This window comes from Gavia stellata, chromosome 7, assembly GCF_030936135.1.
Source record: "Gavia stellata isolate bGavSte3 chromosome 7, bGavSte3.hap2, whole genome shotgun sequence".
NCBI lineage: Eukaryota > Metazoa > Chordata > Aves > Gaviiformes > Gaviidae > Gavia > Gavia stellata.
The window spans coordinates 2,979,647-3,123,825 of record NC_082600.1 but is presented as its reverse complement, the minus strand read 5'-3'; positions in this window follow the sequence as shown (position 1 = coordinate 3,123,825).

The window sequence follows — 144,179 nt, the reverse complement described above, 5'->3', positions numbered from 1 at the left end:
GAGCTGATGCAGCCGGGGGTTGCTGCCAGTGTTCTTACAGACTCTCTGCTTCAAGCAGAGCCTATTCACAACTGCACTGTGTCAGCTTCCCATTAATAAATTGGGAATATTTATGCCGTGAGGTTTAAGAAGGTGACACTGATAAATAGCGCTGAAGATGAAAAATACTTGCAATTGCTAAGTAACTGCACTTTTCTGCGCGTTGGCAGTAACATCTGCAGAACCTACTGCACCAAGGTGGAGTTGTAAGCTTTAGGAAGTCGCTAATGCATCTTTGAAGACCATCTACCTCTGGTTACACTTCATCTTATTTTGCTTTTCCAAGAATAAAACCAAGCCAGGGAGCACCCAGGTCTCGCTGCAGGCAGTGACGACCCCCAACACACCCGGACAGTTGTTGTCCTGCAAGCTGCCCCACAACCGCAGCATCCCCCGGCTGGGAAATGGGTTTTTAGGCTTGTTAAGAGCTTGTTAAATCATAACTGCTCATCGCTGGGTGAAAAACAGGGTTTTTAGGAAATGGGACACGATCTTAAGGATTTTCTCAGGTATGTCGCCTGACTGCTGCAGAAGCGTCCGTTTCTCTTTGCTTGAGTTCATCTTGAAATTCAGGCGCCAGAGTGACTTTGCAAATAGGTTAGTGAAAAATCTATATGTTAGAATCATGCTGAGTATAATGAATGACTTCTTAATAGCTAGGAAATAAAGCTATAGCTAGCTAAATAAAGCTTTGTGGCTCTGGCCTCTTGCCTTATTCTACATAGGCTTTTAAACTAAACCATAAATTCCCTGAGTTTTACTATTGAGATACTTAACTATTCAGGTAGGAAAACTGAAATATATATTATATTGGGAGAAAATGAATGCCTGAGCCTTCTTTGCAGTTGAAGCAAGACTGATTATGGCAGGCTAAGTTTTTGAAAAGTTGGAAAATATTAATTTGCTGTTTAACTCAGTATCAAATGCATCATGAATAGATTCTGGTGGTCATTGCCGTAATTTCTCATCTACAGTGAATGTCAGACAGGCTTGAGAAATAGCCGAGCCCCTTCTCAAACTTTTATTCAGCCAATGTCGTAAATTAACTTCATCCCCATGCGTCTCATTGTTTTACAGTACCTGGATTTAAAATCACGATTTCCATTTTTGGGGACTATGTTATATATGGTTTGGTTTTGAGGCAGGATATTCAGACGAGGCGAAGAATTATCCTCCTGTGACATTAATCTGTGCAAACTTCTCTGGCTGCTCCGAAAACACCGTGAGAGCTCCAATGAGCTGCATTTATGGGGGACGCTGGGAGGAACTTGAGGGTTGCTGTGAGAGGTCCAGCTTGTTGGTGCAAGCTAGGATCAGTCTCATGACTCTGCTCCTGAAGAAAAGGGGTACGAGGTGAGGATTAGGGTCAGAATATTTAATCCCCACCCATTCCCTTTTGGTGAAACTATTCAGCTTTTTCAGTACCATTATATTTCTTTCCAAAGTGGGTTTCTTAATCCCTAGGTCACGGTGAGCTGACATAGGGAGGAAAATGCAAAGGGAATTCAGATCTGATGTTTGAGACTTGCTATGACTACAGGCCCTTTTTTTTTTCTAGGATATACCAGAAAGAAATGTGCTTGATTGATAACAGTGAGAGCTGAACTTGCTCAGTTTGGCATATGGGAGAGGGTATGGTCTCTTTGGGACCATGTGCATGAGCCAGTTTTAATCTTTGAATTTGATTCGGGGTCACTGCAGTTAGGGGACAGGCAGACATTTATTACCTGGGATTTTGAACTGGTTAACAGATATGTTACTCTCCTTATAACATTCTCATTTTGTACTTTGTTATAGGAATTCTTTTCAGCTGAGGCAGTGAGGGTAGGTTGTTGCGGGGACTCACCGCTAGCTGGGCTTCAGCATTTATAAGGCAGTCCCCTGATGGTCATCGGTTAGTGAACATGACCTTTTTTTTCTGTAGAAGTTTGGACCAATCACTCTATTTTTGTTAGACTAAATTGTCCTGGTTTGGGAAAGTGCACCATAATTCATATATATATACATTTTTTTTTAATATATATATATATATTTTTTTTTTTTTCTGTGTGTCTGAGTGAGTCCTCAGTAATCAGACCAGCAGGGCCAGACCAAGGGTCATGCCACAGCTCAGGCATTAGCGAGTCCTGGATGCTTTATCCTGAGAAATAAGTCAAGAGGAAAAAATGAAAACATACAGAGATGTGTCATGCGGGATGCTGGTCCCAAAACCGTACCGCAAGGTTAATGCACCGTTGCATCCCGGTAATCCACCTCGAGCCAGAGCAGCATGGTGCAGTTCCCGAGGTCAAAGTGTTTTGGGGTGTCTCTGCACGAACCTCACTGCAGCCTCCAGAAGTGCTCCAGTTTCTTTGCTACGCGCAACAGCTTTCTGGTGCTGCTGCAAAGGGAAACAGCATGGCAAAATGCGACGGCTTCGTCAATGAGGTTATTCACTGGATGGCATTTTAATGTAACTTCATGCCTAATGATGTTACTCCTTCATTTAGACAGGAGTGTTGTGGCACACTCCAGCAGGTGGAAGCTGAAGTTAGATAAATTGAACCTGGCATTAGGAGGCAATGGTTAAAAAGTGGGAGTAATTAATCATATGGATCACTTTATAAGGGAAATGGCACATGCATTGTTACCTGGAGCCTTAAAATGGGACATATGCTGGCTCTCTGAAAAATGCAGCTTGGCCCAACTGCAGGTTGAAGGATTTGGCAGTATTTGTGTCCTCAGGGAAGAAATTTCCACAGCTGGAAGATCTTAGGACAATGTCCGTGAGACGTCTGTGCTGTGCAGGGTCTCCGATGGGTCTCTTGCTGTGTCTGTGTCCTGGAAGTTCATAAAAATTCACAAAGCTGACAAATTCCTCCTGTTTTCTAACTCTTCCATTGCAAGCAGAGTGATTTCAAAATCACATATTAGTTTAAGGGAAAGAAAAATGAATCGAGCTCCCCTTTTCTCTCTTGCTCTCTCCCCACAGCCAAAAGACCCAAGAATTATTCAACAAGTCTGAGCTGCGAAAAGTGGGTCACTGAGAAACTTCAAAAATCTGGTAATGGTTCTGAATTGTGCCTGTATTTGCTTGACCTGATTTTTCCTTATACATAAAAACGTTTAATTAAATGTATTTCGAGGCCCTGAGCTGCACTACTGCTGTTGTTATTTAATTGCCTCAAATAAAACCTCCTTTTGTGCGTGTTGCTAATGAGCGATTTGCTCTGTGGCACTTGCCTCCAGCAGATGACTCTGTGAGCCGTTGGCTGGTAATATTGGCCTCTGATTTTTTTTTTTTTTTATTGTTCCACTCAAACTACTGTCACCGGGTGTATGGAGAACAGCCCAGATATATATGCACAGCGCCCGAGATCAGAGTTCCCAGCTGAACTATTGCTGTGCATTAAAAGCTGTGTAAACAGCTTTCTGGGTTTTACACCAAGGTAAATATTAATCTTTTTGCATGAACTCATGATGGAAAAACCCAGGGTAAATAGCAATATTAATAAACCTTAACAGTTTGAAGCAGCGTGGCGGCAGGCAGCACCGTGCCAGGACTCCTTCCCCTCTACGCTGGGGGTGACGCAGCTCTCCTGGGCGCTGCCATGGGATTTTGGATGGGGGGCGGCTGTGGCTGGGCAGGAGGTTTGGGCATCATCTGGACATCTCCTGACACAACTCTGATTACCCAGACTCCAGTGGGAACTGCGAATTTCCTGCATTAGTTGGAGGCAAAGTGGTGAAAAGCGCTCACAGTGGGATGGAGAAGACTCCCTGGGTGATGCCGAGAGCTGGGAGAGGTGTTTTCCAGCAGCTTTGCCCCAGGGGCACTCGTCCTCCTCCCCCTGCCAAGCAGGTCCCTGGCATACCCCGGGGTATGGCGGCACCACATCAGTTCTCTGCCTGATGTTCTCACTAGACAATCCCCCTTCCCAACTCTATCTCACCTCAAATGCCCCCTAGAAGAGGATGGGATAAGGTGATCTGGGCTGATCCAAGGACCACATCCAACATGGCCAACTCCCAATTCAATTCCCCATCACCAAAACCCCAAGTAGAAGCCTCATCAGAAATCAAAACCCTACTTAACCTCATACAGCATGTGCACGTGGTGCTGATGGCAATGAGCTCCTGTGACAGGTTTGGTGAGAACTTGCACAGCGTGGCTGTAACGGAAGACAGAGTGAAAACTTATTGTACATCTTGGCAAGGAAGAAAGGTGGCTTGGTCATGGCTTTGCTGCTCTTTAAATAAGGGATATGTCCCTGGAAAAGCTGGTGCGTCTGATGCCAGTCTCTACCTGGCAGGACAGGGGACGCAGAAGGGGGGACGCAGGGGTGGCTATGGGGTTGGCTGGATGAACTGAACTGCCTGCGAAAATCCTGGATAAATTGCTCTATAATGCTCCGCTTTCACTGAGAGCTGGGTCAAATAATGGCTTCATTTAAAACCTAGATCAAACAATGACTTCCTCTGCTCAGGGCATGATATGAAATATAGGTTGTTTGGCTACATTGCTGTGAGATTCTTTGCCTCATCAGTGTAAAAAAAGTCTCTGAGCTCCTTCGAATGTGCTTGTTTCCTCCCCCTGACACGTCCCTCCATTTAATTTTGGTGCGAAGCCGTGCCTGCTCTGTTGGGAATTAATTTCTGGGTCAATCCTTTCCAACCTTTCAGTGCATTAATCGCGGTGTTGTAGCTTTGATTAAACTGCAAAGTGTTCTCTTCCTAATTTAGCTTTACAAATTAATAAGGGGATGACCAATTGCGCACAGTCTGGTGATGATTTGCTGCTGTCACTCTTCGCTGGGGATAGGGGGACAGTCTGTCCCTGTTTCAAAAGGAGGTGGGAAAGGACATGAAATCTGATAAATCCTGACTTGCTGGAGTATTTGGGCTTGGAAATCACTTTCTGCAACTCCTTCATTGCTATAGTGGAAAAAAAAAAAGTCCCGTATATGAGCACTTGGGGTAAATTGTCTTTTCCTTAGGTGCGCATGGAGAGCATGACCCTGCTCCTCCCTTGTCGGCTCTGCAAAGTGATTGATTTTAAATAGTGTTTCCTTGATACATGTATATTTTTACTTTAAAAGTACAGCAGTTCAAGCCTGTGGTCCAGGTTTAAAACAGAGGAGAAGGTTTAAAAAGAGGCTAAAATATTGTTTCTTAGAACATGGCAATAATGTCTGTGCATACAGAGCCCGGCTCCAGGAGAGCTATGGGAGAGGTGTGAGATTGAAGTAAAAATTAATAATGGCTGAACAACATTCATTTTACACCCATGTGGAGACTGGGAGCCCCGGAGGAAGGAGACAGGGACTTGGCGGAAAGTTTCTGTCCGGATCAGCAGCTTTCCTTCCGAGTCAGTGCCGATCAGCCTGGTAGAATGCTCAAAAGGATGTCCTATGATTATACGACTGGAAACATTTTAATTAAGTGGTGCAGCCCGGGTTGCTAAGTGAATTTAAAATGTATGTAAATAGTTTCCCAAGCCTTGTGCGCGCGCTGGGCAGAAAGGAGGTATGCAGAACATGAAAACTTCGCTTGCTTTTTAGGATTAAAATGTTTCCAGCTGCTTAAGTGAGAAAGCTTTTTTTGCTGGTAACAACAGTGACTGAAGGTGAGCCAGAGCGGCTTCCTCATCGCTGGAACTTGATAACACAGGGGTATCAATCAGCCTTACTGAATTAGCATTTCACTGATAGTGATGCACAAAGCCTTTTAATGAGGACTTCCAAGTCTCCCAGCTCCGGGTTTCTGCCTGCCTGTTCCTTAGCAACAGAGGGGATTGGCAGGCAGAAGGGTTTTGATGTATTCTTACATAAAGGATTTACAATGCTGGAAATTGCATGCAAAAATTAGGATAATTGTGTTTTGTTGTTTTGGCACAAAGTTCAAAGATAAACAAACAACCTTTGGGCCCCCAGAAGCTTCCTGTTGTGTTCTTGTTCCTTCCTCTATTCTCGCAGAAAAGTTATCCACCATGCCTGGAGTTTAAATTAAATAGATTTTTGTCTATTTTCTGGAAATTAACACATCAGAGCCGAAAAAGCAGTGCTCATTGATCTACATTAGAAGGGAGAATTAACGAGCGGTGTGCCGAAACGCATGAAAAGGCAACGCTCTGCGACGCTTTTTGCAAAGCTGCACTTTGTGGGTGGTGGCATCTCCTCGGCGAGCTGCAGCCCCTGGTCCAGCCCTGCGTCTCTCTCCAGGATGGTCCCTCTCCTCCCGCGGGTCGCGGGGTCCCTCATGCTGGCGGCCGGGGGAGCGGCATGCGGTGCCGCCTCGCCCAAACCCTGCAATGAACCGTCTCCTCCGACTCCGGGTTTCTGCCTCTCCGAATACCTTTGTGATTTCCCCGTCGCTGGGCACAGATGGGGCTGCATCTGCCTCCTGGCTCCCCAAACCTGCTCCATTTTAACGGCACTTGTATTTTTGAGGTATGCAATAAGCGCATTTTTGGGATATGGCTGAGGCCATCCTTTGGGGGGAGCCCGGGTGAACTCTTGATTAAATGCTGGCTGAAAAGAGGGTGATATTTTTTATCCGTCTTGCTCAGCTTAGATGTCCATGTAAAGGCAAGCCCTGGGAACGGGACCCTGCCGGGTGTCGCAGTGGATGCCAGCACTCAGGCCCTCTTTTCCATGCTTCCCTTCTCCGCTTGGTCTCCGTTGCTCCTGCCCTGGCCCCTGCCCGCTGCTTGGTGGTGGCAAATATTAACACTGTGCATCAATCCTTCTCTTTCTGCTTTCCAGGCACTACCCTGAGCATGGGACCACAGCTACTCCACCCCGAAAGCTCTTGTCAGCGCCAGGGAGAGGATCAGCGTTGAAAAGACACCTTTCACTGGGGAGCACCCACCTCCTTTCCATGGGATGCCACCCTTCAGCCTCCCTGAGCTCCTGCAGCGCATCAAAGCCTGCTGCAAAGCCGATGGTGCCGATTAGGCTTTCCTTTAATGAGCTTTGGTGTGTGCTGCCTTCCCGCTTGGAGGAGATCTCTTCACATCTCCCTGGTCTACGCTGTTAGCTGGGCGTGAGGCAGACTGTGGTAGGGGCTGCTGGGCAGAGCTGCAATGCCATCACGTATGTCTTGGCATGCCGGTGATGTTTGCAGCAGCCTGGAGAGGGCTTTTTATTTATTACAAAGTTCCCATGCTTTACAGAAGTGAGGGTGGAAGTGCAAAGCATAGCAAATCACGACCGCTAAGCTTTTCATCCCTAGGACGTACGCGGAGTACCAGTTTTCGCTGCGGCACTGCACATCCATGCGTTTGCTGCTCACCTGGAAATAGAAGTGCCTTTTCCTCCACTGGCCTGGGCGCGTGAGCCAGGGATGCTCTACTGAATCCCAAACCTGTAGGAGACCCACGCGGTTTGCTCCTGACATGGCTGCTTTATGCAGTGTGCGCTGTATTTTAAGTGGGGCTGAGTCAGCTTTAAGGCTGACCATGGGGCAGGCGCCTGCCCAGCTTTTGCTGCTGATGCAGGACCCGCGCAGGAACCGAGCTGCTGGTCCTCCTGGTCTCATCCCACCTTGCCTTGTGCAACAGCCCAAATTCTTTAATTAAAAAAAAAAAAAGAAACCGCCAAAACAAACCAAAGCAAGAAGAGCAAGAAAACCTCTGCAAACACTTCCTGGCAATTTTATAAGAGTTCTTTGTTTTTTATTCTGTGCCTAGAGGAGGATGTCAATCCCTGTGCACTGGCAGAAGGCACTCGGTACCTGTTAACTCCACAGGTTATGCAGCCTTCATCCTGTCCCACTGCAAGGGGTGAGCTTCTCCCAGCGAGGCATTCCTGCTCCTCTAGTACTTGCTTGAAGCAGGTGATGCCCAGCCTAACTCTGCACAGAATAATCTACAATGCTAATTTAATAGAACGAAGACTTATTTCGTTATTACAGTCTGTTTCCTGGGGGTATTTTGGCATGCTCAGGCATGGGTGAACCGATCCATGCTGATAATTCCCCATTGCCCGTATCACTCTGGTCTGCACCATCAGAAGGTGTTTCCGCAGCCAATATTTAGCTATCAAATACTCAGACCCCGCTGCCTGTTGCATCTCTGGCAGGCAGCACCCCGCTTCCCGGGGGTGATGCCCTCCTGGGGCTCCCCCAGCCCCCTGTTTGCACTGTGCCGTAGCAATCCCCTTGATAAGAAAGCGATGTACCTGTTACCTGCTTCTGCCAGTGGGTTGTGCCACTCCACTGCGCTATGCGCCCGGTCACAGCTGCAAACACCACCGAGCTCTGGCTCACACCGCTCTTCGCTCTTGGCTGGAGATTGATCTCTCTCAATTCTTCCCAGTGCCTGTCATCCGCGGGGAACTCGTGTCTCTAACAATCTCATGGTCTGAGTCAATCTTTCTAGGTGTGAAGTGCAGCGGTCTTATTTGTGCTGCCGAACTTGGGAAATACAGGAGCTGGTATGACTTGGCTTGTACGCAGCAATGTTTTGGCCCCGGGTCCGTGTTGGGACCCACGCGTGACCGCTCAGAGCTGATGGTGGCATTGAGGCACTGCGTGTCTTGGGTCACAGCGTGGGAGTGAGATACAATGATCAGGAGGAAAATGTTCCCCCTTTTGTTCACCAGGTTTAAAATCCTGATGAGCTACACGGCAGAAATGAAAGCCCATTGGTGTGGTCTTCGTCTCCTCTGCCCTGGGGTAAATCTGAACTGGTTCTGCTGAAGTCACTGGAAATATATTTGAGAGCCCTGACGAAGATGCGATCATCCCATTTGTACCATCTAGTGGAAACAGGAGCTGATGGATGCAGAAAACGCATTCTGGTGTCTTCCCACATAGGAAGGTAAAACCTGAAGAGGAGATGAGCTGGGACACCAGCACTTCACTGTAACTGGACGTGCAGCAGACTGGGGTCCCAAGCAGGCAGCGGCTCTGCTCCCGGGCTCTCCGTGCAGAAGAAGGGGGAAAGAAGGGGGATCTGGACCTTTCCCATGCCTGGGCTGCAGCAGCGCGGCAGCCTGTTACTGGTGTCAGACCGAGCTGCTCCTTGAGGCCAAGTAGTGGAAACCCTCAGTACTGAGATCTGCTGGCTGTGCACGCCTGGGAAGCTGCTATATTTGTGTTCTGCAGTGCTTTCTTGACATTTCTAAAAAAAATCTTCTGTTTAAGAATAGAGTCCCTTTGTTTATTCTTTTTTCAGGGTATTGACTCATTTGGATTTGAGCACTGGGAAACTGTTGTTACATGTCAGCCCACTTAGACAAGTGCCCCATTTTGTCCAGAATGCTGATTATTAATCCTTAATTTTTTTGTTTTCCACACTATAGAAATCTGAGGGAATTTTATAGGTGATTTTTATTTTTTCTCAAAGGCTTTAGTAACTACTTTTTATTTTAAAAGATCAAAAGTTTGAAGAGCGATAGCAATTTAAATGTAAAAACTGTGAACTAGTCTCTGGTTTTATAGTCAATCAGCTTACTGAAATAGTGCTGCACATTCTTGTGTGCAATATATATATATATATAGACAAGGTTGATCATTGGAGGTACTTGAAAGACATGTCCTTGGAGGCCCTGGACTTGCTTTCTCCAGCGGTCTGGGACAACACTGAAGATGTCCAGGCAACCTTCCCTGAGGACACAAGGGCTGCGGGAGAGTCAGCTGCCAAACTGCTGGGAGTTAGTCCATGCACACAGCCCTGTGGGCTGCCGTCTCCCCACCCTTCTGCTCGGTTCTTCTTGTCCCCCTCTAAATACCACCGGGTTTTATTTATAAAGAGGGTCTCTGGAGCTGGTGAGTTCTTGCTCAGTGAGTACATTGATATACCCTTGAAATTTGGAAACCTGGCTGCGTATTCTGTGTATTTGAAAGGAAAGCTGCATGTATTTTGTTTGATAAGGAACTGGATGGTACCCTATTTGCCATTTTTAATGCATCTAGATGAAACGCACTCTTTGACATTTCCTTCACTAAACTCAGTGGCTTAATATTCAGCAATCTACCCTTCATTATGTTAAATGCCTTTTAAAAAGTAACCAGAGCACTATTCGAAGAAGGCCCACTGGCATACAAAATGGCTTCATCCCCATAAAAATGCAAATTCACTCTCTGGGAGTGTAGGTCTAGCTCGTTTTTATAGAAAATAAAAAAGGGCTTCGAACAGAGCCCAGAGGAACTCTGCTAACAACAAGATGTTCAGTAACATCAGCAGGCTCATACGTTACTGCAAAGATAATTTCTCAGCTCTTTCCCAAATTTTCATTTTTATTTTCAACGCTGAATTCCCACCAGAACTCAGGTTAGCAGACCCTACTCTCCTGACAGCTCTCTGCTTTGCTGAGACCTTCATAAATGGTGCAATGCCATGGAAAATAAAGGGGTTTTTGCTGTCAGCCAAAAGTAACTATACCGGCTGTAACACTCAGGGGTTATTTGTTCTTGAATGTGATTATCATTTCTGGAAGACACGTATCTGTTCCTATGTGCAGGTGAGAAAAAAAATCAAAGCTCATTGCAAGAACCTGACCGTTTCCCAAGGATCTCAGCAGGGAAACGAACGGCTCTGAAGGGCCAACATCAAAACACCCAGCTTGCATATTTTGCACAGCCTTGCAGTGCTTTTGTTAAAAGCAGTGCTGGCAAAATAGAGAACTGCAGTGAGGCATGGCTTTTCCAATTTCTGTGAAAATGAGACTTTTGAATTTATCTGGGGTGATTTGCTTATGCCAGACATTCTTCCCTGCAGAAACCTGGGTTTCCCATGGGGGAGGAGGTGAGCTAAATTTCAAAACCTCGCGATGCTCCAGGGATTTCCCACAACTGTGGGACGTGGTGGCTCTGGGGGCTCTGCGAGGGGCCTGGAGTACCTTGGTCCTGCTGAGGTGGCTTGTAGACATGAAATATGGCATTCAGTCAAATGCATCATACCACGGAAATAATCGCTGTATGAAAATTCACAGAACTAGTGTTTCATTTGTTTTATTCACTCCTGCTACTTTGCTCCCTTTCTTTTCTCAGTGGGGTTTTTTCTCCTTATTCATAGTGCTTGGCCAAGACCAGCCTTTTCCCATGGGTCTCTCCCTTCGCATAGCATGACCATACCACTATTCCCATTTGCTCCGAAGGAACATTCCCAGCGAATGGCGAACATCTGAATTTTGGGAGCTCTCCTGCGGAGAGGCCGTTGCCCTAGTTTGTTCTTTTGTTGAATATATAGATTTCCATTCACATGCTTGGCCTCTTTGAAATAGAGGCATTATTAGGCTCTGCTTCTGCGCCCTATGAACAGTGGGGCATCCCCACCACTACAGCAAGAGGTAGGAGAAAGACACTAAAAGAAAATATTTTACTGTACATGGAGGTGCCCATTGCCTCGCTGACACTGGTATGTATTTGCACAGGACACCAAAGGACCCCAAGCACAGGAGCTGGGTCACATTCAGTCCAGGTCACATTCACAACAGACTTGGTAACAGAAATTGCGTCTGCAACTGATGCTGAAGGTCACACTTGGCAAAATCTTTGCATCACCTCTTCAGGCCATTGGCAGTAATTCAGCTATTATGCTATTCTGCATAAAGTTTCTCTTTCAGTGCTAGGAAAATTGGATTACCTGTGTGAGAGACTTGGGCGGGTTGAGCAACCTCAAGCCTACAGATGCCGTTTCCAGCCTTTAGCTGTGTTGTGGACAGGCCCAGCCTTCCTGTTGCTGCTTCCCATTTATAGCCTTTCTTACCCTTTTTTGGTGTCATTTTCTGCTCATATTCAACATCCCATGCCAGGGTTTTTGCTCCGGTTGTAACTGTTTAACACACACACACACACACACACACACACACACTTACTTTTCTTTTTATTCTTGCTTATTTTGTGCTCGGGCTCAGTCAGGCAGAAGTCACCATGCCAAGGTGTCTGCCACAGTAATTGTCTGGGCTATGTTCCAGTTTTGGATCATATTTCTGGAAGCACTTTAAGAATCACAGTATCCACAGAGGCATTTCGCTGTGTCTTCACAGCTAGACTGTTTTGAGGACCCGTGGTCCTACTTTGACAATGTTGGGTTGCACTGATGCTGTGGTGCAGCTCTCTGGGTCTGGGACCAGGGTGCTATGGAGAGAGGATGTGTGGCTCTCGGTGAGCTATTTCACACTGCTGCTGTTGAACTTGTTCTTCTGCTCTCGCTCCAGCAGAGAGCCAAGTGACGGTGATGAATTTTCTCACTGAGCTGTTGTCTTTGGAGTGCATTGACTAGGTTGTATAGTCATGGCATTTCTCAAACATTTCATTTTCTGCTTTTATTTGCTTGAGGCAGATATTGCTGGGGATTTTGAATCACTTTTTAAGATGTTGGTTCATTTCAGTAGTGCTTGTTTTAGCTGGTTGAGTTGGATGGTACCGCGTGCAGCCTCTGGCCTGATAACCCCACAGTGAGTCCCAGTCACACTGATGCAGAGGACAGAAACAGCCCTTGGAGATGACCTGGGAGAGGAATACTGGGCAGGAGGGTGTCAGGAGTGGGAATGTCCAAGTTTCTTGTATTTATGATATAGAACATGAAAATTCTCTCACGCTATTTAGCCGGGATCCATCTGGAGCTTTCTATTTAGAGAATTGTTTTGTTCCAGCCTTTGCTCCAGTTGCTTTTCATCAATGCCAGGTGAAAAATATCTTGTTTTTTTGGATGTTCTTGAGATCCATGCATGTCACTAAACTGCCTACTGCTTGTTTGACTTTTATCATAAATGAAACTGCACAGCAAGTCCTTGATCCCTTATTTCAGTACTTTTTTCTGATGTTTGGTTCAATGCCATTTTCAGACCTTTCATAGTATAGTAAGTAACCAAAAACCCTAACACTCAGCAGGTTTCTGTGTTTGATATCACAGCAGATAAAAGGAATGTGTTCCAAAAGGTTGGGCTGGGTCTGTTTTTCCTGTATCCTTTCACAAAGCCAGTGTTGTTTTCTCAATATGTGTTTAATCCTGGCGTTGCATCTTTCATTGGCTTCACATCCATCCTTATCGACAGGAACGTACAACACAAACCCAGAGCGAGAGCAGCCCATCGCAGGTTTTCTAACAGACGGAGCAAACTTGTAGGTGCATCCTTCTGAAATCTGTTTATTATTGAAAGCAAACTGAATGAAGAAATGAAAATGCAACCGGTAGTATCTGAAGCTGGATGTGCACTGAAGCTGTAGGGTGTGATGTGGTTCCCACATCCTGCTCTGTGGCATTGCTGCTGTTATTGAGGTCTCAGCCCCACTGAACCTCATGGGTGTATGTCTACACGCCCTGCTACAGTGCATGGTAGAGGTACCTGAGCTGACTTTAAGCACTCTAGTTCAGTGCTCAGAAATGTCAAGAATCACAGAATCAAAGAATCATTTACATTGGAAAAGACCCTTAAGATCATCGAGTCCAACCGTTAACCTAACACTGCCAAGTCCACCACTAAACCATGGCCCTAAGCGCCTCATCCACATGTCTTTCAAATACGTCCAGGGATTGTGACTCACCCACTTCCCTGGGCAGCCTGCAAAATGTATAGAAATGTCTATAAGGATAAAAAAATCCAGCACCCCATTTCTGACAGGGACTGGGAGGACGGGCAGGCACAGCCCCATCTGACACCCCTGGCTCGGTTGGGCAGCAGATCGGGGCTGCCAGCTCTCCCCACCTGCGGCCGTGGGGCCATGGTACAGGAGATGGCATGGTTTTGTGGCATGGGAAAGGCTGATTCCAAAGGAAGTAAACCCATATAAAACCAGTTCTCATGAGCTATTCTCTTCTGTGCAATACTTGTTTACTCCAAATGCGTTACACCTGCATGCTGGTACAGGTCAGCAGCTCTGTAGTTTTGCAGCAGGAAGGAGAAAAAGTGCCAATGGCAAGACTTCTACAGAATAGTCCGTTTTGAGCTGTGTGTTTATTAGTGCATCAAGTGAGGTTGTGCCAGAGACACCCCCAGGGATGAAGGGCTCATTGCATCGGTGCTGTACATACCGGTGAGAAAGCTGAGCCTCGAAGAGCTTATGGCTCCTGCAAGCTCTGCTGGAAACTCATCTCCAGGCACATCAAAGGTGTAGTTTAATCAGAACAGCTGAATTTCGTAGCAAGGTAGCATCTGTAAGGCCAAACGAGGTCCGAATATTCATTCCAGCCCCATCAGTCATTAGAGGGTGGGGAATTGCACCATGAGCCAAGAACAAAGTTCGTTGCGTTGTCTTTACAAAACAGGAGCTTGATCTTTGTAGAAGAAATATGATCACAGCCTATCAAGTTTTTCCGAGATACTTTGAACAAAATAATTGAGCACGAAACCTCTCAGGCCTTCATTTCTCAAAATATTAAAATTGTAATGTAAATTATCTTATGCCTGGAGCAAAAAACTTATAAAATGTCAGGGTTGTCATGGTTTTAAATATACAAGCAGTCAGTCCTTTGTCAACTCATATTGGAATTCTAGTCATCCAGACAAATTGTTCCTTCACACAGCACACACGTATAGACACATATAGGGCTTTTTTTTTTAAAAAAATAATGAACCTGCTCCTCAAAGGGTATTGCAGAGACCTGCAATTCCTGGCTTCCAGAAGCATCTGCAAAAGGAGTCAGCTAATATCTTCAGAGCAAATCCACCTGGGTGTGGGGAACTTATTTATGTAAAAAGATTTGACTGTATAAAGTGATTTCTGCTACTGCATCCATTTATATTTTTCTTTTGGTGTAACTAATGGATACAGCAGCAGACCGTGATGGAGGAACATTAAAGAAGCGCAGACTGGCTTGATCCAAATAATAGCTCTTTAAAAAGATCCAGTTGTGAGCAAATCTTTGAATACAAAACTTGTCTCGGGGTGGCTTGTGATTCAAATGAAGCACCCCGTGCAGACAAAAAAAACATGTCCACCTCTTCCTGAAGATGTGGTGGGCCTGGGCTCCAAGGCTCTGGTACACGAAACGGCGCTGGGGCATCCCTGGGCAGCTGGGTGCGATTTGGCACAACGTTAGCTGGCAGTTGTGGTGGCATGAGAAGGGGGAGTTTGGTGCTGGGGCAGCCAATAGTCATTTACTGCATCCCGAGAGAAAACGGGAAAAATGGGATGAGTCGTGTCTGGATACAGTTGGGATGGTGGTTTGCGAGGGTTAGCCCTGGGATAGCTCAAAGGTGTTTTCCACTTCAGCCGGTGTCTGGAAGAGCAGTAGCTCTCAGAGGGGATTTTTAAATGACTATAATTAATTTAATATACATTTTCAGTCTCTACAAATACTTTATCCCTGCTGATAGAGAGTTTTCCTAGGATCTCATTCATGAGTGTGCAGATAGATTTATCAGAAGTAAAAGCATCCCTTACACTTAGCATGGGACAGTTTGCAGTTTGTTCATCGTCTTTGTGGGTCATGTTTTGGGACCAAATATCTGTTCAAGTCTGTAACAAAGATGTGTACGACTTAGTGTGCACACAAGAGTCAGTCCTTCATGGGCTCAGTAAGTGTGGGAGGAGGAATTCTTCTCAACTATAATTTTGCGAGATGCTTTTGATAACTTTGTTGAAAGTTAAGACAAAAGTGCATGCGATCACTGAGACTTTTAACCAGTACCTGTCTGGCAAGGACACGGCCATGATGCAATTAATGTCAAACAAAAAATTGAGATGAGGGTGGTTTATATCTCATCAACTAGATGAAGGCTACTTTGATGTCTTGCCTGCGTTGCGCCTCTAGGATCTCCAACAAGAGGTGGTGAAAAGACACATGCAAAGGTCGTTCCTTCCAGCTTACTGTTGTACCAACTGTAGACGCATATACAGAAGACATTACTAGGAACCCTGATCATGTTGGTTATATGGAGCATACTGGTTTACAGCTGGATTAAATCAAATTCACATACAGCATAAGCAGGTCCTTGTCCCTGACCTCCTGGCCAGGCTTCCAGTTTCAAGACAAGGGACATTCCTGCAGTGTATAGGATGGTTTTTCTTGCTTGTGCTCAGCTTCTCATTGTATTGGGTTTTTGCTTCCAAACTGCAATATCATTAACATCTAACTGACCACATTTAACTGTCTTTGTTGCATAGGGATCCAAGTAAAGCTGCTTTATATTTACTTTTCTCTTTAGCTTCTCCTCTGATGAAATTCTGCATCCTGAGCTCCTTGTCTTTTACTTGGCAGCGTATCTATCACAGCAGTGTTTGGCATTGTTTTGTGCCTATTTGTTTACAGAATCCCATCCACAGTAATCAAGGGTCTAATATAACCTACCTTTCTTTGTGTTGCTGATTAAAAGGGAGAATAAGAGAGACAGACGGCAGCACATGACCTCATTTATGCAAAATGGAATCTTCAGCACAAAATGGTGTTAATTCAGTTATACTCAAGTCCAGCGACATCAATATTTTCTTGTGCAACTCATGCATCTCAGATAGATGTAGTCGTCTTTTGAGGTGTGTATCACACACTGCTGACCGCAGAGGAAGCTGAGACAACTGGTTTAGTTTAAAAGTCTACCTTTAAATGTCTAAGGTAAGATAAGATCAATCCCATCCTTAAACTGGAAGTGCTTCAGCAGTGGGTTGCCATCCCAGCATCATCTGGTAGCACCCTGCCCAAGGCAGCTCCAGATCCAGGGGGACAGTCCCAGAGCAAATTCAACCCAAACCATCCTGCCGTGGTGCCTGCTTTGCCAACACAGGTAGTTCAAGCCTTTGAAGCTTCCACATAAATCTGCCCCTTACCGAAGCACCATGTGCGACGACAACATCAATCACTTGAGGTTTTCTAAGCAGGATGAACCCGAGCAGGGCAGCGCTGACCTGTGCTCAGTGCGCCATTTGCTAGCCTGCGTTGGTGCATTATTGAGCCAGTCATAATTATTGTGTCAAAGACAGCCAATTTGTACTTGGGCAGATTGACATCTGGTTTTAGGTGGCAGCAGCCTTTCCTTCAGTAATTGAAATGATTGTTCTTAGTGTGCATTGTCAGAAAATGACATTCTTGCTGATATCACTGAAGTGACTTATATTCGCTCCGGAGCTAAACAGATATTGTCAGGTCCGAGCTGACAAAGTCATTTTCTTCTTTTGGGAAGAAATCTCATTACATCCGGCGATAACAGAAGGCAGCCCCAGCGCTCTTGGAGGGCTGCTCTGGGGTGAGGGTGTTGTGCCGCAGACCCGAGGGGTGCTAAGGAAGGAGGTGAAGAACTAGGGTCTGGTCAGAGGTAAGTCTAAACCCTCTTCTTGCAGGGAGGAGACAGATCAAAAGTGACTTAAGGGGTCCTGAGCACAAATAACCCGCTCTACGGTAGAACAGTGGTTTGTCCCCGTGAATCCACTCCTGCTGTCTAACTGGGTGTGGGTGCAAACTGGAGAGCAAGGTGAAGGGTGTTTTGCTGCTCCAAGCTGGCGGCTTTGCCTATTTCGGCATGGGGGCACCCAAGGAGCTCATCTTCCCTCGCCTGCGGCTCCATTGCTCTTTGTGAGCTCCATTTGGAGGGGGATTTTCCCTGGCTTGTGCACCCGGTGCCATGGTTCCCTTGGAAGCCATAAGGGAGGACCCCGGGAAAGGCCACAGCATGGTGTGACCACGTCCTTCTACACCACCCGTCCATCTTAGCTCATCCTTCATCAGATTTCTTTGGTGAAGCAGCAACATGGAAGAACAGACATGAGGTCTACAGTCAAAGCTCCCCTGTAAGATTGCATATTCCCCCATCTAACGATCAGAATATTTTAGCCTCAGTCTCTCGAGGAGGAAATTTGGAAAAATGTCAGACTCTCTTAATTACAATCAAGCTGCTATTTAAAGAATACTTTCTTTTGTGAATTTCTCACAAGATTTTATTGAAACATCCATCAGAAATTGTTCTTTTCGTATTTTTCCAATAGTTTTGTTGTTTGTCTGCTTTTTTTCCTTAAAAAAGGATAAGATTATTTTTTTCCCAAATAAATCAGTCTATTTGGAAAGTTTGTGAAATGGAAAGAATTACAGTATTTTTGATGCTTTTCCGCTACGTTTATGACCATGTAATGATGGAGAAAACAGCAGTTCCAGTGACTCTTTCATCACACGGTGAAGTCAGTCTCCAAGGGCTGAAATGGATATTGCTGAACACAGTGCAGGCTTTTGAGTTTTCTAAAGCATCCAAAGCACAGAGCATTACTTTAAATTGTACTCAGCCTACCTGAGTTTCTCCCTAATCTTGTCTTCCTAGATATTTGCACTCATTTATTTAACACTGTTTGAGTGCCAGTCTAGTTTTAAGGAGAAGTGTGCTGGATTGTTGCAGCTGGCATTAATTTCGAGGATAAAAAAAATTAAATAAATGCTAGATTATAATAAAAAAAGCAGTTTCTTTTTTGCTTTAATTAAACCCACCTCCAGGTTTTTATAATTAAGTTAGCTGTGCGTCTTCCTGCGGTTGTCAGGAACATGGGTAGGACTCTGCTTTTTATTTTATAAAGTTGGACATGTTAATTATATGAATGTAAGATACTGGAATGATCCCCTTTTCTCAATACAGGCAAGTACTGACATATCTGCACCAAGCAGTTGGTAAGTGTTAAGAGTCCATTATTGACACTCTCTGTATTTGTTCTAAAATATCAAAGCTTATTCTTAAAAACACCACTGAAAGGAGAGAAAAAAATCTCATACATGACAAAATAATAAAAACCGAACAATAATCTGGAAAAGTTTTGTAGCTTAACAAATTTAAAGGAGGCAACTTGTCGGATATTGCCAGTTGCTGTTGGGCCAATATCTATATTTCATTAGTTATTATTAATGAAATGTTAGAGAAGAAAGTCAAGAACGGGGAGAGAGTGATACAATTTGCCATTGATGATGATTTCTGTATTCTGATGCCTGATGCATTTACAACAACAGAGTTGCTTGTATGCTGAAACGTGTAATATAAACCCAGCAAAATAATATATGAGGATGTGGCTGGTAAGAGTGAGGGGGCCGTAAGGTGCAGAGAGCTTTCAGTATCATTACCAGCGTTCTTGCTTGAGAAGCAATAAATCCAGGAGTAATGCTTTTTTGGGTTGGACTACTTATACGTCATCATTTTCTCTCCTCTGAGACTCTCTTTGGCTAGAACAGGGAATTAAGCATGTGAAAGCAGGGAAAAGTGCATCATCAGAGCGCAAAAATCATGTTTAGCACTTCAGTAAGAAAAGAGCAGCCTGTAAGGAGAGAAAATGATGGTGAAGAAGCTTGTGGAATAAACCAGTTATGTGCCATGTCCTGAGCAGACTCAACGTGTGGGCTGCTAGCTTTAGAAGCTGGTATGCTTTTTTTGATTATTAATTCATACTTTTTTACCTGGCACACCACACACGAAAAAGGACACGTGGGGGAAATAGATATCCTTGTGATAAAAGACCAAAAAAGAAACAGATGTGCTATTGCTCCAGGTGCTTGATATCTAAAGATGATCATCAGCAAAGGGTATAAAATAGCACCCACCTAATATGGCCACACGGGCATCTGTTTGGTGCTACCAGAAAAAACATCCTAAACAGCTTTTGTGCCTAAAACTAAAACACAGGTGTGTAATGGCTCTGAAGCAGCCCACTGGGCAAGTATAAATTGGTTTCAGGTCTGTCTTCTCTGATGGGGGTTTGTTGTGGCTGTGGCACACCCTGCTTGAGCTACAGGCATGGGTTTCCGCAGCTGGGCTGTTTTGCATTGTCCTAGGGGCTTGGTGCTGGGTGGGTGTGCCTCCTCACCAGGTGGGTTATCTGCCTCTCATGGTTGCTAGCAGGGGGAAATTAGGCATTGTTCTGGAGCAAGTGATATCTGCACAGGCTTTGCTGCATCTTGGGAAGCTACAGAGATGCTGGGAACCAAACCTGCAAGCAAGAATCTCCCCTGCAGAGACACACGGTAGGAAAACATGGACTTAGAAACCCTTTGCATTTCTGTTGTGGTTGATGCAGTTGCTTAGGGCTTTGCTTTAAGTGTTACCTATCCTCACTAGTATTCTGATAAACCCACTCTTAATTTTGGGATTCCTTGTAAAGAGATGTTCGAGGTGTCTGCTTCAAAGCTGTGGATGTCCTGAAGTGCTGCTGTAGGTGCCTGTGGGCTCTGCGCAGAGGTGTTTGATGCTGTGCTGATGGTAGTGGGATGCAGGGGTTAAACTCTACATCACTTGGTGGTACCTCTGTGCTGCATAGGCTGGTGCAAACCAAAGCCTCTGGGCGTTGCTCTGTTCTTGCAGAAAGGACAAAAGGCTGCTTCTGTGACCAGGTTTTAGTTGTGGGTGCCAAGCCATCTTTTCCTTGAGCTGTGTTGTAATTTCAGAGCTTTGCACACAGACCAGAGTCTGACTGTGATAATGACTTTATTTATTGTATTTCCTTAAACCCATTAGTCTGGGGATCATGATGTCCTGTGGCTATATATTGCAATAGTTTCTTTATTGGGAATTGCTTAAACTCAAGTTTTTGCAAGCTGTCTCAAGGCTTCTTTTCAAGTGTTGTTTCAAGCAGAATTACAAGCTATCAATGTACAAGTTAAACATGGACAGGTGTAGTACTATGTTGAATATGCCATATCTTGTGAAAAAGGATTTGATATGCACATTCAAGAAAATCTATTTTTCTAGCGTATGCGTTTTATGTGCTCTTGTAACGGAGGGCTTCAATAACAGACTTGAATAAGAACATACATTTCCTGGCCAAACAAATCTCAGCAATTTTTCTCAACGTTGCTGTTTGTCTGAGGAGAAGATAAAATTAAATTTTCAATTCCTGTGTGAACTTTCTGTATCTCTTTAGCTACATCTTGTAAGAATTTGGAAATTGCCTAAAACCAAAACTCCCTGATATGGTAGGAGCTCCCCTTCTACTGGGAAGTGCTGTTTGTTTTCAGCATTGCTTTGGCCACTTTGACCAAGCCCATGCCTTGACCAGCTCTGAACATGTTCTGGTTCTTGTTTTTGTTAGTGTTGATTCCTGCCTAGTACCCCTTTATTGCTTTTCATCTTGCCAGTCCCAGAGCACTTGATAAAGGACATCAAGCAAGGCATATGGATGATAGGGAGGTGATTAGAGATGACCAACATGGCTTTACAAAGGGTGAATATGATGGCTTTCTACAACAGGGTGACTGCGTTGGTGGGTAAGGGAAGAGCAATTGTTGTCATCTATCTTGACTTCTGTAAGGCCTTTGACACAGGCCCACACAACATCCTTGTTGCTAAATTGGAGAGATATGGATGGACTGTTTGATGGATAAGGAATTGGCTTGATGGCCGCATCCAGAGAGTTGTAGTCAATGGCTCAGTGTCCAAATGGAGTTCAGTATCAAGTGGTGTCCCTCAGGTGTCTATATTGGGACCGGTACTGGTCAATATGTTTATTAATGACATAGTTGGATTGAGTGCAAGGCCAAGCTGGGTGGTGCAGTCGATACACTTGAGAGAAGGGATGCCATTCAGAGGGACCTTGACAGGCTTGAGAAGTGGGCCCATGTGACCCTCATGAAGTTCAACAAGGCCAAGTACAAGGTCCTGCACCTGGGTCAGGGCAGTCACCAGTATTAGTACAGATGGGGTGATGAATGGTTTGAGAGCAGCCCTGTGGAGAAGGGCTTGGGGGATACTGGTGGATGAGTAGTTGGATGTGAACCAGCAATGTGTGCTTCCAGCACAGAAAGCCAATCATATCCTGGGCCGAACCTGTGATTAGTTTTACTATTCCTATTTACAGTTGCTAGAATAAAGATACTAGAGTTTGATTTCTGGTCTAATGCAATCCCGTGTAAAATATTCTCAAAACCAACCCCTCAATTTTGGAAGAAAATGCATCATACAGAACACCAAGAACGAAAGATGGCTATTGGTAACATTTCTTGCCAAGTTGCACTCTTGAAGAGTAGATTTTTTTTTTTTTTCTTCTATTGTTTGTCAGACTGACTCCAGCTGCTTTGGCTAAGGGCAAATGTGTGCCCCTCAGGTGGGGCTCACTGGGCCATCCAGGATGGATGCTGGCCAGTCCTGGGTGATTCTGAATTGTGGAGATGGACTGATGATTCCCAGAGAGGCATTTACTGTGGCTGGATTGTTTTGCTAGGATAACACCGGGTAACGAGGAGAAGGCACATTAGAGAGATGGTGATAGTGAAGGGTGGGGGAAAGTCTACAGGAACCTACACAAAATGAGTTTTTCTGCAGGGAAGGTATTTCTTCGCAAAACAACAAGCAAAGCTCTTCTGTGACAGAGCAAAGGGCAGAGCACAGCTTGGTCACCACAACCCTCAAACAGCGTAGGTGATGGGATGAATGCTGCCTGCAGGACTTCACGTAATTTCAACCCAATTTTGAGGTGTTTTCTGTGCAACTTGGTTGCAGATGTGAGGCTGGGTCAGTGCACCTGGGAGAGGAGGGGAAATAGCTTTTCTTGGTCTGAGATTTGGAGTGGATGTCTCTTGTACTAATTCCTGTTTCTGACAGGTATGGCTCCAGAAATACCCTTACCATGTGGCTTTCCCTGTACTTGAGATTACCTTCTTGCTTGGCCGGATAAGATCTGAGGCTATAAGCGTGAGATTATAAAATCGCTTGGCCTTGGAGATATTTCCTAGCCAGAGTCAGCAGCTTGCTCAAATCCTCTTTCGAGATCAGCTGTAACTACTTTGCCTCCACTCCACCCATTCCACGATGGGTATTTGTGTGAGTCTTTATTTTGTGTACGATAACAACCTTGCCGCACGAAGCCCCAGTGTTTTATCAGCTGTGCTTCTCAAATGGATGCTTTCTTTACGAAGGCTTCAGTATTTTGTGGAAGATATGAAGTGCTTTTTTCTTTTTTTTTTGGGGGTGGGGGTTTGTTTTGTTTTCTTCCCACATCAAAGGTCTGGTAATTCATCAGACCACCACCAGCAGCAGGCTGCTCTATTATACATGACATACTCCTATGCTCACAGCATGCTCTCTTCAGAAGCACTCTTCAGTCCTATGAAACAAGGGCACTCATCACTTTCAAAAGCGGACCCTTATTCTTGTATCAGATACTCATTTGAAATAGTTGTGTGCCATATCTGGCTACGATTCAATGTATGGGGGCTTCATTGTAGGTTGCATATTTAATAAGCTGAATAGCTCTTGGGCTCAGCAGATTGGCTTCAGCTTCTTTGCACCTCGGCGCTATTGATTTGAATATGTTTTGGAGGAAGGATGGGATAACTTGGTGTTTTGTGACCACTTTGGGTTTGCAGATAATTATGCTGTCTTCCTGATGGTTTCTTCCACCCTGTCTCACCTTTGCAGATCCTGATCTAACCCGTTGAGAGTCATCGCTAAACAATATCTGGACTGTACTGGAGTCAGCTGAGGCGTGGGTGTTTCATGCCAAACCCAAGACATAGCTGTGGTTATAAGGTTTTCCACCAGTTTTACATGGCTGATTCATGAGGGTTAGTAACTTTTGATTTTTAGAGTCCCAGACTGAAGCTGTGCAGAGACCAGAGGTTTAGCTTTGTGAAAGGTTTTCATAGGGGAAAGGGAATTTTGAAATTTGGCTGCTTTGTAAATAGAAATGAAAATGGAAAACTAAAAGACTTTACAGAAATGGAAGAGCAACAATTTATCAGTGAAAAATGTTTGGTTTATAGTATGTCTTTTATCACTGATCCATTTTTCAAATGTCTTATTAAGAAATGCTTATTTTGTGTATACCACTTAAAAATGAGAAATCGGAAGAGGGACACTGATTCTTTTGAAGGTGATATTTTGGGCTTTTCCTTTGTGGAGCAGTTAATACAGTTAATATTGGACTGATTCTGTCTTTGTAGAAAAAGCATTTTCTGCTAGAAAAAGGCTTCAGCAGAACTCTTTCTGCCCAGCAATGCATCGGAGGGTCAGATCCCTCTCTGAGAGAGGAGGCTGATGGAAGGGCTGGCTGGACCACAGCTGGGCATGTCACTGGAGCCAGATGTGTTCGCAGCTGGTGCATTTTGCAGTGCTCAGCAGAAATGCTGCCTGCCATTGGAATCAGATGATGTGCTTTAGGCAGGTGCTGTTCCCAGGCTGAACAGCTCTGCCTTCGTCCTGGGTATGTGACAGTGGCTTTTGCTCTGCCCTGGCCCAGCCATGCTGGTCCCAGAGCTGCTCCAGGGCTGTCTGCTCCTTGGATCAATTCCCCCTGAAAAAGCTTTGGGGAAAAGTTTCTTGCATGTCTCTGGTTTGCAACTCCTGTTTTGCAAAGAAATTGGCTCGGAAGGCATGTGGTAAAACCCCAAGAGAGCTAGAGGTAACTCTAAGTTTATGAGAAACAGGGTCTAGGTTGCAGGCTTTGAAGGGAAACAAAGAAAAAGTAGATGATGTGGTGGTAAGTTAATTAGGCATAGCACTCCCCGAGTACATCTGTACCCTGTCGATGGCATTGACTATATGATGCCATCAATGATTTCAGTTCTTTCAATACTGAAATGAACTGCTGCTGGCTGGAAAGAAGAGGACTGAGCTGCACTGCCATCATTGGAGAAGCACACTAAGAGAGCAGAGCGGGCAATAAATTATAGTAGTCTGCTTCCACTAGTGGCTGTGCACTATTAAGCTGCTAATTTCACTCTGACTTGGTAAGAGGACAGTGGTGCTGACTGCTGTGTTTCTGAATTTCAGACTAAAGTACTTTCCATTAACAAAGATGAGGATATATTGACTTGAACTGAAAGAATAAGTGTCTCCTGCTCGTTTAATTGGCTCCTTACGCTCCCCCTCTGTGAGCTCCTCTGCTGTGGGGGGATTATTGTCTCTACTTGGTTCCTTATGACTTCCTAATTCCTGAAGAATGCATGGTCACCCTAATTGCAATGTATAGTGGAACATCTCCTCTCTTTGCCATGGATACAGCTAGAGCATCAGACAGTATTTTGCACGCAGTCTTGTAGCGATGATCTCTAATTATTGCCATACTCAGCTGTAAAAATGGGTGTTTTGCTTTGTTCCATTGCAGAAGGAACTTAATTACAGAGCCGTGAATGTTGAGCTCACAAGTGCCAGCACGTCCTACACGACAATAAGAGATTCATTAGGAAAGCTGATTTGTGGTACAGGCAATGTTCCCTCTCTTTCGCATGTGCATTAAGCCTTTGAGCAACATGAATGTTAACCTATTATGACAATCAAAACTTAGAAGTTGACTCCAGTTTCACATGCAAGGATGGCTCAAAATCCAGAAAACAAGCTCAGTCTTGGCAGGCTTATAATACGATACGCACTCTTTGTCAGCTCATTTAATATGTGATTATGATTATCAGCTCTAATAATGACCAAATAAGCAATTAAGGAGGCTGAGCTTGGCACAGGCTTAAAACAGAAATGTTATGTGAGTAATCTGAGTCTTTAAAATTAAAATTGTTTCATTCTAATTTTTCTTCGCTAGTTAAATGAAGTACTTTAGAGGTTGTATGTTAAGCTGGAATGCTGTGAGTGCCTCCACGGCTCATGATGGGACACTGGCATCAAACTGAAATGAAGGGTGGAGAAAATCTCTGTAGCTCCCTTGATTTCTGGTGGGCAGCATCAAATAGAATTGGTCATAAAAAGTTTAGGCAGGGATTTCCTTTCTGTCTATGGTACTTCTCAGGGATGCAGACGGCAACAGTTTTGGTGCTTAGAGAGCTGGAAGAAGATTTTTGAGGGGGAGGAAGCTCAGCTTTCTCTGTCATGAAATTTTGGTACCTGTCCTTTGTGGCTTTTAAAACTTATTTTTAAATCATTTTTTGACATAAATCATTTTATCAGAGCATTTCCTACATTTTCACCTTTTCCCTGATTTTCATCTAAACCTTGTCAGTATTTGGGGTACTGACATAACATGGCCATGGCTGATCATGCCCATCAGCTGTGTCTGGAGCCCAAATGGGCTCCCAATCACGTGAGAGCATCCCAGGACCAGGCAGGTTGCTTGATTTCCCCATCCTGTTGAGTTGTGGGATTACGGGGTCTTGCCATGTCTCTTGGTGATCTATGTCAGCCCATGGGGATGAGTCTGCCTCATGGGGAGTGATTGCACCTTGTTGCCTGACGGTGTGGCTCATCCTGGTCTCGGACAGGAGATTGCCACCTTGGCTGCAGAAAAGCAGTCGATGGGACTGTGACTTGAGTAATGACTGTGATAATAAAAACCCCTCTGTCCTGCTGCCAGCATCTTCTCTGGCTGGCTCTTCTCACTGCTCCAGTGGGGCTCTGGAGAGCCTGGTTGAGCGCTGGGTCCCATCACAGCTTGGGTGATTAGTGGGGGCTCAGGAGTTTTGGATGATATGAGTGTTGTCCTAGCAGGAACAGATTTTCTGATACCTGCTGCTTAGATCTGCATGCATCAGGCATCGACCTCTTGTTCCACATGTCCTGTTTCGAACCCAGTCAGTATCTGGCAGTACAGCTGTAAGAAGCCGATGGGATGGTGCTGCCCTCCTTCCCAGTGCTGGTGTGTTAAAGGATAACAGCCCAGGGCTGCTGTCACAACGCAGTGAGAGAGAGGGCTTAATCAGTGAAATAAAAATGAGTAATAATGCAAAAATGCGAAGCCACCCCTGAGATTCATTGTTAGCTGAGGTGATGAAGAGGTGATGGTTGGAAAGCAAAGCTGCCTTTCGAGGTTTGCAACCAAGTCCATGCTCGGCAGCTCCAATGGCAAGGCCAGGTTGGGTATTAACAGAAGCAGCTCAAATGATCGCAATCTCTTGTCAGCCTCACATTAGAACAGAGCTGAGAGGCGCTGGTGCTTAATATGGAACAAAAGGCATGTGGGATCCTCAGGCATATTATTGACTCTAAGTGCAATTTGCTCTCACTGGCGCACATCTCACTTACGTGTTTTTAAAGAAAAACTTTTAAAACATTATTTGTAGTGCTTTTGGTCTTGTCAGGGCCTGCTGGAGAGTAATGTGTCCCTGCGACAACGGAGCTCTGATGGCATATCCTGCTAATACATCATCAGGGTGCGATTTGGGAATGATGAATTACATTAATACATCATCAGAAACGCAGCCTGCTGATCACTAGAGCTTTAATGATGTATTTTCATAAACTCTGATCAAAAGGCCACCCTTCTGTTGATACATTACTCAACAACATAACCAGCCCTGTTTGGCAAAAGTGTGTTGTAGAAAGCAAAGAATCTGGATTTCCTAATGTGAGCTGGAGACAGGAGATGCCTCTTTGGCTCCTGTGTAAGTAGTGGTGATGTGAGGACGAATGTAAGAATAAAGCTGCTCTGAAGTCCACTTGTTTGCAAGCCGATTTAGGGACTTGTACCAGCTGAACTGAAGTGCAGGGCATTAAATGCTGTTTGAGTTTGCTTGAGCTGGGTATAAGACATGGGACAATAATGAGCTTGAAGGCTCTTTTTCTTGTGGCCTGGAAAACAACAAAGGAAACTCTGTTTATCTTGCACTTATGTGCTCAGTGGTCTTTCAGCTAGATGGTGTAGAAGGTGTTCAGTACTGTAAAGTATTTAATTCAAGATGTTAAAATAGCTTTCTCAGTGCTTCCTGCTGTTGGGGAAGGGAGGACAGGGAGTGTGTCTCATGATCTCTAACTCTGAGTATCCAGAAGCTCAGACCATGACCAGGTGCTCATTTTGCTCGGAGGAGGATCACGAAGGTCCTCCATAACAAATCTTGGTTACAGGACAGTTTTGGTTTTGTTACCGCTGCAGAATGATGTTTTAGATTCAGCAGGTTTTTATTGCTGAATGGGAAAGTCCATGGTGGGCAAGAAAAGAGATCAGTAGGAGATCTTTCTCTGAAGAAAAGTTTCAATTGGATTCTTTTTTTTTTTTTTTGGCTTTGACTGAATCCTGGTGTAATAGGGGATGGCTATACTTCCAAAGTGCATGGTTCACATCATCTCACTCGTCATGGGTTGTGGCAGGCTGGGCAAGAGGCATCTGGCAACAAGTGTGGGGCAGAGGGACCTGAACTCCTTGGTCTTGGCTCTGAGCTGGCTGTGCATGAGCAAACTTATGGCTACCAGTTGCATTCCTGTGTTTGTGTGCCTTGTTCCCTGGCTAACACAGGTCTGTGGAGTCCAAGAAATGTCCTGCCACCCTTCCCTGATTCAGAAAACACATGTCTGTGTTGCTCAGCAGTGGGACATCCTGCTTGATTTGACCCTGTCCCCCTCTTGGGACAATGTGTTTAAAGCCAGACACGAGCTCCTGAGCATTTTGCCTAATTCTTCCTTCAGCTGGGGAAGCACAGTCACTTTTTCTGCACACATTCTGCATTTTACAGGACATACCAACCATCACATACAATCTCAGCACCTTCATCCTAATGCTGCTGTACCCTTTCTAGAAGAGTATCTTAAATGAAAAGTGCAGTTTGCTGAAAGACAAATTTCTGTTGGTAACGGTGCTGTCCCAGAAGAGAAGGACTATTTTTTAAGTAATTCCTTCCTGAGACCCAGGGGGTTGGAGATGAGTGTTTGTGTGTCATCTTGCTGCATGTATTAGAGTAACGTTAATCCCAAGAGCAACTGGAAACTTCACCTGGCACAGGAGTTACTGCCAGGGACCTGCTGGTGTGTGCAAAGAGGCGGCTTTAACAAAATCCGTCATGCCAGTGCTCCACCACGACTGGGTTTAGAGGATGCTTCTCTTACCCAGCCAAATCTTTCACCTTCCTTTGGATTCAGCTCTGTCTCTTATCTCTGCCGTGGGTCACTCCTTGGGATAACCCACAATCCAACAGTCATCACCAGCAGCTGTCCCACAGCTGGCAAAGGGCATGCCTTGATGAGCAAGGCATGTCACATCTGGGCAGTGAGGAGTCTTGGGCCATCCAACATCAGTGCAGCCAGCCAAGTGATGGGGCTGCCCTTTGGGGTTGTAGGGAGTGCTTGCCCTGGATTCAGCTGTTTGGCTATCACACTTTCCACTTTAAAAGCACAGCTACTGGTCTTGCAAGCCCCACTGGTTTTCCATTTCAGGAAAGTTTTTTTAGTTTTTGGACACTACTATCTTAACTCTTTGCTACCTGAGAGCTCACAGCAGAGAGGTTTTTCTTGTAGGCTGCAGGCCAGGTAGTAATGCCACTGTAAAATAGAAGCAACAGCGGCAGCAGCGGTGTGAAATCTTTCTTATTTGATTTTGATTGAGCGCACTGTTGGTGAGGCACCACAATGCCCAGAGTCAGATCTATATTTCAACATTTCTGGAGAGTTCATGCCCCCGCCTCCTGCTGCGTGCTGTAAATAATGTTGTTTGAGAGCAACGGTGCTTCTCATTTCTCATCCTTCGCATCTCCCTGGGTGGGATTCTTGTGTATGACTTTATGCTGAGCTCTCTGCTCTGTTCCGAGCAGGCCCTCTAAAAACTGGGGGGAGGCAGGAAATGGGACTCATGATATGTATGGACCCAAAAAAGAGTGCATGCAGACCCCTCTTTTGGGAACCTTCTTTACCTGCCCCTGCTTGAGCAGGAGGTCAGACAAGATGATCCCAAGACATCCCTTCCAACCTCAGTGATCCCATGTGAACTTCATGAAACATATGGGACGTGGCTTGATGGGCATGGTGGTGTGTGGGTTTTTTGTGTGTGTGGTTTTTTTGGTAATGGTTGGACTTGATGATCTTACAGGTCTTTTGCAACCTTAGTGATTCTGTGATATATAATGATCAGCAGTATAAGAACGGTAGTTTTAAACCAGTGAGACACAAGCTGGGAGATACCTAAAAATGTAGATACCCAAGTAGCATCTCCTGTCTGAACCCGAGCAGATCTTGAGCGAGTCCTGCAGGAAGTAAAGGGCCATAGCTGATCTACAGGTAGATGTTCTGACCCAGTCTCCACTTCATAGCAAGTGGTAGTTTAGCAGCCAAGCTTTTAGTGGGGGGTGACAGGATGGGTCATCTTTTTTTTCTTGAGGAAGGCTGAGTGACTTCTTCAGCAGGCCAGTGGCTTCTCATAAGCAAGGTGTATTGCTGATTTTGTGATGATCTGTATGGAAAAGGAGCCCCTACCCATCTTATAGAGGATAAATGCACCAGAGACTCAGGCGAAATATTGTTAGCATGGTGTAACCTACTACCAAACATCAGCTGAGGTATGATAAAAACCTATATGCATGTTCTTACTTTGCAGCAAAATCAAAATAATACCACTTTATTATCTGTCAGTGCAGAATAAGCTCAACGGTGTTATTTTTCGTGGGGTATTGGTCAACACTGCTTATGAGAAGAATCTCCCTAGCTCAGTAGCTATATGGTAACTTAACAAACTCCGGTCAGTTGTGACTGAGCCCTGTAAAATGGAATTGTTTTTGTCAAAGCACAGGCAAACTGGGATTTATTGGTGCCTATTGCCACTTCAGAAAGATGGTGGATGTATAATTTTTCTTTGGAGGTATCTACAGTGCCTGTTAAACAGCACTTTGTGTGCCCAAGAGCAGCCTTGGCTGCTCCCCCAGCCTGCAGTGGGAGGTGGCCTTTCCTCTGGCTCTGGAGCTTGCTGGAAGTACAGAGCCCCTCAGACACCTCAGTGTCAACTTGTTCTTGCCTGCTGGGATGGCCTAGGCTGGGGCTGTGCTGTGACCCCAGTTAGCAGCAGACATACCATGTGGTCTGGTGGTCCTTTCTAGAGAGGCTTCAGATGTATGCTAGCAAAGGGTAGTGATGTCTCCCTTGGGTCTAGGCCTGGTTAAGTGCAAAGTGGAGGCTGTACACCCAAACTAGAGAAAGGCTGAGTGCTCTCAAGTCAGCTGTGCAGAAGTTGGAGGACTCTGAGCAAGCTCACTTTCACATTGCTGTGCAGAAATACCCTCTGAAAAGCATCATGATGGTCCCTTTGGAGGTGATGGTCCGATGGCTCCTGCAACAATTTTGCATCATATATACATGGAAAGCATCACGTTCACTTTTTGTTAACAGCATTTTTGAGAACAGAAATATGATTGTTGATATTATGTGAGTAGGTGAAATTGACAACATGTCTGTAAAAATATAAAAGACTGTCTAAAATGTGATAAGTAGTTCGAGTCTTTCTCTTGCTAGAAGTAGTGTGGAATGATGAAACCAGGTCTCCCAGGGCCTGCCCTGGTAATGCCCTTCTGTCCCCTGTGTGGTTTTGGTGGTAGGGGAAGGAGACAAGGTGAAATGCAGTTATGTAGATGTGCATGTCTGTGTGTGTCCTGGTACCTCAGCTGGATAGATCCATTTAAAATGTTCCTAATTATCTTTCCACTGAATGTGGAGAGAATCCTTACCTCAGTCCTGGACCTCCTGACTCAACTTCGCTGTGAACAGGGCTAAATCCTTACATGGAGTGGGATGCACCAACCCTGCCTTAGGTAAATATTTAGTCTCTCTGTGTGGGCTAGTCACCTTGGGCTCATCTATAGCCAATGGAGTGAAACATTTGCCTTCAAAGTGTGATTTACTTCCTCTTCCAGCAGATGTCTAAGGTAAGTCAGATGAATCACCCTTTGCATGTGTCTATTTTTGAACTCCAAGAGTGAGGAAGAGCAGCGAAGTTGGATGTATAACTATTGGTTGTATGAAATTAGGTGAGATTTATCTTACCCATTGTGTAAATTCCATAAATATCACAGATGTTGTAGCATTTTGTACCAAGAGACTTAATAACATTACTTAAAAAAAAAAAAACAAAACAACCGTCAAAACCTCTTTCTACAAAACTCCTTTTATGTGTTCTCTGTAGACTTCATCAGCAAAGTGTTTCTCTCTTGGTAGAAGCTTTTTTCTCAACCTGATCGGGTCTGTGGGCTGCCTAGCATATAATGGAGATAAGCAACAGTTAGCACGAGTAACCTGTGACTGAGCCTGCAGCAAAACAAGGAATGAGTAGATTAGCTGCCATGGAGTAATTTAAATTCCGAAGCAATACAGGAGATAAAGAAAAGAGCATAACAGCTGGGTGATCAGTAAGCAGAGGCATTACTAGCCCCAGACAAAGAACTAGAAAGATTATTATAGGGGATCCTTTGCTTGGAGCAAACGAGAGCCCAACGTACTCCTTCAGCAGAGCATCCTCAGGTTCCCAAGATGGCAGGTTGCCAAGATCATGCTACCAGGGACTGCCAATCCCTGCTCACTGCTGCACAGCTCCATGTGTATCCCTGAAAGCTCCTCTTGGAGGATGGCTTGCCTTTCCCTTGCTGGCTGACGGTGCTTGCCTGGTGCTTAGACTCAGCCCTGTGACAATAAGCTGAAAGAAAACTGCACTTGACCTTGAGATGGGCTTTGAAGGTCACTGTTCAGCTCTGAGTATGTTTGCAAATCACACAGCCACTGAAGACACTAATGTTTCTATGCTGTTTCCTTCACTAATGTTTTCTGTATTTCTATATATTCCCTTTGTAACTCTAAGGAGTGGGAGAAGGCCAAAGTCTAGCATCAACCCAGCTGTTTAAACCTGTTTTAATGCCAAGGCTGATATTGTACTACAGCCGCTTGTTCTGGTAGGTGGCCAAGAAACCTATTTATGGGAGAAAGGAAGAAGTTAGTCCCTGCACAGACCTGAGAAAAGGACCTCACTTGGCTTGTGTAGAATGCAAGATGCAAGTGAAGAGTAGTTCTGTGCAATCACGCCTCACCGCTAAGTGCTGACCAGAAGCCTGAGGACAATAAAATTGCATTTTGTTTTCTGAGCACTCTGGGAAGGGTTACAGAGCATCTAAGCCATTGCCTCCACATTGTAGCCTCCAGAGCTGGGTGGACTTCTGTTGCAGTGATAACGTCTGGCTCTCTGGAAATATTCCCCACTGAAGTGCTGAGGATGACTTGAACAATCCAATCCAGCTGTGGTCAGAAGGCCACCTCTGTCATGCACTTGCACCCCAAATAGGTGCCAGAGGGGCTGGGTGACATCCAGTGAAAGAAGTTCAGCTACTGCATGATATCAAAGATATTTCAGGCAGTAGAAGATTAGTTGTTGTCTGGAAAGGAGAAAGGTTGAGGTTGGTAGGTCACACATGATGTAGGAAGGATGAGCGTGGTCAATGCTACTGTCAAAGACAGTTACGGGGGACGTTATTTCTTGTTATTTCCAGTTAACAGACTCTGAAGCATTTCCCTTGTGAACTAAATTCTCCAAAGCCTGCACACAATGTTGAATGAAAACCAGATAAGATAAAAAGCTAAATGAAAGTTTGAGACGTGCTTCCTTGTGAAGACCAAGAAAAAAAAAGATTAGTTAAGTTCCTGGAATTTTGGGTTTGAGGTTTTTTAGTTTAATTTAAGATTTAAGTAGGAAATTGAGGCTTGGAGCTTAAAATACTTAGCATGCGGTAGCATACATTACAGTGTAATCTCATGACAAGTTAATTGCTGGTAATCATTATAAACTAGCAATGATGGATGGGGCAGAGAAAAGGGATGGATCTGATGGCCTTGGAGCATTCAAAGGTAAAAAGACTCAAGGGCTCAATTATCCCTTTCCCTGTACTCCCTCTGGTAACTCAGTACCTGCTGGTGCCATTGTAAATTAAGGCAGAACTTGGCTCTCTTTCTCAAAGCAGGCTTTCTGTATGCATTTTTGGGCTGTCTGTAGGGAGTATCAGTAGTCGGCACAACATGGCCGTAGCCTACAGCTCAGCCGAATGATCCCATTGTAACAAATCTGAAGAGGAAAGAACTGCACCAGTGGTCTTATGACACAAAATATGTTAATATTGTGTGAAATTGGAAAATACGGTGGATCAATCAAGATATTCCTATATCAGCAAACTAGCCAGCATCCTTTCTGGACGTGTGGAGGTTATAGTCACTATTACTACACCAGGTACATTAGCTTAGAGTTTTTTTTTAGTGGATGCTCCATGGATATAATAGTAGTATTTAACAGCCTGAAGAAAACCCACTACTTTTTTTGTAGAAAAGTGGATTTTTGACAAGCAAATATCAAACGGATAAAAATAATTTTATATTGTTTTTTTAAACTTAGTAATGATTACGTATCCATGGAAAAACTGGTCCCCAGCATCTGTTCCAGTTTTTTATCAGTATATGCATATATTTCTTGGATATTTGAGCCAGGAAGGGTCCCAGAAACATGTGTAACCCTAAGTCTGCGACCTAGGTCACTGAAATCAATTGGTGTATTGATTTGCTTGAATGCTTTGATGGCAGGAATCCTATTGATAGGAAAGGATAACACAGGGGTTGATATTCAGCATCTTGTCCTGAAAGTGGTGTCTTTTTAATTTCAAGAATTCAAGTTGACAAATGGATCTGTACCACAAGAGCTGTTGTGATTGCTTCTGAAATGCTTTCCCAGAGCGTACTGCACCTGCTAAGTGAAAGCCTCCCGGAGTACAGTTTTATCTAATTGTGACGAGGATGATTATGAAATGTATCCATTACTTAGATTGCATGAGTCCTGTCAAAATAGGGATCTGTTATGCTGGGAATGATAACACGCACCAGATACTGCTATTTTAGCGAGCTCATTAAGAAACGCAAACAGATGAAAGTAAGAGGGTAGGAGAAATATATATTGTGAGTGAATATAGAACTTTATATTATAAAACTTATACGGTGCTTTAATTAAAGTCTCCAAAACAGGACTGAAGAGAGAAATGTGTTTATTAACTTTATACTAGCTATTCATATAACGGTGATTCTGATCTTTAAATGTTAAGTCCCAGGTTTCCTGGTAAAGACAACATGAAAATTTAAATATTCCTTGTAGGAGCATATGTTATTTTACAGCTATTAGAAAGCTTTCTGACTGGAAAAAGAAGAAATTTAAGGTAATATTTGAGAGACAGTTCACAAAAATTATGTACTAATAGAGACAAAAACCTCTTGCTTGCATTTTTTTCAAGGGTGTGCTTACTTGTGACATCTTGAAATAAAGTATAGGTTAAAACAATGGCTGTCATACAGTATGCCATAATCATGATGAACCTGATGGATAAGAAAATTGCATTTGAGCTGTGAATTGGGGAAACCTTTGGGATTAAACAATTCAACACAGATGGGCAGGAAGGAAGCAACAGCAAACCGTGTGGGTCTGAAGTTTTCTTGTGTCATTGGCAGCAACTTCAAATGAAGCGCAGGAGAGTACCAAACCCACCTTGACGATTGTGCTACTTCTTATCAGGCTCAATGTCAAATAAACATCATGAAGATTTAAAGCCTCAGTGATAAGGGTCCAATTGGAAATGCATTTCTACTATGCATTTATAGCAATGGGATATTGCCAGTTAACCAAACAGAATTTAAAACACTTGAGCCATTGTGAGATGCAGTTCTCATGGTCTGATACTAATTTTCATTGATCACTTTTATGACACAATCATCATCTTTGTCAGATTCAGCTTTTGCTGCAAACTTGAGACCACCATAATTTGGGCATATAATAATGTGTGAATTATTAATGAGACAGCCAAAGGATCTCTGTGTGGCGATCGTTTAAAACCAGTCTGGGCATGGGCTGTTTATCAGGCCTTCTCGGCTGTAAGGAGTATTTGCTGCATTCGGAGTTCAGCTACGAAATATTTATGGGGTCTAATATTGAGGTGAGCTGCATTCATGGTAATAGGATCAAGGTTTTCAAATGCAAAGAGAGGTGGCGTGAACACAGCTGTATCTGAAAGGGCATTTTTTTGTCTCTCCCCAGAAGAGATCTGATATGAATGATAAACAACAATTGTATATCAAATGCCATAGTCAAAAAGGAAGAGGTTTTAAATCCTGGAGTGCGTGTGACAGTTTTACTGGGGCACATACAGGTCAGGGAGTTGTCCTGTATAAACCAGCTGTAATTGAGAAATGAATAAAAATACTAGTGGAAAATCCAGCTTTACCAGTAGCTTTGAAGAGGTTTCAGTCCACATACCTGACTGGTAGCACTTAATGCTCTTTTTCCATGTATATAGATAAAACACGGATGGAAGTTGTAGTGATATAACAGCTAACCTCATTAACGGACACCATAATTTCTTGTAACAGTCTTAAATCTTAAATGCCACTCTTTACCTCTGACTGTGGCTGGTGTAATGAGGATAAGAAATGCACACATTAAGGTTCCTCTCCTGTCACCCTTCCAGGCATAAATATGTGATGTGAACTTTTACCAGCTGGAATGGTTATTCTGGTGAATCATTAAATGTCCTTTCTCTGGAGTTACAAAAAAAAAAAAAAATCCTCCCTGGCCCCAGTGAGTGAGTGACAACTTCTCCTGGATGACAGTCAGAGGAAAAGCGAAAGGCCACATCTTCTGCTGGTGCACGCTGGCAGAGCGTCACGGGTGCTGCACCGATTTGCATCAACAGAGCGTCTGGCCCAGTGGCCTGGAAAAGCTCAACATGAGGATTGGGTGGGTTAGGAGAAAATAGCTGAATAACTTTTCAGGAAGGTGCCAGAGAGAGAAGCACATGGTGTAGCCAAAACCGCCTTTCCCTTAATTAGTGCTTTAAGTGATGTCTTTCCCTTAATTAGTGCTTTAAGCGATGCCAGACTGTATGATGTGTGTCCCATTCTTTAGCATTAATGAGCAGCTACCATTACATTTTCATCACTTGTGGCTTGGCAAATACACAGCAAAATGAAAACAATTAGGAAAAAAAATACAGCTTAAAACAGTGATATTTACAAAAAAGATAATTGGTTACATGCAGCCTAAGGTGTATTACAGTGGCTGTTTTTAATCAGTTCATACACATGTTCTCAATCTTGATGTATTTGTGGGACTATCTTGCTGTGACCATGACTAATTACGCACACCAATCATGCATTGCTTTTGGTTATAAACAACTTGGAGCAAGAAAATGCTGATACAGAGTTCAGCCTGAAGTTTCCCAGGGTCTCTGAGTCTGTCAAATTAGCAGGACAGAAATGTCTGGTCATGCATTTAGAGTTGCCTGAGACTTCTACTTTTTCTCTGTAGCATCTTCTTCACTTCAGTGGGCATCTTCATGGACCAGGTACTCACATCTTTATTTTTCACCTTCTGTGCTTTGTTTTGCTCTCCCTGGGTTTGCTGTTTTTGTTTTCCTGTGCTTAGGCTTTGGATCTAGGGCTGCCTAATGCAGACATCTGTATCTACTATCTGCATTTAAAATATCATTGGGGTGTGTGGGCATATGCTTTTTTTTTTTTTTCAAGATCAGGACCTTAAGGACAGAATTTATCAGTAAAGAGTGATAGGATGGAATTCACTTCATAACTTTGAGTAAGGCTGGTTTGTTTGAAATAAGGTCTGGTATTACAAGCAGTGTCTTGCGTACATGTGCAACACCATTCATTGCAATACATACCAGTGAGCGCAGGGATTGGAGCTTGCTGCTCATGTATCTTTTTTTCATATCAAAAAAGATGGAATACATCCAGATCAGTTTTAGGACCAAGCTAATTTAGAACACCATTTTCCTTTAAATGATATGGGGGAAAAAAGCGCATTGATTTCACATAATCCTTTCCTACAGCAGATAAAAGTGCTTTGTTTTGGGCAGGTTAAAAAGTATTAATAAAAGATCAAGAATACTAAAGTTAGCAAGTGGGCAAAGGACCCACGGTGTTTTAGCAGCAAGAGTTGTTCACCCAGATGTTGCAGATGCTTTTTCAAGATGCTCTGCCTGTGCTGAGCAGGGCCCCTGCATCCTGGGATGGGGCTCTAACAGCTGCACAAAAATACCTGGCGAGCTTGTGCATCAGCTCAGCCTCTTGTACTGACCCTGAACTGAACAATCATTCCAGCTGGGAGTACAGCTGTAGATGTAGTTGTGGGTTCTCTGTCTGTAGGACTGTCTTGCACAAAATGCAGAGGTTTTTTCCTGTATCACAGAATCACTACGGTTGGAAAAGACCTGTAAAAGCATCAAGTCCAACCGCCAACCCAACCCCACCATGCCCACTAAACCATGTCCTGCAGTGCCATGTCCACACGTTCCTTGAAGATCTCCAGAGATGGTGACGCCACCACCTCCCTGGGCAGCCTCTTCCAGTGCTTCACCACTCTCTCAGTAAAGACATTTTTCCTAATATCCAGCCTGAACCTCCCCTGGTGCAACTTGAGGCCATTTCCTCTTGTCCTGTCGGTAGGTAGGATGGAAACCGTCTGCACCCGCACCTACACCCTGAGCTCCCGGTAGCCAAGGGAGGAGAAAAATGCCTTGGACAAGCAAAAAAGTAGGAGTTGGGGGGTGGGAAATCACCACAAATGGAGGCTGGAATTAGGCTTTGTTTCCTCAATCTGGAGGAAGCAGTTTAGTGACCAAGTTACTGGATCTAGGACTGGGGTTTATAGTGGCTGTTGTTAATGGTTTCATGTTGGAAGGATTTGGGTCCTTCTCCTATTCCTTTTTTTGCTCTGAAAATGTTTAGTAAATTTTTTGAAGTGTATTAGTAAATTCAAGTTCAATTTTCTAACAGTTTCTAGCTGCATCCTCTGGCAAATTTCCTGTTCTCCAGAAACAGTTTTCCTACTTTTAGTTAGCAAGTGAGCAAATAATAATAATTTAATTTTAAAGAATCAGTAAGCGTAGAGAAATCATGATCTGATTAATCTAAACTATTCAGTACCATGAGAACTTTTTTCCCCACACTGAATGCAAATCCTTGGTAAGACGGAGTTGGAATGCTTGAATGGAGCTAGAAATTGCAAAATAAGACTATGTGCAAGCAAAACAATTACATGCCTATGGATTGAAATCCCTTCCCTCCCTGTCAAATAAACCACACAATTTAAAACAAAAGGGGAAGGCATGACCAGTCTAGCTTTTCAGCTAGGTCTTTTTTTCTCAAGAAAGAATCAAATGTTGATCTGTGCCACCTGAGAATGCGAGGGAAGGAGGGAATGCATGTGAAATTTTCACGAGCTTTCCTGTAAATACCCCAGTGTGTCTCCATTCTTCATTTCGGAAGCACAAGGGATTCACATCTGAGTTTTGTGTTTGGAGGTCTGTGGGTTGAAACATCAACTGCTCAAAGAGAAGGTACCAATTCGGATTTTTTTAGGGATGTTTGTATTTACATATTCTTAAGCAGACTTATTTATATACTAGACCATAACAGCGAAAAATGTTCTTTCAGTTTCTCTGTTTGCCAGGACTAGTGTGATCCTATAGAATATATAGGTATATTCCTGTATACCTATAGTATACCTATAGAATTGGTAGCAGGGTCTCACTGAGAAATTCTGGCTTTTCTGATAAAATGGAGGGAGATGTAACTTCTAAGGAAAATCCTAGATTGAAGCTCACTGTTTTTCAGACGGGATAGGAGAGGGCAAAGGTACTTAAAACCCTCTTAGTTTAGACTGTAGGGCAATACAGTCTCCAGTTTGAATATATCTGCAACTACAGAAGAAAGAAAATTATGTTTAAGAAGATGTTTCTTCCATACTTTGTTAAATGGAGCCCCCTGAGAACAGCAGCCTATGCTAACTGTTCCAGGGAACGCTTGGCAAACATCATGAGAGGGGGGAAAAAGAAAGCCATGACAGCAAATACAGTTATGTATTGAAGGCAAGTTGCAGCTCAGTGTGGGGGAAAAAAGCTGGGTTCTACCTAAACTTAAATATTTGCTGGGAACATGAAAGGGAAAAAAGTTGACGCTTTCCTATGAACGTGACTTTCCATCTTTTTTTTTTTGATTCTTGAAACACCCAAATTCACCTGTGGAGCTAGTGCTGTGAATTTCCATTTGTTGTCACTTTTATTCTGTCATGATGTCTTTCTGCCTGTAGTAGGAGCTTTAGTGAGTTTGAGCTTTAGTGAGTTTGAGAAAAACAGTTGAAGGAGTGAAAGCGAGTTCCCTCTTGTAGACAGGGCTGTGCATCCCACGCAACTTCAACCATGTGGAGACATGGGGCTGTGCTGCTTTGTCTCTCACGAGGAGTCTCCATCATTTTGCAAGCTGAGGACAATCCTAGGAGTTTGTGTACGGACCAGTTGTAACATCTGAGAAGGGAGAAAGCCGTGCTTACTCTGCTACTGCTGGAAAGCTTCTCTTTGATCTACTTGGGCTCTGGCTCAGGTTTGTCATGGCTTGCTCTCCCTGTTCTGGGCTTTGAGTTTCTTGGGTTTTTTGAATGCCAGAGCTTTACAGGGAAGTCTAGTGAAGACACAACTGCACATAGTGCAAGATGTGAAAGGGGTTGGGTGGAGGAGCTTGTATGTACATATACATCTATACCAGAAATGGGAGATGTAGAGACTCTCCACCAGTGATAATGGGTAGGAAAAGGACCAGGTTGCAGGATGAAACAGTGGAAGGGACAGAGAAACTAGATGGTATCAACCAAGGGTAAGTAATAAAGGTTCAAAAGAACATGGTGGCTAAAAGCACAATGATAACAAGAGCCGATGCGCTGTACACGAAGCAAATCTCGCTCACCGCTGGCATCGCTCGAACCTGGCAGCTCACCCCCAGCGTGTGGTGTAGCTCAGGCAGGACTGGCAGGTGGTGCTAATTAGGGTGGTGTGTTTGATGGTAATATTAAGCCGGGTTATTTACACCATCATACTTCTCGCTTTAGCGCTCGCCGAGTTCAAAGCATTCTCCTTTCGGATAATGAAGCTCTATGTTTTCGTACCTCACGATGTCCCATTATTCTGCAAAGACACCGATGTCGGTGAGGTACGGTGAGCCGACAGTTTTATTCATTGACTACTGTTAAATAGTCATATTCTGTATGGAGCTATTATGTGTGTTGTACTTTAGATAATGGGCTGTAAATAATAACAAAATCTAGTCATTGAATGCCCTTATAGGTGACATTAAATTTCATGAAGAAATATGTTAAAGCCACACAGAAGTAATTTCCACAAGACAGCCTTAATTTTCAGCCTCAGTTTCTAAATATTGCCTATTAGGTTCCGTGGCCTCTGGAGATTTCATTTTTAGTCGATGATGACAAATGAAATTTCTTTTTAAGAAAATTGGTTCACCAGCTAGGCCCACATGGTATTTTTATGTTACCCTGGAAGCCTTGGAGCGGTGCCTGGGGTTTGTGCAGAGCAGCCCACCTGGCTCCCTCATCCCTGCACAGCTGAAACTCAGAAACTTTTCCCACTAACACCAAAAGAGTGGTGAAGGATGCAAATTTAACCTGACAACAACTTTTTTTTACCCCTTAAATGTTGATAGGCATTCACTACCTATTCTCAGAAGTCATTATCAGTGTAATAGGTTTCACCCCTCTGGAGATGCTAAAAAAAAGAGTTGTAGAACAGCTTCCACAGGTTGCAGGAAGGTGGAGCTGAGTACCCAGAATTTTGCATTTGTTGTAGTGCTCCAGTAGCAGACAGAGGTCTCAACTGAAATGGGAACTCCCATTAGGGCAAGTACCCTAAAAATACATGAGGAGGATGTTACTCACCTCACCCACCTTTAGTTATTTAGATTTTGGTGCAAACCAGGCATCAACTTTCTTTTATAACTAGTGGAGACAAAAGAACATATGAGAGCAATTCTTATCTTGGCAGAACATGAGTTATCTTATGGAATTATCTTTCTCTCCCCGCTAATGAAGGAGTGTTGGAGTGTTGCTTAGGATGAGCAACCAAATTTTCGTATGTTAATAGATAGTCCGCATGGACAAAAAGAGACAAAAGGGTGGCAGAGGAGTCAGACTTGCCCAAGATTAGTAGTTTAGTCAGGAGTAAAAGCCAAGATTTATGGCTTGCAGTTCCATAGAGAATATTCCCCCCCTTGGAGGAAAAAAAATAAGAGACGGAAAACAAGCCAGCATGGATTTTCATTGAGCAGTAGGTAAGAACTAGAGATAGGAAACACTGGTAGAGAAAACTGGATCTGGTGGAGATCATAAGATAATTCCAGTGTAGGAGAAGGCTTCTCCAACAAGATCGCTGTCCAACACCTGAAGGGTGTGAGGTTGTGTCCTGAAACGGTACAGCCTCAGTCCTGAGAAACCCCATGTGGCTGAGAACGGGACACTCTTCCCAAGGGTCGAGCATGTTCGTCTTACCTCTGCTGGAGGTCAAATGCTGTGAACAGCAATTTGCTTTACTGTGGCTGGCTGGCTTCAATGCCTCCATATAAAAATCCATATACATAATGACTTCATATACATTCCCAGAAGCTAATGCCTGAGATTTGGCTCATTAAAATCCAAACGGCACACTAGTAAAATGGAGACTACTAATGTACCAGATTTGCACATTGAAAAGTAGGATGCAGTCAGATTTTTTCCAATCATATATGAGCAATAAATATTCAGTACTTTAGATTAAGTGCTTGCCTGCTTTTTGACTGCAGATTCTGGAGGAAAAACTTTTTCTCTTACACATGGGGACAGCTCTTGCTAATGCTGAGGATACCCTTGCACGAATGAAGCGAGCAGGGTTTGGTGCAAATGGCATTGAATGCACAGTGTCCATCTGCAGCAGCCCTGGGTTTTAATGCATCACTCTTGAACAATGGACTCGCTGCTACCAGCTGGAATAAGCCGCTTGCAGCATCTTACTTGTGAGTTTGTGTCCTGCGGCTCAGCTTAATGTACAAAGCCTCTCCGCAGAGGAGGGTCCCACCAGGGAATAGTGGGGAGTAGCTTTTCTGCAGTAGAGCTGCCTAAGTGGTTTTGTTCCGAGTGCTTTGTTTCAGCGTTTCCTGAATAGGGATGATATTACTCAGTCTGAAGAACTTTGCAGTTTGGAGCGCAAGATGGTTTAGAATTGGACCCAATTTATATGGAATGGGTTTATTTCTGCAGTAATGGTTTCTTCTAGGAAGAGAATGTTTATGGCCTTTCCCTTTGGAATCATTGTTGCTCAGACTAGACCGTCTAGACAGCTCAGTTTTCAGGCATATTCACTGTGCCATGCCTATACTGTGGATAAGAATATGTCAAAGCCATAATATTGCCAGCTAAGGCAAGCTCTCCAAGGGGACGTGACTCAGGTGGCTCTTTTCTTGGGGAGGGGGAAGCGGAGACAGTCCAGTTCTGTTACTGCCGTTCAGGAGGGGAAGGTCCATGGTCTGCTGCTTCTCCCGACTGCAGATTGTGGATGTGCAAGCCCTAGGGGAGTACCCAGGGATGTTTGGCTCCCAGATCTGTCACTTTGTTAAATGCACACTCCTTTCCCCTAACATGCAAGAATATCAGGAGCATTTGCAGAAAGGAAAAGAGCCAGGAAGTTTTAGTAGCCTACTTCAAATAATACATTCTTTAAAATACAATTCCTTTTTGGAGAAATAGCTGGTGATCGTGCTATGTAAATACTGTGATAATACTTGTCCTTAAGGAAACAGAATAGGCTTTTCCCACCAGTTTATGATTCCAGGTTGGATGGAAGATGTTGACCAGCTTGATCTTGTTTTCTGTGCCCTTTCCCTCAAGGACACTCAAGAAACATGGAGTGATTTGCCATGCGTGACATGTGGCCAGACCAAACACCACTGTGAAATGAAGTTGTGGGTGATGTTTTCCCATGCCTTTGAGTCTTGTAGTCTATGCTTTTGCTCCCTTTGACAGCTTGGTGAGACATCAGAATATTGTAGAAGCGTAATTAATTTCAAGTAGATGCCCGCTGGGCCCTTCTGCACAGTCTTTGTGATTTTTAGGGAGTGTTCAAGTAAATTTTCTAGCTCATCTTAAAGACATTTGGAAGTGAATAACTGATGACACTATATAAGTGAATTTTGAAAGGAGGCTCTTTTGTAGGCTACTTACAAAAATGGATTGCACAACCTTATTCACTTAAATTACTCATGGATCCAAAGTTATAATACCTGCCCCAGGATTTCTGCACTTTGCATGAAAATGACTATTTGAATTTGGCACTTGCAGACCTGTACCTTGCAAACCTCTTAGGAAGAATAGAAATACCCCTGAAGCCTTTGGAAACTAGCAGAGGACTCCTTTGGCTGTAGAGGATTATACTTTAGAGAAAACATATGGGCTAGGCATCCAGGGCTCCCATTGCTATGTGGGGGGTGGGAGGGGGAAAGTAGGTGCCACTAAGATGTAATCCCCTTTAGGCAGTGGAAGTGTGGAGAGTAATATCAGGTGCTGTTTCTGGTTAGATATACAGTGTAAATATAATATACTATGTGTATCTACTTACATGCAGTGTGTAGGGCTGATGGGCAGCCTTAGCACAGCTATCAGTCCCATGGTTATCGTGAAGCTGGTGTTTGCCCGTGGAGGGATTCAGAGGGAAGTCACGGGAACATCCCTCCCTTCTGGGTCGCTGACTCCAGTATCTGCCAAGGAGACTGTGTCACATAATCCTTTTCAGAAAAATATCAAGCTTTGTAGTTTAAGACTCTACTACTCTTCAGAGAAAGGCTGCTCTAGATTTTCACTGCTTTAATGGTTAGAAACTTTCTTTTAATTTCCAGCCTAGCTATATTCACAGTCAATTTTGTCCCATTTGATTTTATGCCCGAATCACTCTATACTTTAAATATACATTTTTTTCCCTGTTAGTGGTGTTTTGAGGTTGTTGAGACTGTCTGTTTTATAATGAAAAGCAATAGAAACACTTGTGGCGGTTTATAGCTAAAATGAGGTGGAGGTGAGACTTGGTGTCATCTCAATAAATAATATCTCATTAGGCACAGAATCAGGTATTCAACTAAAATATAGCACTTGTTTTTATCTGAGACACATACGCTTGAGATGCTGAGGTCCTCTTTAATGGTATCTCCTGGCCAGCTCTTTCCTGCACACGAGGCAGAAGCAGAGGCAATGTCCTGTTGCTTAATGATGCTGCCAAAATCTCTTTCAGAGGTTTCTTAAAGTTGAAGTACTTCTCAAAGAAAGCATCTTGTGTTTGATCTGAGTTGCCGGCAGAGACGATGCTGTTACCCAGCTATCAAGCCTCTGCCCATTTCGGGAAATACATTAGCTATAGGATACAAATAAATCCCTTTTGAACAATCAGACTCGCCATGATTACAAAAACCCAGGCATCAGCTCCCACGCATCTTTCGGGAGTGCCAGCATCTGGAGTCGGTGCCTGCCCTGAGTAGAGAGGCTTTCACAGGCTACAAACCTAAAGTAAACCAAAATGAGACAATTACCCCTAACGTGATCAACATTTGACTGTAAGATTTGTCAGCTTCTCCAGGGCTTGGAAGGCTGACAGCTGAATGAATGCAGCAGCAGTGATGAGCGTGGACATGTTGGATGGGTCTTGACCTAAAGCAGGGCATTCCTGCATGGGTGCTGCTAGGGTAACCCAGAGTGGCACCTTTATGAGGTTTCTTTTGTTTCTTTTCAGCTCGTCAGGGGATACAAAGTCCCAGAGAATCTGCAGCTGTAATCCAGGATGGCTTTCAGACCTAAACCCTGCAAAGTAAATAACTCTGGCCGTATTAGGGCTTTGGTGTCTTTTATTGCTCATCCAGGTTTCAAATACTGCACTACACTAAAATTGTCACTTTCTTTGATGGTTGGTAAGACTAATGGAGGGGGAAAAAGTATATAAATCTTTACTCTTTCAAGAATTCAATTTTCAACTAGACTTTACTCATGAAAGTAGCCTGTGGAATGAGTCAAATAGTGTATTTACTCACATGTACTAAAGTTTATGGTTTCAGAACAGTAATTTATCTGTGGTCACTTAGAAGAGTTTTTTATGGTACTTTCAGTTATAGGATCTAAAATATGACCTGTTTCACATCTCCACGGGCAGGCTACAAAGCATGCTGGCCTGTTTCAGAGGTTGGTCCCCCTATATCCCGGTATGTCAAGGCACCGCATAGGACAGTCCTTCACCTTTTCCAAGGATGCCTACTACTTGTTGAGATGGAAGCTGGGCCTCGTCTGCCACCAGCAGCTTCAGTGGGAAGGAAGGCCAATCTCCACGTTGGCCAAGTAGGGAGCTGGTGATCCTCATTCCAGAGAGGTTATAGTAAGTATTCATAGCAGTTTGGGGAATAAGGAGGGGTTTTTCCCAGGTCACACAACCGTATCCCAAAGACGTGGTACAAAGTTTACCATGGATAGAATGAGTCTGAGGTAAGATGTCTATAGGATGCCTCTGTATCTTTGTAGGAAATGGTTGTAGGGTGTCTATGGCCGGGAGTTGAACCGCACGGTCAAGGGCACAACTCCATGGCAGCCCCTTCTCTGTAGTTGGGTTGGGTTAACCAGCAAAACACCTTGACAACCTACATGCATGTTTTCTCCTGCTTGCCCTGTGCTTGCAAGGGTGAGGAGGGCAGAGGAGGTATTTTGGAAGCTGCCCTCCTCAGTATCTTGTTCTGTAAATGGATATATTTCCATTTACACTTTGAGGGTAGCTTTACAAAGAAAAGGTGGAAGACACATTTTTTTTTTTTTTTTTTTTTACTAGAATAAGGAGGCCTAGAAGTTTTCTAACAATGCAAAACCCAGTTTTCATAAAGCATCTGCTTCAGGCTCTGCGCAGTCAGTGCTGCAAGCTCTTTGGTGGATGGGAGGCTTCTCAGCAGGGCAGCGTTATGCTGTGGCTTTCATCATGCTTTCCTCTGCAGCGTGTGAGCATGTTGCTGCCTATTTGGAACTGTCTCAAAAGTGAGTAGCTTTCTAATTTTGAAGGACAAACTTATTTTTTCAAGACCTGAAGGTTGCAACTCATGATGTTCCCGACGCACTTGTGGCAGTCACCTGCCGGCTGATTTCCCATTCGTGCTGGCAGTGGCTTTGCTGGGGACCATGCAGGCATGAGGAATTGCTGGCTTCGAGCACAGTTGTCATGTCAGATTAGTGTCAGAGGGATTCGATGTGCCCAGGATGATGATGTTGAATATAAATGCAACACAGAATAGTGTTGTGTAGTGTCTCTCCTACAAACACCTGATCAAAGCCCACTGAAGACACTATGTGTATTAGTCCGATGTTCAGCATCTGTCCCCTCCCACCCATCTGGTACCCCACTGAGTTTTGGGGCATCTTCGATCTGTGTTGGGCACCTTGCTCTGGTTTGTTGTGTCTAAAATTAGCTTTGCGTTGGAGGAGGGCTGAGTTTCAGGTCCTGGCTCTTTAAATACCCTCCAGAGCTATAGTTGTGAGACTTTAACAGAAATTAGACCTGTCAAATGCAGGCAGGCTGAGCCTTGCCAGGAGTCTGACTTGGATTAGCATCTATCTGCCAGAGATGCTCCGGGCTGTCTGAGTGCCTTGCCCTCCTTGATGACCCTCTTGGCACCTTGCACAGATAGAGGACAGGTTTGCCCTTTGTGGGCAGGGATGTGAGGTGCAGAAGATGCACCTCTTTATCAGCCTCGTCATCCTGAGGAGTTCAGCGCCTTGAATGAGGCACTGACACACACACACACACACACACTGAAGGGAACTGTTTAAACTTGCCCAGTGTTAGTTCCTTTGACGCTTATTGGTATAGAAACAAGAGTGAGGGTCTCCTCCTGCCCAAATCACTGGGCCAGACCCTCAGCGTAAGGCTTCCAGGTTAATTAGGTGAAGCAGAAAGGGTTCAGCGCTCCAAAAGTGCAAGTCCAGTCCCTGGAATACTTTGTGCATAGGATGCTTACGCAGTGATGAGGAAGAAGCAAATCCTAGTTTCCCCAGACAATGAACCCATTTTGACAAAATCCCTGAGAGAGCTTTGACTCTGAGCTAAACAAGAGCAGCAATTAGCTCAAGAAAGAGAGGGAGAAGATGCTGCAGCTTCCTCCGCAGTTGCTCATTGCTCAGGAACGTGCTGAACTACTCAGCCCTGCCAGAGTCATGGTAGTCCTGGACATGCCCACGGCAGATGTTTAGGACTTTATGGTTGAAAACTCATGTCAATAGAAAGTCTTTGCTCCTTTTTGGTTTTGTAGTGCCTGTACAAGGATTATGAGTATCTGCATTTCGGGCTTCTTTCCTGTTTTGCAAGCAGAGAGCTTTCCTAGCACATTTACTGGAGCAAAACTGCTGCCTTCAGCATGGTATTGGGTTGTTCTTCAGTCCTATTAAACTGTTCTGGCTTTCTATATTTCTGTATTAACTGTCTTTTTTAACTATATGTCACACTTCAGAACTTGCAGTGGACATGCAGGGTGGGGAGCTTTGCCACATAAAATATTAACAAATTGCTGAATACTCTTGAATGGTGGCTGGAATCAATCTGCAGTGTAGTTCTTGAAACCTGACAGCTCCTGGAGGATTGCAATAGCCAGATGCACTTGCAGAGCACAGCTACAGCATCTGCTACCGTTACCGACTGATCATCCCAGCAAGCCGTACTCCTTTGCAACCCACTTGACAGATAGTCTGGTTATTGTTGGTGAGTGATTAATACCTTGTTTCATGCAGCCCACCACAGGTGTTTGATTCAGGGAGTTTCGTAGGGGTAACAAGGTCTTGGACATCTTAAAAGAATTGTTCTGGGAGTCCAATGTAGCAATAGAGCTCTGTGGGTCAGTGTTTGGGTCTGCCCTGTGAGGGAGAAAAGGCGGTACCATCCTGGAAATTCAAGGGGCATCTCTGGATGTCCAGCTGGTTCCTTATTCATCCAAACATTTGAAGGCTTTATGGGCATAGCTGCCAAATGTGTTGGACCAGTGGGCTGCTGTCAGCAGTCATGTATTCCTGCGATCTCTCGTGCATCTGCCTCACCCAACTTTTAATTGAAAATAATTGGAAGCCTCAGCCAAAGCCTGAATGCTGAGTTGTTGCCTCTCATTGAAGCCGTTCCCGAGCCTTGGACTGCTGGAGCATGGATGAATAACCTAGTGGTGCTGCCCCAGGAGTAGCCTCAGGAGGGACCCTTGCTGCTGATTTCCAGCTACGTGCTGACAATTACTTTAAAACTTTTTTTAATTGATAACTTGTGAGCTGTGATGCCAAGGATTAGGTGCTGCCCTGGTGTAACTCCAGGGATGAGGCAGAAACTCCCAGCCTGCTCCCCATGAGCAACCTGTTCCAGCCCACTGAAGATCCCCCTCCAGACTGAAGTGGTGGTTTAACCACTGAGTAAGATGGGAACATAAAGGCAGGATTGGGAAAACCAAAGCCTGGATTTTGGACTTTAACCATTTACATGCCAGAAGGGCTGGACCTAAAGTGTGAGCAGAGATCTGAACCGTCAACCTTGCTGTTGCTTTATAGCCAGTTGGTCCTCTGCTGAGAAAACTGCCAGTACAAGGCAGGTTACTGCTTTGTAGGGATAAGAAAGTCTGGGGTCAGATAGATGCATTGGCTTTCAGCTGCGGTCCCCATGTGTTTGAAGATATTTTAATTCTGGGAAATATCAGAGTGTAGTCAAGGCAGTAAATCTTGCTGGCTAATCTACTGCCTCTTGCAATTCCTTGAGAGGCAGCCTGGGCAGTGTTGGTGGTGGGTAAGGGTTATATCAGATTAGATGCTCGTGAAATGGCCTCTTTAGTGCTGAGCTGACACTACCAGGAATTGCAGGGAGGCACACAGTGATCTCAGTAGTGCATGCAGGGTCCTGCGATTGCCCAGGCACATCCCGTTGCTTGATCTTTTAAGATTATGATTGAAAACATTGCTGGTAGGAGACTGATGAGTTGTTCCCAACGGTCTGCTTGCTGGGGAAGGTTGATTTTTCAGGAGTGCTCAGCACTCACATCAACTTCAGCATGTGGATGGAAGGAGCTACGATCCTACAGTGGGACCTAAATTAAGTGGGATGCCCAAGTAAGTGTCTAGGAGTTATTTTTGAAAAGTGGACTTTGTATCAGGGGACAGGTAAATTCAGAAGTACAAGAGAAGGTCGATATGAGAAGAACTGTTAAATCTGTAGTTGGTGAGGGCTTGGGGTATTCTGTCCCTTTGCTGAAATTCAGGTTCCTCTTCTAGTTTAATATCCAGGACTGTGAACTCACTCCTGAACAGCACTTAACAAAAACACTGTTTGCACCATGTTGCGCTGAGCATGGGCAGTGGTGTGTGTCTGAGCCTCTCTGTCCCACTGATGCTGTTAATATTTCCTGCCCAAGCTGAACCGAAGGTAAAATATAGATTGGTCCTATCCACGCTTAGCTGGAGCCTGTAGAGAGGCTTCATCAATCACGTTAGCGCTGGGAAAAGGACTTGCTCCCTTCCCGAGCAGGCAGCCATGCTCTGTGCTGAGAAGTGATATAAACGCACCCTGTGCCTTGGCATTAGCTGGGGAAGAGGGAGGTTGACAAGCGTGACTAATGGTGGAGGTGAAGAAGCTTTTTGAGCTGCGCCTGCAGAGGTTGGTTTTACCGATGAGCTCCACACAGGGATCCCGGCAGCTGAACGCATCCCAAACCTCTGCCATGTGTCAGGGACAGCAAGGAAGTTTATCCCACCAGTTTTGTTGCTCTTTGTGGGATGGGCAGCAGTGCTTTGGGAAGAGCGACAGCATCGTACAGTGATCCGAGAGCTCGCTGGAAGCCAGTGGGAGAGGGAGTTGTGTACGTGGTTTGGAGGGGGGCTGGAAGGGTGACCAATGTGATGGAGAGCAGCCCTTTCACACTGCACTCCAGAATGTTCGAGTGATCCTAAAAAAGTGCTTACAGAAGAGGAAGGGAGGAAAGATTTAGGGAGATGGGCAAGAAAATGCAAGGCTGGCACAGCTGGCTGTTGGAATGGATGGAGATACAAAGCATTGGTCAGGGGAAAAATGGATAGCTGAAGGAAGAGGAGCAGAAAAGCAAAGTAAGGAAGATGTGGTGAGATAAAAGATGTCCTGCTGTGAGTCACTTTGGGTTTTTTGCTCCAGTTTGCCTGGCCAACAGGTAGCTTGTGGGGGTAACATCTTCCTGGCATGCTTGACCAAGCTGTGTGGCTTCTGAGTCATACTCAGAGTGGGGCACCTTCGGGTCAGCTCCTCCCGCCTTCTCTGCCTGCTCTCAAAGCCTTTGACAGGCACAGGTGACACTGTGACACTGCCCACTACCACAGAGCAGTCTTATGTTGTCGCTGATGTTCGTTTTGGATGATTCGCAGCTTTTGCTGGTGCTCATGGGCTTTGCAAGTCTTACTTGCCTGTCTCTGTAGCAAGGGATTTGTTGAAGTGGCAATCGCACTGGCTGCAAAACACGCAATTAAAATGTTACATTCTCCCAACAAGCTGTGGCTGTCAGGACACGAAAATGGCCTATTTTCTGATGTATTCATGGTCATCCAAGGTGAGCGTCCATCTTCTGGATTTTTCCAGTGTGCTGTTGCCTGTTGTGGATTATTAAACCAGTGAGTGCGGTGCCCGCATCTCTGTTACCAGAGCTCTGGTGGGAATTAGGTAACAACTGCCCCGTGCCACTGAAGCCATGAGAAGGATGCTGGGGAACATGATGGACTTCCAAGTAAAATCATCCAGAGAGGCAGCAGAGATGCCAGCAGAAGTAAGGAAGGACCCAAGCAAGCATGACGTGATCAAAACTTGTCAAGGAATATTGCTGAGGAGAGCCAGGAACAAAGCAGGAGCAGCAGAGATGTTCAAGAGCATTATCTTTTATGTGGCTTGGAGAAGAGAGATGAAGTGAGGAGATTTAGGTTTTGGCTGCCATAGGCGGTTGTCTAATCCCTCTATTCCAGAGCTAGAGCTCCTGGCAGTTTGGGTCAGTAATGCTCTGACACCTTTTCAAAGCACTTTCCTATCCTTGGCTGTGATATGATGCAGGCATAAAGGTAGGGGGATAATTATTCAGCTGCCTATCTAATCTATTTGATCTCGCTCGTCTAATCTCCATTATCGTCGAAAACAGGTGATGGGTGCTTTTGATGCAGCTTGTGATCAGAAGCCACGCACAGAAAGCAGGAAAGTAGGGCAGCTGGCCATTTTCGAAGTGAAGCTACAGCGTGTTCCTTGACTGCATTCTGATCAGAAATAGGCTTTTTCCATCTACAAATGGACTTCTATCTTTTTTTTTCCTAGCCCTCATAACAAACAGCTTTTTTTGGTAAAGTTCGATGGCTTTTGAAAAGGCTTCTGCATGAGAAGTCCTGGGATGGAAAGACAGTATCTGGGGATTGCCTGCAAAAGCTGTGTTTGGTGTAGGCTTAAGAGGGTTTTTCTCTCTTGCACTGCTGTTTTTAAAATGCTTGTGGGGTAAAACATTTTGATCAATTATTATGATAATGACACAAGAGTGGAATTATGAGCATAATTATAATTACCATTTTTATGCACAGTTAATTAATCATAAAATACTACATTATAGAATTTTCCTGTTTAATGAAATTCATTATAGAGGCCTCTGAAGCCCTAAATTTGATGTTAAACAAATTAAACCTGTGTCTGGGGTTAGGGCTATTAGCACAAATGTGGCCTTAAATTAGTTGCTAAAACAGGATTCAGTGAGCCATTAGCCAAAGGGGTGGTGGCAAAGCAGCCCTTCCTGACCACAGATACCTGCTCCAGGCTGAGGGGAGCCGGTTCTTGCCTACCCTGGTATTTACTCCACGTAGCTCACATACTAGCGGTTGAAAAGGCTGAGTTCATTAGCCTCTAGCCCAAAAGTTTGGAAAACAGTATGTGCTTGGAGGAGAAAAGCCAGTTTTCTTGAGGTATTGGTATGGAGGTTCTGGAGGGTAAACCATCCCACATCTTATCTCTTATCCGTGGTCCAGGTTTCAGCTCTCCCGTCAGGATGTAATGCTAAGAGAATAAGAGTATGAGGGCATGGTGAGCCTGCCTTGCCGAAACACTTTTACAACTACATATTGAACTCTATCACTGCCGCATAACAAAGACTTGCGAAGGAAACTCCTGGAGCATACTAACAGTGTGGAAAAGCCGTATGTTTTGAGTTGCACAGCTTTGAAAGAGGAAAAGTTAAGTTTTAGGATGGGGAGGCCATCTGGGAATAGATTGCAACCAGCAGCAGTGTCATTGCTCCATGCTCGTGTTCTCTCTGAAGAGCTGTATTGATTTGAGGCAGGCGCAGATCATACCTCACACTACAGCAAATCAAATGGACGTCCTCTGTCTTTATAACCTTGGCCCCCTTGAGGTAGGTCCCAGTGGATGGGAGAATTCCTATAGCATCATTCTCCATCATGGCTCCAAGTCTGAGAGATGAAAGGTGTTTTTTGGTTTTTTTCCTCTTTCTTTTTTTTCTTCATGGCACTAATCCCATATTGCATCTATGTCGATGTGGCCATGCTGATCTGTTGCAGCTCTTTGCTGAAGGAGAACTGGCATCCAGGTAGCTCCATCACAGACATCTCCAGTGAGCTAAGCAGTAGAAGGGCCAAAAAGCAGTGAATTTGATCAGGAAAATACTCCTTAGTTAGGAGATAGACCGAGAGGAAGGACAGAGGCCATCTTCACTTGCCCTTAGGCACAGGCAATATTGTGCACGAATCTGGGCTAATTATCCAGTTGCCTTTACCAGTGTAGACCCAGTTCACTTGGCCTGTCCTAGTTCCCCGTGTAGGGCACAATGGGGCACGTCCTCCATGAGCCCCTTTCATGCTTCTGAGGCCAAGAAGGTCTGGATGATGGTGGGAGTAAACCTGCACTCAGGTTTGTAGGGTGGCTCAGTGAAAACCTCCCTGAAAACCACCCTCAGAAAGGACTTGGAAGAATGCAACAGCAGCCTTCCGGCTTTCTTACTTACTGGTTGTCATGCCTTTTGCAGGGACAGTGCCTGGCACCCATCTTCCCAGTCCCATTCAGTTGATCTCGTCCCTGTGTACTGCAAAAGGCTTTCAGAAGTGCATATGTTCAGAGATGCTGTTTGTTTTTGTTTTTACCAGTGTCTGTGTAATGGAAAGAGCTCTTGGAGGTATTAAATTATCAATTTTCTCACAGGTACCTGGAGTGCTGATTGTTACAGTTGTTTTTATTGATGTCTGATCTGGAAACAGATTGCAGGTTTTGTTGTTTTTAATATAATGTGACATGTCTCAGCATGCAGCCGTAGTAATGTAATATAACAAGAAACAGGGCTATTCTGAAAGTACAGGCATTGGTTATTGCCCTTTGGCTGGAAAAATTGCTGCTGCTTTTTTCTTTTTTCTTTGCAATTCTTAATCAGGGAAGCTAATTCAAACCTTTGCCAAATTCTGTGTTTGTGACTACGTCATCGTTAATGCAACACGTAATAGTGCCATATTAACCTGTGTTGTGTGGACATGTCTAAAACCCAGGTTGTTCCTGTCTTGGGAATCTGATAGTATTGGGTAGTATGTTCAGAGTCACCTCAAGGTTTCCTCTCAGCATCAGGAAATTCCTTTTTGTCCACTTAAGAATTTTTGGGCAGCAAAATTAAATTTATGGTGGTGCAGAACAGATTATGAGCTGGAAGTGAGGGTGGTCCTTGGGAGGTTTGGGAACTGGGAAGGGTTGGCGGTTATTGGGGTGTCTGCAAGGAGTCTCTAGGGGAGCAAATGGGATGGCAGGGTCAGCAGCAAGGGAATGGCTGAAGGAAGAGACTGGGGCAGCAGTCAGACTTTGGGGAGGATTAGGGTGGGGGGAGAGACCTGGGAAAGCATCTGTGGAGCTTTGAAGGACCAGCAGCTGCTCAGCTTTGCCACCGGCACCCTCTGAGAAGAGGGGAAGAGGGTGTGTGATGCTCTGCTGTCTTTAAGCCAGCACACGTAATTATTGATCTTATGCTGGTTTCTGTGAGCTACAAAAGAAAACCAGAGTTGTATGTTAGAATCTGTCCTTTCCTAGTTCTACTGAATCCTTTTTTACTTTATTTTTTGCATAGCATCAGAGGCAGTTTGTTGTTGGAAAGGAGAGGGGGAAATGCTGAGCTTGTGCTGTTGAGCCCAGTGTTGAAACCCTAATGTTTTCCAACCCATCACAAGAAGCTGACCATGGAGAAGGATAGCTGGCAGGATAGCTGGCACCTCCTCAGGGCAGCAGCATGGTCTGTAGCGTCCTGCCTGTCCACAGCCAGGATGGGCTTAGCCTGGATCCTGTTTGTGAAGTGGGACCAGGGCAGCACACAGAGAGCACTAACAGGACTATGTCTGCACATAAAAATCACTACCATTGGAAAAGACCTGTAAGATCATCAAGTCCAACCATCAACCCAACACCGCCATGCCCACTAAACCATGTCCCACAGTGCCACGTCCACACGTTCCTTAAACACCTGCAGTGATAGTGACTCCACCACCTCCCTGGGCAGCCTCTTCCAATGCTTCACCACTCTCTCAGTAAAGAATTTTTTCCTAATATCCATACGTTGAGGACACAAGGTGGCACATGCCTGAGGCTGGCTTGGCAAGATCCTAGCAGATCCCCAATTTGTTGAACTCCAGTTTTATTGGACAGCAGGATGTGCGACTAGGAGCGCATGCACATTTCACTTACTGTGGTGCTCTGGGAAATATGTCTTTAATGTGGCCCTTGATGGGGATACTGGGGGAAATCAAGTTCTGTCTATGCATGCTGAAGTAGTTGCCTATATTGCTGCGTTAGAGTCTTTTTAAAGTGAATAATGCAATACTGTCAAAAACCCATAAAGGTGACTTATAGGAAAGAGCCTTGCTCTCCAGGGTTAGGGTATCCATAGCCTATTCAGCAAGTAGGTACCATCAGAGGTACCAGCAAGTAGGTACCATCAGAGTAAATGCAGCAGCCACTGTTGGTAACCATGTTTCGTGGAGTACCCTGCTTGTGAGGAGTGACCCCTCATAGGACTGAACCACAGCCCAGTCCATGCTGCCATTGCTCTCCTGGGTAGCAGGAGAAATGCAGGCTGCAAAGAGGATCCTCCTTCAAAAATACTTAAAACAAGCCTGCTCCTTTTTGATAAAAACACTTCTGTTTCATATTGTGGGTTTTATTTCTAGCAGCTCTGCTGTGAAATCTATCTCACTTAAACAGACCCTGCTCTCTGTTTTCACTGGTGCTTCTGGCGTAAAGTCAATAAACTTATAATAAGAGAAATCCCTGGAGAATTTCGCAGAACTTTGTTAGGTTGACAACAGGTGGAAAAAAAATGCATTATAGGTTATATTTAAACCGCACTGATTCAAGGCATGCATTCATGTAGTAAACAAACTCATGGCTATTCTCAGCTGAGTACTTAAACCTGCAAACAGAAAGTACTCGAAGGGGCATGGAGTCCTCTGGTCCATCCTCCTATGCCATGGCACGGTCAGTTGGGTTCGTATCACTCCCATGAGGTGCTTGCCTAAGAGCAGGCTTAGAGAATTATCATTTAGAGACTCCTTTCAGTACAGTGCTGGAATACAGTGTGATAAAAATTAAACTAAACCTCCCGATGACCCCGCTTCAACCTGAATACCTACAAGAGAAAGATAAACACTAGGACTTGCATCTCATTCTTTAAAGGAGACCTATAAAATCTCCTAACGGCAGCCAGAAAGGTAAAAATTTATAGCTCTGAATATAAAAAGTCCTAAATTCAAGTGAGATATTGGCTTCAAGACACAATTCTTTTTTCCCCACTGCATGCTTTTTGTTACCTCTCATCTCTGCTAACTTCTTGCCTGCCTTTCTGTAACACAAAAAGTGATCACCATTTCTGTGCTCTACAGGTGCATATCCCCTCAGATTGTCTGATTAGTTAATATAATTAACTTAAACCTGGAGCAATTGTTCTTAATCTGTGCTTAGCTTGAGGTTTTCAGCTTGTGTGTCACACTTGAAAAGAAGCTCCTGTGCCTGCGAGTGTGCTCATTATACTTTCAGCTGCATCCAGTTGATTAAATCCAAGATACTGCTGCTTTCTGAAAACCTTCTCTGTCTAATAAATCTTTAGAGGTATAAAGCAGAGATTCTGTACTGCTTAATGCATGTTGGGCCAGGAGCGAGGATTTTGAGGCTGTAGAGCCACTTGGGTTAGAAACCGGTGATGGGGTTTGATGGACCTATGGTGGCAACGTTGAGAAGCTAATGGAAAGAGTGTTGGCAGTTTACATTTTCCTCTTAGAGGGGACTACAATGATTTTCCTGATATTACTGTGCTGGCATATGAAGCAAAAATGTCTGTTATCACTCACGCTGCAAGTGCTGAGAGAAACTTTAGGGACTGTGATAATCTCTTATTCAGGAGCAGAGATATTTCTTTCTATGGAAAACCTCATTGAAAAATCAGTTTCTGAGATCTCTCAGCTTTTCTGCCAGAGGTGTTCTGCCAGTTTGTGGGAAAAGAATAGTTCTGACAAATAAATCCTGCAGCAAGTATCTGAATGTGAGGAACGTCGGGGGAAAAAGACTTGTACTTGGAAAAATGAAAAAAGTGCTCTGTAGTGCAGGGAGTGATAGGAAATAAAGCATATTGAGCGATTCTGTTTATGGGGAGAAAGATTAAGGCTCTTGTTTTGGGGAATAGGCTGCTCCTGGCCTCCAGGTGAGGAGGGAGCTCCTTTGTCAATGTGCTTTTACAAGCTTTCGTGGCAGAGATGGATTTGGTTTTTGGGGTGATGTGAAGCAGATCCCCTTATGCACTGTGTGCAGCACCTCGTGAGTGATGTTCAGTATGCATGGGTGTCTGTTGCAGGAAAGTTTGCCTCCGTTAGAGGCAAAAAGTTGGGTTTTGCTCTATTTATAGCACTCTGTGCTAGTACTTAGGCATTTAATGGGCGCCAGTGCGGTTTGCCGTGGGGTGAGGGTTGCTCAGTGTTTAGGATCCATAGGTACACGCAGGGGGATCTTCTGGTGACGTAAATATTTCCAGATTTGCTTGCAGCATGGCTCTCCTGCATGCTGTGCGGCACACTGTCAGGGTCTTGACTCTGGTAAATAGGGGAAGCCACGCTGGGATTCACAGATGCTGCATGCCAGTTTGTAGCTGGATTTTTTTTTTTGACACCTGTTGTTGAGGAGAGCTTTGGGTCCTCCTGGTGATGGCCAGCAGCTGGATGTGACCCCATCCTTAGGCTGGACAGCCCACATGGGTTAGAGCAGCCCAGGGGACCCATGTGGGTGCTCAGGAGAGGAGTGGGTAGACACATTTTTAAGGTGATCTAAATGCAACAAAAGAAAATATTTTTTTTAACCTTAATTCCCCTCCGAACAGAAAAATACTTTGAAGATCCTTATTTTTCACCAAAACTGTCAGCAGATGTTTAATCTTCCCCAAATCTATTTTAGCACTGAAGATAAATAATTTCAGTGTATAACATCTTTGCTTTCAGAAGGAAACTTAGCTCCTGAGGAGGGAAGCCTAACTTGAAATTTTTTTTTTGTGTGTACCCTAAGTGTGAAGCCCAGTACCTCATAATACTCATGGTATTGGTAACTTGGCAACTTTTAAATCATGAAAGATTTACACGAATGCTGCAGAGTTGGAAATGTTTTATGACATGTTCATTCACACTAAGTCAGACTCTGCCTTTTCGGAGTTTTCTTGCTAGACAGTTATGCAAATGCAAAAAGACAGGAATGGATTTAAAATGATTTTCAGCATTGGAAGATTAGCAGAAAGTGACAGACTGCCACGAAACACTCTGCCGCCTCTGCTCCTGCAGACTTCCAGCCCTGGCAGGGATGGGGTGGGCAGCAGTGAGAAGAGGAAAAAACAGATTAAGGGTCTTAGTTTTCTCTTCATTACTGGACAATTTATGTGCTTGGATGGGATGATGGGTCTGTTTTGCAAGGTGCTTGTTATGAAATGATAATTAAAAATGATTATATAGTTATCTGGTGTAGGGCTTGACTGTTCCCGGTGTGCAGCTCCTCTGCTCACCTTTAACTGAAAATGAGCTCGGAAACTTTTCCTTTTGGTCACGTCCAAGGACTGGATCCTGCAAAGCCTCTAAAGTGATAATTATCTGTTGCTTACGTGGCTGAGCTCATTTGCTCTTCTGGATATGAAGGCATGAACTAGTTTCTACCATGCAAAGGGCACAGGCAGCATTATCTTGTCCTGTTTTCCCCTACCCCAAATCCCCCAAATTTTAAGTGCCGTGTTTAATACCACTCACCAAAAAATGACACTGCTTTTCAGTGCCTGCATGCCGCACTGAAAGGCTCAGCTCTCCCTGTGCTCTTCTGAAGACTGTATTGCCCATAGTATTTTCTATGTGCTTTCAACTCCCATGCAACTGCAGTTCTTAATGGAGGATTAATTGGCTTAATGTAAAATATAAATACATGGAAATGACCTCCTGGGTCAGAGCCCTGCGCCCTGCTAAGGTAGGCTACTCATCATACAATCCCCCAGGATATCTGATATAATTTGCGAAGAATAATCCCTTAAAAGAACTGGAGTTGATAGGGTCTGGCCTCTGTCACCAGCCTGGCTGTCCCTGACGCAGGTGACATGCTGAGGACAGAGGTATTTTGTACTTGCAACCTTCACTTTGATTTGAGTACTTTGTACAAGCATATGTTCTCTGAAGGCCAAAGCCAAAGAAGCTGAAGAAATCCAGAAGATCCCCATTGATTAATTAGATTTTTGGACTAAATGCCTGGTCAAATTTTCATTTGGGAGCTACTTAGGCTGTCTGAGTCACTACTTTGCTTTGAAAACAATGAGACTTAAAAAAAAATAAAAATCACCAAATAAATGTCAGAGCCTTCCTATTTTCTTTGGAGTGCACTTGGATTGCTTTTACAGGGCACCCTCAGCAATGGTCAGTCTGCCCGTTGGCCCGGCTTGATGGAGATCCTCTACGCATTAGGTGATACCTGGGTCTGGGACTGAGGAAAACCCTAAAAGCACCAGAACTGCCTCAGCTCTGACAGCCCCTGCAGTACCTAGCACCGAGAGATCCTGATCGACCACAGGGCATGGGGATTGTTGCTCTTGAAATGTTTTCCTTCCTTTCAGGACACTTTCATCTCCCAGTTTCCTTTTTGCCTCTCAGATACCGCTGAGAGTCTACAAGATCTCATCTTTCTCCTTCTGGGTCTTGAGAGAGCTGTGTTGCTGGTCTTCAGTCATGAGGTCATGAATTCTGATTCTCCAGTGCATGTTAGATCTCTTAATGCTGATGTTCCACCTACCTATCTCTGTAGTCCAGGTTTGTCTCCCTGTTCCCATCAAGTCCTTGCCTCGCTTTCTGATATGTTCTCATGGACATCCATCCTTCAGCTCAAGCTCACCAAGCATGACACCAGCTCTTCATCCACTTCTCCAAGCCATCTCTGTCACCTCCTTCCTTAGTCCCCGGGCTGTCTCACCCTGTGCTGTGAGCACAACAACCCCAGAAAATACACCTCAGGTAAGGGAGGTTTTCTGTTGCAGAAAAGCACTTTTAATAACGCAGGAGGTGTCACTTTGAATATGTTTTTATGGCCATTTTTGCAGCTCTTATTAGGCCTTAGATCTAGAACAGATCCTTACAATTGCTCATAAATGCTAGTCTTTCGCACTTTGCAAATTCTCTTCCTCAAAACATGCAGCTGGGGAAAAATAACCCTGCCCAGTAAGTGACTCTTGCATGGGGAAAATAATGAGAAGTGTGGAGTGCGGGAGCAACAGGCTTTCTGGACAATTGTAAATAGCAATCATGTTTAAAAGCATCATCATCTGATCGCAGAGCATTCAACCACAGAAAGGGAAATGCTGTGTTTAATGAATTAAATTGTTCATTGAAAATAATGACCCATTTCTGACTTGTAGCTACTTACTACTGCTGTGATGCTGGTAGCCCTTCATCAGCGCAGGGTGTGAGCAGCTCCTGCGTGTGCTTTCTCTAAGCCTCCCTGCTTTTGCTTTGTGCCTGCTACGTCTGATTTGTCTATCCCATGCAGCTGTCTGGATGCTAACTCTATTGCAGAATAACAGCTGTGCATATGTTAACAAAAAACCCATATGTGGAATCACAGAATCACCAGCTGGCTGAGGCTGGAAGGGACATCTGGAGGTCATCTGGTCCAACCCTCCTGCTCAAGTAAGGCTGCCTACTGCCAGTTGCCCAGGACCGCGTTTTTGAATATCTGCAAGGATGGAGACTCCGCAACCTCCCTGGGCAACCTGTTCCATCGCTCAGTCACCCTCACTGTAAAAAACCTTTTCCTGAAGTTCAGAGGGAACCTCCTGTGTTTTGTGCCCATTGCATCTGGTCCTGCTACTGGGGACTGCTGAAAAGAGCCTGGCTCCATCCTCTCTGTGCCCTCCCTTCAGGTATTTATATACATTGATAAGATCCCCCTGAGCCTTCTTTTCTCTGGGCTAAACATTCCCAGCTCTCTCAGCCTTTCCTCGTAGGAGAGATGCTCCAGACCGTTAATGATCCTTGTAGCCCTCCATTGGACTCTCTCCAGTAAGCCCATGTCTCCCTTGTACCAAGGAGCCCAGAACTGGACCCAGCACTCCAGCAGTGGCCTCACCAGTGCTGAATAAAGGGGAAGGATCACCTCCCTCGACCTGCTGGCAATACTTTGTCTAATGCAGCTGAGGGTATCGTTCTCCTTTGCAGCAAGGGCACGTTGCTGCCTCACGTTCAGCCCCGTGTCCACCAGCACCGCCAGGTCCTTTTCTGCCAAGCTGCTTCCCAGCTGGGTGGTCCCCAGCGTGTATTGGTGCATGGCGTGGTTCTTCCCCCGGTGCAGGACTTTGCGTTTCCCTTTGTTGAACTAGAAAGCAACTGTCTTTTAATATTTCTGCATGAAGGCTTCAATCCCCTCAGATAACTCATTGCCTCTCAAAAACATTAACAAGGTCTTTTTCTATGCTGCGCGGCAGAGGCAGTGCACCTGCAGCTCCCGCGGGGAGGTGGATCGTGCACTGTATGTAGTTTGGTTTCTACACCAATGCATTAAGCAGGAATACCACGTTCCCCTGTATTTTCCCTGGGGCAAACTCCTCATACCTGCATTTAACACAAATGAACTCTTCAAAGCATCAAGGAAACTTTTCTTGAAGATGGAAACCAGTTGAGAACATGTAACAAAAGGTAAGGTTGTCCCAGATGAGAAGAAAAGATGCATGTAGGCTATGACCCATTTAGGGATGTTTATTGATGGAGTGTTTCCATCCTCTGAATGACTCGTGCTTGGAGCAAAGGCAGGTTTAAGAACGTGCTGATAAATATTCTGCTGTCAGTGGTGAGGCTCTGGCTTTCCCCGTACATTTTACTACAGAGGTGGAGGCACTTCTAATGGCAATGAGTAAAACTTCCTGCTGATATCTCTAACTTGTTATTTTTTCTCTTTTCTGTGAATAGCTGCAGGTTGTGTGGTTATTCTCAAACTTCTTACAAACTCCTCAGTGTCAAGGATAATGTGTGTATGTAAACATAGATATAGAAATACAAGGATAGCGTATAGAAAACAGGCTTTTCATTCCATGTCAAATCTCTCCTTCCAGCTCAGGCTGGCAAAGGAGGAAATAGAGGGTTTCAAACCTTTCCAGTATTGCTATAAGCTTTTTGTATTTTCCACGTGCTAACATACATTTAAGGTCTGAAAAGGGGCAGGCAAAGTCTGCTTTGGATGGCTCGTCCTTGGCATGTGCTGTCTCGGGTTGCTGTCTTTGCAGGGCTTGTCTGACTTCAGATGTAAGCACGTGAAATGCCAGACTCGGAGGGGTTTCGTGGTGTGTAGGAAAGACAGTGCTACAAGTTGTGTTGTCCGATACCCCATGGTCTAGAAGAAGAGCTGGGGTCGGTCTGTGATGACAGATGCAGGTGGACTTTTATTTGGGCACTGCTGCTGATGGTGATGGCTGCTCTGTCTGCTGTGCTGTATTTTCCACCCCAAAAGGCTGGCTTTGGTGCTATGGAGAGCAGCACAGAATCACACACAGAATCACTAAGGTTGGAAAAGACCTGTAAGATCATCAAGTCCAACCATCAACCCAACCCCACCATGCCCACTAAACCATGTCCCGCAGTGCCACGTCCACACATTCCATGAACGCCTCCAGGGATGGTGACTCCACCACCTCCCTGGGCAGCCTCTTCCAGTGCTTCACCGCTCTCTCAGTAAAGGAATTTTTCCTAATATCCAGACTAAACCTCCCCTGGCGCAACTTGCAGCCATTTCCTCTCATGCACGATTGCTTGGACTGCGCCTATAACACTTGAGAGTCCTTTCCATGTCAGCGGTGATTAAACCACCCTTCCCAGGAGCTGGTGAGGTGGAAAATGCTGTGATTACCAAGCTGATATCCTGGGACTGCTATTGACTATCAAATTGGGTGATTCTCCTCTGGCTGATTAGACCAGATGTGCAGGACATTTTTAATAAACTGCAAAACAATTGAGATGATTTGATAGCAAACCTGAAGAGAATGGATTAATAATTTAAAACTCAAGCAAATATGGTCTTTGAAAGTCATGTATTCTGGCAGGTGGGCTAACGCTCCTGCTCAGCAGCTGTGCTGCCCCAGAAGAAACCTGGTAGACCCAATTGACCCCATGCCTTGTGCTCCAGTTAAAGTATAAACCCAAATCTAGTGCTTGGACTCCTCGTTCACGTCCTTGATTTGTCTAGTGAATGAAATGCTGGTGCCGATGGGATGAGGGGTGTGAAGGGACAGGCGACTGCGGGGGGTGGTTGGGTCATCATAGGAGATACAGCGGAGATGCTCAGCATGGTCATATAGATGGAGAAACCTGCTTAATTAATACACCATGTGCTAATCAATGCTGTCTTTGCATCTACTGCAAAATAAATCTGTCGGGTTAGATGGGGTAAGCTGTGGGAATGTATGGGAAAAGGTTCTTTTGCTGTGGTGGAGAAGGGCTTTGCTCTTTTGCTCTAAACTGGGCTCGCTCTGATTTGTCGCACTCTTACAGACTTGCTCCAAACTCTTTCCATAGATGTTGTATGCGCATTTGAACCTTACTACTACTTTTATTTTTAAAAGGGAAACAGCCAAGCAGAGCAGGCATTCTAATAAATGCTGACACAAAGCCAAGTGTCGGACTGTCCAAATCAGTCAGATCAGAGAAATGCATTAAAGAAATTAAATTTCATGAAAGCTCATTACAAGGGACAATTAGTGGGGAGCAGGATCCTTATCAAATGGCAACTACAACTTCAAAATACAAGGGAGCGCTGACATTGGGGTGATTAGACCAGAGGCTGTGGGTCAGGCACTGTGTAATTAACTTATTCCAGAGCTTGCATTGAGAAATCAGATGGCAGTATATTAGAAACCCCCTAATTATGAAAGTATGGTTTACAAGACCATTTGCAGGAAATCACTACTTTTATGTGATATCCTGTCTCTGGTCACGTTGAGCCACCCAGCCTGGTGCAAGGTGCTTCCCTACATGGCCTCCCTGTGGAAGATGTTCTCCTTCTGCTCGGCTATCTTCAGATCTTATTGGGATTGTGTGTTTAAAACACTGTCATGCAGTCTAGTTAGAGGCACTTTGCCTTTGAGGGGCTTGAATAGAGATATTTAACAGAAATACTTGTTTATCACCAGTGAACAGTCAGGCATTTGCTGTGTGAATCCCTTTAGAGGTCTGGGGAGCAGCAGGAGGCTGTTGCTGAGTTCAAGTAGCTTAATATGTGAGGGCTGTATTTCATTTCTTTGCTTAAGAAGAGGCAAAGCATCACGTACTTTGCTTCTGTTTCTGAATATAAAGACAGGAGGAAGGCTACAAGTTTCTCCAGGCGTGTTGTGTTGTTCAGGCAAGAATAGTTGCAGGCAGTTCACAAGAGGAGGTGAAATGGGTTATGTGCTTTTCCAGAACAGTCGTTCCTAGGGTTTTTGGTTGCTTTATTCAGAAAGTTTGTGGGTTTTTTTTCTCTGTCTGAATGCCACTTTCCACTCTTCCTTTCTAAGCAAGGGTTTTGCTAGTGATAGCTTTCTTGGACTATACAGCATGGGTAGCAAATGCATTGGCTGCCCATTTCTGTGTCTTACTGTTTCTGTTTGCATGCTGACTTTGTCGTACATAATACAAAAGCAGTAGATCAGCCACACCTGATTAGAAAAATCCTAATCTTTCCTAGTGTCTTTTCAGCAGTGATCAAAAGCAGAGCCCAGGGAAAAAGAGAGCAAGGCAAGAAGGTAGAGATGTATCCTCAAAATACTCTTCTCAGACTCCAGGAATTTGCTTCTTGGACATTTCCTGACCCAAGATTGGTGTCTTGGTGTTTAATAACTATCTAAGTCATCTCTTTAGTGACTTTTTTTCATTTTGCCTGGAGGGAGAGAAGGGTTGGCATAGTTTTGGTTTGCCAAGGGACAGCTGGTGCCTCTGGGAATATGTGCAGCACCGTGCACACAGTGCTGTGCACAAAGCTCCCCTGCTCGGGAGGGGATGCCACTTCCGAAATTATCCAAAAACTGTCCCCCAGGAAGGTAAAGGACCACACCACAACCCACTGATCCATTTGCAGTGGTCTGAGCATCCTACCTAGCTTCTTATGCAGGCCCAGCACGATGCTGTAGTGGTACTCATTGAGACACTTACCAAAGATCATAAGGAGCTGAAAGACTCTGTTCGAGGTTTATGGGTTGTTTTAACAACTGAAGGTTTTCTCTGTGATATTTCTCATGCACTGGTTGCAGCTGGAGAAAATTAGCCATAAAGACAACTTGATTTTAGCTTATGATTAGTTTGATTTTTAGAAGTTATGCCTCTTCAATTGCCCTTCTGGGAATTTCTAAGTTAAAAAACACAAGTTGTTTCTTAAGAGCCTGAAGTTAAGAAGCTCTCCAGGTGTTTTTCGGTAGAGGTGCTCACACACAGACACACACGCTCTCTCCCTCCCTCACTAGATCATGCAGGAAAATTTCATTTTTCATATGGTAAGGCTTAGCTGACATAATGCAGTTTGGGAAGGGACAGCATGAATTAACTGAACTGTAAGATGAGATATCTCTAAGTGCTGCAGAAGAGGGTTGCTTTGGGGAGCATTCCCCACATTTGAGAAGTGGGGGAGATGCCTCCCTGCAGGACTCCCATGATGGAGCAGTGCTGTCCCATGTCCTCTGCAGAAAGCTTATCGGAGGCTGGCCCTGAGCACCCAAGCACCAGGCAGGTTGTATCCATGACCCAAAAAAGCTCCCCCCCCTGCACATGCCTGTACAGCACAAGAAAGTTATTTTAGAAGTATTTTATAGCGGCTTTAAAGAACTGCTTTGGTTCCTTATCTTGCACATCACTGTCTGCTAAAGCCAGTTGCCTTAATTACCACAAGTCCAACTTTGCAGGATTGAGAGGATATTAAAATTAATAAATGTAGAACATCTCTCTGTATCTTTCTTTATGTATCTATAGAGCTGGGCCTATGGGCAAGTCAGTTAACCTCTCTGCCTCATTTTCCTCATCCATAAAATGAGACTAATAATCACTTACATCACAAGTATATTCAGAGAATTAATGTGCTTTGAAGGTGAGAAGTGGGCTATGAATAGTGATTGCAGTGAAACAGAAAGAAAAAAAAAAAAGAAAACCTTCCTCAAAGAAAAATTTGTTTATGATATCTCTTTTAATGGAAGTGCTGGCATGAGTTCCTCTTCACTGGGTAATTTAGGACTGGAGAAAAAGTTTCTAAGGGAGTGATTTAGTTAGTTTGCTTTTGCCTTGATTTACTCCCCATGTTTTATGCTTCCAGCACCTCTGTACATCTTTGCAAAGGATTGGTTCCTGTGTTTTAAGTATTTTTTTGGAAGCAGAGGCATCTGAGCATCAGGACGTGCACAGAAGGGGGTTTCCGAGGGTGTCCGTTTCAGTAGCCATTGAGCTGAGCCTTCCTTCTGAAGCAGGCAGCATAATTACACTGCTATGAAGTGAAGCAGGGCAGGTCTGTGCATCTGCCGTACACCTACACCTCCCCATCCACAGTCTCCTGATTGTGTCATTACCTGAAAACCCCCCACCGTGCAAAATCCCAAGTTTTTAGGAGTCTTTACAACAGTCCCGAAAGAGCTTTTTTGGATATTCCCATATAGTGATTTTTTGTTGTGTGATGGTGTCTAGAATAAATGTCACACTTTGAGTATCTTAAGTATATTTTGGTTTTGAGTATTAACCAATAAAAGATCATTAGATGTACAGAGAACTGATGAAAGTACAAAATTTGAGGAGAAGCTGCTGTTCTGCCCATAGGTTTCATGTTTGTGCCATTTCCAGTTCACCACGGGAGGAGTTACAGGCAGAGTGTAAGTCTTCAGAGAACATAATTCTTCTGTCTCTCTTTCTGAATGCTACTCGTAGTAATACAGGCACAATTAGGTTAGAAGCACTGAACAAATGTCTCTAAAAGAAAGAAAAAAGGATGACTCATGCTATTTATTCTCCTGCAGCATAAGTTTATATCCCTCTATCTGATAGCAACGTCAAAAATATGAATCATTTCTGCATTAGCAAAAGCCAAACCTGGGCGCTGCCAGCGGTACACGTACAGTCGTGTCAAAATGAATGGCCATCACAGGGTTGTCTCTGTCATCCCGTAAAAATTATACGCACAAAACCTAGGCACTCCTCCATACTTGACATGAATATTCATTCACGATTAAAAAGCACTTGCCCAGCTTTGTGAGCAGAAAAAAAAATAGTTACCATCGGTGTTTTGTGATTGCGACTACTGTGTTACGGCTTTGTGGTTGGCATGAGACAGCAGAGCCGAGGGTGAAAGCGTGTGAAAAAGCTGCCGAGGGGGTTGTATAGTGCGCAAGCCCGGCTGTGCTCTTAGCAGTGCTTTGCACTTTTATGCCACCTTTTTTTTTTAAAGATGATCTTGGAGCTTTATAAGCCTTGAAAAGGCTCTCTGTGTTCCTGCTGAGGCAGCACAATGCCCTGGTGCGGCTGGATTAACTGAGGCGCAAAGCAAGGTTATGGTTTTCAGAAGTGCTGAGCCTCCGCAAGTCTCTCGGACCCCATGTGGGCTCTCAGACGATGAGGTCCAAATGACTTGTTTAGGGCATACCCTGAATTTCTGTAAGACCTGGAAATAGAAATCCAGGAGTCCTGACCTCTATTCTTGATGTTAAACCCATAGCCACGTTTCTTCTCACTACATTTGGTAAAATGACCTTCAGCTGAAGAAAACTGAAGCATCGGCAAAGTCTGTTCGTAACTGGGATGGTTTGCTGAAGATGGCCTTTAAAAGAGAGTTCTGAAGAGCAAATGCAGCGGCCTTCATCTGCCACGTGCTGCTGGTGTGGTCTGGAAGGTGTGTGGCAAACGCCCTGGGGACATGGCAAGCTCAGTCCCAAGAGCTTCCTGGGGGATGCTCCACCTCTTTTGGTGAGGAAAATGGAAAAGAAACCCCTCTTTGAGTAGCAATCAGCACACAGGCTGGTGTTTCAGACACCGTGGTGTGCGGCGTTGCTCCTTATGAAGATGTCAGCCCATCCACGCTATAAATTGGCACATTACATGCTTCATTAGGATACAATGTCAGGATGGGGAACTGTACTGACAACAATATGGTCCGAGCATCTGTGCCACGGCTAGAAAATGGCTGACGGTGGGCATGTACCGCTTACGTCTGCAGCTAATTCTGGTCAAGGACTGGAAATAATTATGTAAACTGCAGTGGCTTTATACTGGAAAAGCCATAGCTGTTTGTGGTGTGTATTACCCATGGACATTTGATTTCTCTGTCAACCGGTGCTGTGGGGAGGCTCCAGTTGGCAGTGGGAAATGTTGGATACATATGATCTGGGATGCACGTCAGGAAGAAGTTGGAGAGGAGCTGCACTGGGGACAGTCTCATCTCCAACCTGAACTTCCTTGCACTGCTTGTGAACTGTGAGCAGGGTTTTGCATATTGGGCACTGGAAAGACTGCCCTCCACAGTCCGTAAAGTCTGGTGTGCTGCCTATGCCCGCAGCAAAGCTGGACCTGAAGCTCCTGAGATGTTGGTGAGCTGGCTCTTCTTGGCTTGGGCAGGTCCCACGAGTGGTGAGCATGGAGCTCGGTTTCTCCCAGGGGTTTTGGGCCAAGTGTGAAGCTAAGTCAGGTCTTCGCAAGTGACATATTGGCAGCGGTCGGGATACAACCATGATCACCCTGAGCAGCATTTGCTCACGTGGGATTGCACTCTCGGCACAAATCAGTGAGGGTTTTGCAAGGCTTGTTGCCACATGCTGGAAGAGAAAGCTGACTTTTTTGTTTAAAGCTGAATTTTCATCCTGTTTTCTGTTTTCCAAATGTTTCCTGTGAAGAAACGGGGGAAGAAAAAAATGCCTGTGCCATCAGCCAGTGCAAAACCCCGATAATATTTTGATTGGCTTTAGCAATCCATGCTGTGATGATTGCTTGTGTGCCTGTTCCCTCGTTTCAGCCCTTAGGTGTAAATGAATCTGAGCTACGCAGTTGCAGGGTATTTTGCTTGGGGTTTTGGGAGTCCCACAGCTAATATCAAGGGGATTGCCACTACACAGCTTGGAGGGGTTAATGTTGTTGGCAAGGAGAGAACATCGATTTTGTACCTTCTCCAAGGGAAGGAGAACTGTCAGCCTGTGATTTTTGGACTGCTGGAAGTAGGGGTGAGAACCGGTGAGCTGCAGAGACCCTCGCACAAAGATCAAAATGCCCAAGAATGGTTATCACTTGTGGAACCTATTATTTAATATGGCTTTTGAATTGCAGGAAATCATTGCAAAAGCCTGGACCCTTCATATCATTAAGTGATAAGCTGTTTTCTTGGCAATGCCACATGGCCATAAAGGAATAAATCAGAGGTACAATTATTGTGATAACGGATAACACTCAGCATCTGAAATGGATTTAGTAAAGCATTACCAAAAGAAAAAGAAATGAAAGGTGTAAATTAAATCTCCATAATGATGAGGGATTTGCACGATATCAAATGCTAAGATACCCTATTAGCTGATAAATAGCCCTTGTGCTGGTTACCTCTGGGAGCCATGTTTGCATTTTATGATAATTATTTCTTGTCTTGGGGCATTTACTAAGGAAAAAGCCCAGAAAGTTAACAATAAATTTTTATAATTAAACTTCAAGATGGATTGAGACTTTGTAGACATAAATCTTTTCATTTGTGCCAAGCTGTAACATTTTGTTAGCACGATATCAACTAATTTATGGAAATATTGCCAATTATGGACATTTTCATACAAATGAAACAAACAATACTGACAATAATGGAGCAAGTAGCATATTTTGATCCTCCATGAATGTGACTATGTTATTAATGAAGACAACTTCAGTTGGTTTAAGAAAATGCCAGAGCTGTTTTTAACGAGAGGAAAGCTTCCATGAAATACAAAAAAAAGCTGAGGAATTAATACGACCATCACGATCCTGCTCCTCCCCAAAAGTGTGCTTGATCTGGATCCTCTATATTTAGGTGCTCTTAGATATGAGAGTGGGACAGCAAAAGCCCTAATCCCAGTTCTTATATTGATTTGCTGCATGATCTCATGTGGGTTACGTGACCTATCTGGATTGATTTGTCCCGTCTCTAGATTAAGTTTTGCTGAAGGGACAATGGCAAATAAGACAGCAATAATTGCAGACCTCTACAGAAGTCGTTATCAGACCATTGATGAGGAGGTGCGGGAGGATATTTCAGGCCCCCTTTCTCCTACCCCCAAATTAGGACATATTTACCGACTGCAGGAGGTGAGGATCGATGTTTTGACACCATCAAAGTGCTACCGCACTCCCCATAAGTACCAAAGTCACCCTTCTAAATTGTTTAGAAGCTGATCTGTAGCGTCCACATCACAGCCCCCTAATTCACTCAGAGATTGCCTTTCGTAACCTATAATTGCTCCTTTTATAGCACAGACGTTGTTGGGGACATCAGTGTCCTCCTAACCAGCAGACTGGAAAAAAACCAAGTATACCTACTGGAAAAAGCTTTGGATTTCTGACAACAAAAGGGAGGTTCAAACGTTCACAGAAAAATAATATATCTGTTTATCTCCAAAACACCACGACCAAGCTAATTTTTCAGACTTGCCCTGGATAGGACCATACCTATAATATATTTGACAGGTTGGTTTGGTTTTGATAAAGTTGAGGAAGTCAACTGGGAAAACCAGGTTGATGCCTTAAGACTCGGCCCTAATGATGAATGTGATGAATTGTTCAAAACAGAGAGGTAAGGATTGAGGGGATTTGTATCGATCAGGAAAGATCAGAATGAAAAGGATGTGTTGGAGGGTTCATTTTTTTCCTACCGAAAAAGAAGCAGCCGGCTATAAATAAATTCTGCAGTTTAAAGAAATAAAAGGGAGTAAAATCTTTTGATTAACTTTAAATCCTGACAAATGGAGAAGTGCTCACAGCATTGACAAGCTGAGAAAGGCAAAATGTTTTTTCTATCTGCTGGTTGGTGTTTGGGGAAAGTGGGATTCAGGGGAAGGTAAGGTTACTGCTGCTGTGGGGGAGTGAAAGCCAAACTGCTGCTCCTCAGCCCGGCTCACGGGGCTCACCATCGTCTTGAACCCCCTCTGAGCTTTAGGATCCAGGTGCATTTGCTTTTCATGGGCTTTTCTTCTGGTCCTGGAGTTTGTTCTGTATCACCTAGTGCTCTGCCTCTGGCCCTGTGACAGCTCCCTTGAATTATTCATTAAAGTGTGTAATTATTTCAGCGTACACAGGTAGCTGTTGTGACAGGAGCCTATTACTGGAAAGTAGGAGCTGAGTGAACTATTTACATGGTATTTAGCTGTTTTCCTGGTTTTGTCACTGTTCCCTGGTTAACGTGTTGGCATAGCCAAAGGCAACGTCCTTTGGACTGTTGCAGCATCCTGTGGTGAGCGGGTTCGGTACATCCCTGTTGCTCCACGTGGACCTGGGGACGTATCTCCTTTAGTGCGTTCATTCAGCAGCAGAAAGTTGTCCTAGCATGTAGGATGTGTCTGGCTGAACCGTGGGCTGCAGACTTCCCCACCACTTAACCCAGGCGGCCCCAGCTCCTTTTGTACCAGTGGCAGAAAATAAGTGATTTTGGGTTCCGTGTGCTGGAAGGGACTCGTTCCTCCCACACTGCCGGAGTCTTGCTGCCTGGCTCAACCGCCAGTGCCCACGCGGTAGCTGTCTCCATCTGGCTGAAGGGATCCCACAGAGACCCTCACTCCGTCTGAAAACCAGATGCGTTGGGATTTTAGACATATCGGGATTTTTTAGCATTGTTTGCATGTGGTCTAGTGGGGAGGTCCTGCTTAACAACAGATTGCAACATATGGTTTTATTAAAAAATAAAGTCTGTTTATAGCTTAAAGTAAAGGGAAGAAATCTCTGGTTGTTGGATTGAGTTTGTGTCGATACAAAGGAGACTTCATGTGATACAATAGAAGGGATACCATAATTAAACTCTAGGGAAGTCTCATTCCTACAGGATTTAAGTAGGGTGTCAGTACTCTGGGAGTGATTAAATCTCCATATTCAACAGTGGCTTATGGAGCGCTTGATTTTTGGGTGCCCGAAGCTTCAGGTTTCAATTTTGGGACTGCTCAATTGGGATAAGACATGTGCTTTGTGTTGCTGAAATTAAGGCTCAGATGGCAGAAAAAAACAAACAAAAAAACCCAAAAAGGAAACATCTGAAAATGATTGGCACATAGCTGCGCAGCGATGGTGCGATCCTTCCCTGGCACCCTGTGCTGGGCTGGCATGGTGAGAGCATGGTGCCCCCTTTGTTAGCAGAAAGACCAGGGTGTCACAGGCTTTCTGCACAACCTTTAACATTAAATGAGGAAAAAAACAAAAAAGAAAAAAATGAAGAAGTAAACCAAACCAAAAGCTTATTTCAGCTCTGTGGCATCTTCCTATGATGGGGATAGGGACTGTGCAGCAGAGGAGCAAGGGACAGTTTTGTAACAGATTGTCTGAGAGTTTGTGTGTCTGGAGGTAGAGAAGGAGATTGGTTAGAGAAGAGAAATGCAGAGATGACAGCTGGTTAGGGCTTTTGAAAGAGGATCTCAAAATATGCCCAGTGTCCTTAGTAGGAGGCACGTAGCCATAAACACAAAGTGAACGGCTGGCGTAGTCCCTGCAGTGATTCAGCTTAGCAAAACTCAGCCAAAAAAGGGGAAAAACCAAAAGGCATTGCAAGGAATTCAGAGAAAGTCCAGTGAAATTTGGAATGGAAAGAAGATCGTAATGCAGCAAATCCTGCGGTGAACAAAACAATTAAATGTCATTTATGGCAATGTAAAAATAGTGCTTCGTTTAGCAAAGACCAGCTGTAGAATATCCTGTAAAGATAAAGGTAGTTCTGCTGCTTGGGGTTGCTTTACAATCATCTTCCTCGTTCTTGTCTGAGCGTTTTAATTAACCTTTTGTGCCCTGATCCCACATCCCCTCTTCATCTGCAGCCTTGCTCTTGTGGAGCACGTGTGGATCCTGATTAGTAGCGCAAAGCAGAACTGGAAGGGAGAGGTTTCCAATTAGTCTTTGTCTCCACACAAGTGAACTCCTTCTCTACCTATCTGTTATTTGCCATAACATTAAATTGTTTCTTTTTAATTTAAGGAATGAAGATAAGACCTCTCCCTGCGAATTTGTAAAGGCTCATTTACAGAAAGCTTTAGTAAAATAATACATGATCTATGGAATAAAAATAATGATTTAATTCCAACAAGCAGCGTGACAAGACAGTACAACGTGGATGTTTTGCTACCATGTATTTTAAATTAGTCTCTTCCAACACCATATTACTCTTACTCCTCAGTTGGTGATTTTAAATTGCAGGTGCTTAATGCTCAGCAATAACTCCTGGCTGCTGCCAGAGTACACGGGGAGAGCACGTGTGGCTGCAGACCCAGAGCATGGCCAAGGTGTGCTGGCGCATAAACTGCGAGGGAGGCGAGACCTTGGTCTGACTCTCGGGTGCCACAGACTGTGAATTCGAAGGGAATAAAAACCCGGTTAAGCAGTTTGCAGTGTTAGGTCTTACAAAGCAGAAGTGAAGGTATAAACAGAGCGATGAGGCTGGACGTGCTTAACAGTGACAAATAACAAGGGTTTTTTTTTTGCTAATGTAGCTTGTTTCCTCCGAGTTCAAGGTGACATCACTGTATAACTCTTGGGAACAGCAGGTAAACAAATCCTCTGGGCTTTTAACAGATAGTTTTTGAATGATTCATCATCTGGCCTTGGGGCTCAGGGCTTCTTTTACCTTTTGCCTCATGCTGCCTCTTAGTCAGATCCCTGATCCCTTAGAAATCTGTCCCCTGGACACTTGCATCGGCTTCGTTGTCTGGAAGGCAGTTCTGTGGTCTGCTATCCTTGGAAAATGAAATGCTCTTGGAAAATGAAATTCCTACACTCACCTGCTGTAACTGCATCCTCATCCTCCTCACCCAGAAGAGCCTTGGCTTTGTAGCCACCTACCCAATTTATTTGGAGCAATGTTCAGTTTTGCTTCTCCTAATCACCAGGCAATCGTGGCCCCCTTCCCAGCAGCATGAGGAATGCAATTACTGCTTTACAGGCAATAGCCTCCCAAGCTGAGGTTTCACCAGCGACTCACAGCATACAACAATATAAAAGTATTTTCCCACTGAAACCTGCTTCCCTGTGCCACAAGCACTGGGGTTGGGGCTCCAAAGAGCTGCTTGGGTGATTTCCTATTGTCCATGCAAGTGTCTGGGCTCCCTCTGCACCGACCTGGTGTGAACGTGGGGTGCTCGCTCGCAGGTTAGAGGAGCCAGCTCGAGGGGAGCCGCTGGGTCAGGAGAGCTGAGAAGGGGCTCTGTGGTGAGGAGCGAGGCAGGAATCGATGTCTAAGACGGACCAAGCAACGTAGGTGGGAGTCACTGTGGTTCCTCCCATATATTTGCCTGTATAGAGGGGAAAGAACCCCCTCCCCTTCCCCCCATACCCACCCTACAGTTATCTGAGTTACCTTCTGCTGAGGCTCAGGCTGAGGTTTAGTCAGAGCCTTGTATGAACAGTCTTTCCACTCCGGCACTCCATCATGCAGAAATGTTTTGCCATCTCTTACGCCTTCAGTAGTTTTTGCTTGTTTTTTTGTCCCATGTTTTCTGTTCCATGCTGCTGAGCACAGAGCATCCCTTTTGGGTTGTTACTTCTTGGTATTTGAGCTCTGGGACAAGAGCCAGGAGTCAAGAGAGTGGGTGGACCAAGAGCTCTTACTCATAAGCATCCCAATTCTGATGGGAAACTGTCATAGCAAGAGCTCAGGGAAAGTGTGACAGCAAGAGCGCAGCCCTTCCCGTAACGACAACGATGTTTCTGGCTGCTGTTTTGGACCTACTCTGTGGCCGCATCCACCACCTTCAGAAAAAACCTGCCTTTTGATCTGTTGATATTTGCTTCTTTCTGTAGAAGAAAGAGACCATGAACTTGCACTCAGAAATTTTGCATTGAGGCCGTATTTTCCTGCAGAGCTGCTGTGTGGTTTTTGGAAAGGTTGGCACTTCTGACTTCCAAGCTTCCATGCTCAAGGAGTTACTGCCTCTTGTGAGTTGTCCACAGCCCCAAACACTGATTTCCACTGATTTCCCCTCAATCTGCAGCTTTAGTGTCCATCTTCGGGTCTTGCTGTTTAGTCAAGGACCGACGATCAGGAGCTGCCTCCTCTCGTTGCTGTGAGTTGACCAGGAAGGAGCTGGCCTTCAGCCTCCCCTCACACCGAAGCATTTAGTGAGCTCTGGGTGCCCTGGGGATGGGACTGCCTTCTGCACATCCCATGCACAACCCAGGGGAGGTGTGTGAGACTGGGCCAAGCTTGGTTTGGTCTGTCCTGCATGCCGAGAAGCTCAGGGAAGGAGTATGGTGGGTGGTGGAGTAATCTTATTCCATCTGCATGGAGTGCTGGGAACCTGGGGCTGCCTCTAACCCCCAAGGGACAGGGAGGCAGGGCCATGGGCACCACTGTCCCTTGGGCACTGATCCTTGCACTGTTCCCACCTCTGCATGGGGCAACTGTCCAACCTGTGCCCTGGGGCAGTACAAGTCCTTGTGGCAATGACCTCCCCATTTTTCCCCCTCTCATTGCCCCCACTGATGCTCTGTGTGTGGTGTCGGCACGGTCAGAGCATCCTCTGCGTTTCTGCAGTGCTTTGGTGCACAGTGAAGGACCAGAGGAAGCTTTATAAAAAAACTCTCCTCCTATCCCATCCCACACGTACAGTCAATGCCTGTAAATTTGTGCTGCATCAGAAAGATTTTCCTACTGCAAAGCCATTTGTTCCTCTTGCTTTTTGGCTCCTGGAGAGGTTTTGTGCAGCATTCCCAGCCTGCTTCCACTCGGGTGGCTGAGCCAGTCTGCAGCTTGCAGAGCCATTCCTAATTCTATTTATTTCTTTATTTTTGTAAAAAATGTATTTATTCTGTTGGGGGATATCATCATTTTCCTGTGTTCACCCTGGCATTTTGTCCATCACCTCTGGAGTTTGCCCATGGGAAAGAATTAAACAGCTGAGTCTCCTGTAAAAAAAAAAAAAAACACTAAGCAAACTCTGAATCGGATAAATGGGGATGCTGCACTGTGCATCGGTCCTGCTCTCATAATGCACTCTGCCAATTTATTCAGTTCCAGCTCCATCCTTAAAGGAGACCACCTACTTAATTCAATTCCTCTGGAGGAGTTCTCAGCCTGACGAACAGGGCAGCAGGATTAATGAAGAGTAATGGCTGGGAAGGCAAACTGGGAGCAGCGGCTGATGTGGCTAAGACTCACAATTATGTTGCTTTTAGATACAAGGTCTCTGGCTGGTGTTTTCACAGGTTTGCAGCATCTTCCATAGCAGCAAAGAGAAGGCTGAAGAGGGCTGAAGTGCCTTTCTGAACACAAAGGGGTCAGGACCCATAGGTAGGGTCAGCCCCCTCCCCTGTGGAGATGCAGTTCTGTACTAAGCCTCCAGTTCTTGGCATGTAACAGGTCTCCCCTAAATTGTTTTTGATCAGAGATTTTACCTTGTTTGCACATTGAGCCTTTCTTAATCTGCAAACCCCTCTCAGTCCTCCTGGCTTTTCCAGAAACAGCCTTGTTCTTACGCATCTCCTTCCCATCAGCGCTGCTGGTGGCCCTGCTCACGGCATCATCTTCAGAGCCGCAGGGCATGTGGCAACCTGGAAAGGGGATGTGATGGTCCATCCCCAACCCCTGGGCTGCAGCAGCTTCACCAAACCCCAACTGTCCCAAGACCCTGAGCTTTAACAGAGCTCCTAACCCTTCAGGCTGTCACCACTGGTCCTGCTCATTTCCAGATCTGTGTTTTACTCCACTCAGTTGGGTGATAATGGCTCGGATTTACGCTGCTAAGCACTGCTATGTGGAGACCAAGGGCGGCCTCACTGCTGGTTGCTGATTTTCCTGAAGAATCTTCTGCACTAAATACGTGGCCTGGATGGCAGGAAAATTCAGTGATTCTGATGGTCTCTTCCAGCCCTTTTCCCTGTTTTCAGCTAAAGAAAGAAGACCCTGTTCTGTTGGAAAGTCTTTTGGACTGCTTTGTGCCATCTCTGGTGCCACCTCTCTCAGGTCTGGCTTTAGGCGGCTCCAGAAAATCAGTTGATCTTAACTGGGCCACATTAGCAGAAATGAGGTGGTCCGATGTGATAAAACAGAGGCAGGAGGGTTTGCCTTCATGTCTTTTTGGCACCCGAGTGAGCCTCTGGGAACGTGGAAACAGAAATTCAGCTGTGTAACGGGGTATTAAGACATAAAATACGGCAGCATGAAATATGGACTAACTCTCCACATTTTCTCTATATCTTATCTCTGGCACTTGCTTCTTCAGCATTCAAAAAATGGTCTTGTGATGTGACGGTAACGAAGAGTCTTGTAGGAACAAGAAATTTTTAAGTTTTATTCTTCTTGTGAAAAAAAAAAAATTAAAAAGAAAGAGAGAGAGAGCAAAGACCCTGTAGTGACCTCTAGACCTGCTATCTAAGCCTGCATGGTTTTATGGACAACCTTCCTTTTCAGCTTGAGACACCATTCCTGATGGACAGAGTCCTGACTTAGGACTCAGGAAACCTTGCTTCCCCCCAGCCTCCAGCCTTCTAGCTATTTAATTATGCCTGGCTCAGTTTCCCATATGTAAAATAGAGATAACAGTGCTTAATTTCACCCTTACAGAATTTAGAGCTTGACTGTTGAGGGATGCATGAGACAAGGATTTATAACTTTAAATAAATTGAGTTGCAGCCAAGTTTTGCATTGCTGCTGTAATTGTCCTTAGTATATGGTGTTTTTTTATTTTTTTACACTGTACTAAGAGCTTGTTAGTACTGTTTTGACATCTATGCTATTAAGTACCAGAGAAGTAATTGATTGCTTTTATTTAGACCTGCTCCTCACACAGATGATTTTTCTTTGTTAGACTGTGTTTCAGCCCACTGAATTAAAAAGCTGGATTTCCAGAAACCCTTTCATTAGCAGGAGTAATTTTTCAAGAGCGCACCAGGCCCATGGTGGTAGATGAGTGAAGCTGAGTGAATATTACTGGGAGCTCCCGCCGGTGAGCAGGGCTGGGCTGGCGGTTTTCTGATGGAGGATTTTCTGATGTTGTGTTTTTAAATTCTTATTCTGTGAGAGTGCCTAAGGGCATCATCGGGATGTTTTACTTCAACTTTGTTATTTTAACTCTTCAGGGATGCTGTGCGTTATGTAAAAGTCAAAATGATAAAGCCAGGGCAAAAAGCAGAATGGAATGAAACTTTAAAAATTTTGACCTACAAGAAATATTCTGACCTCATAAAAAATGAAGGCGTAAGGACAATACCAAACTGTTTTCAGAGTATTTCATTTCACTGTAAAGTTGAGATTCTGACTTAGTATTCCAATTTGAGTGGAAACTTCATGTTGAATTATTTGACTTTCTCATAGCCGGGGACATAATATCAGCTGTAGCTCTGCATGTTTTTGTAAACTGGACCTATAGCCTGATTTTTAGCAATCTATTCATACTGGTGTCCACCCCCTCTCTACGAATCACTTGTAAGACTGCAGATAGAGATTTAGAATAATCACAGAAATAATATCCTGGGTGCTTTGATCGCAGATAGACGCAGACCTTGGCTGCTGAACCCCAGCAGCCAGCCTCTGATTTCAGTGTCGTTGTAAATGAAAGGATAGTGAGGTTAATTACACTTGAGGATAAAAATTCATTGATAATTGGGAGCATTTCTTGCTATAGATATCAAAGCCTTGCAATCATCTGAATGCATGTACAGAGAGGGATGGTAGTAAGAAGAGTCATATTGCTTATGAACTACGTTTGATGGGGAGCTGAGATAACCTTCTGCTTCTCTGCAAAACGCTGAATTTAATCCTATTTTAGGTATAGCTATTTTTCTTTCCTGCATAGTGTTCGTGTACGCAGCCATTTTTGGCTAGAAGCTGACCACATGCTTTAATTAGTGAGCAAGACCAAGTGCCGAAGCAGAGGTTTATTGGGGTGAAATGCTCCTCTGACCCATCCCAGGGGAGATGATCTGGAAAACAACATAATTGCAAAGAACAGTTTCCTTCTATCTCTCCTTGTCTGTCTGGCACACAGGGAAGATTATCCATAATCTCTGTGGCAGGCCATTTCAGTTAACAAGGTCTAGCGTGAAGATCTGCTGGTAAATCACCCATGCTCAGGGATGTTTGACTTTGATAAGACTTATCAGGAGCACCTGATGTCCTGAGCAGATTTGTGGCGTGCTGTGGGTTTGCAAAGACCCCGACATCAGCGGTGCGTGGGAAGGTCTGTGGTGCAGAGCCACGCTTGGGGCTTGCACAGGATGAGGGTGGATGTTGCTGAGTCGTGAGTCTTCTAGCTGCAGCTGCTGGAGAAGTAATTCTGGGTCAAGGGAGGGTGCAGCCTGACTTGGTTCTCCTCTCCCAGAACACCCCATGCACCCCTCCTTTTCCCTGCCTTTGCTCTAGCCCTTGCCCAAAGCCGTTCTTCCCATGGGTAAGATTTCTTCCATTGTCATCATTCATTTATTCTTATCCCAGACTCTTTTCTGCGGAATTAGTATTCTGCTTTTTTTGCCCAGACACTCTCCCACATCATGTCCAAACACCTAGACTACAAAAATCACTTTGTTAGGTACCCAAGTGGAGAAAAAATTGTGTTCTGCCTTTTCCAACGCGAGAAGGAAAGCATCATGGAATTTTTCTGGCATTTGGAGAACAAGGTTTGCCTGAATTGCATAGGTCTTGTGCTTAATCGTATGTTTGGCCTTATAGAGAACAAACTCCACCAACCGAAATACTAGATTGCCAAAAAAATTCTAAAAATGCCCTCTGTTGTGCATGGTTTTCACATGGTCATGTTCATGCAAAGGGATTTATTTGCCGAGAAAGAAAAGATTGCAAGTTTGATTTTTGTCTTGCATTTTATTTTCATTTCTTGAATGAGCTGTAATTCATTTAATTAGTTATGACTGATCATACGCAGATCCTCAAACGTACAAATACATGCCAGTATATACATAATAAGGTGTGCCCATGTGCCTCTGCTTTGCTTTGTAACTAAGGGAGTTAAGAGCCAACGAAAGAAACTAATGAATAGGAGGAAAAGAAAACTAAAGAATAGATATCTGAAATACTCTCCTTTTGTACCTAGGTCACTAACTTAATTTTCTCCTCCAGTTGAATAGATTTTAATTTCTAGGAAGTCTTACAGGTATCTTGAATCTTTGTCAAATTATCGTTATGTTGATTTATTAGCTTCACAAAAAACGTTAGCTCCACCACACAGAGAAACCAATCATTTCTAATGGAAACCTTTAAACAATTCTCTCTGTTCAAAAGGGAGACTCTAATACACAGCACTGAGTCTAATTTTCATTAATTTCTGCCTGAGAAAAGAGATTTTTTTTTATGGAATAGGAGACTCACTTTACAATGGGCACAAAACTGAAGTCATGTGGAGAGATGAGGAGCCAGTGCCAATGCACTTTCACTTGAGGAGAGGTGAAATATCACAGAATCACTAAGGTTGGAAAAGACCTGCAAGATCATTAAGTCCAACCATCAACCCAACCCCACCATACCCACTAAACCATGTCCCACAATGCCTTGTCCACACGTTCCTTGAACACCTCCAGGGATGGTGACTCCACCACCTCCCTGGGCAGCCTGTTCCAGTGCTTCACCACTCTCTCAGCAAAGAAATTTTTCCTAATATCCAGCCTGAACCTCCCCTGAACTCTCTGTCCTTGAACTCTCTTCTTTTTTTTTTCCTATCAATGCCTATCATGCCATAGAGCCATAAGGTGATGCTGAACTGAATTTGGAGAACGATATGCTGGCATGGCTCCTCCAGAGTTGGGAGCATTAACAGTTCAGCAAAGGCATGGGGTGTGCTGGCCACAAGGTCTGGTGATTTGGATTAAGGAAGAGAAGGAGTGAGAAACCGAAGGCTTGTCCCAGATCCAGTTCTCAAAAATACTTTTTGGTTTTGTGCAAGATCAAACCTTGACAGATGGGGAGGTATGAGCTGCTCTCCTGGTGGCTCTGGAGCCCAGCGAGGACCTGCCAGTGGAGTTGGTCACAAAATATGACTGCACGGTGGAGGTCCCCTGCCTGCGAAGGGCAGCCTGGTACCCCCCAGTGCATCACATACAAGAGCAATTAAGCTCATGCAGCTATTGAAATTGCTGAGTGTTGCCCCACTTGGGCAGTTATGGGCTTCCTTTTACTTAGATAAAATACCAGTGATGCTATACCTGACCCCAGGTGGTTCAGCTTCATAAATGAAAGGTGTTGGCTTGCAAAGATTAGATGGGTCCAGCAGTGTGGATCCCAAATTCTGGGAGTGGATGCTCCCTTCTCCCAAAGACCAAGTGCCTTTCACAGACCCCCGGTCTTGAATACCAAGTTGGGCACCATCAGCCTGTGCACCTTGGTGCTGCCATCTGCCTCCCAAATCCCCTGCACTTTCTCTCGGTAAAAACTAGGGTAGCACAGACCCATTAATTCATACCCCAGTTTGCTTTTCCATTCCCTGCAGGGCAGCATCTGAAAATGTGTATCACTTATCTGTCATCCTTCAAGGAGGGTATTTCTATTGTGGTTGAGTATCTGTTACAGCTTTATAAATTGCACACCTTGTTTGGAACGTAGCTTACTGTAATAACTTTATTTGATATGATGATACCAATATAAGAAATGATATTTCTTGTATTGCAATACATTCATCGTTATGGGGCATGCTTGTGGTGCGGTAGGTAGCAACTCTGACATATTCAAACTGTGCAAAGGTCACACTGGCAACTTCTGTTTTGTAAAGTATGCGATCTATTTGCTATAAATACCCAGATTTGTTTCATACTTATAAAAAGTATCTGAAAATTTACAAAATATGTAAGATTAAGAACAATTGAATTAATATGTACCTTTCCCTAGCCTTCTTTCTTTCCTTTCTTCCTGAAAAGATTTAAAACCCAAAGCACCTTCTGGCTATTAGTTCCTGCTGCTTCAGGTTCGAATCTTCTGTGTAAATATTTCATGTTTTGTCTTTGCAATATGTATTTCTCAAAAAAATCCTTCATTAAAATTTAAATTGCAGGCCTGAGTACAATTTACTTTGCATATTTGGCATACGCTATACTCTACTTAGCGTAGCTTGTGCAGACTGTTTCTCTGCTTTTAGGATATTGGACGAGGATGTATATTGAAAGTGATTATTCCTCATTTGCCAACTGCAGAATTTTTATAAATTCTTTCCAAGCACCCGGCTTTTGACACAGCAGCAGACAAGAACTTGGGTATGATAGACAGGTTTTAATTCATTGTTGCATTTCAAATTGTTGCTGTGAAGTTAGTAAACCTAGGAGTAGGGCTGGAGCTGTTGAGTTTTATGCCATACTTTCCTTTTTTTTTTTTTTTAATTTAAGTAATATCCCTTCTTTTAACAACTAAGTCTGTAAGTCAAGTCTAGAGTAATACCAGGTAGCACATTTTCTCTTATTCTCCCAGACAGCATATAAAATATAAATAAATAAAAACTCTTTCCAATTCTTTTACCTGAACCAAAAAAGCAATCTGCTATAAAAGATATCTGTAGCCAGGTATTGCACAGCTCCTGGCTTCATAAAGACCTTGATACTTAGTAAGGCAGAAGGAGAAAATAAAGCAGCACTTTTGAAGCTGAAATAATCCTATTTTGGAAGAATCCTTTTGTTTAATAACCCATATACTTTCATTAAGCATAATTCCATCACTCAGTTTCTGCTGTCAATGCGATTATCCTGTGCGGCTTCTGGAGTTCAATTGCAGCAAAGTAGAGAGCAAAGCGTATATGCTTTGCATTGGTATTACTGCAAAGAGGCAAACACAGCTGCTCCCCGCCCCCCCGACATCCTGAGTCACATTGATCTTCTTGTGAAGCAGCAAACCTCTTCCCAAAACAGTGTCCAGCAGCTGGCTGGATGTCTTGCTGGAGACCTGAAGGTTTTCACAAGATGACACTGAGCTGCAGGTCTTGGATTTTACTAATTGCTCTCAGCCTTTTATATAGAAAAGAAAAGGGATAGGACAAGTGATTGCTTAAGCTGTTGGGTTTGAATTCATGGCGTTCCTCCTCTGTGCTGCACTTCTTAGGGTCTGACCCAGAAGCACAAATTTGGGGTGAAGGAGGCTGTCCCTGTGGCAACATCTACAGAGTTTGGTCCATGGCTTGCAGTTGTGAAATGTATGAGCGAGTCATGTCATTAGGGATCAAGGATTCATCCTGGGCATCTTATGTAGGTCTCAGAGAGCAGCAATTGCTTGCAGATGTATGCGAAGCTACGATTAAGCACATCCCAGAGGTGCCCATTTCACCCTGCTGATGGGAGATGAATCTGGAGTGCACTTCAGGTGCACATGAATCCTTGGTGGGACGTCCAGCTGTAGCTCCTGGGGGTTGGGGCACATGCAGGTTAAGAAAGGTGCTAAATCTTTAGTCTGCAGAAGAGGAGGCTGAGGGGAGACCTCATCGCTCTCTACAACTACCTGAAAGGAGGTTGTGGTGAGGTGGGTGTTGGTCTGTTCTCCCGGGTGACGAGTGATAGAATGAGAAGAAATGGCCTCAAGTTGCGCCAGGGGAGGTTCAGGCTGGATATTAAGAAAAATTTCTTTACTGAGAGAGCGGTGAAGCACTGGAAGAGGCTGCCCAGGGAGGTGGTGGAGTCACCACCACTGGAGGTGTTCAAGGAATGTGTGAACGAGGCATTGTGGGACATGGTTTAGTGGGCATGGTGGGGTTGGGTTGATGGTTGGACTTGATGATCTTACAGGTCTTTTCCAACCTTAGTGATTCTGTGATTCTCTGAAATTGTCCTCGTGTCTTCTCTCTGCCCTTTTCGCTAGCTATTTCACACATACCATCACCTCTCACAAGCAAAGATCACAAATTCATTCGAAGGAGAGGGCTGGTGTGAGAAGCAAGGTGACCTCCCTGCAGGAGGAATGGGCTGGTGGGACTGAACTAAGCAAAAAGAGAGGAGGCCAGGGGAGGAGGCTGGTGTGAAATAGTCTGAGTAGGTACTTGGTGAAGGCTGATTTTGGGGGATGAGAAGATTCCTCTGAGAGTTTCTTTTGGGATAGATGAAGTCAAAAGGCACAGGCACAGAGGGAATATTATGGCCCTCAAAGATGTTTTCTTGAGGGTATTGATTGAATATTGTGGGAGGAGATGGCCAGAAGCAGGGACATTCTACCTGCCCTATTTCATCCAGTCATTACATAAGCTTCTGCTTCATTAGCCTGTGTTCAGGGACAGGATTTCAGGTTAGATGGCTCCAATCTTGGGTCTGACCCCAGAATGGCTATTCCTGGGGCAGGTAATCCCACCAGCAGTGGTGGCAGGAGGTGGGACTGTGTGACCAGAGGAAGAGTGAACTCTTTAGAAAGTACTTATCCTTAACTGCTGCACTGGTGACACTGGGACATGTGCACCTGCAAGACATTTTGATTCAAAAACACCAAAATTTTTCATTCTGTATCAAAGTTTAGACCGAGAAGCAGAGAAGAGAGATAAGAGAGGAAAAAAATCTACTTCAAACTTTGGTGCTAGGGTACAACTCCCTTACTACTAAGAAAGCTTATAGTCATCAAAGTCTTTACAGTAAAATTCCCCAGTGCTTTGCTGCTCGAGCTCCTGGCTATGACACAGCAAGGTTTCCGCTGCCGGCACTCATGCCTTGCTCTTTAAGCCCTGGGAAGTTTGGGAGGGCTGTGATTTATCACCTGTGTGCAATCGTACCCCTCTCCCATGAACACAGCTTTGTTCTAACGAGCCTGAGAAGTTGGTTAAATCAGCAAGTCAGGGGGTCCCTGAGGGTCTGGTTTCCCGTTGAAGCTGCCAGGCTTTTGTTTATTCCTTCCCCGCTAAGTTCTGCACACGAGCTGCTGCCAGCTCTCCTTGTGCAGTGGAGATGATGCTGCTTTTCTGCGGTGGGGGGAGCAAACCTGTTTTACACCCAGCCTGTTCCCCCCATCTCTGCTACTCTGCAGTGGGGCACGGTGACCCTTGTGACTTTTTTGTTGTGGAAGAACCAGCATCTCTGCAAGCCCTTGGGGCCATTATTGTGTTTTGGGTTTAATTGTGTGCATTACTGCTTAATAACGACTCCTTCCCTCGGGTACAGACCTTTAAATCTCATTTATTGTTCTTCAGTACTGCTGTTCAGGCTTTGTGTATTTTGGGTAGAGAGGAGGCACCACTACCTCTGTGCAAAAGGAGAGGCCAATATTGCCCTGTAATAGGATGGTAAAAGCCCTCTTCTCTGCCTGTGTCCACCTCGTTTTATCCTGATGTGGAGAAGAATCAAACTTTTTGGTATGTTTTGTACAGTGCCTAGCTCATTCTCCTCCTACCCCAGTTCTTTAGGGGTGCAAAGCATTTCTACCGTAAGCATGAAGAGCAGTGGTGCTTCAATAAAGGAATATTTTTAACCAGTCCTGAAAGCGTAGATCTGAATTTCACACATGTGAAAGCGCCCGGGGTTCAGACTCCCCGGAGCTCTAAGGAGCACTCAAATATAGGGTGGTGCAGAGGAGCTAAAAATGTGCCAGAAAACGGCTGAGCGATGTGTTTCAGACACTTCTCCTTGGAAAGGAGTTTTTGTTAATGAGGAATGAGTGATGCAGGAAACCCAGCAGGAGAAAGTCACTAAAAGTTGACATTTGTTTGTAAATCCCTACGTAAGGGCTAGTGTATAAGCACATAATGATGATTTGTGCTATATGTTTGGGAAGAAATCACTACTTTATTTATATTTTAATCTGTTTAGACTGAATTTCTTTACAGTTATTCACAAAACCAGACTCTGCTGTGTAGGCACAGGTGGGAACTATTGATTTTAGTGCAGAGAGTGTAAACATGTTTTGGTAACAAATAAACTGTTAACATGAGCAAACGGGAGGGTTGTGTTTAACCTGGCGACTCAGCTGTGCAGTCAGAGGCAGGCAGGAGAGGCAGTGGGACAGGCATGGGATGGGGACCCACCACAGCAGCACTTGTTCAGTGCAGGGTTTGCTGCCCATTTCTGGGGTCTTCTGAGTTGGCAGAAATAGATGCCCAAATGCATACAGAGAAAAAAAAAAAAAATGCCCAAAGGCATTTATAGAGAAATGTTGCTGCTGGCTGGGGGTACCACGGATTTCTCAGCATCCCCAGATGGGACCCAGATGCTCGAGCATTGGGCTTGTAGCTTCCCTGAAGTCCTACAAGGAGCCCATGAGAACTGACATTCAGCTTTTTCCTAAAAGCCTCACCTCTCTGACCTTACGTTTCAAATCACCCGGCTTCCTCTCCCTCCGGGTGTATAATTGATATCTCATACTATATCTCTGATTGATATGTCACAGAATTAAATGCTCTGCATGGCCAGCTAACTGGAAATAGATAACAGTCCTCCAGCTGCTGGTTCTGAATAAAGAAATGTTTTGCTCTGAGAATAACTGGATTCAACATTGAGGTTTTCAAAGCCTGGCACACAGTAATAGGATGTATAGAGCCTTTATTTTAACTGTTTGAATTATTCTTCACTGCTCTGTGGTCATCCAGCTTCAAGCAGAAGCTCCTCTCCTGCAGCTGGGAGGTAATTTGGGCATTCCTGTGGGCCTGGGGAGACGTGGGGAAGTGTACTATCCTGGGGTCAGCCCAGTTGCTTGGACAAGGTTGCAGGCAAGGTTTAGGCTGGATATTAGGAAAAATGTCTTTACTGAGAGAGTGGTGAAGCACTGGAAGAGGCTGCCCAGGGAGGTGGTGGAGTCACCATCCCTGGAGGGGTTCAAGGAACATGTGGACGTGGCACTGCGGGACATGGTTTAGTGGGCATGGTGGGGTTGGGTTGATGGTTGGACTTGATGATCTTACAGGTCTTTTCCAACCTTAGTGATTCTGTGATTCTGTGACACCACACCATAATTTTCACCTCTGTCATATTCTCTGCTACCTTGAGCATCTCTGCTGCCGGTCCAGCTGTGCAGGGCAGGTGTCCCTGTGGTTTCTGGGAGGAAAACCATTTGCATTTGTCGGTCCAGAAGAAGTCAGCAGCAGCTGGTGGTGCGCAGGGCTCTGCAGTCGGTGTTCAGGAATGACTTGAGCTCCTCGTTCTTCCCCGACTCCAGTGAAAGCGCTCGTTGCTTCCTCACTCAGCCAGAATAGCAATGACCTACCATTAACCTCTTACTAGCTAACAATTTATTGAAGATGTTGCAGAGGAGAACACCATTTTCAGGCTCCTGTAATGCCGATAGCCAAATGCTGCCTGAGCTGATAGGAGGAGGGGAAGCAGGAGGATATTTTGAACATTTACTTGAGGAATTCAACCTGTCTTGGCAGAGATATGAAGCAGGTGGTAGAGGTGCACCTCAGCACGGCTGTTGCTTTCCCCACGATAAGGAAAAAAACTGGTGAGGAATCAGCTGGAGGTGTGACACATTACATAAATCACAGTGTTTGTAGCAGAGAGATGTGGTGCTGACAGAGGAGATGGGGCTGCAGAGAAGCTACAGCATAGGGGTACTTCCAGGGAAGTCCAGCCCATAAGCCAGGAGACAGGGATGGGCACAGGCACACCTAGGGAGCATCTCCGGGAAGGTCTGGGTGCCCAAGCAGAGGGTGCTTGGATGGGGGTCCCAGTGAGGCTGGTCAGGGCCATGAAGCCCTCTTGGTGCCCTCAGGATAACAGTAATGAAGATAGTCTGAGTTAGGGGAGCAGATATGTTCCTCAAGACTGCAGAATCAGCTCTGAGGGTACATGTTTCTCAAACCTTCACTGATGCTGTGCAACGGGACGAGACTTCCCAAAGAAGGGTGGATAGACACAGGTGTGGGATGAAGCAAGACATTTCCGTTGTTGAACAGGATGTGGGCTTTTCTCATCAAAGCCAAAACCCGAGATCACAATGGGAGACTGATCACCCAGATTTCCTTCCAGCCTCCTACTTGTCTCAGCATGCATGGCCTTGAGAGCTTGTTGACTCTGTCACCGCCTCGCTTTGCTGTTGACAGCCTGATTTCCCTCTCTCTGCAGCAGCTCATGTTCTAGCTCCTGCCTGTGTTTTTTTTCAAGTCCTTGTGAACGACCCAAAGCTCATTGTGCTGTTCTTCTGACTCTGAAGCCTTTCACCGTAGGAATTTGCCACTTCAACCTGCTTCATCTCTTCAACCCTCTTGCTGTTTTGGGCACCCGTTCAACGCTACGGAGCAGTTTGCCTTGTGCTTGAACATACAATGCAAAAAAAAAGGTTTCTGGACCACTGGAAATTGTGGCAGTTGCTGCTGAAAAATAACATAATTTGAGCTACTGCATCATTTTCTGCTGGCTGACTTTCAGGGAGGAAATCTTCCATGCCAGCAGCTGAGAGATGTCGCAAAGATGTAGTGTGGCTTCCTCCATGCCTGGAGTACACGGGGTGGCGGGACTCGGTTCCTGCCACAAGCATGGGCTTCACAAGGGATGGCACAAGTACTAGTGCAGTAAATATTGTGGAGGATGTTTCTTTCCCCTTGTCCTTGGGAGCAGATACTTCGTCTGGTCTTGGGAGGGAGGCAGGACCCTAAACAAGAGCATGATGATAGCCAGCATGAAAAATCCTGAGTCATACTCCGAATCCTTGGTTGTTGGAGCACAGGTGTAAATTTAAGACTGCTCAGGAGCCGCTGCTGTCTGTCTGATTTGAAGGTGGACCCAAAATGATAGCAATTAAATACAAAGATATTTAATGATCCACATCATAATGATGGAACATCTCATGGCAATGGCTTCTGCTGCAGGGTGTGCACTAACCCCACAGTAACAACGGACTTGCTGAAGGGCTAACACCCAGCCTACAGACTCGGTCAGACTCCATGGGGGTGGATTTTAGAAATATGCGTGCATGTGAGTTCAATTCCTGTTGATTTCAGCTGGAATCAAACTTCTGTGGTTCTGAACAACCTGTTAACAGAGATTTCATGTCACATTTCTTGGCTGCCAAGCGGCAGATGGACTATTTTGATGGCTCTCCAAACCCACCCTGGCGCTGTGCTCTGCCGTGGATGTGTCTTTGGGCAGCAATCCTGGGTGGTGCTTAGCGCACTAGGCAGAGGCCAACCTCTTGGAGATGCCTCCAGAAAGTGATGGGTACCCTGGTACCTGGGGAGGTGACGTGCGCACTGTGGGGAGGGCTGGGACACATGTCATACCCAGCTCTGAGGTGGTTAAGTGCTAAGAATGGACTTTGCATCTGATTTGATGCCCCCCTCCAGCATAATCCCCATGTCCTCACCTGGGAAACTGAAATCTATATTGATACTGTCATCTATATATAAACATATATGTTTACACACATATATAGATCTTTTCCATGCCTACAGAGCAGCAAATGGAGGTTTTTTCCCTTGACTTCATCTGCATGGTTCCAGCAATCACCAGAGAGCATCTGGCTCTCAGAGGTCTCTCTCTGTGGTTTAGAGTAATTAAATGTGCAGAACGCACTTACCTGCATTAGAGAGGGATCATTAAGTTAATCACAGCCTGGGTATGGGTCTAGGGTTGAGTTAGTGTGATTTTGCTAGTACTGAAACTCACCTTTCTCTGCCCAAATCAGGACACAGGCAACCCAACAGGAGAGGTAGAGAAATGGTGAAAGGACAGCAGTTGTGGGAGCTTTCTGCATTTGTGATTTGTGACACGTACCGGTGGAGCTGCTGGATTAGCTGCACTAATCAAGATCTGGAGAATCTGGTTCTCCATTTGAAGGGAGCATCCCTTTTGTATCAGTCTCTGAAGTTATTTTAACTTGCATTGACACAAATTAAACAGGAATCGTGCTGTCTATTGATTTTGTCAGCACTGTTTTTTTTCCCCCTCCTGAAGTCATCTTTAAAGACTTTAGTTTTATTAAACTAAATGCTGCCAGTTAACTAAAATCTTTGTTTTTATAGACTCAAGAGAACAAGATCTAACATAAATTAATCATGACTTAATTGACTGAACTAATTCAAGTTCTCTCCAGTCCACTGCACAGCAATATTCCTGTCTTCCCGATGCTGTAACTGAAGGCTAAATGGTACATTGCTTTAACAGCATAAACTTTTTATATCTTTAACACAACATTTTTACTGTGGACAAAAGTTTTAATTTCCTTGGAATTAAGTCCACAAAACATTTTCACAGTTAGGAATGCTGAAGTGAACACCCCTTTTTGTAATGCATATTAGAGCTGACTTCAATTTCTTCCTATTATCTTTTTTTTTCCTCTGTACATGGACTAAATTATTTATTTGGTATTACTATTTCAAAGGAAAACCAAGCATTAATTCAATTTACAGCAGTATTCTCTCACCCTACAGAGCATAAAATGAAATGCAATGAATTGCTAATGCCGCCAATGTCAAGAATGCAATGCGTTTAGCAAAGCTGGCTAAATCATTAATGTGAGTAGCTCTCCCCAAACAGGCACTGCTGTCAGGAGCAAGTGTATGGCTTTTGGGTTTAGCCCATGCAGTGAGTCTGGTGACAAACCCACCAGTCGTGTCCCACACGGTGGAGCAGGGAGGGAGCGTGGGGCTGCCTTGTGGGAGAGCTTGCAAAATTAGGGAGGGCTCAGGCTGTGATGCTGCTGTGATGGCCTTTCATGGCCATTAGCCACCAGCTCCAACGAAGACATCCTGAAAACTTCTTCACCGCTTCCTTGGGATGGTACCAGAAATCCGGGCAGACATAGCTTCTGCTCAGGATGCTCACAACTGACCCATGAGGCAGTGGGTTTGAAGGACTATTCATTGAATGCACTTGAATAACGAATCCAGGCAAGGAAACTGAAGGCTGCCCGTGTGCTTTCCACTGCTGAAAGAGGCAAAATTAATCAAATAGACTGTTTCCTGCCTAGTTTCTTTCTTCAGCTGTGTGTTTTTCAGCTCTGCATTTCCCAGCGTTACATTTTTTCCTGCAGCAGAGCTTTAAATATCCCAAGCAATGGTGGGTGCTGTTATTACTTCCCTTAGGAGCCTGTTCCTTAATCTTATAAATCTCTGTCAGGACGAGGGTTTTTCCCCCTATCAGCTTAAAATTTTTATAGCTTTATTTCATACCGTTTTGCTTAGTTTTGCCCCTTAGCGTCATCCACAATAACTTCTACCCTCGGGACAGTTCAGAGTTATCATGTTATCCCATCCCAGCGTGACTCCCATCTCTCCATCGGAAGAACTGTGCATGTTTTTCTTGGTTGAATTATTTTTTTTAACCGAAAGCAGCATTTGATGCCGGTTTCTGTGTGTTCTCTCATTTCACACCATTTTGGTGACTTCCACACAGCCTGTAGTCAATGCAGTGTTAATGTCTGGTGGTTTGCAAGAGTCCACTGATACAGTGAGCTTTTGAGCAGAGGTTTGGAGAAAGGAATGACCCATTTTACCATTGCTTAGTTGTAACACTTCCTAAGAAGCTGCTGCAAGAGAAGTTTTCTGTCCCCAGTGCTGGGTGATCTGGGGCAGACAGAGAAGGGTTTGCGTTGGGTTGTCGACCACTGGCAGGGGAGCTTGCAGACCTGGGAACCGCAGCCAGGACTGCCGTGGGGGCCATCCTGCTTGTGTCCTCTCAGGGACTGCTGGCAGCCTGCATGCTGCCTTGGGGATGGCCAAAAGAGACCTTCTTTGAACAGATACGGGGAGATTTTCCCTAGAGGGAGTTTTTGTGTCAAGCCTAGAAACTAGTAATGGCTTAGACCCTGAGCATCAGGAGCTTGTAACTGCTTAACTAGTGTTTTGCTAACATACTTGAAAAAAGGTCTGAAGAAGCATTGTCCTTCAATGACAGAGGTCTGCTTTGCCATTAGTATCTACTCTTCCAGAGGTTTTGTACTGCTACGTCTCTCTCTCAGTTGTTTCTTTCTGTTCTGTTAAGATGTTTCAATCAATTTACGTAGTACTGAAATAGGCAATAACGTCCCTCTGTGACTGCCATGACTGTGGCCAAACCTTGCTGCTTTGAAGGTGGCTCTGGTCTTCGGTACCTACACCCAGCCGCCACCAATACTTCAGCTTTGCTCACAGGCATCTACTGACATCTCTTCTGGCTAAAACCTATGCAAAATAATCTTATTTTAGCTTTACTTCCCTCTTTAATTCCTCTTTTCCTTTTTGAGCTGTGGTGTGAAACAACCTGCACACTCCTGGAAGGCTGGGAGAGAGATTTCCACCTATAAATAAATACAGGATTATAGCCCAAAGGCTTTTCTCCTGCTCTGTCTTCCCAAAGCTCCTCTGCATTATTTCATACTGAGCTGACTTTATCAGCTTCGGTTTCAGAAGTCAGCGAAGCCGCTGCCGCTTACACCAGTGTAAGACTGACCCTTAGGAAGGGATTAATCTTCTGTATCTTCTTGGAGTACGGGGTGTGATCAGAGAAATGGAGGGACTCTGCAAGGGAGACACTCATCCTGATTAACCCGATGTACAGCTGTACGTGGCTCCTGTGTACTCTTGTCATCAGCCCCTGCGGTGGTCAGCAGATGAGTTGCCTTTGGAAGCAGCTTCCTTCCCTCCATTGACCAACGCCTGTTTGTTGAGTAACTTTGACCAGATGCTTAGTTTTTGATGAAGAAAGTCAAAAAGGATAAATCCCACATTGTATTTTACAGAGAAATGCATGCAAACTCCGCTAATTTCAGCAAAATTACAGCTATGTACCTGTGCTGAGAGTCTGAAACAACAGATTTTGGTTTCTCAAAGTCCATCCAGGCTCTGAGCTCCTGGAGGCAGTGGAATCAAGTTGTATATGTTCCTTGGACTCGGGAACTCAGGATATGTTAAATGAATTAAATCAATGTCACCTTTATAATCATCTGAGCAGGGTCTGTAGAGCAGTCCTTCATCACTGGAAACTCTCACCCTGAGAAGTGATTCCTCTTCACCTTCCTCACTGTGATAAAAGACTGCAGTACTCTGCAGATGACACCAAGTTGGGAGGGAGTGTTGATCTGCTTGAGGGTAGGAAGGCTCTGCAGAGGGATCTGGACAGGCTGGATCGATGGAGAAGAGGAGGCTGAGGGGAGACCTCATCGCTCTCTACAACCGCCTGAAAGGGGGTTGTGGTGAGGTGGGTGTTGGTCTCTTCTCCCAAGTGACAAGCGATAGGACAAGAGGGAATGGCCTCAAGTTGTGCCGGGGAGGTTCAGGCTGGATATTAGGAAAAATGTCTTTACTGAGAGAGTGGTGAGACACTGGAATAAACTGCCCAGGGAGGTGGTGGAGTCACCATCCCTGGAGGTATTTACAAGATGTCTAGATGTGTTGCTTAGGGACATGGTTTAGTGGTGGACTTGGCAGTGCTAGATTAGCAGTTGGACTCGATGATCTTAAAGGTCTTTTCCAACCTAAACAATTCCGTGGTTCTATGATTCTCACAAATGCTCAATAGATGCACACACAAAACATTAATGTCTTTAAGACAAAAAAAGTTAATGTACCGTACAGCCCCACATACTACTTAAACTTAATTTGATGAAATATCAACTCCCAACAAATGTAAAAGGTCTGCAGTAAATATACGTAGTGTTCTCCATAATGAAAGTGTCATCATAAGGTATAATTCATTATAGGCTCATCACTTTGCTTTTATGTTTCAGGTCATTAATTGCTGATAGAAGTTACAACGCAGAATGGATTAGGTGATAAAATTACATTTCAAAGTCTGCCCTTTTCCCTCTGAAGACTAAGGAATTTACATCTACAAAAGCAAAGTAGCTTCCAAATATCTCAGAGCAGATGTAAACTATTGGCATTGTACTTCAATGCAGCTGCATGTAATGAAAACCTGAAATTGAATTTTAACTTAATAAAGTAGATTGTTTTTTAATTGAATGTTGGGGTTTTTTTCCTTGACTGGGAACATTCCCACTCTTTAATTATGTTTCATTTAAGAGAAGAACAAATAAAATCGATTTATTTTCTGACAGTGAAAAGGGAACATGCAGTATTTCTCAGCAGTTTGAAAAGCAGCACCCCACACCTTGGGCAAATCTATTAAAATAATGTGCTTAAAGCAAGCAGTCATTTTTAATTAAAAGGGCTTATCTCTGTAAACAGCTTATATATCAAGGCATCATATATATTCTCACTGCACGCTGCACTTTTTGGTGAGGGCAGCTATGTAATGTATGGGGAGAGAAAGCCTTTTTGGAGAAAGCTGCTGTTTTATTTAATGCTGGCAGGCGCCTGGCGGGGACCACCCCAGCGTTGCCTGACCCTGGGGGCTCTGGTGCGTGGTCAACCCCTCCACGCACCATAATTCAACCACCAGTCCCTGGCCCCGCTTCACATTTACAGAATGGGAAAAACATATTCCTTGAGTTCTCCCACGTTGACCCGGTTTTGCTGATAATGGAAATATATTTCTGCAAATACCTTGTTCTTCCCAGTGTAGCTGCAACAGCCTTCCTTTCCTCTGCTTGGATGCCTTGGTCTGATTTTCAGGGTGAAAACAGCTGGGGCTGTACTTAGCTGGCTTTCCCAGGGACCAAAGTAGGTTTTGGAAGGAATAAAACTTAGATTTAGTGATAAATTTTCATAATAGCTATCTTAAATATCCAAATCCTCCAAAATTCTTTAAAATTTCCTCTCTGCAGGACGTGTTGAGCAAAACATCCGTAGCCAGGATTTTTCATCCCAGTTGTAAAGTTTGGAACAGAAACAAGGATAAAATGCGAATGATCTCACCTTGCATTTGTGTGCACAGCATTGTTTTTCCTTTTGAGAACAATGATGTTTTTGTTTTTAGTTTAGGACAGTTGCTTTTTTCTTTCTTGTGCTTGCTCTGTGCTGGTTTTTGGCAGTAGAACAAAAGGAGGGGATTAAAAAATCTCTTTACCCCAGATGGGGAGAGAGCAGGGAAATGGTAAAAGCAGTACCTCTGCCTTTCCATCACATTTTATGCTTTTTCCTTGCTCTTTCCCCACTGGAAAGATTAAAAGAAGAAATAAGGAGAGCAGGTTCCTTCTTTACTCCTTTTCTGTTGCTGATAGACTTCGCTGGAGATCATCTCTTTCCGTTTCATGGGAGATCTTAATTTAAAAAAAAAAGAATGGTTTGATAGCAATAATGGGTTTCTGTGGAGTGAGGAAGGCAGAACGTCTGGAAAGACAGAGTGATGTTTTCTTGTGAGCATTTTGGGATGCTTTGCAGGCTGCTGGGCGTGCTGCAGGAGGGCAATGAGAGATGCAGGGGCACCCCAAAACCGTGGAGTCTGGTGCATCGTGAGCCAGGACATCCTCGCAAGCTGCTGGGGACGGATGTGAAGGGGGGATAGAGGATGTCTGCAGCAGCCTGGTGGTGCCACTGTCCTCAGAGCTGCCCTCCTGAGGCTGTGGGTACACCAAGTGTCCCTTCCCAAATCAGCACTGCATGGAGCAGCAGGTTGTGAGGGAGCCGCTCTCCTACAGAGTGTCCTCGCAATGGCTTTAGATTATCGGTTTTCACTGCAGCAGCTCAGTGGTAAAGACTGACAGGGTAGAAAAGGGCAAAATGTGCTCGTTTTGTGACGGTATGTGTCTGAAATCACTCACAGGCTGAAAGCCCAAAGCTCTATAGTGGGAAAATCTCCTCTGGTACAATCCAAAAGTGGGAGCAGGGATGTGTGAGGCTTTGAGGTCTTACAGCACCGCAGCCAAGTCCTTGCCAGAAGCTGCTTTCCTTCCCCCCAACATCTTTTCCCTATTTCACACCTCAGAGGAAAAATACCAAATGTAGATTTCATAGCTGCTTGATGGGGATAAAAGCAGAAAAAGCACAAATACCTTTCTCCGCTCTCCTCTGCACGTAGCGTGTCACTGTGCCACGCTCAGCACGGGCAGCAGATGATATTCAGTCCACCCAGGCTCTGCTTTAATGAGGATGTACTTCGAAACTGAATTAACAGCTGATGAGATGGGATTTTGTTGCTTCAGTCCAAAGGTGATTAAACATTTACTGACACGTCTAAGCAAACACGGGATGAGGTGATGGAGTTTGAAGTGCTGCTGGTGGAGCACTGCTTTCTGCAGAGCAGGTGGGATAAGGATTAAATCAAACAGATGTATTTACACAAGTGTGGGTAGCAAACTTTTATGAGGTTATCTTACAGAATAGCCCTTTTTTTTAAAGGTAAGGCTGATCCCAGTTGTGACTTGCTAGCTGGAAAGGATGCTCACTCTGCTTTCACCTCTGCATTCCAGTTACAGCTGCCCTGCTGTTGTGTTAGTGCTGTGTATTGAGGTTTGCTCGTTGTGGAAAGTTTAGTGAAAATATTTCCCATGAAAGCTTCTGTCTTTTTGTCAAAAAGGCAGATTCCTATTTTTTTTTGTTTTTCGTTTCAATGAAAAACTGGAAATCCAAGTCCAATACAGTTGGACTTGATGATCTTAAAGGTCTTTTCCAGCCTAAATAATTCTATGATTCTGTCTTTGACCAGAATGTGAAAATGGTGGTAATTTAAAAAAAAATAAGTAAAAAAAAAATTACTAACCCATACAAATAGAAAAATGTCAATGTCCTGCAAAGGCCACATTAAGAGATTTCAGTTTACTGACAGCAAGCTACTGTGAAGTCTCTCGTTGGTATCAAGGCAAAGGTTAACTTCAATAGGGATTTGAAAGAGCGTAATGAACTGGAGGGCGGATAATGCACGGTGTCACACAGAGACCTTACACATCCCCAGCACGCTTGGATCAGATTTCCCCAGAGCTACACAGACTCCATGACAAAACCAAATCTGCTTTCAAAAAGTGTTTGGGCTCCACCAGCGGCAGCTGACCAGACTTGTGTGGCGGTGTCAGCAGTGTCTTTTCATTGATTTTTAAGTGATTTGGGGGATTCTGTGTCTCCAGCTGTGGAAATAACTAATTTTGCTGTTCCTTGGTGATTCCGGAGAAAATCTGGCTTAAATGGAACTCTTAATTTAGCTAAGATCAAGCAGTTTCCTTCTTATTTCTACTGTTTTCCTGAAGACCTAAACCAATAAAAAACAACTGAGGAGAATTTGTTTAAAATAAATAAAAAACCCCCAAAGCTCAAACTTGTTTTAAAATATAAAAAAAGAGCAAAGTTGTTTCATTCAAGAAATGGTAAAATGAAACATTTTCACTATCTCAGATTATTGTTGTTTCTCCTTCTGCCCTTTCTTCCCAGGCAGAAGTTTCAGAGAAGCCAATATGCATTTGCAATATGTTTTGATGCATATGAACCTGTAGTTTTTAACGTGAAAAGAGTGGTGACCAAAAAAATTCTTTGGGTTTCCTATGGCTACAGCTAGATAGCTACATTCAGGGGCAGCGACTGCATCCTTCTTTGCTCTGACCTTCCTGTAGCCTTTCTTAAAAATGGACGTCATCAGTAATAAACCCCAAACCAGGAGTTTTCATTCAGGTGCTTTATGGGGTTCCGTGCCCTGGCCCCTTGTTGTGGCACGTCCTTGAGGCTCTCTTCCCGGGGGTGAACCTGGGAGGGGGGACATGGCTGCTGTCTGCTCCCGGATCCCGTGTGGAATAGCTAATCCTTATTTCAGCTCTGTTTGCGAGAAGCGATGCACTAAAAAACACCCCCAAAACCTGATTACAGGTTTGGAACATCCCCAGGGGAATATGTTAGGCCTGATTTCTTAGAATATCAAAAGGTAGCAGCCCAAATCTGATTAAGCACAGAGCACCCAATGAATATCCTGTGTCTGCAGAAAAGGAAGACTCTGTCAGATACCTCCCAGAAAAGGCACAAGCAGCCACCATGATAAACAAATTTTAAATCACTGCACTCCATCTTTTCCCTCATTTTCCCCATCAGATCATATCAGAGAGAGCGCCCGTGACTGCTGCGTGTCTATTGAAAATGAAGAAGATGGCATCAGTTTCGTGCTTTGTTACTATTACTGTTCAAAAGTATTTTTCCTAATGATAGTCTTATTTTCCTTCTCGCACTTTACTTAAAGCCCATCCACTTCTTAATGACGCTCAGCTGAAATATATTTCACCTAAAAAAAAATTTTAAATTAATTGTTTCGACATGAAGAATGTTTCCTTGGCTAATTTGCGGTCTGAACTCTCTGATGAATTTGACCTGAGTTCAAAACAGCTCAGTTTCACCAAAACTCAGCTCCTTGGTAAATTTACTATTCATGAAGGAGAGAGTCTAGATTTAAATTCATTGACTCACTTCAGTTGCAGGAATCTACTGGCTTAAATTCTGAATAAATTCAGGAGGAGAAAAGCCCATCAATACTGCGGAGCCCAAAGTAAACACAGAAAGAAAATAAGGATTATCCTGCATTTATATAATATAATCAAGTTCAAATTTACCTAGGTGTAGAGTAATATAATTGGGGATTTGGGTGAATCCCATAGCCAATGGCATCTTTTAGAGATAACCAGTCTTTTTAGAAATGAGATTAAGTAGGGAGAAAGCCTAGTTATGCTAATTAAAGCTAAAAAAAAAAATAAAAAAAGACTAAGGAAAAATTGAATTTAAAAATAGCCCACTGCTTAAAGAACATGAACTTGAATAGCTCTAAAATATGTCTGATCTTTGTACCCTGCTTGCAACTAATATCCTAGAGAGTGTGCGGCTGTGGCTTGAGTCACTGCTCCACGGCTGGGGCTGTGCTCGGGTTTGGGCCAGGATAAAATTCAAGTCATGGGCCAGGCAGACAAATGCAAAATGCTCCTCTTGCACTCACAGACAGGGATACTCGTATGTATTGCTAAAGTCTTCCTGGAAGCCCTTTGGAGAGCTTTTACTAGCGCATAAGCTCAGGAAGAATCGTGGTGGTAGGGATGATGGTTTTACTGGCAGAGCAGTTTGCATCAAATTGAAAAAGTCTCTCCGTTGAGATGATGCTCTCTGCGGCGCCTGGCGTGGGAAAAACGGCTCCAAAGCTGACCGGGGACGAGAGCTACCAAGAGAAAAAATGTCCTTCCGTCGACCACAACATTTCCAGCAGGTTCATGTTCAATATACTCTTTGAAATCAAACCAAGGTAACTCTCCAGGAGCAGAAGGCTCTGCAGGGCTTTACCCCCCATCTCGGCACTAAACACAAATTTTGCTCCTTGCAAAAGCTGTTTGTTCAGTGCAGAGCGGTTGGGCTGTAGGACAGTTTCAGTGCCACCTATTAAACCTAGGCAAGGTAGCAACAGCTTTTTTTTTTTTTAAATTTATTAATTTTTTAACTCACGACTTTGAAAAATTCTTTTTTTTTTTTCCCTAGATCATATCTGCTTGCTATGCGTGGTAGCCCAGCAGTTTCCTCCCTCCTTCTTGTTGGTTTCTCAGCTTTGGTGGCTCTGCTACAGTTACTTGTGATTTCTCCATCTTTACCTGGACAGCGGACTTGGCCACCATCTTGCCTTACTCGCTCCTTTGCTTAATGTCAGGTGCAGCCAGGTCCCAGACAGCAGCTAAACAGGTACGTCATCTTTTCATCATCTTTTGTATTAGTGGTGCCCTTTCTTCTGCAGTTAGCATTTTCCAGAGCAAAAATTTTGAGAGTGATCTCTGTTTTCATAGAAACAGAGAATCATTTAGGTTGGAAAAGACCTTTAAGGTCATCAAGTCCAAGAGTAAACCTAACCCTGCCAAGTCCACCACTAAATCATGTCCCTTAGCCCCTCATCCACATGTCTTTTAAACACCTCCAGGGATGGGGACTCCACCACCTCCCTGGGAAGCGTCTTTCAAAGTTTTAATCGTTTTGGTGAAGAAATTTTTCCTAATATCCAATCTAAAATTCTCCTGGTGCAACTTGAGGCTGTTTCCTCTTGTCCTATCACTTGTCACTTGGGAGAAGAGACCAACACCCACCTCACCACAACCCCCTTTCAGGCAGTTGTAGAGAGCGATGAGGTCTCCCCTCAGCCTCCTCTTCTCCAGACTGAACAACCCCAGCTCCCTCAGCCGCTCCTCATCAGACTTGTGCTCCAGACCCCTCACCAGGACTTTTTACAAAGTCCTACGTGGTCCTCCTGTTTTGCAGAGGTGATTTTGGCCAGAGGATTGTTACAGCTGAATACAGCAAGGCTCTGGGCGAGGAGCATCGCGGCTCAGGCCACATCTGTCCCCTTAGCCACAAGAAATAGGGACCTGAAACAGAAATGGAACAGCATAAAAGAAGCAACCTGCCGGGTTTAATAATAGTTTAACTGAATTGCGTGAGCAAAAGTGAAAATTTTTGCTCCTTTAAGATACTGTTTGACAGCTCACCAGCTGCTAGCCAGAACGCAATGCAGAGCACCACTCGACTTACTCATTTTTAAGGATATCTGCCCCTCTCCAAAGCTAATCCTGGCCACGTTGCTTATCAATTCTTGGCAGCAGCAAAGAGCCAGCGTGCTCAGAGCACCACCACCCATCCTGACTGATGCTGTATTGTCATTTCCTTGCATTTCCTCACCTTGCATTCATCTGTTGTTGCTTGGACTGCAGTACTTGCTGTACCCAAGTTGCTACACTTGGATAATAAAAAACCAGATTGATTAGGGCCTGTCTGGTCGTACAGCACCGTGCGAAAAGGATCCAGCACCCACACACCACTGCAATACAAAGGAGGTGTTTATATATTTTTTGGGCTTGACAAAAGTTTGTTTATAAATGTGTATGCACACAAAAACTCACACTCAGTTTAATTTAGTTGTTGGCTGAAGCAACTATACCTCTTCTGCTAATAATTTTACAAGGGTTAGGTATAATTTAAGAGCAGGACTTGGTTCTGTGCAGAGAGTGCAGGTATTACAATAAAGGCATTTCTCTGTTTCTATGTTCGGGGTAATGCTTTTGAAAGGCATAATGTTATTCTTGCATCTCGCGCATTTATGAACTCTTGACTCTTTGGAGGAAGATAAAGGATCAGGAAATTCTTCCTCCCCGGGGAATCTTTCTGGATCAGCAAAACATTTTGTTTGTTTGAGCAGTGATATTTATAAGTTGACTCCCAAAGAAGATTTTTGCTCAGATGGTGTAGCGTGGTATCTCTCTCACTTGCACTCTCTTGAGCAAGAAGCATCCGCAGTCCCTGGCAGTGCAGAACAGCCTCAGAAAGAATGGCGAGGTGCAGGATGAAGGGCGTTCGTTAGTGTTCTTATTTTGCTGCTTAAAATCGAAAGGCAAGCGTTTGCTTGTGCACTTGTGCTGGGAGTAACATGACAGATAAAGCAGCTCCCTTTATTCCCGAGCAATCATGGTGTACTCTGTGTATTTAAGCACATTATTTCTTGGCTGTCTGCCAAGGATTCCCTGCTTAAAAGTTAGCTGGAAGGAGCTGTTTGATTTGGAAGGGGCACCATTCAGTGCGGTGTAAACATCTGCCTGTGAAATTCCTTTCCACTGTTGCATTTTATTTCAGTGGAATTGGTGGGGGGAGTCAACGTGTTGTTGTAATTCCATCGATTTTCTATTCAACAGATGCTGACCATAATTATGATTTATGAATTGGATTAACTCCCTCTTCTCTCTAAGCCAGAGTATGGTGTGATGAGGAAGAGCTTAATGAAATTGCACCTAACTCCAAGACGTCCTTTAACTCCCTCCTCACCTACCAAGTGCTGGGTGCACTGCTAGTGCTTGCAGTGACGTGGACTTCGGTGTGAGTACCCAGCGGATCTGGCAAAGTCTGGGCAAGACGGGGGCACAGGCAGGCTCACCCCTGGGACGCACCCCCAGAGCCTGCCTGGGCAGGGCGATTGCTGCTGGCTGTAAAGGCGTGAGCGCTGGGTAAGAGGGTGTGAAATACAGCTGTTAGGCTACCACGAACAGTATTTCTGCTCTCAACACCTCATTTATGAGCAAAGAGGAAGCATACATTACACATAAAGAGCAGTATTTATTTTTAAGATTTACTGAAATCTTAACAGTCTAACCCAAGAATCATCATTATTAGCTCAGATGTATTTATTACAGAAAGAGAAAAAATACATTTATGCAGAAAACCTTTTAATAGTAATAATAATAATACAGTTAAAATTGTTACTCACATACTCTGTAGTTTCTACCCCTTTTCCTGGCATTATGTTCCCCCTGCTTTTCTGGGTGCTACAGTTGGGGGTTTCGCCCTGGGGGTGTCACGACGAGGGTCAGCATCAGCGGTCCTTTGCTGGGGTAGGATGTCCATGTCGATGGTTTCTTCTTCCTCACCACTTGGAGTCATTCTTATACGTTTGCTAACACCCTTTTGTACCTTTTTCTTTCTTCATTGGTCCACAGCTCCACGTCATGTCCCAATTTATTATATGTGGTGCCCTTTACGCATGTTAGATACTATTTGAGACTATCCGAAATGCAGAAAACAGCGATGCTGTTCTCTTGGTTACCCCAGAAACCAGTGGTCTCCAGCTCCAGCTCTGCATTTAACTGCCCGTGGGCAGGCGTGGGGTGTCCTATGCCAGCCTGTGCCCATCTCTTACCATCTGGTTCCTGTACACCCCCATGCTGCATCCCGGGTCCCCACTTCTCAAAGCCTCTGCTATTGTAACAGGTCTGGATTTCTCTCCTCATCAGTGTGTTAGTGATAAATATCTTGCTCTCCCCAGAGTAACTGCTTGTTACTGCTGTCTATATAACGCTATGGTTGTACCATACAAAGATAAACAAAAGTAAAACAAATTAGCCACAGACAGCTGGTCAATTAGAAAAACTGCTGTTACAGCTAAACCGAGTAAGAGAAAGCCGCAGGCAGGTCAGGAAAAGTTCAGGCAGAGCAGAGCTGAGGCCGTGCAAATTTAGGGCCAAGCTTATGGCCTGTAACTACGGATGGCAATACCCTGTTACAGGGCTACACGGCTGCAGGATGACCGCTATTAATGATAGGCAGCAATGGTGCAAACCCGCTGCCGATGAAGGCAGCGCTTAGACAAGTGGGGAACGTGAGTGCATATGGTTAAGAAAAAATACACATGAAATAGGTGAACTGGGGGGAGAAAACCACCACATTTAAGGGACAGTGGGTTTTGCCAGGATGCTACCTTTGGTGCCTGTTTTGTTAATTCACAAGCATGGAAGTGGCACGGCCAGCTAGGCAGTTTTCTTGTTGACTTCATATCCATTTTTTTTGGTTTCCTTGAGACTAACGTGCAAACATCCCAGTAACAGGTTATATACACGTTGCAAAAGGACAAATGTGTAAAGGAATATGCCTCCACCTGAACCTGAGGGTTAGTAATAAGTGACAATCCTGAGCTTGTAGCGTTCTGTGGATAAGAAAAGCAGGAGGTTCACAGGTGCAATATTGTCCAAAAATTACAGATTGAAGCCATCTCCTCTCAAGACTCACTTCTTAACGTTAACATTGGCCTCACTCCTAAGGCTATCATAGGATGCCAAAAAATGTGAAACACTTTTTTGCGCTTTACTTATGCATTGGGTAAGGTGTGAGAAAAGCTGCTGAAATACCCCAAAGCAAGTTTGTGCCGCAGAGCAGTGCCCTGGGGAAGCAACTGATGAGTGATCCCCGAAGTGGCCATGCTGAATTTGTAGGGCTTATTGAGGATTTTGGAGCTGTCCCTGGAACACAAAGCCAGCGACATCCAAGAACCCCGCTCACATGGTGTGACACCTCACTTCTCCCATTAGCTCGCTCAGTGCCTGGAGGGTGCAGCTGGGTGCAAGGCAGTCTGGTGTTGCTCAGGGTCCCACGATGAGATTTAAATAAGCATTGTGCTATGGAAGTTACCCTGATTTGTCACAGAATAATTTTCCCCAGGAATAACACTATCCGTACTCATTTATCTTCTGATCTTGGACAGCCCCACTCCTGTGTACAGCAGCTCAAGACGGAGGAACAACAAGCACAACGTGGCTCAGCAATGGTGGTTGAAGCTGGCTCTTTGGACCTTGAGTACTAAAGTGCCATTTTGCAAAAAAAAAAGGAAAAAAGTTCCTCTTAGTTCAGTCCCATGTGTCTGAATGGAGTCACAGCTGGATTGATTTTGTCCTCCATCCGTCTCCCTTCCCTCAGCCATTCCCTGCTGCACTCCTCCTTCATTTTCCTCTCTTGTTAAGAGAGCAATCAGGAGCTGTGGCATGTGATTTAACTTCTGCTGTTTGATCCGTGATACCAAATCAATGTGACAGAACTCATGCAAACGGGGCAAGAAGGATGGAAAGATACCGTGGGAGAGAAATGTGCTGGCAGAACCAGGCTGTTGCTTTTGGGGTGAGGGACTCTTTGGCAAGTAAAGGATAGGATTTGATAGTACCAATGAGCAAGCTTTTTTCAGAGTCCTGTTACATCACCCTTTGAACATGGAAAAAGACACTTAAAAAGTCAGTAAATCCTGAGAAAGATTTTCTTGATAATTGTTCAATACACTTAGCATTAAAAGAAACCAGCATGTCCCCGCTTTACTTTGGAATGAAAAGACAAATTTTAAAAACATTTTTCTGATGCTTTTAGAAGCAGCTTTCCCACCAGGCTTGGATTTTCCCTTCCAAGGTCTATTATTATCTTTGCCTACAAAATGTGGCACCATGTCCTTCTCTCTCCCGGGCAGGGGAGTGCAGAAGGGGAGCCTGAATTTCCATTTCTACTCTATATTGCGCCTAGTGAGAAGGAGCCGAGCAGTGCATTTTTTCTTAAGCCCTCCTTTCTAACATGCCGAGATGTAAGGAGAATTTTGCAAGTTGGTTCTGAAGTGCTTTAATTTGTTGTTTAATACCTGGGAGCCCTGCAGTTTTGGAAGTGGTGATGGTCATACCAGACTGGTAGGCGATGGAGTAAGTGGCTTCTGAAGACACAGGACAAGAACCAGTCTGGGACCACACAGGTCTTGGCTCCTTTTAGTCAATGAAATGAAGGAGAATCATCCAGAGGACAGCATTTAACAGACAGGAGGGGGCTGCGGTACAGCCATGCGATTGATTTTTCAGGCTCTCCGATGGGTGAGGACCCCATTTCTGCTCGCGTGAGGGGCTGCATTGGAGCAGAAACCTCAGCGCTGCACTCAGCATTTAGGAAGCTACTTTTGAAAATTGGACATCTGGCGTCGATGAGGCTGTTAGTGCTATTTGTGAGCTGAACACATTGCTTTTCCCAAGGGCGGTGATGCATTGTAATTCTTCGCTGTTCATTAAACAGAATATTTTCTCAGTTTAATATCATAATAGTCATAATTGCTCTGCTCTTAAGGACCAAGGTTTACTAAATTCAAACTATGCAATGGATGCAAACCCCACATAAGAGTATTTTATCATTCATACTATAAAGACTTCCCTGTAGCAAACATATTTTTATACTCTGCAAACAGCTTTAGAAGATTAACAGAAAACATCATAAAAATACTCCTTAAATTAAAGATTGCATTGACTTTAGCGGTTTACCCTTCCTCCATACTACCATTCCAGCAATAAAAACACGATGATGTTTACATGGTTTCCAAACCATAAAACACTCATTTTTCATTATTTCTCCAATCTCATAATGTAGAGTTGTGTTTATCTATAACTCAATACATTTTAACAAAAGGCCTGACATTTAAGTGAATGCTGATAGGAAACAAGCACAGAAAATGGTTTATAAACAAATTAATGAGGTTACTGCAAGAAAATTAATTGGAAATAAAAATGGGATCTATCAAAGAAACATACTGATAGGTAGTTTGTACCTGAAGTGCATTTTTCTGAGTTTTTAAAAGCATTATCAATGTAGGTCTTCGTTGTTACTGAACACCAAAATTATTCTGTCTGACACCAATGTAACCATCAGCCTTACCCCCATCTCCCCTTAATTCTGCCCAAATTATGCACCAGAAAATTTTGCACCTACCTGGAGCTGCCACTGACAATTCAAAAAGGCAGGAGGTCTGGAAAAGAAAGTTTCTTGTGATGGGTTTTTTTCTGCTGTGACAGCAAAGTGACCCCAGAGGATTTAAACCATTCTGAATAGAAGTGGCCAGAAGCTGTAGCAGCAAAATCAGTGCATTTCTCTAAGGTAATTTCCAAAACTCAGAGCCTGGGGTGTGTGGCCACCTCCCTGCAACCCGGCCCCATCCCTCGGCAGCCGGCTGGTCTGTGGGGACAAAGCCATGGTGCTCATGTTTTGGCTTAGCATCTTCTTAATGGACCTGTCCCAGTGGCAGAAGAAAAGTAGGAAGAACTAATTACAGTGGAGAATAATTATAGCCATAGCACACTTCAATGAAGCGGAGACTTCTCAAATGTTTCTCTTGGTGGTAGACAGGAACACGGTATAATGGATTATTGGTCACTACGCTGGAATTTTAATATACGTATGGGAAATAGTTTGCAGGACACTGTTCCCCGTAGGAAGTGCCATATTGTTTCCAAGACACAACTTTATTCTGCTCTTCATTTGCTAGAATTAAAAATATTGATCTCCTTGGGAAGCATGAGCCCTCTAGCAATGATTGCTCTCAAACACAGTGGCGATACTGGATCCATTAATATAATCGCATTATCACAGAGGTGATATTGTATATTATTAGGCTGGAGGAGGGCAGGGAGTGGGATTAAACACATCATCCAATCAACCCTGAAGGTGTAATTCAATATAAATCATTTTTTAATCAACGGGAGGACGTGTTAAAGTCATTTGTTTGCGGTACCTGTTTGTATTGAGAAAATGCAGCCACATCAAAAAAGAGTTTATGTCTCTGGATGTATTTTTAAATTGTCTTTTTTTTTTTTTATTGGCCCATAGTACAATAGGTAAATGAGATATTCTCAAATAAATATTTGTCATCTGAGATGGTTAAGCGTCTTTCGTAGGAGATATACCACCTCAAACGGTAGGCTGAAAAAAAGCCCTGCTCTCTAGTCTTCATGTTTACATATCGTCCCCATTTTGCCTTTATGTGATAATTCCCCCCGTAGCTGATAGCAGAATAGGCAGCCGTGCCATGGCCGTGGTCTGCTGCTGAGCGCCCTGTCCTGAGCACCGCTGCTGGAGACACGCTCTGACTTTATTTGCTGAATTTAATGCCGTGCTTAGACCCCATTACATTAACGGATGGCAATGAAACTATTTAATTGCCTCCTGCGCTCTGAGGGTTAACGGTTTTAATTGCATTTAGGTTGTTTAATGCATTAAAAGTTATGATTTTAATGTAAAGGAAAGAACTGCATCTTTAGGAGGGAAGGGTGGTGTCCTCCTGTACCTGCCATGGGAAGGCTGCTGCAGAAGGAGTAGTGCTGGAGAAGGAAAGAGTGAATTTGTGTTATTCCTGCAGAAACAAGTTTAGTCCGGTGTGGTAATGCAGCAGCTGCTATCTCCCCTGCCCAGCCAGCCAGTGCGTGGGATCACTACTACCTTATAAATGTCATAGATTTTTCCCCTTCCTGATTAAAGACGTGATGCCGGCGGGTTGCATGGGCAGCCTGACCTTTTCCAGCAAGGATGTGCTGATATTGGTAGGATTTCAGCAGTGCCCTGTTCAGGTATTGCTCATGGTCTGTGGTTTGTGGGAGACCCATGGGATGTAAGAGGGAATCCAGGGGCTGGGGCTGAGTCTTCCTAGCTCTGCTAAATCTTGGCTTCCCCATTTTTTGGGGGAAAAATACTCCCCCCTTACTTCCACGCCACTTGATCGAAACAATTTTTCACCTGCTCTGAGATTTCCCAGCAAGCCAGTTTGATTCAGGGAGGGTAGCTGGGTCTAGAGGGCAAAAATCACCCTCTTTTTCTAACGGGCGGTGGGAAACCTCTGCCCAAACACCAAAGGAGGTGGAGTGTGAAGAAATGGCACTGTCTGTTAATTAGCCGTGAAAACCCTCTGGTCTTTCATGTCGTCTGCACTGCTGATCGCTGCTCGGGAGCTGGAGCAGGGTCGGGGAACTGACCTCGCTTCTTCTCTGCAGTTTTTCCACTCTCAAGTAATTTAACAGGAAAAGAAAAGATCCCTTAGCTGTTGCTGCTCTTAACAATTACTCATCGTATTAGCTGTACCTCCCCAAGACAGCTCGCCTAACAAATGAATCTGCTGCGCTGATATTGGATTCTCTGGAAAATTACTAAAGATTTTCAATTATACACGCTTCTTTCCCTAAGTTTAAAATGACATGCATGCATTATGGACTTAAATTAATATTTGAGGTATTAATTGGTGATTGCACTTGGCAGCAAGTTATTTTTTTTGTGGTGCAATGCTCGTGTACCCAGAGACAATCTGATGACTGTATTTTTAGCAGCTTATAAATAAATAAAAATAAATGAAATTCTTCAAGAACTACTCATCCTGAGCTATCAAAATGAATCAACGTGATTGCAGGGACATGCGCTGTCCGCCCTTGCCCTTTGCCTAGCGCCTCTCAGTGCCATCCCTGGGAGGGATATCTTCAGTGCTTTCGAGGTGTCCAACACAGGAGCAGCACTACAGCTTTTTAGCATCCCATTGATTTTTGTGCTGTGAACAAAGGTTTGTGAACCATTCGGTGAACTTAATTCCTTTCTCATGTTTGTGCATCATCCAGGAGCGATGTGCTATTTTTATGCCTTCACCAATACCTGCAAGGAGCAGTTCTGTGCCTGTGCTGAATGAATAGCTGTTTTGCAAGAGGGCTAGTGCATGTATTTACTATTAATCAGGTGAAGGCTCTACTAATTGGCAAAGCATTGTTTTGAAGATTTATCAGATAATCTGAGCTCCACAAGTGGGAAAAAAAATAATCTTTCACTTGTGAATTATTTGTGGACATTTATAAACGTGGGGTAGGGTCATTGTGGGAATGGTGAATTCAGCCAGTAACCCACATAGTGTCTAAATTGTTTATGCGTAATATTGCATGAATGGTAGTAAGTGCTTTCATGTGCACATTACTGTGTTTGGACATGACCAAGAGAAGGAATAGGCTTAATTTGTCAAAAACTCGTTAGTCTTTTTTTTGGATCTTTGCCCCTGCTGACCTCCTCGTGGTGAAGAGGTTTATTTCTATGAGCTCCTTCTGCGCAGTTGTCCAGCCCTTATCCTTTACACGTCTTGTCTGGCTGCAGAGCTGGTATTTGCTGTTCGAAGGGACCACGCTGGAAGCAGCCTGGCAAAGCTCTTTCCGTGCCTGTCTAAATTAGTTATCGGTTATGCAACCAGGATACGTACATGAGAGGGGGAAAATACCAACTCACAGGAGTAATTTCATTAGCAAGTTAAATCATTCCCATGTGTCAGCTGTGTTTTGGGAAGACAAAAACTCTCACTAAACTGTTTTCTGTGGCTGATTGTGTCACTCATAAAGGCTGCTGAAATCAAAGGAGGCCATTTGAGTCTTTCACATGGCTGCCTTTCTGTCCTGCTTCCCATGAAGCGCTCTCAAACTCATAGCATTTTTGATCCATCAGTCCAAATAGCTCTTGCAGTAGCTGATTTATAAGCTAACACAGATATCTCTGGGGCTGTCAGAAAATACAAGTGGCTGCTTTTCCTTTTATTAATAGAATCTATTAACAGCAGTTGTCTCCAACATCTCCTCAGACAAAATCTGCTTCAGCCCCCTCGTCCACTCATGGGAAGGAGCTCATTTCTTAAATGGAAATGTGAGCAACTCTGTTTAAAGTAGCGCAGGTGGCGATACTATGTGCTGCATGCTAAACAGTTTCACTGCAGAAAAAGGAGGTGTGCACATTTTGAACCTCCAAGTTTTTCCGCTTCTCATTTGTGCATTAATTATTCAAGCAATTGTGAGACAAGATATACCTGGAGAAATCAAAGCACCGTTGCACGGAGCAAAACTAATCAAAGTTCATTTCAGAGCAGAAGTAAAGCACAGGCAAACTGCAGTTGAGACCTCAGGAAGAGCTGAGGCACGTCAACCCAACGCCTGCTCCTTCTCCCTGTTCATCTGGCCAGATGAACCTTGTGACTGTCCTGCTTAACACAGGGAACAAGTGGCGGTTTGAATGTTCCCGTGTGCAATGTTCATGTGCGTTCCTGGAGCAGGAATTGGAGGTGGGTCTTTTATTGGTGGTGGAGACGCAGTGGTGTCACACACGGGACACTGGTGCCCAATGAATGGGTAAATGTCCCTGTGTCTCGGTCCCTTCTCTGCAGAGGGGCAGCTCTTTGCATGACCAAGACACTGGGCTATACATTGGGTTTGGAGATGTCCTCGTACACTGTGCTAACATCTTACTGCCCCTTCTCTGCTCTCTCATATTGAAAATCCCAGTTGAGCTATTGAGATGCAAAACAGCGGCAGGCAGTTGTTTTGGGGCCAATGTCACTGGGTTGTCCTTGAATCCAGGTGTTTATCCGTCCTACGGAGGAGCCTTTAGCATCTTGTCTGTGAGCCACCCTGCAAGTTCCCTTTCCCTCTCTTTTCTGCAGTGTTTGCATGTTTGAGGGTCCTTGTGCATATGAAGATTTTAGTCTAGGCGCTGTAAGGGCTGGATGGTTGGCTCTTCTAGGTCTAAACAAAAAGAACAGGTTATGAATTACTGTTTGCCATTTTTCACTTTGATCTCATATTTAAGTGGTTTGAGATTTAGAGTCCACTCAGTAGTTGAGATGTTGCCTAGTTACCATTTTTGATATCACAGAGAAAGAATAAATAAAATGACATTTTAATATTAAATGCTGTGGCTTGAGAATTGCAGATATGCTTCCTGTGCGTCAGACAGCCAAGTCAGAAATCCTCTTTTGAAAAAGCTCTGATTCTTCCCGGGAGACGTTGAAAACTGTCCTTTTTAATTTTATTTTTTTTCCGACAGTCCCTGCATTGCATGCGCTCTGCAGGGGGGAATCTAAGACTGGGCATTTTGTTGGCAGGGCCCATTAACCCCAAGCATAAATTCTTGCTACTGGCGCATGCTGTTACGGGCACAGAAAAGTCCAGTGCTGCAGCATCCTCCACCCCAGCTGTTGCTCACTGTTGTGTGGTGTCCTGGTCCGCCGCGCTCTATTTTGAACTGCCACATACTCATCATACTCACTGCAACACACTACAGAGCTCCCCACCAAGCTGCCTTAGGAGTGCAGACAGCTACTGCTGTTCAATGATGACAATTTACGGGCAATGCCTGCTTTTGAGGAGGCTCTTGACTGCTGACCCTACTTCATCCTCAGTGCCTTGTAGCATAAGAATTAGGCATTCTTGTTGCTTCCCAAACCTGACATTTGAGGAGAAGTGCACATGGTGCTGAGAAATCTTTCATTCTGCAGCAGCTGTCTAATCAGCGAGAAGGGGAATGTCCATGAGGGCACATCGGAAATTTCTTGGGATGTTGCCTGATTGTTGAAAATCTTCATATCTTTAACAACGGGCATATTTAGTACTATCTGGCATGCAGACAACATCAGTCCCTATGTCAGCCCGTTATGAAAGCGCTGGAGAGGGCAGAACATGAGACATAACCGTCCTCCCTTCTACGTGTCGCGCGCTGCTTCATCTGCCAACCACGATTCAATGGGATGGCCGAGACCTCCTCTCTGCTTGTGTGTTTTGTCCTGACTTTCCTCTCCCATTCCCTCCTCTATAAAGAACCCACTGATGCTGGTTTTTAATGACTTGCAAGTCATTAACAGTAAACAAGAGGGGTCTGGAAATTTTTACTCTCAGAACTATTTAGTCTTCTAATTCCCATTTTTTTGGTCTCCTTCAGTAAAGATATTTGTTTGGGCTTTTTGGTGAGTTTGTTCTGGTAGAAATGTGTATTCAGGCTTTCCTGGGTAAAGCCTGAAGTTTCCTGGGTGTTCTTTCCTGTGTAAGAAAACGCCGCAAGAAGCACAGAAAAAGAGATTAAATTATGGAGTTCAGGAAGTACTTCATAATCAAGAATTATAAACTCAGGAAAGTTTCAGCTGACATTTATATTTAAGAGAAATCTATGAAATGGTAAGGAACATATAGCTCAGGAATCTGAAGTGCCTTTCAAATCATTAACATTTAGAGATGTAGTAACTGAAATGCTTTAACTGTATGGCTGTTGCATACTGTCATCTCATCACTTAATAACTGGCAAGAGTAAGCACTGTATTAGGTGCTGAAGATAACGCTAATTCATGCAAAGGCTTTCAATTGATTTTAATTCCTGCAGCAACATAAAGTGATGAGAAAGTTCCATTGCAGCCAGGAGATACCAGTGAATCTTTCCCTAAACATTAACAGCAATATATAAATATATGTATACACAGAGATAAATAGCTATAGACATAGATACTTTAGAAGCTTGCAGTGCATGTTTTCCAGTGACTAGAAATATCACATAGAAGGATTTTTCTGGGTTTCTTGTTAATGAATCAGAGTATTGATTGTTTTCTGGTACAAGGAAATTTTCAGGCAAAAGTCTACATGGATCTGCAGTTGTGGCTGAAGACATGTATTCATAATTTAAGATTAAAATTCTTCCCAGGAATGACACTGCAATATCTTTCGAAGCAAGCAATGCACAGTATGAGCTACTCAGGGTACTAGCATTTGTTTAGACTTAGGAAGGATAGACATTAAAACAAATGCTAATTTATCAAGCTAGAGGAAATCAGCAGTTAAGCTGCCCCCAGAAATCTTTTTTCTGCCTCATGTGAGCACCATGGATCATTTCTAGTGCCTGGAAATGTCTCTTTCAACTTTGCCCATCAGCTGGTTGTCTACACCTGATTTTTTGGCAGTGGAGAGAGATGAGTGCCAATGGAGGGGAAAACCTCCCACTGGCTTTAGGAAGGAGGTGGGAGCCGTACCATGACCTTGGCTTTTCACCAGCTGAAGTGAACATGTGCCCTTCCAGACCAGAAGAATCGGAGTTCCCCATTGATGAGCTGCTGCAACTAATTTTAAGATATTTGTGAAATAGATGTGAGTTTTGTCCTCTTTGTGGACAAGGTGCAATGAAGCAGAGTTAAAAGCCATAGTTCATTACTGCATTGCGAAGCTCAGCCTGTCTCCTCCTGAGAAGGTGTCCCCTGGCATTTCTCTTTGAGCGCTCACTTTCTCTCTGTTTCTAGTTCTTTCTACTCTGGAGATAAACCTTTTCTTTTGACACTCCTGAGCCGAAGCCAGTAGGACAAATATGTCCTTGTGATGCAGGATTTCTAGCTAAATTGGCACCAGTAGCATGGGCAGAGGAACTCTGTATCTCTGCAGGACAGTGGATCTTGATATCCTCAGTTATGAGCAGATAAATCAAAATATAGTATGATTTCAAAATGGGAAAGATAATTTTGATTTAAAATGAAATGAAAATGAAAATGTAAAGTGATGTTGCAGAAGGAAATGGATCCGTTCTTGAAGTGTAGATATCTGGTAAATGTTTAAGCCAAGGGAGTTGAACAAGTTACCCAACAAGCTATGAAGTGCAAACATATTCTGAAGTCATTTTTTACTTTGATTGTTTTCTGTCTTTTATGGAAGTACTACCCTCAAAATAGTTAGTTCTCATCAAAGGATGATCATTTGCCATATTTCTGTTTTAGAAATCAGACAGCATTTTTTGAGCTGTTCATTAGGGAATTTTATTTTCTTGATTGACTTTGTTGTTGCTCAAATTACTTTAACAGGAGTAAACTCATCCTTCTCAGTTTTAAGCAACTAAGTCATCTCTCTGAAGATGAGGCCTTCACTCTGTAGTTGTCCCAAACATATTTTGCAGCAGAATTATAAGCTATTAAAAAAATAAGCTTTTACTCTGAACACCAAAAAAAATTCAGCTCAGGTGCCAAAAGCTGTCTTTCCTACAATAAAAGCCTTTTTTGAAGATCTGGTTAATGGAAACCACATCACTCAAGCTTAGCTGGCTAACAATATCTGCCAGTTTATCCGGCAGTTTGGGAAATTAATCCATGAAACTTAATTGGCTTTATATATTTACATTCAAAATATTCAAAGGGAAACTCCAGTTTATCTGACAGGTCGCCCACGCTTCTCTTTGATGAGCCTCATCATGAATAAAGATGGCCTCAAATGAGTTTCGAAAAGAACCTGTAAAGCGTTGGGAATCTTGCAAGTCTCCAGGTAAGGCAACCTACATATCAAAGACTTATCTCCTAAGCTGGATTTTTCATAAATATTATGTGAAAAGAGTTGATAGTTGATTTCTTTTTCCTTCCTTTCCCCCTCCTCCTTCCTCCATCCCTTGGCCATAAGAAAAAGCTATTCCCCTTCTGCCTGTTCACACTTTGCCTCCAAAGCACACAGCCTGAGCTCAGAAAATCAACAAATAACCTGACTTGTTGATTCCTGTCCAAATGCCCATGTCATCCAACTCTGAGAGCGATTATGTTTATCAGGCAAACTGCACCTGCTGTGACACCAGCCATTCACATCTTATAAGAAGATGCTCAGTGGTTTATAAGGAGAATTTAGTGCCTGTTGCAAGCCAAGAAATCAATTTCCCAAGCCTCAGGGGACACCCAGACCACGGGTCCTTCCTGGAACCTAACTCAGATTGAATTATTGCTTTGATTCCACCTGGCAAAGATGATGTTAATGCAGAAGATGAGCTAGGAGAAAATAAATAGTGACTGCAGTAAAAATGCATGTGGATGAAAGACAATGCGCTTAAATGAAATAATGTCTTCTAGATAGCATCACATAAAATCAGGAGACAGCTTTTAACTCAATAGGCAGGAAATTAGACATGTGATTCCCGTATTATGAAGGGCAGCTGCACACCTGATTCCCAGCAAGTTATGATGAAAGTCGCCCCAAAGCCTCTTCTGGAACTGCAGTTTTTCTATCAATTGTGTTCCATTTTGGTGACGAGGTTAAGCAGCCCACCATGCCTCTACTAAATGAGTTTGCTTCCTCTGAAAACCACTCCCTCAGCCCCTTGATTTCTTGGGCTATCCTAGCAACAGTTTTTGTGCGAGATTATACTTTCAGAGGTGCTACACACGTTGCCTTGTGCCTCAGAAGTAAGCTGCAGTGTGTAGTTTTGATTTAATGGCTGCAGAAGGTTTCCCAACGTCTCAGACTGTGGTGTATGAGGTGATGGTCCCCAACACGCCACAGTCTCATGATTTGGCAGTTCAAATGAGAAAGACATTTTCTGGTATTATTTTGTTGCCTTTTTGTCTTTATGCCCTCCCCAGCCAAGGTAAGATGGTTCAGCTGAACATCAGCAGCACCAGGAAGAGCTGGTGGGCTGGTGGTCCCTCTGTGGTGGGCTGGCTGGTTAGCTCTGGAGGGCTGGTCCCTGGTGAACCGTCGAAGGTTGTTTTTAATAGCAATGAACACACTGAAGAATGACTGAGGAAAGCAGCTGATGATCCACCACGAGCTTATTCAGGGAAAACTGGAATAACTTGATTTTATGCAACGATCAGCAACTAGCGACCATAAAACAAGTGATACCACTCACCTATGCCTTGCTAGAAGGAGAGAGAGGGTGAACATCACCGCAAAACAGCAGTCCACACATGGCTGCTAGTGACTAGCCGGGTGTTTGCAGAGAGGAAGCTGGTGGATATCTTCATCAACCACTGAAGCAATGAGAAGTGGAGGCAATTTTTTAGATTTCACGTTGGTTAAGGTAACAGTCTAGAAGAGCTGATCAGAACAAATAACCTGGTGGACATGAACTGGTGAAATAAAGTAGGAGGAGAAACAAATAGAGGTTTGTCTTTTCTGTTAAGGGAAAAGTTTGAGAAATGAAGGGAAGCAGTGAAATCATCTGGAGGGAAGCAGTGAAATCATCTGGAGGGAAGAATGAAGTAGAGCTGCAGTTGGTTCAGTGTGGAGACATGGACATTTGGAAGCCAAAGGTACAAAAACTGCTTAACATTTATGTCACATGTGAAAGGGGTTTTTGCAGTGACTGTGAATAGCCATCTTGGAAAGACTATTAGGAGTAAGTAAAGAGGTACATGGGCAGTAAAGGGGACTGATCAGCAATAAAAAACAGATACTGAGGGTCAGACAGAGACCATGAATTGAAAGGAGACCTTGCTCAACTCAGGCTCAATTACACTTGAGAGAGAGAGACTGGGTAGCCAAGTGAATCACCAATTATAAGTCTGTTACCAAGGACTTTTATGAATTTTCTCAAATCAGGGATGGTACAGTATAACTGGAGAATAGCCAACACAGTACTCGAGTCCTTTTATTTAGGAAAGGGAAAAAGTGATGTGGGTGGTTGTAGCCTACTTGGTCTGACCTTGGTACTCTATAAGATAGTGGCATCAAGGGAAATAAAAACCGGGGTAAAACCCACTGTGATGGATGGCAAAAGGTAGATTGTGCTAGACTAACCTATTATCTTCCTGTAGTAAGACAACTGAAGTGATATCTCACTTGATGGGAGATGTGGGAGAAATGACATTAGAGAGGAAAACATGTTCTTAGAAGAGCCAGTATGGTGGCTGGTGATCTCAAGTCACTCATGCAAATTGGAAGCAAAGAAAAGGACTGAAACAATGAACATTTTTTATTGTATTCAAATCCTACTTTAGGCAGGATAATCCCATGCTTCCAAATATTTAAGTTCCCAAAAGGAAAAAAAAAAGTTAAGCTTTCTTTTTTGTAGCCTCACATTTCCCCCAAGGAGATCTCCTTCCTACTCCTTCCATCATATAGACACTTGTGCTGCTCACAAGTCTGTGGCCAGGAGCAGAGACCAGTATTGGGAACACTGCTGCCGTGGGCAGGAGCAGGGCATGAATTGTGGGCAAGGATGGAGCTTCTTTGTCACAGAAAGGTAGAGGTGGCGTTAGGAACACACAGGCTAGCTTGTAGGAAAGGACAAGAAGGCACAAAGTAGGGGACTGGGAAGTCAAGGAGACAGCAGGACCCCAAGTCTCCCTGTCCCTTTATCTTTGGCCGTGAGCAGGATGGGGAACTACAGCAAGGAGGTGGGCAAGGATTCCCACAGCAAAACATTGCATGAATTGACAAAACTGGGACTTTTGGCCATCTGGAGAACTTCAAAGAGTTTTATTTGGACTCGCCCCGCTTTCCCTTTGCTGCCATGGTGCTAGTAATACTGCTCACCAGTTCTTCCCCTTTCTCTCTGTGTATCAGCCAGATGTTTATTTAGAGGCTCACGTGCCCACTCCTGCTGGATCACTGCTGTAAAGAAATATGATTATGAGTAATAAGAAGGACAACCAGGTTCCTGAGTTTAGAGTCAGAAACTAGGTTTTCAGCCCGGAGAATATGGGGAACGAGGTCTATTAGTGTTACCCTGGTGAAACTGAGGTGACTCCAGACTGATCAGCACGTTTCCTATATGTAGAGTAGCCCTATCCCAGGGCCCTGTCCCAAAAGAGCGTTTGTTCTGTCCTCAGCATATTTCAGACACATTGGGGACACAGTTGGTTTTGTCTAAATGACAATTCCTCCCTTTTTTTCCTAATGAAACTGGCAACATGGCCAGTAAATCTTGCCAGCACTGCTCTGCTTCACAACAGTCCCATCTCCTTGATATGATGCTGAAGTTTTATCCCTCCAATTTGCTGTACTTCATTTTGGGAGATGATTTCTAAAGGGAAACCCATCCTAATAACAACTAAAATTTAGCCAGTTCCTCTATGCTAGGCAAATTACCTCTCAGCACACAGGGGATAAATCAAACCCCAGATCAGAAAACTACTGAATTTTAGCATTCAAACCATTCCTAGGCAGCATTCCTCCTCCCTTTTGGAAACTGGAAACGTAGTACACCCCTGGCATCCTTTTAGCGCAGCTTCCCCGCTGCTTATATTTTAGACTAACCTCTTAGGGCTAATGAGGTAGTAAATTATGTACTTTTATAGCATGGGCCAGTGTCTTGCTGGGTGCATGACTGCTGGCATCCCTGGGTTGCCCTGTCAGTGCTGCGGCTGTCGCTGCTGCAGACTCTTCAAAAGAGGATGGTTGAGCTCTGTGGGAGTCCGATTCCTTATTCATCCCCTCCACCCACTGCAACTGGGGGATCAGGAACTATTTTAAGCCTAACAAATTAAAAGGACTTGCACCAGATTTTGCAGTTACTGCTATCCCAGGGCTTGCTTGATCCCAGCAAAACCAATTTCCAGTTCCCAGCAGGCTGTAGCGAGAGGAAAGGATGGTATTGGCCCACATGTACTGCAATAGCGAATGCTTACAGCAAGACTTGGTGCCGTTGAAAAAGTCGTCAGATTATTACCAAAGCTTGCCACATTTTATTTCTCATGTTCCAGCAGTCTCCTTTAGGAAGTGGCATTGGTGGCACAGGTGGTGGAGAGCAAAGTTGTACTCAGGGTTTGGAGGAGAGAGCTTGTGCATTGTCCAACACCTTGGAGGGGCGGACATGCCCTTACAGAAGTGCTCTCTGGGGGAACCTCTGCTCTTGCTGCCCCCCCCTTAGAAATGACTGGTGTCAGCCCTCCTTAATTGCCTCAGGCAAAATGAATCAGGTTAACGAGGACCTGCTGCTTAAAGGCGGGCTGCTAACCTAGCTTAACTTGGTTTGAAGTGGGCTTGGAAGGGCTTGGGCAAGTAGTTCCTGGGGCAGCTCTGGTAGGACCATCATCTGCAGGCTAGGGACAGAGCTACTTGCTGGCAGAGGAAGGCACAGGGTCTGGAGGGTAGTAAGCTCCCTGCATCAAGGATTAGATATTTTTTTGTCTTGTTTGTTTGCTTTCTATATGCTGGGGCCCTCTGTCTCTTGCTTGCTGGCTGTTTTCTGCTGTGTTAAGCTCTCTAGTGGGAAATTGTGGAACAGTGATTAATTGCTTCTCCATAGGTGACTTGCATAAATGCGTTTTGAGGTAGAAGTACAGAGCTGGGTACAGACAGCATCCCAAAAGAAGCAGTTGGCACCTTACTGAGACAGCCCTTGTGCTGAATCCACAAAGGACAAACAGACTAATCTGCTTATGTTGTTATGTTTCTGACTGAGCTGCTCTCCATTTTTGGCCTTGGTAGCCTATACAAACATGAATGTCCACCTTATTACTTTGCAAGCTCCTGTTTTTACCAGCCACCTGACCATTTACTAATTTAAATCCTAGATTGTAAAGTTTATCTTCAGAACAGAGATAATCTTGGTGCATCTCACTTGCTTGACGCTGGCTCTAACAGTGTTGTGGTCCCTCATTAGAGTCCTTAAATGTGACTTCAGTTAAAAATTTGTAATAGCAGTTTGCTAAATTACCTTTGCATTCAGGCCTGCTGTGTTGTAGCTCTCTGATATGACCCGGCCACCTGATTATTCCTTTACCTGGGAAATCCTTTGGGAAGTAAGTAGCTTTAGGCCATCGGTAGCAGAGGGAAATTTAGCATCACCAGGTTGGGTACAAGATCCGGCAGGATCAGAGCATAATTTCCTAGTAGCAAGTTAAAAACCACTCACAGGAACTATTTTTTTCACCTAATGCATAAAATCACTAGCCCCTGGGCATCCCAGATAAAGGATCCCTAGATATGCTCTATTTTCCCTTAAACCTCTAGTTCCTACCACCATGGGACAGGATTCACTGGGCTCTGGGGCAGCTATTTTTTTGAATTTGGTAGTTTATTTTATTCAGCTGTTGCTTTCTTGGAGCCCACCCTGAATTCATCAAGCTGGTGCCATCAGTCTGAAGGATTTTAGCCCCGCAAATGCCAGCAGTGATGGGCACTGAGCTGCTCTCCCTAAAGACTTGTGCAGCAGATTGCTTGAGGCTGGGGATGACGTCTGAAGGGTTCCCTAAGGGAAATAGGATCTGCACATCCTTTCCTTGGATTGCTGTAGCCTCTCGCTGTATGAGAGCTTGCTGAAAGGATAGATAAATGGCATACCTGGGTTTTTGCTTTAAGCATGTGTATAATGAATGATGTAGCTTATATAATCTATCTGAGTGCTGGGGATTTTTGGGCTAAGGCAGTGGCTTGGCTCAGAAACCTGGGCAACAAGGACAGGGAGCCGAAGTCCTAACAAATTTTGTATTCTGTGTACCATGAAATAAGTTAATGTTTTGGCTAGGATGGGGAGCTTTGGGCTGCAGTGCAGTGCTATCTAATCAATGGTGAACTGGGTGTGGTGAGTAATGCTCAGGAGGCAAACTTTTTCTTAGAGCTTCAAATAAATCCAGCTGGCTCTAGAAAGAAGAGCACTTCTCATATTTTCCTCATTTTCTTTCCTAGAAATGCTTTCCCAGGAAAATCTATGCCCCTTAGATGCAGATTTGATGAAAAAGTAATGAATGCATCTACCACTGTACTTCCTTACCCCAAAGGAAAGCAAAAAGAAAATACAATCAGAATTTCTGCCTCCTACTTCCTTTATAACACCTGTTTTTTTTGTGTTTAAAGTGCTAAATGACTGGCATCACACCAAGGAAATTGATTTGTATTTGATTTTGATTCACCTGACTGAAAGAGTCAGTTTTGGTAAAATGACTTTGCTAGCTGGCCATTGATCAGCTTACACCCACGAAGGGAGAAACCTCGCACCAGGTAGCAGTGAAGTCTGCCTCTCCTCTTCCTCTGTTCTGGGTTAATACACCTCAGGGATGAACAGAAATGACAGTTCATAACTAGCAATTGTTTTTCCCTGAGGGGTGGAGACTGCAGTGTTCAAGGGAGATAATTTCAACTGGAGATGTAAAGGGACTTGAATGCCTAATTCCTCTGAAAAGTCCTTGCTTGCACATGTAGGTCCAGAGTCAGTGGAAAGAGGATGATTGTCACAGGCTCTGTGTTGGGTCCTTGGTGAGGAACCCATTAAAGTCCATGTGAAGATGGTGCCTGTTCCTTTAGCAGTCACTTGCCTTCACTGCTCCTCAGTATTCCATGTTAATGTTCTCCTGACTCCAATGCTCTTCCAGCTCCTCCTGTTCACGCTTCACTGCCCACTTTGAAGCTCTCCACCTGCTCATACCCACCACCTTCTCATCCCCAGGCTTTTGCCCAAACCCTGTTCTCTGCCCCTCTCCTTGCTTCTTGGCCCTTTCCTTTCCTTGGCTCATCACCATCTGATACGTCTCATATGACTAATTATTTCCCAGTCCTATCCATCACCATCTTTTCCCAGACATTTTCTGCAGATGGGGGAGGCAGCAGTGGTGTAGGTCTCATTATGGTGTTGCTTGTATTGACCCCTGCTGTGACCAATTGCTTTGTGGTGGTACGGGTTACTCAGATGAAGAGGCATGGACATGGTTTAGTGGGCATGGTGGTGTTGGGTTGATGGTTGGACTTGATGATCTTACAGGTCTTTTCCAACCTTAGTGATTCTGTGTGTGACTTTAGGGTTTCACTACCTGCACTGAATATATAGCCAGGATAAATTGCCAACACACATTTCTGGATGTCACTGGGCAGTATCTGGGCTCGTGGTCATTAAAACTCCATTTGCAGCAGGAAGCTGCATGGAAAATGTTGGCTGTGCTGCCAATGTGGTCTTGGGGAGAAACTTGAAACTGAAAAACTTCTCAGTTTGGCTGTATTTTCTGCTGTCCCATCTCACAATACACTCAGAGGTGCATGCAAATGATTAAGATTCTGATTACTCATATGAACAATGTGGAAAAGAACAGCTTTGGAATTAAAATTCAGAGAGAAATTGAATCCCATAACAGAGTCTGCATCTATATTCAAGATATGCTAATATGCTGTTCCATGGGATCCTTGAATTCAATCAGGAAATCACCTAACAATAAAAGCCTAAAAATATACACAGAAGAGAAGGCAAGTGAGAAAGCCAGTTGATGGCATTGATAAAGTCTCAGCACAGATCTAGACGAACCTGATTGATAGCTTTTTTTTTTACAGATTTTTAGACATTAATTTGATGCAAGCGTTTATGCCTGGTTTCTTTTTGTTAGTTCTTTCTTGGTGTTGGCACAGTGAATGAACACAGTGTCTCTCTGGTTTTGTATTTGTTTTTTTTTTATTTTTCTCTTTTTTTTTTCCCTGGCATGATCTTGAAGTTCTGAAGGAATGAGCTGGTCTAGACAAAGCAGTAGGTTTCTAATTTAGTTTATTTATTATGTAACAACGTAATTGCTAATAGAAAAACAAGTTATTACTGGCTGGTATGCCTAGTTAACAAGAGCAAAGACCAATTCAAATACAGCTCTGGTTCTCATGTTTAGTAACATTACTTGGCTTTTTGATAGGCATGACAGGAGCTTGTTAGTTATTTCTTACTGCAGATCCGTGCAGTATTTGGCACGGCTACAGGAGAAAACATTCGGAGCACAATAGGTAGTGGCAGTGCCTGACTGTGCAGAAGTCGTTGGGGCTCAGTGCCTCGTGCAACAGTCTGAGTCCAGATGTTCAAATACCTGTGGGCAATTAAGCCTGTTGATTATTGTGCATATTAAGAACTTGCACGCGTTAAGTGTCAGGGCCTTTGTCATTAGAGAGGTCTCTGCCGTTGAATGACAGCCTCTTGCATAATTTTGCTGGCAGTCTTGCCCAAAGAAACTGTTAGCAGCTGAGAAAAGATGTGCACTGCAGGATACAAAGATCTCTAATTGGCTGGTCCTATGGGAGATATCGAAGGGTTTTTTGCAGAGCTCAAGTATCTCCAGAAGATTTTTCTAAAGTGAAGAATGTCAAGTAATTGCCTTATGCAATATGCAAAACACCTGATTGCAGACAGTCCAACCATTGTTCAGAGACCCGAGAGATCTCAGGGGTGCTGCGTGCTGTCTGTAGGGAGGGGTGTGAGGGGAGGGACTGCTGGGTCACTGTTAAACTGTCAAACATTTAGTTATGGTCCATCAGATTCATGAGTTGTTCTTAATATGGGGGTTGAATAACTGACTTATTCAGAGGGGCTGCCCTCTGCCATAGCGTGGTGAGGGACTGCAGCTCACACTGCAGTGCTGCAGGTAGATGCAGTGGAAGTGCATCATCTCCCAGTATGTGACAGTGTGACATGTTTTAAGAACCTGGAATTTTTGCAGGAAAATTGCTGTTTCCGCTTCGGAAGCAAAGGATCTTGTATGCTGAACAGGTGCTTTTGTGCTGCCCACAGGTACTCTGATCATGAGGCAAATCTCCTTGGGGTTTGAATGCTCCTGTGTTACACTGAGCAAAAGAAATTTGCAAGCTGTACTTACACAACTATAATTATTTAATCATATCTATTAATTCTCATACCTGGTCTTCAAACACTCATTTACCTTTGACAAATATATGACATGGCCTGGCTTCTTCTGGAGTCACTTAGCTACTTTTCATGGGAAATTGTGGTTTGTATAAGAACTACTACATTTTTTGGCCTTTTTTTTTTTTTTAAAATCTGGAACTATGCATTCTGTGATCTTTCTGTCAACAGAGGTAAGTGAAGACTGATTTCCAACCCTCACCAATAATTAAAAACCATTCAGATTCAGCCTTCCTTATTGACTGTAATCCACTGTGCTGCATCTTCACACTGATAAATGATTCAATAACAAGGTTTTGTCTTCATGGTTGCACTTGTGTTGCTTGTTCTTCCTGGTGCTTTCCAGCAACCAGAAGCGTGAACACTGACAGAAAGTGAAAAGTTTCAGCTCGTTATTTATGACTCGCCCTAACACCTCAAAAGCATTGGAAACCTTACAATGAAAGTCTGTTCCTCTGCAGTTTCTGTCCTGTTGGCTAGATTCTTCTCCCACATTTGAACTTGTCTTTCAAGCTCCAGGAGGTTTTCTTGTCTCTAGAAATTTGCATGGCCTGATATTGGCTGGTTTTATGCTGGTCACCAGGAAGATTAGGAGAACCTGTACTGCTTAATCCAGGGGCCTATAGTGGCAATTGGTACCATCTAAATCCTGATGGGCCACTTATTTCTAATGACTTCTGTGCCTGTGGGAAAGGAAATTGAAGACATCCATCTGGATACTCCTAAATCCTAGACTCTGTCCTATTTATGAAAGTCATTCTGAGCTTATATGGCACAGAAGGACAATAATATTCCAGTATCAAAAAATAAACTGTACCCTGACTAGTCTGCTTGAGACCTGGGGAGTTCTCTGTCTTAAATGTTTGTATTGTGGAGGAGTGCAAAGTGCATGTGTGGTCAGCAGCTCTGGAGGCTGCTTTTGCAAATTAAATTATGAATAAAATACCTTTAGTACTTAAGAGCTTAAAATATGTTGCTGCCAGTGCTCATTTAGGGTATGGATGTGGAATACGTCACCTTTCGGTGCTGCTTCAGGCATAGGAGGGAAAGAAAATAATTTCTTTTCATGCTTTCAGGTCGAGGAGAGACCTTGCTGCTGGTAGCATCTGCCTTGCATCTGACGAACTAAGGCCTAACCTCATACACCGAACACAGGAGGTCTGGAAGTCTCTTATGTTTCATTTTGAAGTACTAATATTTCAGTTTAAATTGCATATAACTAACCTACAGTCTGCAAATATTTGTGGCTGACTTGTCTGAGAGCATGAAACAATCCTCCTGGCATGTTTCATTTGCCTTTTTTAAAATTTTTGCTACTTGGTTTCTGGGAAGGTATTAAACAGCTTTTGGATCTTCTGTAATAAATAAATCCAGCCTGGCCCCTCTTAATTCTCTGAATAATTGCAAAGAGACTTGAAATTCTTTAAGGAATGAGCATTTTCTCAAGACTACATAGACATTACCTACATTTTAAGCCAATCTAATTTCTTTATCCAGGGTTAACAGTTATCTTAATTCATGTACTAGACTGAGGTTTCTTCAGAAAAATATGAATCAGATCATACAGTTTCCCAAATACATAAAATCTTGCACATGAGTTTTGCACGTGCTCTTTCCTCTTTTCCTAAGGAAACAAAGCTCAGGAAGTTTGGTATCTATCTTCTCCTTCCCCTACATGCAAAGCAGTATGTAATACATGGGCCCATTTCACTTAAACGTTAGGAAACGGAAAATTCCGCTGCTCACGAAGCTACCTATTCTCACTATCTCTCCAGCTGGTAGAGATGGGAGAGTGATTGATGTTAGCATGATCTTAAACACAGGACTTGCAATGCAAGTACATGGAGGACTTGGATGCTAGTAACTGGAGGAGTGTGAAGAGTTGTTTTTGTTCAGTCTCAGTGTGATTATTCAGACCCGGACTAATTTCATGTGATATGAAGAATTAAAGCGTGCATTTTCTCCTTGCATCATGAGTTTTTTTCTATTATTTTGAAGCATGGTTCTGCTATGGTTACAACTTTTGGTGGATGGTTGCCTAGAGAATACTCAGGCACGTCAAGTCTTGTCTTGAAATTTTGGGGTCCTTCCTGCTGGCCCAAGGATTCTCAGAACTCCAAATCTAAGATACTTGAGAGCAAGGATGTTCTCATATATGTGATGCTTCTTTCTATACCTTCTACTTTTTTTTCTTAAAGTCAACGGAGTCCAGTTGCGTTTCTTCTGCGCTGAACTGGGAAACCAACTCCAGGTCTCACCGTGCCCACCTGTTTTTTGTTCCTGGGCACCTGCTTTTCCTATTGGATCAGACGTGCTGGACATGCACTTGCCGGAGCAGTGCCTGACATGCACAGATTATGCTGGACATCCTCAGAGTTGCCAAATGGTATTCAAGCCTGATAGTTTTGCATGGGAGCTGAGAATTTCAAGGGCCTCTGCCATAGTTGAACATGGCTTTCATCTAATCATGCTGGGTGGGCATCCCTTGCTGTTAGAGATGCAGGGGAGGAGGAGGGAGTGCCATGTATGGATGGTGGCTTTTGGGATTCTTTGGTGCTTAAAACTTATGATTAGGGTATTTAACATAAAAAAAGGGCCTGTGTGAAGGAGAAAGGTGGATCTGCTGGCTCGGTGTTGTTGGAGGATGTGTCTCCGGTTCATAAAGAAAGAGTGGCTCATCCTGCTGCCTCAAGGCTATGGCTCCTTGGATCAGCGAGGCCAAGAGTCTGGAAGCAGCTTCCAGATGCCTGGATCTCATCTAGAGCCTAGGTTTAGTCACCAAGGCTGTGTGAATGATCTGCACGTGTGACCCTCCCCTTTGGCATGGTTTGGCCCCTTCTGAAATCTGATTGACTTGATACTGGTATTATATATCCATATAAGTAATCTATCATATCTGCTGTTATATAGTTGATAAGTTGCTTCACTAATAAGTTTGTAGTAACCTGTAATAGTATATACCTATAGCAATACCTACTTGGTTGTTGCTATTATTCGTTCTTGCTGTGCGATTTGTTGCTACTAATATTAACTGCAGCCATGCTATTGATTGGTATTATATTATTGATTGCTGATAGTAATTTATAATAGCTTGATCTATATATTTGCTTTAGGAATCATAGGTGTATTTGCTAGTGGTGATTTTTTTTTTTGTGGTGTTTGTGGTAATCTGGAATAAAGTAGAGAAATTTAGAGGACAGAAGCCTCTGTCCTTGCGTATTAAGGAGCCCTGTGAACCCATGGCTGATGATCTCTATGCACCCACAGACTGGGTAACCCTTTAGGTCATGGCAGACCCTTCTCTGGGGTTGTGTACATTGTGTAGATGCTGGTATGTCCCTTGCACAGCTTTGTGCCAGGCAGGCAGGGCTGGATGGCTCAGGGCAGTGCGTGCAAAAGACTGGTTCCTGGGCAGTTTGGACCTGGCCACCCTGGTTTTTGTTGTTTGGGGTTTTTTTGAGGTGAAAAAGCATAAGTACATAGACATGAGTTGTGCTTTCCCATGTAGCTGCAGGCCAGGGAGCAGCACTTAGGCAGCTTTATTTACTACTGCAGATATAACTTGAAGCTTTAGCTGGAAAATCTTCCCGCAAATGCTAGGTGAGATTCATGGGCAGATTTTATTCATGTTCAGCTGCTCTGTCATGACTAAGTCTTTCTGTCAGTGTTTTCCTTCTAGGTCAGCTAGAGCCAATGTGTTGAGCTGTACATATGGAGACCTACATGAAATGTAGCCTCTGTGAATTGTAGTTATGAGTCTCAAACAAATGATTATGGCTTGTTTCCCTGTTATCTTCCAGTGCTTTGGTTATTCAAACAGCATGCACAAGATGCTGTTTCAGATCTGTATTTGAGGCAGGTTTTGAACCACAATATGTCCCTTTCTTAGAAGTAAACCCTACATACTAGCTGTCGAAATGTGGTATATTTTGCTTAGTTATGTGAAGCAGAACAACTATTTACTGAGGCTGTGAAGCAGGATGAGTAGTTTCTAGACTGGGTAAAGGCAATCACCTGGGGTAGGGTAATGCATGTCGTGGCTCCAGACAGTGTTAAACAAAAGTCATCAGGAGAGGGATTAAGAAATGGTTGAGAATGCTTTTAGAGTTTCCTTTTGAGGACAACTTTAGAGGAAAGTGGGAAGGGAGTTTGGCTCAAATGTCTTCTGAACTGATCTTGAAAAAGGGTTTTGAACTGAGGTGGCACTATTAGCTCAGGCAATTCCCCCTGCTGAATTTCTTCTGCTTTTATGGACTATCAAAACAAAATGTTTTATTTAACCAGGAGTAAGTTTCTCTCTGCCCCTGAGTGAGTGTCATTTGGTTTGACTAACAAACCAAAGAAATCAATTATTCTCTCAGCTCGCTGTGCAACATGCTTCACTCTCTCCTACCAAAATCACTTAAGGTTTAAACTGTGGTGAAAATAGCACGAGGTTGTTTGCACTAAAATGTAACATATGGTAGACAAGTCAGATGGATATTGGGGATAAAGTATTATTGCTCATGTCTAACAGCTGGAGAATTGTATTATCATTATATGGTTGGTTACTTCCTAAGGGATTAAAAAACTCATGGCGGAGATCTCCAAAGCAAAGTGCTCTCCCCTGACAGCCCAGAACCATGATGTTTAAAGGGCTATGCAATATTAGCAGCCTTGGAGTAGATTGTGTCAATCATTGTATAGTTGTCTTGTGTAACTTCAGCATCGCAACGGTTGCTTTGAGAGCTGTCCACATAAATAAGGGTACTGTTGGGAGAAGACCTGATGAAGATCGAGTCCTGGGTATAAGGCAAGAAAAATACCCTACACCTTCACATAGAAGTCCAGAAGGAAAGTGAGGGCTTCTTCACCCAGTGTGACTTTATGTATGATCACCTGCCCTATAGAAGACCAGTATTTGTAAGCAGCGATATGATGGTTTTCAGAGACAGTCCTGCCTCTTAGCCCCATGGTATCCAAGCTCCAGGAGCTCAGGTATAATAATCCATGGTGGAAAATGTTATAGTTAAGCTCCATCTCCAGGTTAGCCACCCCTTTCTGAAGAGGAAAAACATCTTGGGACAGAAAAATAGATGAAGGCCATGTATCCCTTGACATAGAGGTCACTGGTTTGGGGATCCCAAATCGATAACAGAAGGAGAGAGACACAAAAGAGAAAACTTGTCCAACTTCTTCATAGAGGAAGAAATTGTCCTCTTCAAGAAACACAAGTATCAACACTTTGCAAAAACCACAAAACATTTTTGGAAACTGTAAAGCTGCTTTGAGTTGAGCCAATGCTTATTATGCAAAATGAACTTGGGGGCGGGGGTGGGGGTGGTGGTGAGAGGAGGAGGGATAATGCTGTAACAGCAAATCCAGCAGAATTTTCTTTATCGCTTTCATGTGAAGGAGCTTTGACAATTTCTTGTGTTGCAGCCTTTCTGTATGAAGGGAAATGGTATTAAAATCTAGTGTCAATAAAACGGTTTAGAGGGAAATGCTAAAATGAATTGCTAGGTCCAGTACCTACCTCTACCCAACCCCACAAAACCTCAAATATTAAATGACCCAGTTGTTAAAGTAGTAGATAATTCTTCATTTAGATTAGTGTTGGAGGAATGAATTTAAAGAGAATTCAGGGGACTGAGACATTGCAGACCACTAAGTCTTGCTTCCAAGACTTGTAAACCAGTTGGAAGTAAGACAGTATTGATAAATACGATATGACAAAAAAGAAAGTAATACCCTCGACAGAAGTAGATAATACATAATAAAAAAAAACCAACAAAACCTTGTGTAAAGGCAATCCAATCCCTACCAGAAGGGAAGCAGAGTGACTAAACTGAGATCTTGTTTTTTTCCCCCCACTCCTCCCAGTGACTCTACAGGGACTCACGTTAGTGAACCATGTGTGTACCCTGTCTGTTCTCCTTCCTTCATGTGTTGGTATCCAGAGAGAGGAACAGGGCTGTTGATATCAGTCACCTATTCAATTGTATCTGCACTGGTTGAATTTCAGGGTAGATCTGGTATCTTCTTTGAAACTGTTCTACTAGAAGCATTCATCTTGGAAACAATTAGGTAATGCATTAGAAAACAATAAGGAGCTCTGGATTTAGGTAGAGTATGTTGTTGTTCTGCAATTTTAATCAATTAGTCATTTTAAAATTTAATTTTGTTGTAGGAACTGAATTTTTCCCTAATCAACAGCATGGAGCTCCAGGATTACTTTAACATGTTTTTCCGGGAATGGGGATCCACCAACAATTCATACTCTGCAGGTATGGCTGCAACACCTTATGAGGTGCTAACTGCAATCAGGTGAGAACACCAGGGAACAGATGCTTAACAATTGCCTAATCAAAAGCCCATTGTACTCTAAGAATTAATGAGATACTGAGTGCTTCAATTAATGCTGGGCATTTTGTAGAAATCTTATGTGTTTCAATAATTTAGCAGCAATTCCTAGCGGATGCCTATGGGTAGAAGTTGCAACAAAAGCGCTGGGGTGCTCAGAACTTGTTGAGAGGTGGATTTAAGCATAGCTAGAGTCTGGAGGTTTAATAAAACATCTATTATGCATTATTCCCCCACATCTAGAAGTAGTTATATTCTAAAAGATGAATGTGTTGGTATTCTTAACTCATGCAAGTTTGATCTTTCAAATGAATACTTCCATGCACACTGAGAATATATATTAATCTGAGCACTGAATTTACTTAAGCAGAAAGTATATAAGTAAACACCTTTGTGTGTGCAAGACACGCACGCTCAAATGCCTATTTGCATGGCTAAATGGAGGAGTTAATCTTGGAGGTGCTGCAAATGTTTTTGTATCTGCATTCAACAGACGCATAAGTTTCCATTTCTAAAAAACAAACGGTCTATCTCAAGTAGTGTAAACAAATCTGCTGTATATCTTTTTTTTTTTAAAGAAATAATCAAGTCTTACTTCGGAAAACTCTTATTACATTTGAGCCAGTACTGGAGCTGGTACTCAAAGATATTTCCTTTTCAAATAGATTTTTGGTTGCTAGTAGTTTTATGATCTTATCTTTCATGCTGCAGTCTGGCATATGTGGATATATGTATATTTGTCTCGGTGCAGGAACATATGCTTAGAATGCGGTTTGGCATTTTGGGGAACAAATCATGGTGTCACACTCTGTGGGGTGCCAGCATCAAGATTTGCTCATTCCCCAAAACCCGGCACTTGGGTTTTCAGAGGACTTCAGGTGCTTCTTGTGCACCCTCAAACTTCCATTACAGCAATCAATTGCCAATTGTCCAACTGCCTCTGTGGATCTTCATCTGGTCTGCCACGATCACAATGCTTTGCTAGTGAAGGACAATTTGCAAAATGGGACTTCTCAGTAGGTGAAGATCAAAGTCCATTGAATCCAACTCCGTGTAATCCGAAGAAAGACTGAATTTCTGAAGCGTTTGACAGATGTAGTCTGAGGCTTATGTATTGAAGCCAGAAAGCCACTTTATTTGAAAAGAAACTTCCTTTTTCCCTTTCTCTAATCTGCTTTCACTGTAAGTTGCTGTTGCCAGCAAGTGAGCTGAGAGGAAAACCGAGCCATTTGTCTGCACCTAAATATGATGATGCAGATGCCTAAGTGCAACGGATTTTTGTGCTGAATCTTTATTTGGAAGAGATGTATAAATGTAGTCCAGTATCAGCAATCTAAACTGACTGAAAGACAGTTTCTAGGTTTATTTCTTTGACATAAGCCTTTCCCTACTGAAAACCCCCTCTCAGTTCTAGAGATGCGCATCTGGTATTTAGGCACCTGGCCCCCCCGTTAGCATAACAGGAATTTGGGCATTTGACTCGGTGTCTGATTTCCATACCAGGAACCACTTGCTTTTAATTTAGATGCTACTTCAAGAAAGTCTAAGTGCCATTATAGGCTTAATATTTTTTCTGAAATTAATCTTTCCATCCAAATAAACTGTACACTTGCACCCTCTTCACCACTCTTCTAGAAGAATATATGCTGGGTGACAAACACATGGTTACATATAGGCATGATTGATGAACTGTTGAATGTATGCAGTTCTTTCAGCTGATTTTAAAAATACCAATAGTCCCACCTTAAATGTTGTCCAGGCAGGAGTAGGCCCAAAAGGAAATTGGATATAATCACTATAATACTTCTGGGGCACAGAAAAAGAAGCTGTCCCAACATTGGCGGTATCACTTATAAAAAATCATAAATCTAGTTTGTTAGATGTCAACTTTGAAAGCTATTTCTTATTTTTTACAAAGTCATGAAGTTGATTCATTCTTATAAAGCCTGCATTTTTAGCAGCAGTACTTAAAGCTTTTGGTTTGTAGATGGCTTTTGCCAAGGCTTTTGAGGGACAGTCTAATTTTGGCATATTGCAAAACACTTGCCACTCTGGTGTTTTTGTAGGTTTTGAAAATCGGAATTGTGTTTTGGGCAATTCCTTATCGGGAAGATGAGACTGGATTTTTTTCCCCACCCTTTGGCCTGAGTTTGGGTGATTCTGCAGGAATTAAAGCTCACACAAGCACCGTTCTGTAAAGTCAGGCTTCTCCTCCTGCCCGCACAGTCCCCTCATACTGAAATTCATCCTTCAAAAAAGACATTGGTTTGACTGATGTTATGATACAGTGCTTAGCTGCGATGACTCAATTTTTTTGAAATATCATTGAAAAATTGGCAGAAAAGGGCAAAAAGATCCACAGAATGGCCTTGGGGCTGTGGAAAATGCATTATAGTAAGAGACCTCGGGAACGCAATCTGTGTAGTCCATCAAAAAAGGAGATTAAGGTGACTTGATCTGTCTAAGTGACTTCCTGGTGAGAATATATTGGCTCCTATTGTCATCTTAATAAAGTAAAAAGGGAGAGAAAGAACCAATAGTTGGGAGCTGAAGCAATAAAAATTCAAATGTGAATTAGACCCATTTTTTTAAATAGATGAATGTGGTTAACCACTAAAGTAAGTGTTGGCTTCTATTGATGTCTTCCTACCACTAGTGAAAAATCTGGTTTTAAGGTATACTTTGTCCAGAACATAATTATCCTTCAGTCATGCATAATCTCTTAGGCTCTGTGTAACAGCAGCTGGATAAAATACAATATTCTGGATTTTGTTAGAGGACTTGGTGGTCACTTGTGCCAGTAAAAGTATGCAATTTAGTAAAGGAATTACACTTATGCTGGGTCACACCTGAGATCTAAATCTCCCTTCCTCAGACAGGCTGAAGGACACGAAAAGCTATTAGAAGTGGGGAAATAAAATAATTTGTCTATTAGTGTGTGGGGTTATTTTGAACTGACCAGCAGTAGGTGGCAAAAGTATGAAGTTTAGCTGTAATGTAATTTTTAGGTGAGAGAGACACTGGAAACAGATTTAATCCATGAAATGTTGAAATACAAAAACTGTCAAGTTGTTCCCTCTCTGTGCTCTGACCTTAGGAAATAGAGCCACTTTGAAAGAGGGCTTTAAACTCTCCTGAACTACTTTCAGGGAGACAGAGGCATAACGCAAGTTAACATCTTTTGCTTTTACCAGTGTGCTAGAGCTTTTGGAGTCTGTCCCACAGCTTCCAAGCCCTAGAAGCTGACTGGCTGCCTTTGCACTTGTGTTTTTCATTGAATATGCTCTTAGCACGCAGCAAAGAATATGACAAGATGTTATTAAGAATCTGATGTGCTCTTTGTTAGAACTGCTTTCTTGGAAAATATTGTTTCCCCAGATTCAAAGCTTTTAGAGAAACCTTTCAACTCCAATGAAATTTTACTAAAATTGAAAAGAAATAGAGGGGACTTTTTGCTTCCTTATGCTTGATATCAAGTTATATAAAACACCTTAGAAAAATTAGTATCAGGGAAAAAGCTGAAGTTTTCTATTCTATGTCACATTACCCCGCATTATTTAATAAACTTATTTTGGGGAAATGATCGGCATGACAAATGCTCTTGCCTGTGATGGAGAACATGAAGCAGAGGGTGATGTACAGCCAATGGAAACATGCTTGCTTTGCTTTAGGTAGAACCACAGGTCTATGGTGGAGTTTGGGAGTTTTTTACTCTCAGATTAAGCCAATTGCCAATAATAAAGAATTTCATAGGTGGCAAGGAGCTTAGAGAAAGTAATCTCCTATAAATCTGTCAGAGTACCATTGCTTCTGGATTCATAAAATATAGACCCAGATATCTCATCTGAACTCTATAGGTGCCAGGCTTTAATTTATTCATTGCAGTTATTAATGTATTAATTGCAGTAAAATCAACCGTATCTTCACCACATCTCATGTCCTCAATCCTCCCTTAGTTAATAGGCCTTTGGCTTATCTCTCTAAAGCAAGTTTTCCTAACTTTCATAATCCTGTAGTCATCCTTGTGACGCCCCTCTAACCTCTCTGCATTTTCAGTATCTTCTTGGTGTTCCAGCTGTAAGAGGTACAGCTGTGCCTGCTGCAGGGCATTGTTGGTCTCCCTCTTCCTGCCCTCCATGTCTTTCACCAGCATTCTCCTCCTACACCCAGCGTCATCCTGGGAGGTCATGACTAGTGGGCTGAGAAGACTTGAGTCTCTAGGTGGAAACTAGTTGTTTTTACAATGCCATCCCGTCTCCTGATGGTAGAAGCTATCTTTGTTCATATTTGCATGACTCTGCGCTGAAGAGCTGTGATGTTGCCTCCATCCCTCATTACCGGGCAAACCAGGCTGGCATGAAGCTGTTTGCCTGCCCAGTGAGGCAGGCGTATGGGAAACTGCCTAGGCTCCCCATGGAAGTCCTGCTACTGCTTCCAAGCATCAACCCAGAGAGAGCTTCCCTCTGGCCATCTCACTCCTCATTGCTCCAGAACCTGTTGAGAACCAACATGAGCAGGTCCAGAGACCTGCTGGAGCACTTGGTAGGGGACCTTAGCTGTCTTCCTACTTTCTGTGGTTAGGGTGCTTCAGGGATGATATTACCACCTTGGGGTTACTCCTGCTCCTCGCCTCTGTTGCTAAAAGGACTTCAAAAAGGCTTGCTTGGTGCTCTGAGCCTGTGGTGGCACAGGTTGCTGCCCACCTCCTGCAGCAAAGAAACTGGCAATGAGAGCTGCATGAAAAAACGTGAATCGATATGACTTGAGGAATAATGTAATTGTAGGATTAGAAGATAGAGCCTGCACTGCTGGGGAATAGGTAATATTTGAAGGCTCATTACCCTGCCATTTTAGGAAGGAAATCTTGAGTCTTCAGTACAGTGAGGAATGTTATTCCCAGACACCTACTTTATTCTCTCTATTTCTGTTATTTTCTCTTGAGTGCTGGTGTGCTGTGTTTCAGTGTTGTTTGTTTTTTATTTGGTAACTGAAATTTAGATGCCAGCAATTTTATTTGTCTGTATCAAACTACATTTTGCATTTGTGGAAAACACAGGGCAGACCTGTCTGTGTGTTTATCAGGTGCAACCAAACAGATTTTGTAAAGGATCTGGAACTTGTGTCCCTTGAGCTTCTCCATTAACCTGCTCACCAACAATAAACATTTCTTTGTCATGGAGTTGGTCAGGTGTAAACTAATCGTAGAAATTCACGTACCTTTTGGCAGGGTAGCTCCACAGAGACTGGTACAGTACAGCAGAAGGCATTAAAATGATAGTTTATGTCGGATGAAGATATGTGCTCTCAGCTACGGCCTCTGCTCACTGCAGGCATCATTACATGGTGTTCTTTGCATTTATTTCTGAGTGGGCCATATACTTTGCTTTTGGTGAATGAAAGCATGGAGTCAAAGATGTTAAAAAAGAGCATGAGAAGATATGGGGGAGGAAAAACTCTTGATGGATGGGGAAAAAATGACATCTGCAGATGAACCTTTCATTAAAATGAAACAATCTGTGCAACCCATTTTTTTTTTCCCTAGACCTTTTTCCAGCCTGGCTTAACTTCCAATTGTCATAAAACTGGAGATGGGCAATTTGGTTTATTGGTGGTTCAAATACTAGCAGAATAGGGCTGTGTTTGCCAGTCCACAAACTTCACAGACATTAGGCTGTTCCTGGCAATACCAGTCTGCTGTATTATTTCTGCTGGAGAGTCACTTTATGAAAAAGCGGCAGCTGCTCACTGAAAATAAACATCTTCTCTTGATACTGTAAGTAAAAAGTTGCCTTTTAATCATTAAATGCTTCATACTGTTAACAAAGCAACATGTCTTATTGACAAAAGTGCTATATTATCACTGTCGCTTTATTGCCTCCAGTATTGAAGTCTTCTCCCTTGTTCTGGTTTTCCATGCGTGTGAGTCCTTTGACTTCAATAATGATACCTTTTAGGTAATTAAAATAGAATTAGAGCCTACTAATACTATATCCTGATGCACTACAACATCAATATCTCATCATGGAGCTTGCCCTCAATTCGCTTTCCTATAAATCCTCTTGTTGGCAAAAAAAATACCTTTGCATTGGGACCCCTGAATGATTAATTCACTGTTTAAGAAGGAATGTGCAAACTGTAGAGGTTCTACCTAAAGGAATTTATTAATACAGGTAGCAAAAACTTCCTGGTGAAATCCATGGAGAAGATACTGCACGTGGGTTTCTTCTTTGATTCACTGTCAGTACCCCACCAAGGGGTCATGAGAACGCATGTTCGAGTTAGGGCCCTTGCATGCAGCTAAGGTTCTCCTAAAATGATGGGAAAACCCAAAAGTGTCTGTCTCACTTATACAAATGGTGGTGGCTTGTGGGGTTGGTGCTGGGGACTGTGTGTCTGCACAGGGGTGAGGGTGGGACATGAAATCAGGTTTCGTTGTGTTGCTTTCATGCACTAAAAAGCTTGTAGCTCTACTCTCAGGCAGTGATGCTGCATGTACTTTATCTCCCTAATTTGCTCTTGGAATCCCTATGCTTTGATCATCTTGTGGGCATGCATACTGCTTTACTGATGGGGCATTTTTTTGAGGTGTGATTCAACCCGGGTGTTATCCTGGGCACTAGGAACACCAAGGCAGCACGAGCACAAGCTCCACCTTTTCCCCCCAGTCCTCCGACACTACCCCAGCACACTTGGGCTATTGTAGGACTCCCCATGGTTGCATCGTGCAACCTCGCCTCACGCTTTTAAAACTCCATTGTGGTGGCTGGCAACACAGCCCTCACTTTAATGCTAGGCATAACAATGAAATAATTGCAAAAGTATTGCAATTACGTGCACCGTGGGGGTGCTACATAGGATCCAGGTAAGAGCTGTGCATTGCTCCGGAGAGGGCCAGCTCTGAGCTGCGCTGATGTAAATCACCACAACATTTAGCATGGCACCGGGGATTGCTTCCAAGGGCAGATGCCTTTAGCAATGTAGACACAGCCATTGTTAGACTGCCCTGGATTATAAACCTTTATTTTTGCTATTGCAACTGGAAACGGTGTGATGCATCATGTTAGGTTATATCATCTTCTGCTCTGCAAAAAGCAATTATGGCTACAGCTCCTTGTCTTTGCAGCTGAATAGGCTAGGTTTTTGTAATAGTTCTGGGCAAATGAAAGGAACAGCCCTTTTAGAGGAAAATGTCTCAAGAAATATGTGCCTTGCATGTGCGCAGAGCTGCGGTAACATACTTGTTAGCCTAAAGCTTTCCACAGGGATTTAGCAGATAACAAACCACTCACCGTTACAGCTGTGTCAAACTGTCAGAAAAAGCTGGTTTGTTGAAACTGAAACTTCATGAAAGATGCCATTTTTTTGAGGGGGGGGAGTTAATGGGACAAATTTCCCTGCTCAGAGGTGGAGTTTTTCAGCAGACTAATAGCTTTAATGAGGCAGTTGAGTAAAGCGAGGTTCAAGCTTGGTGTTGTTGGATACCACAGGCAGAACTTCATCGTCTCCTGTTGTGCTGTCGTGCAAATCCTGCTATGCTCTCTCAGTGCATGCTTAGTTATCCTCAGGTTATGATGTATCCCTTCCTAGTTGTTTATTTGTTGGCTCTCATGACAACTTTTCCGTTATTTTCCTTAGGGTTGGCAGCAGACATCATAGCCTGCAGCTTCCTAGACCCCCGCTTGCCACTGCTGCGTGTAGACACGTGAGCACTCTTCCAGTCCCTTGAACTGCACTGACACATTGAGATGCGTTAAAAATGTACAGTAATGTCTTGTGAGTGGCTTGTAATTCTGCCAAGTGACTGAAACCTCAGGAAGGCTTCATCAGGAGCAAATACGGGTTGTTTATCCTGCTTGGCATTGAGTAAAACATGTTGTTGGCAGCTTGGTTTGCTACCTGGGGATCTCAGCTTGCCCTAAGCCCTCATACTTTGGTTGGGGCTTACTGCTTAGAGAAGGACTTTCATGTGATGCTTCCTGGGGCAAGCTCCTTTGCTTTGTTCTCATCCCTCTGAGACTTCCAATCTCTTTTAATAACCATCTATGATGGATAGTGCAACAAAAGAAGCCTCATTAAATCCTTAAAAAATTAATGTGTAAGCAGTTTTCCAGAGGAGGGTAAAAAGAAAGGAAAAAAATATATGATAGGCAAGACATTAAAACAAATGGCCAGCAATTACTGATTCACTTGTTATTCTCTGCAGTCATGAATCCAGAGGGTATGAACATGCTTTTAAATAGAATATCTGGTCCAGAAAATCTCTTCCAAATCCCTCCTGATTACAGGTTGTGATGGTGACTGATGATTCTGAATGGAAATGGCAATTTTTGCAAGTCTGCGACTGGTTGTTCAGGTCCTCTGCTATAACGAAGAGACATGTGTGAGGGATTTACTGCTGCTTCTCTTTTTTCTTTTTTTCCCCTTCTTTTTTTAAGATTTGATTATTGTAAGGTTACTAAGGGTTTCAGAGAAAAAAATGTGAACTGTTGTTTCCAAAGTAAATACTGCCAGCCACCCATGTGCATGCAGTGCATACTTACTTGCCGGTAGCTCTTTATTCAGTTTGCATATTTGCTTATTATTTTCACAAAACCTGAGGGGTTTTTAACCCAAGGTTAAAACTTCCAATTTACCAGTGTCTCAACAAGTGTTAAACTGCACAGGGGAAAAATGGAAAGAGCAGGGTTTTTGGGGGCTAATTAAGTGTGCCTTTCGCTTGTTGTTCTTGGCGATGGATTTGCATGTTGGCTGTGCCTTGAGCTCACAACTGATCCGTGTGCTGCTCTGGGCTGGGTGCAGCAAAAAGAATTCCTAACCCAAACAACAGTGATCCAGAGGAGGTGGTGTGCTGGGCAATGCTGTCTGTCCTGAAAGGATTTGGTGGCTTCCTAGCATAATTGTACCTCCCCACCGCTCCTCTTTGCTTGTGGGATTTGTGAGAGCAGCCTGACTCGGTGTAGTGGGGATGGACAAGCCTTGAGCAGGCAACAAGGGCAAGAGCCAATGGAGATCGCTGAGTGGGGAAGGGGCTTCAACTTCCATAGTGCCTGATTAAGATTCCTCCCACGCTATTAATTTACTGGGTACCTATTCTGGTCTTCTGTTTGTGGAGACCTTTATGGCTGCTTTGGTGTTCCTATGGATATCTAGTTGCTAGGGATTTTTCATTTTAATTTCAGTATGACATCTCTTTGCCATCCTTCACATCACAGAATCTCTGGGGCAAAACCACTGACTTTGTCCCGTGTTTTGCCGCGATACCCTTAAGCAGCCTCTTCCATGGATCAGTCTTGTTTCCTGCACTGATGGCAGTAAAAATGTTGGTGCCATGGCCATGCAGATAGGTAGGCAGCCAACATCTGCTGATGCCATTTGGGGGTTAGTCCAGATACTTTTGTAGAAGTAGGCGATAAAGCCTCACAGATCCCAAAAGTGGTCTTCAAAAGAGGCTGGAAGAGATGTTCTGAGACTCCAGGTGTGAAAGTTTTTTGGGGAGCAAGTGCTGATAGTCACTGAGAATTAGAGAGAGAAGACTGATAACAGTGTGCCCCAAGGTAGTTTGGTGCTGTGTCAGCATTGCTTGGTCAATCAGTGTTGTTGGAAAGTCTGTGAAAGAAGAGAAGAAGGTAGCATGGCTTCAAAATCCTCCTTGCTTACTAATGCAATACAGATGGGCAGCATTTTCATGTGCTCTTGTGCCATGGTTATGATGCTTGTGGAAGTCTGCCATCTCGCCATCAAGGAAGAGCAAACAGTTGGTGGGAATGTAGGTAGGGTCTGCACAAGGGTTTGAACTTAAAGTTGTATACAAACTTAATTGCAATTCTCTAAAGCAGTCTGAGCTCTTTATTTGCTCAGCCCTTGTCATCTGGCTTTTAGCAACACTGCTGAAATGCAGTGCTGTAGGGATACGGTGCCCATGCTAGCACTTGGTGCATTATCAGTCTAAGCATGCCAAAATGACATGTCTTTATTGGAGGCTGGCTCTGCAGTCTCTCCCAATGAAGTAATCACAGCACTTCTAATATAGTCGTTTGATGCTGCGATATCATTTCTACAAGTGCAGGAAGGCAATACTTCAAGAAAAAGATATAAAATGAGTGTGGTTCCCTCGTGTTCAGACTACATGAAGGTATACCTGCTCTTTAATTTATTGAGTACTCAAGGGCACCTGGCAGGATAGATGTTCCAGTCCCAGCCCATCTGAAATAACAAGCCAGGATAAGTCTCTGCTACTGATATGAAGTGTCAGGAAAGAAGAAAAGCCTGCAGGAAAGAGAGCATTACTGCATTTAGGAAACACACCAGAGTTTAACTCTACAGAGAATCTTAATTTGATTTTTAATCAACCATTCTTGCAGCAAGTTAGGAAAGAGTATTTCAGAGGAGGCTGAACCCTGTTGCCTGCACTGGACAGGAGGGCAGGGCTGCGATCAAACAGAATCTATGCATACGCCTTGGGGGTGAAAGCGAAATATATGATCAGCACCTTCCTCTTTAGCGTGGAGAGGCCAAGAAATTAAAGCGGGAGGAGGTTGTTTAGCACTGCTCTGGAGCTCAAAGCCCACTGTTTTGCATGAATGTCAAAATAATCCGTACAAGAATATGGGCTGACAGCTTATTCTTGCTGGCAGAAAATCAGGCAGGTGTGATTTCTAAATGAGGGTGAGCTCCTTTAAGATGAGCTCCTCAGCAGGAGCAGTCTGGAAAGGAGCGTGAGGCCAAGAGAGAGGGATGGGGCCAACAGGCTGCAGCTCCAGCAAGAACACGTCTCCTTCTGAAGGTGCCAAAATGCTGAGTTGCAGAGAAAGCTTCAAGTGAAATGTAAGGTGAAATTATGGCTTGCAGATGGCAGAGAAGGATGCACAATATCCAGAGTCTGATCTGCTTGCTACGCTGTAGTGGCCAAAGGAGAAGATGAAAACTTACAAGCAGTGCAGTGAAAGAGGAGGAGGATGTATAAGGAGACGGAGCATTTTCAAACCATTGGCTACCCCTGAATGTTTTCTCAGCTATGCATTAAGGCTAACCACCAGTGGCAAATGGCACTAAGCTGCTCATTCAGTGATGGATTGTAAGTGCTGATTTAGAGACATTTTAGGAGGGAGAGCAGAGTTAAACTGATGAGATGACAGCCCTTTGGTGCTCTTGCTTTGAGTGGTGAAAACCAGCTGAAACCAAGGCAGCAAAGTATCTGGCTCTTTCATCTCCTGGAAGGTGATGGTGGGGTGGAAGCTTTGTACCATCCCATCACGTCAGAAACTAGGGCACCTTTTTATCTTCCTTTCCCCTCAAGGCTTTTGAAATGTTTTTTTGTCTTATACCCAGCAATAATAGGAGCTGTTATTCATCTGAGCTACACTTGCAATGTGATTTAAGGGAACCACCAGGAGTCTGTTTTGGGAGTGGGGGTAACTCAGGCTCAAGTGAAGTTTATGTCTAAATTTGGCATCTTCAGGTGTTTTTAAACAGTGGTTTGTCAGCTCCAGCTCTTATCCTCTGGCCTCATTCCAGTAACATATGTTCCAAAATTGCCCCTGGACTCATCTTTTGGTCTTCTACATCATTCCATCCTGCATTGCTCCTTTAACCTCACCTCCAGGCCCCCCACCCCTCTTCTAGGAACATATCTGCTTTCGGCATAAGTGCTTATGAATTGGAAGATGTGAACTTGAATCATGATGGATTTGATGGCTTGTTGTATTCTTTTTAATTTCTTCTCTTTTTTCTACACCAGCAATTTTTTTCTTTCTTTCGTGTTATCTTTCATGTTGATGGGGGGAGGGAGAAAGGTGGCAAGTGATTTGGACCACGAATATGTCCAAGTATTATTGGTTGCTGCAAGCTGAATTCAAAATTTAATGTGCAAACTTAGACTCTCCCTTGGCAAGCTGAAATGAGGCACTGAGGAGAAAGTCAAGGAATTTTATTTTCTAAGTAAAATACAAAACCAAGTAAATGCTCACTTGTTTAAGGATATCATTGGGACTCAGCATTTGACTTATTTTTTGTGACCTTCAAGATGACGGCTGCCTGAACTTCAAGCTGAAGGGTTGAACTTCAAGCTGAAGGGTTGGAATAAACTGCCCAGGGAAGTGGTGGAGTCACCATCACTGGAGGTGTTCAAGGAACGTGTGGACGAGGCATTGTGGGACATGGTTTAGTGGGCATGGTGGTGTTAGTTGATGGTTGGACTTGATGATCTTGCAGGTCTTTTCCAACCCTAGTGATTCTGTGAAGGAAACTTCATAAAACTGATGGTGACCATCCTCTTGTTTGCATGTTTCAGTTCACTTCTGTACCCAAAAGGCCACCGCATTCTTAGAAAAGACTTTGACAAAGGTCGCTTGTTCTCTTACAATGAGTGTGTGTGGAAGCGCACAGCATGGGACAGATCTAGCTAAGCTTCTCCAGGGGCTCGTTTAGGGTGTGTCAGACAACTAAACTCACAGCTGGAGTTTGCGTTGAGCAGCAAAGGCCCATGTGGGCACAGAAATACTCTGTCCTGTTTTTCCCTCCAAGACAAGCACAAGCCAGATCTGCTGTGTTCTTCACCCTTTACACCTCCAGCCTTTCCCTCCCTGGTACTGCTGGTTTCGTATGAGTACTTTGATTTCCTTTTCATCCTTTCACTGCCTGTGTCAGATATCGGGTCTCCTTGGGTTATCAGTGGTCTAAGAAATGATGATATCGGCGATGAATGATTAACAGAAATCAGAAAGTGATCTGATGTGCAAAGTACAATGGCAGAAGGATGTTTTTCAAAGGACCAGCAGGCAACCATTGGGGTAAGAAGTAAATAGCTGGTGGTCCAACCTGGTGGGTCAGCTGGGGATGAAGCAGTTTGGCTTCCCAAGTGGGATTGCACTGAGGGAGGGCAGGAACGGGACCTGGCTTTGCTGCCGCAAGGCAGAGCTACGTGGGTCTTGCTGTGGGCGCCCAAGGAGTTGCTAATGGGTAATTGGCAGCATGGGAGCTTTTCTTCCCTTGCTTGAAAAGGGGAACAGGGAGACTGAAAATGGGAGGAAAAGTGAATCAATCTGACTGCAGCAGAGCTCTGGAATAATTAATGAATAATGTGCATTGAACTGGTTAGAGGGTTGTTTACTGCATGAATGCATGGATTTAGCTTAATAGGGAGCTGTAGGGGGAAAACCCTGAACAATCAGGAAGGCAGAATGACTGAGAAAATTCCGTCTTCATCAAAACTTGAAGCTTGTTAAGAGACAATGTCAGGAAAAGAAAATGTGCAGGCACAGTTAATTTGATAAGAAAGGAGGATATTGCATAGAAGAGAGGGAGCAGTAAACTCCGGCATCCCTTTTCCCACTGTGGGACCTCCTGATGGAGCCACCGGCATGCACAGCACCCTGTGCAAGGGGGGACTCCCAGACTGGGACCTTGCAGTGTGTTTGCAGGAGTCTCTTATCTTCATCTGATCTACAAATATCTGACAGATGTTTGGATGAGGTTTCCTCAGGAAACTTGCTTGGGCCCCTCCTCTGGAATGGCTGGATTTGCAAAACTGGCAGGATTTGGCAAAATCTGGATGCGTGAAAGACTTAAGAGAAACTTCAGCTCAGAAGGGGTAAAGACTTAAGGCCTGCCACCTCCCCTCCTGGGGGGATGTTTAAAAAGGATGAGCGAGGGTCAGAAATGGAGCTGAGTCTGGGAAGGAACTTTCTTTCACTTTAACTCTCTCTCACTGGGAGAGGAGGGGTAAGAAAATTAGAAAACAAACAAGAGATAGAGACATGAAAATTCAGATACTGCTGGAAGTTGATTATGCAGGAGGAAACTATAGGGACATAATTATATCTCAGACACCTAATTAATGAGATGGGAGGGTCTGTGCAGGCCTGCAGCTGTCTTGGTAGAGGAAAGAAAGGCTCGGAGGAAGGGAAGGGGGGAGGCTTTACTCCTAGGAGGAAAGGGAAATGTCTGTGCAGTTGTATTGCTTTGGTGTAGGTAGGGCCTGTGGATATTTTGAGTGGTGGGTGGGAATTAGCAGACCTGGGAAGGGTAAGTGGTTTGGCAAAGTTTTGTGGGTGAATCCCACGTGTTAATATGAGAAAGGGTTGTGGGGCTTGAGGCAGGGCTGGTGGCTGGGACAGCCACGGAGGGACGGGAGGGCACTGCCTGGGAGGTAGGTGGCAGTGGCCCAAGCACGGGTGTTTTCTGACTCTTTACTTGTGGGTCAGCTCAAACGTGTCCAGCCCATGACAGATAGACATGTTGGAGTATTGCAATAGCTCCTTCTGCCCTCAAAAATCTGCATGACTTCTTTTTCTGTAGCTATACCTTCTGCTTCCATCATCTGCCTCCAACAAGTGCCTTTCCTTCTCTTCAGATCTGGCCCCCTCTTTTTGGGGTGCATTAATAAATAATTTGCTGTAACATTAAAAGATGCAGGTTGTGGAAGCAAATGCATGCTTTGTGGGGTTTTTTTTGTGACTGTTTAATGGTGTGGTGCCTTTCAAAGCAAAGCTGGAGGCTTCATTTGTGTTAGATTAGTTGTGATTAAGGCTTTTTGCTTGAGTACCTTTTTGGTGAACCTTTGTGATTAAAGTGAAAATCATTAACTGGGGCTTTGCAAGGCTTTTCTAAGATTTCAGAAGCCCTGACTGTATTGGGGAGGGAAGAAGAAAGAAAACATCCTAGCTTGTCCTTCCCGCTGCACTAACAAGCATCTACAAACACAAATGTGTAAAACAGGCAGCACACAGCTATTGCAGCTCTAAGTAAGAGTAGGCAGATGTGCAATTAAATTAGTTTAACAAGTCGTTGTGTGTCAGCAGAGCCTCAGTCGCTGCCTGTGTGTAAATGTTAAGCTCACAGCAGAGAGAGGCAATTTCCCGT